The sequence below is a fragment of the Echiichthys vipera genome (genome assembly GCF_963691815.1).
Source record: "Echiichthys vipera genome assembly, chromosome: 3".
Classification (NCBI taxonomy): domain Eukaryota; kingdom Metazoa; phylum Chordata; class Actinopteri; order Perciformes; family Trachinidae; genus Echiichthys; species Echiichthys vipera.
Window position 1 is genome coordinate 8,045,885 of NC_139828.1, and position 112,681 is coordinate 8,158,565.

A 112,681-nucleotide genomic window follows, 5' to 3' on the forward strand; every position below is an offset into this window, starting at 1 on the left:
GAACATCAGACCCGGGTAACATAGGTGCGCTCCCTTTAAAACAGTGAGCGTAGTAGAGCGCCATGTGTTTGAGTCGCATAGCAGTATGTGATAAGTTAAGATGAGAACAGGTTGCACCATCTCTTTTCCTGAGACGGTTGACTTTATGTTCATGAACAAAACTAACAGGCTGCATTTTATAGTTGGATTCTGACCACGTCACCACGTCACCACGTCACCACGTCCACCTCCATCTCCCCTGACCCCAATTTCCCCCACTCTCATCTGGTCACCCTACACGTCCTGGGCAGATAAGGTGTTGCTTGTGGTATTGAGGAGGAAGAATCACACCAGCAGCTGAAGTGAAGTGACACAGTTACATTTACATGCTGTTTAATGTTTAATGCAGCTGAGCAGTTAATTAGCAAACCGACGTTAGCACCGCACCTTTCACTGGTGAATGTTTGTTCGGTGGCTCCTTCAACAAGCGAAGCTGCAGGATAAGACGTTTGTATACGTCTGTAAGTTAGATAAGAAGGAGACTTTAGCAGGAAACTAATGTGGGTTGTTCAGAGTCTGTGGCTCTTGTGATGTGTAGCAGGCGGCTGTCTGGCTCAGTGTGACTGTCTGCTCTGCCTGATGCTTTATGGGAAAAGATCTCCATCTACAAAGACAGATACTAGAACAGTATGCCATCGAATCAATGCACAACTCTCCCTTTTGGTTTCTGAGGAGAACATAGGACCAGTGATTTACAAAGCACATATACAGTACACGCTGTAGGAGCCAAAAAGTCCTATTCATGTCAGTTGGACCTTAAATGAACATTGACAGTGATACTCCCTACTGCGTGCGTGCATGTCGAGGTACATGTGTGTGTCTTTTGCTGCAGTAGCCCATTGGTGCTCAGTTTCATAGATAGCCTCATCTCTATGAGGTTGGTAAGAGCAAGCTCAGTACCCCTTTCACACCGAGGGCTCAATCGGGTTAGAACCAGGGTTGATTTAGTCTGAAAGGTAACTTTGAGACCCAGGTCGAGAAGTGGGTCGAACACGGATCGATATCAATGTGAATGACCCACTACCAGAGTCCCCAAGTACTGGATAATTGGTTTGAACTGTTGTGACGCAGGTTCTATGGACTGATTTGGTTAAAGTGACAAAAGACGGGTTGGACAGAGGACAGATAAGCTCAATCCAACCCTGATCCTTGGTGTGAAAGAAGTATCAGACACAGCCATGTTTCCATTATTTATAAGTACAAGTCAATCCATTTAAACGTCTTTTACAGATTTACATTAGAAAAGCTTAATGGGTATGAAAAAAATTGTTAAAACTTCCTCAAATGTGCATAAAAGTTTCTACACTTGCTTGAGGTGGTTTTTACCTTTTTCAAAATAGAGTTGATGTGCTTATCAGGAAATAGGGAAACACCTTTTTACACATTGAACATTTAAGACGTCTGACCAACTCATTCCACTCTCGACGTTTTCTCAGATATTGTCAAACCGTGTCGTCGTGTCCGGACAGCATGAAACATGGCCAAGACTATCTGACATGACGGACCAATTAAAGCTTTTGAAAGAAATTCCTAAAGAATCTTTCTCTTGTAGATGCGGTTAGAAACATAGACGACTTCTTCTGCTCTGTTTCCTGCGCCAACCTCCGACAAAACTAGCCAAGATTATTTGCTCTAAACCAGTTGACGGGAAACGCACCTAATTCATAAATCTATTCTTTGCGACATTTCAAAAGTTCACTTGCCAGGTGAATTAAAACACAGCTATTGTCTGCCACGTGTGGCTCTACTTTACTCAAAGATTTGACCCTCTGCGTGCACACAACACAGACACACACGCAGACAGCGGGCACATGGGGTAAGGGGCTTAGAGCAGGAAGCAGAGGCTCACAGAGGCACACATGAATGTTTTCGCTCCCCTCTCTCGCCTTACAACTTTTCTTTCCTCTCTTTATCTGTCCTCACACCCCCACTCCCACCTGCTTGGCTCACAGCTCTCCACCCTTCCACTTTCTCTTTCTTTCCACTCCCCCCCCCCCCCCCCCCCTCCCATCATTTCAGTTGTGTTGCCAACTGCTCAGCCACTCCTCTGGCAGAGAGCAGGCTCTAATCCATCGCATTGCCCGCAAAACTCTGCCTGCTGGATCTTACAGCTTCTGTAGCTTCCCTTTGAGAGAGACAGGGAGGATAGCAGACAGACGGATGGACAGACAGGAACGGCAGATGTATACTACTAAGAACACAAAACCCCAGAAGCACAAGAGTAATGCTCGAGACAAAACATTTTGTGATCACACAACCATAACTGTGTGTTCGCGAGTGCGTGCGTGTGTGTGTGTGCGTGTGTGTGTGTGTGTGTGTGTGTGCTCAGTCTGATCACGTTATTTCTCTGAGGGGGATGTTAGAGCGTGAGCCTGAAGCACAGAGACCATCTAATGCAATAAGTCAATAATACATCCCATCATTGCACACGCACACGCATCACATGAATACCTTCTGGGGGTAATAACGAGCATTTTCTTCTTTGTGGATATTTTTCTTTTTCGAGCCACTTCATGTCTGTAGATTGTCCTTTACGTCGTCTGTACTCACCTCTCGTCTCATTTTTCGTACGAGGTGAAAATCACGCGTGGAATATTCAAATAGAAGCAGGAGAGGTGAAGAGTCAAAACTCAACAACTGTTTATGCATCACTTTCAGCGTGACCCCACTTTGAGAGCTTATACACGCACACATACATCAACACACACATGCACACGTTCCAACATGAAAGCCTTTCTGTAGATGACATTGTGTGGGAGCAGAGGAGAGTGTGGCTGTCAGCAGGATTCCCTTCGCCTGTCTGCTTGCCCTTGAATGCCGTTAAGGGGCGCCTGAGGAGGAGTGAGCAGGGACTCACTTGATGGTTGTTCTATAACGGACAACAACCAGTTGAAGACAAGGATTTGTGAGATTTTAAAGGAAATTCTGGTATTTTTTTGGTCTTATTCTCATAATTGTGTCCACATGTATCAGGGGAAGCAGCACAAACCTCCTAAAGCTTTCCAAATAAACTTGAATTGTACATAAATCAATTCAAATCAAACCCTTGCTTATTACTCCTAATGAAAGTGAACACATAAAGTAGCGTATGTAGCTAAGCAAGGGTGGGCACTTGAATTATTAGTTATTCTAGTAGAGTACTTGCAAAAGAAAATAAATTATCGAGTTCCTGTCTTCATTGTCAAACGACGACCATCGGCGGTGAAGATCCATCTGACGTGACTCAGAAATAATGTTCAAGGACGAGTTAATTTATTAAAGTTCTACTCATGTTATGATCATTTTCGTAAAGTTGTTTCACTCTATTGAAATAGCTGCAATGCTAGCCAATGTAACATTAGGTGAATTCAAAAGTGGGTAACCCTGCGCTTTTACCATAGACTGTATAAATAATGGACGCAGCCTCTCCGTAGAGGTCCGTTCTGTCAACTTGATCCAGTCGTCCTCGCCTACGGGAGTCGCCATCTTGTCAGACTTTGACAGCGCCTCATTTCCTCTTACCAAAAAAGGGCATTGATGTGACGTTGGAGGGAGGGAGATACGTCAATCTGGCTGACCAATACTTCAGAGGAGAAGTGAGGGCCAGCGGCTAGCTGTCACCAATAGGCCACGCCCCTATTTATATAACAAAATCTTCTTGTCTTTTTTGTACCAGGCCTTAAATAGGTTTAATTATGCTGTGAAAACGGCCTATTTAACATGGGGGTCAATGAGAAACTGCTCTATTATGAAACCTGCCCCTAGTGGACACTCGGAGAACTGCCGTGTTCTGCACTTCTGTATTGGATCAACCAGAACATTGCTGTGGTTGGGGCTCAGCTTTTATCCGTGGTCAAAACAAACATACCAAAAATATCTTTATGAGCATGTTGAGTATTGTTGTATCATAATAACATTACCATTTACGCATTAGCTTTGTCGCTGGAACTAGCCGCTTGTTAGCCAAATTACTTAATTGTGCGGCTCTTCTAGATTTTAGAAATTTTATTGGATTGAATGGATCAAATTGTGATTGTGAAACGGAGGTTGTGACATGTATCAACAGATTTACAGATGTGTTCTTCGGCATCTGAGTCAATGGGAAAAAGTATATTGGTCCCTATGGCATCATGTGACGGACACAGAAGATGAGATTTAACCATTTCGGTCACAATGTCACATTGGCTTCAAAGCCTGGAGCACTTCCTGGGGGCTTCATCCCGACTATTAAGTTAACTGTAGCTAGGTGAGTGCAAAGATAGCATGAGTCAGAAAGGCCACAATCATGAGAATAAGACCAAGATTACAAAATACTGGAATTTTCTCTGAACACTGGTCATCCGAAAGAGTTCATGAGGAGCTTTACTGGAAAGAGACGTTTCTTTAAAGGGACGCCGAGTGTGAAACACGACAGTCAGTAGGTGGCTGTACTAAAAGGAGAAAATAATCATTGTCAGACTAGATGTCCATCCTAGCAAAGTCAACATAGTACGATTAAAACTTGAGGTGAAGACAGTATTTATATGTATATTTATTAGCTAAAAATGTCTGCAAATGAGCCAGAACACAGTCTTAGTTCTTGTTCATGCTTTACGCTGCAGGACAGGGTTGAGTTTTCATAAATACAGTATCAGGTGTGAAAAGTGACAGCAAGCGCCTTTTCCAGCACGCCCAGATTGTGACTACAGAGGTCAAAGGTCACCAGAGGGCTAAAAGACAGATGTTTCATAACATGACACACTTTCTATACATTAGAAACGCACCATGTGCACTCACAAGCACTGAGCAGCAACGCACCTGAGGGTCTCTGACCTATATTGTATACAGTAGGGCACGCACACACACACACACACACACACACACACACACACACACACACACACACACACACACACACACACACACACACACACACACACACACACACACACACACACACACACACACACACACACACACACACTCTGGTAACAAGCACTGGCTATCATCTCTGTTGTCTGACTTACAGTCTTACAGTAGCTCTCCTTTTTTGATTTGATTTGATTTCATGTTTGGCTTTACACACTCCTACACACACACACATAGACTCACACACACACACACACACTCACACACACACACACACACACACACACACACACACACACACACACACACACACACACACACACACACACACACACACACACACACACACACACACACACACAATTATTGTATGAATCTACACAGAACTTGCTTCTGTATGACTGGGCGGTTCTGGCTATTTAAAAACTGCAGTAACTTATATTAAGTAACATTTTATCTTTTACTATAATTAAAATGATAGACTGATGTTTAACCAACGACTGTGGTTTCCCCTTTTTTCTGAAAATGTGTCTTCTTTGGGTCTTTTTCTGTGTTGCGTGTCCTACACAGCGATGTGAAAAAGTACACCGGCCTACGTCAGCACAATGTGTGGACGGAGGGAAGGAAGAGAGAGGTGATTGATTTAGCCTCTGCACCAACACCCTGGCACTCAAAATGGGATGGAGGGATGCAGGGGAGGGATGCAGGGAAAGAAAGGAGAGGTACATAATGCTGCTGCACCTGCGACCTTACTCAAACCTTGTCAACCCTAAACTACACTTCATCTTTTCCCTTTTATGGTCTATTAGTGTCTCTTTCTATCTCACAACCTCCCTATTCCCTTTTTCAATTATTTCCGCCTCCTCAGTTTTTCTTCTCTCTCCTGTTTACTCTTATTTTTTCCCAATCTGCCTCTCTCTCCTTATTTGTCTTGTCGTTTGCTCTCCTTTGCTTTACCTCCCTCCCTTATCTCCTCTCCTTCCTTTTGGCAGGAACAGCGGTTTTATTATCCAACCTCACCTCTGCCAGGATGGGTCAGATACTGCAGTGGAGCCGTCTTCACTTGGCACTTAATGTGGAGAGAGAGAGAGAGAGAGAGGAAAATAAAACACAGCTGAGGGAGGTAGAAAGAGTGACACACTGGAGGAGAGTTTACCCACGGGCTGTAGGTGAGAGGGTTCAGCATAGCAGCTAATGGTGGAAAATTGGTGCCCGGGTGAATGTAAAATAGATAAAGTGCGTTTGGGTAGTGTACACTGCAGCCCCGCTCGGTTAGCAGTGCGTCACTGTGGCTGCAGGCGCTTTCTCAGGAGGGATGGTCGACCAGACATGGCACGCTGATGCCAGATTAATGCCAGTCCTGATCTCTGCTTCCAGCTCCGAGGAGCCTCAATCGATCCTGACAGCTCAGTGTGTCACGAGGTCACACTGAGGCGGAAAAACAAGGACAAGGAACCATTTCAACCGGCTCTAATGCGCTTGTTTCCTTTACATTTGAAACAATTTGAATATACAAATAATGTAAAATCATATGATATGTTGTTTGAGCAACCCCTGTATTTAGATTTTATAATACAGTTACCAACTTCAAGCTGACTATTAGGACAGAAATAGTCGATCTTAGTTTGTTTGGAAATTCCTTTGATGCACTTCATCCAAGCTGGTTTGGGCTGCAGCAGACTACACGGGCTGAATGGATGATCACGACTGTGAAATACATTTCCTGAAATTAAACTTTTTTTAATTAGACCCAAGTCTGCCAATTAGACCCAGACCTTCACTGGAAAAATAAAAACAAATCTTATCGTAGCATTGCTTTTAAAATCACATTGTGTAGCATATTTGTTGAGCTTTTGGCGCCCTTAATCCTGGAACACTTGCTCTGAGCGTCAAATGTCACAAAGTGCGGTGAGTTTGGCACTGTGGGTCGATGACGCGGGCTGATCCGGTAAACTAGCAGCACCACGGGGAACACAGTGGAGAAACATGGGTAACGCTCCCACAAAATAATATTCAAGCAATTTAGAATTGCTTGTCCATAAAGTTGGGAACTCCCAAGAGTCATTAAAGCAGAATATATTCTGGCTTCTGTTCCCTGTAACATGTATGCAAAACATGCATGTGGGGGATAAAAACAAGCAAATGCAAAACTCTAAGCAAATGATTTCACCTCCCCAGTCCCCACACATAACTGCACTGACACGTGAGTCATGATGGAAAAAGACACATTGATGTTTGTGCTCCGAGCGCGACTGAAAATGATGAACACATGTCCCCAGCAGACGTTTGGCTTTCTGACCTCGACCTGCTGACCGCAAATCCCCCTCCAGGACTGAACCTTTGAACTTGAAGAGAAAAGGGGACTGAAGTCAACAGGACTGACATGGTGCCTGTGAAATGATTTAGAAGTCCTGTAAAAAAGAAAATAAGGATTCCCACACCTCACCACACCACACCACCAGGAGGGTGACACAGAGAACGAGAAACAGAGGAACAAACAAACAAACGTGAAACAGAGAAATCACATCTCTCTCAGACAAAACTGTGTCACAGTGATTGTCAACCTGCGTCCAAGTGTCGGGCTGAGCTCAATTCTGACACGCATCAGGGGTGATTTTTGCAGATTTGTTTTCAAGATCTGATTCTCTCACCCGAAACCGAAAGATCTCAGCGCTCACTCTCCCTTTTTCACATTCAGCAGGTTGTCAAAGGACGAGCGTGTATCTGTGCTGAGCGGCATGAGAAGGTGAACCCGCCTCAGATTAACGCTCAGAATAGCAGCTCAGTGCTCTTCTAATAGAGTTCCTCTTCCTCTGAGAGTAACAGCTCATTACCGCAGGACTTTCCCCCAAGGACCCCGCCCCCGTCGCCCTCCCCTCCGCGCACCACCCCTCTCAACACGACCTCGCCCCTGAGATGGAGCCCCCACATTGTGACGCATAAACACACGCCCCCACCTTACCCATAAACTGCAAACCTCACTCATCTCTAAGCACCTCCTCGTGCGTTGGTATTCTACCCCCCTCTCCACCGTCATTGCAGTTGCCACCTGTCACACATTTGACCCATCTTTCATCCAACTGAACCACCACCACAACTACACACACACACAGACACACACACACACACACACCTCCGACTCCTCTGTTCCCCTCTGTCCCCTTGCAAGGTTGCTCTTGTCGACACCTTTCCTGATTTGGACATTTTTGATGAGAATTCCCCACCTCAATCTCTGCTGTTTCCCTACTTAACCCTCCCAGGGGCTTCCCTGTTCTGCTCTGACTGACTGACTGACACACACACACACACACACACACACACACACACACACACACACACACACACAACTCCACACCCAGACTCACACACAGAGAGAGACAAAAACACACAAAAATGACTGGATCATGCTGGCTGTGATGCTCATACCAGCACAAGCACACGCGAGCACGCGCGCACACACACGCGCTCGCTCGCTCACACACACGCGCTCGCTCGCGCGCACACACACACACACACACACACACACACACACACACACACACACACACACACACACACACACACACACACACACACACACACACACACACACACACACACACACACACACACACACACACACACACGCACACACGCACACACACACAGACACACACACACATGCTCACACTCACACTCACACACACACACACACACACACACACACACACACACACACACACACACACACACACACACACACACACACACACACACACACACACACACACACACGTGCTTCATTGTAGCCTTAATGAGGTCTCATCATGTCTTTTACTTTCTCTCCTCCTCTCTCTCTTCTCTCTCTTTTTCTCTTAGTCAAGTGTCATAATTTTCATTCTGGTGCTGCACTGAGGTGTCAAATTAAATCATCAAGTAATTGAACTCCTTTTTCAGGAATGTAGATCAACATGATAAACTGTTTTCAGAGTCCTGTTTTGACAGTCTGAGAAACGCTTCAAAGACAAACAAACTCTGGGAAGTCATCAATAAATGAGCCTCTCCATGAATATCAAGTGTATTCTTTTCTTCTCTGTGAAAACATAAAGAGAACAAGTCTCTCTCTGGAGGAGACGTCCTGGAAATGGACCCAGTTACAATGGGAGGTCTCAACATGAAGGACAAGAGCTGGATGTGGAGTCCCTCTGCATGAATATATACAATACATCAAACAAAGGTCATCTGATTTGGCTCACTCCCCACCTGACACACGCTGGTATCATCAGAGTATCTTCTTGAACAGTTTGGGGACGGGCTGTGGGACGAGGCTATGTGGCCCAAGGGAGGTTTTTAGATATAATGGCTATCTGTAAAAGATTTCTTTACTGATGCACCAGTTCAGTTAGGTTGTACTCAGGTCCATTGTCCAGGCAGGATCCACGTTTTGGTTGATTTGATTTCCAGTTCAGAAGCAAACAAACAAACATTTCACGCTGCCTCTCTCTCGCTCTGGTGTCCCTTCCAGTGCGGTACCCGACACTAACACACCTGCTACCTTTATCAGTACCCAACAAGTGCTTGGTCTGGTGCTTTGTGCCACTAGGGTCTAAAAAGTAAATACAAAATAAACAATAATAATCAAATAATCAAATTAAAGAAATAGCTCCTACATAGTTTAATGATAACTTACAAATGGAACGGGTTAAAGCAAGGGTGCCCAACTCTGGTCCTGGAGGGCCACTGTCCTGCATGTTTTAGGTTTCTCTCTGCTCTAACAAACCTGCTTTTAGCCATTTTTAAACCTTTGACAAGGTTCAGCAGCTTTACAACAAGCGCAGCATTAGAATCAGGTGTGTAAGAGCAGGGGGAAACTCAAACATGCAGACCAGCGACCCACTAGGACCAGAAATGGGCACCCCTGGGTTAAAGTATCAGTAAGTAAGTAACATTTTGGGAAATATACTTTTCCACTCTCTAAGATGAGGATTAGATGAGAATATTGATGCCGCTCTACTTCCCACTAGATTTGTTGCCTCAGTAAACATTTTTTTTTCTTTTTTTATTGGTATCAATCTGTAGTTTTAAGATGATGTCCATTTTGTAAATTATGTTGGCATTTAGAGTAAAGTAGATGATTAAGCAGGGTATATATGTACCACAGCAGTGTCCTCCAGTACTCTGTCAGATCCACCCAAGCCCCAGCCACAGCGACTTCCTGGTTGATCCAACACAGAAGTGGCCACTAGGGGCATATTTCGTAATAAAGCAGTTTCTCATTGACCCCCATGCTAAACAGGCCATTTTCACAGTATAAGTTTGGTACAAAAAACACTCCAGTCTGTATGTTTAGGTCACATCTCCATGACAACACTGAGGGGGGTGAATTTTTTTGTCCCAGGCTAGTTTTTATTTTGTTGGAGGTTAAAGTTTATGAATAGTTAGGGGCGCAGCCTCTTGAGTGACAGCTAGCAGCTGGCCCTCAGTTCTCCTCTGAGGTATGCGTCAGCCAGTTGGACGTTTCTCCCTCCCCCTAATGTCACATACTTGCCCTTTTTTAGTATGAGGAAATGAGGAGGAGTCAAAGTCTGACAAGATGGCGACTCCCGTAGGTGAGGACGACTGGATCAAGTTAAGAGAACGGACCTCAACAGAGACGCTACGTCCATTTTTTATACAGTCTATGAATCCACCCCACACTCCTCCCCAGCTCCAAAGTTTTGTCCAAATATGGTACTGCTCCAAAAAAACAAGATGGCGACGGCCAAACTCAGGCTTCAAAATGAAAGTCCATAAAACAATGTCAACATCTTCATATATACAGTCTATGATCCCAGATCTTGTTACGGCAAGAAATCTTCCAAAATTTGATAGTGTTCCTTAAAGACTTGAGTTGGTCCCTATCTTTTAAAATGGAGAGGCGCTTATGGAAGTCATGGTTATTGAGTAGAGGCTTCAGACACGGAGGAGGAACACGAGGACCTGGACAAGATGGAGGAGGCCTTGAAGTTTGATTGAGAAGGGAACGTCCAGTAAAGGTCACCTGTTAAACCTCAGGTGTGTAAAGCATTTACACTGTCCCTGCATTTTTGTCAAAACACAAATATGGGATGGATTCTCACAAGCCCTTTTCTCAGAAACTGCTGGCTCAGCACTTTGTGAGTCTGGTTATAGTAGGTGTGTTTGTGTGATGGATGGCCTCTTGATCCTATTCCAGGTAGAGGTCTGAATATAGAAACACAACCACCCGTGTGTGCACCATCTGAATGACCCGAGCAACACTCCCAATTTGAAGTTTCCTCTTTAACTATCAATTTCCTTGTGGAAACTCAGTAATTGGCAGTACTTTGCAGCTCCTCCAGCCCAGTTTCCTCTCCTGTTCACGCCTGTGGTGAGCTGATGAGTTTGGCTGTGATCTTATTACTTCCCAAGAGACCACGAAGCGCAGATCACTCTGTCTCTCACTACTATCTTTGTTGTACTTTCCTATCTTTAACAACCTCCCCGAAGAGATATATGCACACTTCCACCCCAGCAGGATGACGTAAACCCTATTCTATGACTTCAAATGAACTAAAAAGCCACTATTTCACCATTTGGCTTGTGTTTCGGGGCAAATTCTGTTAAAGAAACAACTTAACCTGACATCGAATTTGTCACATAAGCAGGCTTTAATGAAGCTTCTGTAATGAAAGCAGGAGAGGAGGGGGCAAAGAGAGGAGAAAAAGAGAAAGATGTAAAAAGCAGGGTCAGATATCACGCTGGAGGCTGCAGCTAAAAAAAAAAAACAAGCAATTTTTGGATCGATACAAGAGAGAGCAGAATCAAAAAGGGAAGAAAGGGAAAGGAGAGGAAGAGATATGATTCTGTGATTCCTCTCCCCCACACGGGCCTCCCTCTTTTCACAGAGACGCTTCGTTATTGATCCGACATGAGAACTGAGTGTGTGTGTTTGTGTTTGTGTTTGTGTGTGTGTGAGAGAGAGAGAGAGAGAGAGAGACGGAGAGAGAGAGAGAGAGAGAGAGAGAGAGAGAGAGAGAGAGAGAGAGAGAGAGAGAGAGAGAGAGAGAGAGAGAGAGAGAGAGAGAGAGAGAGAGAGAGAGAGAGAGAGAGAGAGAACAGATGCTTGGAGCTCTCTAGGAGAGTGAAAGAAATTCTCTGGAGTCCTCAGTGTTTCTCAAATCATGTCTTTACTAAATACTGTATGCATAGCAGAAGAGACATCCTACCAGCAGCCGGGTCTCCAACAATCTCTGCCTGTCTCCAAGTTACTTCAACATATATACAGTTAGAAGAAGAAGAAGAAGAAGAAGAATTCCTTTATTAGTCCCGCAAATGGGGAAATTCAATTTTCACTCTATTATTATTTTTCATGTTACAAACACAGGCCCGAAATACACACACATGCACAGACAGGACCTATATACATGCAACCAATGGAGAGATGTTAGAGCGATGGGGCTGCCTGTGACCGGCGCCCCGAGCAGTTGGGGGTTCGGTGCCTTGCTCAACAGCACCTCGGCAGTGCCCAGGAGATGAACTGGCACCTCTCCAGCCACCAGTCCACACTCCATTTATTCTGACCATTCATGGGCAGTACTACCGCCCCAAAATCATCAAAGCACCTTACAAACACAAAGACATCAAAGTCATAAAAATACACCACCCAATGTTTAGGACCCCAGTAGATGTTATCAGTGTTTTACGACCACCAAACGGCACAATTTGCGAAACATGTGACTCCTATCCGCAATCCCCCCAGCACTCATTCACAGCTTGACTGTTAGGTTAATCAACACACAGGAATCAAGGATTTATATTTATTCATTCATTCATTCATTCATCTTCAACCGCTTATCCCGGGGTCGGGGTCGCGGGGGGTGCTGGAGCCGATCCCAGCTGACATTGGGCGTGAGGCGGGGTACACCCTGGACAGGACGCCAGTCTATCGCAGGGCACATAGAGACTAACAGAGACAGACAACCATTCACACCTACGGGCAATTTTAGAGTCATCAATTAACCTAACACCTGCACGTCTTTGGATTGTGGGAGGAAACCGGAGAACCCGGAGAAAACCCACGCAGACACGGGGAGAACATGCAAACTCCACACAGAAAGGCCCAGGCTGGGATGCGAACCTGCAACCTTCTCGCTGTGAGGCGACAGTGCTAACCACTAAAAACACTTACAAAGAAAGAAGAAATCTCTGGTTATTTCCCACACTAGCCAAAGTGTATGCATGTATGTGTTAAAGAAGTTCTTAGTGGATTAAAACTCATACAGTCTTGTAATCGTCAGATCTGTAAAACTGACTTTCTCCATAAAGAAACAAGCAAAAGCACCGCTTCAAATCTTGTGTTTACCCGACAGGTGCTCATAAGTTTCTTGGGAACGAGTCACTAAAGAAAAAAAAGTTCTAAAAACCCTTGTGAACAGCTTATAAACGCACACATACACAAATATATAATTCACAACAGTAGTTTAAATCATTCATGCTCTGCTGCTGTAACCAAAATGAGACATTCAACAACAAAGGAAGCCAGTTTTACTCTACGAAACTATATTTTACTCTATGCTGTGACATTTTTCAGTGCACGTAACAGCTGTAAATATTAAAAGCACACGTGCAAAACCCTTTGCTATTATCTTTCATCTGTGCTGATGCATATAAATAGCTCCAGTGTCAGAAGAATCCCTCGCGGAGGTCTCTTGTGAGGTGGGATATTAAGCTATCTGTTAAAAAAAACACATTTATCTGAAGTCACTGTTTGAGAATGGCTTGTTGGCCTGTTAAAAGGGAGATGATGAATTCTCTTCTCTCACTCTCAGAGAGAGATAACTCATGACTGCAGGCAAAAGTGCTGATGGATTTAGCGCAGTGAGAGCCATCACGGGGGACAGCATTTGAATGCTGCAGTGAATCGCTTGTAAGTGGAATATATCCTCCGCACACACTCTCTAAAAGGTTACAGACAAAACAAATGAGGGTCAAACATGTAACTATTCCCTTTTTAACCTGCCTTTATCATACATGAACTAGAAATCCTGATAAAGTCTGTGAGTGGCCCTAGGTGCACTTTCATCAAGATGACCACAGCCAAAAAAGCTAAACTCAAAACTTCAAAATGGTCGTTCACGAACCAATAAGTGACATCATGGCGGCCACATCCATTTCCTTTATACAGTCTATGGTTAATACATGAACATTAAAGTCGCAGTCCGCAACATTCGATTGATCATATCCACTGAAGCCGACACTATGCTCCGATAGAACAACATAAATCATCTGTTTTTAGGAAAAAAATGTGCCTCTATGTGCACCTAGACCCTGTTGTTTGATTTACAAAAACCCACTGCGCCCGTATCATCCTGTCCAATCAGCACAGTTCACAGTTCGTGCACACGCCACAGATCTAACCTTACTCCTCTGGCATGTTACAATATAACATGCACACGCCTCAAGCTAGGCAGACACTAAATGGCATTAGCAGTTGCTAGCCTACCTCAATGTAGCGTGTAGTCCATGCCGTTTATCGATGAGAGAAGGGGTGGGTGCGTTCACAGAAATCTGGGGCACGCGCACTGACGAGCACTCGATGGGAGAGAGCGGAAGAGCATGGTGGTAGAGCGGGAGGGGCGTGAGAGTTGTAAACATTCGAAATTTGACTGAGTCAACTAGATCTGCCAGATTTGCCGACTGCAGCTTAAAAATCTGAACCAAATTTTCATGACAATCCATCTAAAACAGATACTTTAGTCAGGAGCAAAGCTAAACCTGGCCAACTGGATATCCCTCCTAAATAGAGGGCTAAACTCGTGCATGTGCAACATAAACTTTAATTTCAGTTTTTCTATGAGAAGTCCGTGTCTCTTCAGAGCTGATGTGCAGTAACTATCATATCAAAGCCATCTGTAATTTAAATGCTCGCACTGGTAACTATTTTGTTCGGCCTGCCAGCTAAATGTAGGAGTAGGGCAGAGTGGTTTCTTTGTGTTGTGTCAGATTCAAGTGCTCTCAGAAGTGCGCTCCAGCTGTGCTCAGCACCGGCGCTCTATTTATAAAAAGTGCAGTGAAGCGTGGGAGGAGAGCATTATGTTGTGTCAATATTTCAGATAGTATAAACCGCGGTGATGTGTTACTCAAGTGAGGGAGTAGAAAGGAGATGTCTGTGTGCATAGTTAGAAGGAGACACACACGCACGCACACACATGCACGCACGCACGCACGCACGCACGCACGCACACACGCACACACGCACACACGCACACACACACACACACACACACACTCAGTGGCCTGGCCTATAATCGTACCTATTTAAAATGCTAATTTCCTCTCTCCCGCAGGTGCCTAACTGTCTTTGAAACTAAATTGCTCGTCATAGCAGGTCAGTCTGAGCCTAATGAATTAGTCTGTTCTCCCTTTACACTTATCAATGCTGAACCGTGGACGACAGGTGCGCGGAGTACCTGAGGGTCTGAAAGCAAAGCCCGCGGCCTCTTCTTGCTTCCTCAGATGGATCCCACATCAACCCGTTAATATTTTAGCATTTGGCTTGGATAAGCCTTTGACCATCTCCGTTACAAGGGATATTTTACAGAGTGGTGCTCACTGACACTAACTACCAATCAGACTAAATGACATGTCCCCAGTCGCTCCCTACCGGCTCCACTTCTGACTTTTAAGGTCAAGCACTGAGCAGCAGCAGCACTTTCTGCTTTTGAAGGGGATTTATAACATAGATTACTCCGCGCATGTGAGTGAAATATCGACTGCATTAAACACCCATGCAATGAAAAGGGGAAACGCAGCTCTCAGAATGGAGAGCATTTACATAAAAATATATCTACATACATAGAGACACATATACAAAGTACCTATAGAGTGTATTAAGTGTTTTGAGCCTGCGGCACGCTCGCTGCAGTAATGCTGCGGTCGGGATGTAAAACATGGACGCATGATGATGTGGGTGGTAGGCACGTATAAACACTCATCACTGGATGCTTTAGGCAAATCTTAAGCCAAAGATTCCCAAGATCTTTCTTTGGTTTATCACGTCCAACGAGGGAGATCGGCCTGAACTGAATAAGCAGTCTGTTCATGGTATTCGCTGGTGTTCACATGCGTTTAAAAGTCCCGTATTATTCTCATTTTCAGCTTCATAATGGTATCTTGAGTTTCTACTAGAACAGCTTTAATTTTCAATAAGACACATTGTTTTTCTGAATAAACCTGTATTCACTCACTGTCTTAAACAGTTACACGTCTGTCGCTTTAAGCGCTCCTCCTGAAAAAAAAGCCCATTCTGCTCTGATTGGTTTCTGAATACAGGCTGTGGGTATTTCTCTGTGGATTCAGCGTTTTGACACTTTCACAGTATTTATATATCACCTTAACCTGCTTTAGAATAAAAAAAATACATGGAAATCTCACTTTTTACAATGTGGGACCTTTAACTCAAGTGGGGAAAGTGTACTAAGTCAAAACATCGTCAAAAACATCCTTGCTGTCATGCTGTTACTCTGTACACACACACACACACACACATGTACACACACACACACACACACACACGCACACGCACACGCACACGCACACGCACACGCACACACACACAGTCCCCACAGAGAGTGCTTACGGGTAATGATAACTGAGAGTGAGCGTCATTAACCTCCATAGCCCAGCGACATGACACAACAGAAAGGCCTCTGGGGGACTGGAGAGCCCTGTGAAGAGAAGTGAAAGGGAGGGAGAGGTGCAGTAAGAGGTCACAGGACCACACCGAGCAGAAAAACATCAGTAACTGACCAAACATTTCCCACAAGGATCTTCACCATCACAGGTATGAGAGCAGAGCACAGAAGGAAAAAAACAGAAATACATCGAGAACAAAAAAAAAAAGAAAAAAGAGATGGATGATTTTTCTTGTGGGCAGAGCCAAAGTAGTAAGGAGCTAATCTCGTATAAGTGGCAGATTTAGAGTTACTCAGCAGCTGTGATGTAATACTTAATGCGCACAGCGGCTATAAATTAGCTCATAGCACCATGTGGGCTTTTACCACAGCAGCCCACCAGGCACGCAGAGGATGGAGCTAATTGCAATCATTCAGTAAGAAGCAGGAAGGAGCGAGAAAGCCCCTACTCTGTTTGTCGTCACTGTGAATAATCAATCAACACTCTTGTTCAGTTCACCGGACCTCTCCTCGTGCACGTTTGTGTGGTCGGTGGATGCCTCTCTTCTCTGGATACTAAACTTTTTCAAAGATCGTTGAGTTGCCCATTTCTGAAGTTGCACCAACAGAGATTACAAACTTCTGGTCGTCAGAGTGAAAAGAATTGTGCCATAAAAAGCGTTTTAATGTTTGTAGTAACAGTAGTACTCCCCTATACCTGTAAACTGACTTTGATGTGTAAAATCCGCGGAGTTCCCTTTAAGTGCGGGAAATAGAAAAATGACTCAAAAATCTGTTTCCATATCACGCTCATGATATGGATCCTTTAAAGTAGGAGAATGACAAATTGTAAATGCACTCATGGGTTTTACAGTCTTGCTAGGTCTGTTAGCAGCTTATGGTGGTTCATTTCTGTACGGTATAAGTAAAGCTGAACCTCCACAGGCCCGAACTGACCAGTGCGTTCTCCAGAACAACCCAACTGACAACAAAGACATGAACTGACTTCTGTGTCTCCTGTGTCATCTTCAAATCTCAGAAATAAACTGCAGAGAGGTGCTGGGACTGTCTCACGTGAGGCTCTTTTATTTCTTCTAAAGGGTTAAATGTATCACGTTCTCGGGGGAACAACCTAATCCAAAACACGGGATTATGTAAGGGGAACCTTAGCTCGGGCTAATCCTTCTCTCCTGTCTTTGATGGTCGGTTTATAGCGGAGACGATGGCGGAGTCAGGTGACTGTTGTTGCAACAAGAGCAATGCTTTCATTCACCCTCTACACTCACGAACTGTGTTCAACATCTGCGGCCACATACAAACTTTATACTTCATCGACGTGAAGAAGCGATTGCAACATCTTAAGCACACGAGTGAGATTATATACACATGTGGACATCTGTATAGCTGGGAGGTTGCTGGGAGGGTTTCCACTACATGAACAACATGTCATTGCCTGCTGCACATTAGATGTTAGCTAATCACAGGGATGAGGGGTCTTCTGTTTGCATGCAGACTCAGCGACCGAACTCGTGTCTTCATGTCTGTCACACTAACCGAGCTGTGTACAGTATGTTATCATGTTCGGTGCACGTTTGCGCCTTTGGGAGAGACGGAGGGAGGAGCGAGAAGAGTGTCATGCATGGGATTCATCACATTTTCTCACGTTTTAATACATTTGATGTTTAATAGTTTTAAAGTTAAAGGAATGTCGTTTTAATGGCCTCGTTGAGTCTGATAATGAGTCAATCGGACAGCGCTCTACTCCTCTGTCCTCGGTTGACCACGCACTCTCCCGCCCATCGGCCTCCCCACCGGCCTCTGCAACCAGAGCCAACGACCGATTGGCTGCGGGGGGAATTCTGAGGCAGAGGACTAGTTAATTATGTTAAGCCACGAAACTGATAAGGAGGCGGTTTTTAAAAATGTAAAATCTCTTGAAACACGCACACGCTGAGGCAGTGTGGTTTAGAGAGAGAGAGAGAGAGACACTGAGAAAATATGAGACTATTTTGTCAGTGTAAGCAGAGAAAAGAGAGAAGTTCAGGAAATAAAGAAAGAAAACAGTCGTAATTAATCGCCATCTCGGCGTAATAGTGGAGAACTCTCAACTCTTTTTCCCTCAATTTTCAAGGGAAATTTTAAAAAGTAATGTTAAATTCTAAATTTGACTAAATCCTCTGGATGCGGGACCTTTCCTCCCCCCACTCAGCGCTCAGTTCCTCCTCTGTTGCTGGTGTGCTGCTGGCCTTTCCCCTCTCTTCTTGTTAACTGATGTCTGTGGGCGGATAACACTGCTTCACTGATCCACAACTCATGACACACCACTCATCTTTGTTTTTTTCAAATTTCTTTCTCTTCTTTTTCATCCCTGATGCCCGAAACTATCTCAGCAGCACCTGATAATTATTTTCTCTACACAAACACGTCATTAACAGTCTTGGTTTGGATTCTAGTGAGCAGCAGTGGACCTTTAACTCTGTTCCCCCTTCTGGTTGTGTTGAATTATAATCATGTACCAGCTTGTTTTGGATTTACTTTGCTGTGGAGCGAGTTAGCCGCTCAGTGCAGCTTTTGTTCCACAAAAGTCAAAGTGCCAAACTGCCTCTGCAGTCCAGCAAAAACACAGGAACCAGGAGAGTTAGGCGGTCCAGCTCTGCCTGCAAGAACTGGTGTTGCACAGCTGAGGTTAGTAAAGCGAGGGGGAAAGAGGGAGCTGGATCATCCGGAGCATCACCCCTCCTAGTCGTCTCCCCTGTGTCTTAATGCTTCTTCTTTCTCTGACGTGCAGCCTAAATGTTTCACTTCTAGATATCAGTGTGTTTCAGGTGCAGCTGCTGAGGAATGCTAGACTCATCTCAGAGGACAGAGCTTACTGCCTCCTCACCCACAACAACAGCGGCTCAGAGACCTGCAAAACCCTGTGAACTACAAGAGGGTTGGCTTCTCACTCTGACAGATCTCTCCAAAGAAAATCAGCCCTCCGCCTTCCCAGAGGCATCAAAGGAGTGAGGAAAGGCGGCGAGAGACAGCAAGGAAGAAAGAAACCAAACGTTTTCTGTGCCTGTTTAGTTCTTGTTGTCTAGTTTTGGTGCCAGATGTATTTCATGTGGTAAACAACCTGAAAAATGGTGCCTCATTACAACACAATCATCTTTTAGTAATGCAATGATGCATCATACCTGTAATGTTTTATGAATGCACTGGGAGGACATTAAGAACTAATGATAACAGTTATTTGGACGTGACTTGTGTTGGGACTGAGAGTCAAACGCAGAGTTCAGGACATACATTGAAAAAGAGAGAAAGAGAGAGGGAAAGAGAGGGTGGGACAGAGCAACAGAGGAGGGGGATAGGGGAGAGATCGAGTATCTGGGGGAGTATAATTAACTCCGTGGTCTGCCTCTCTGCAGGCCTGCGGCATACTGCTGTAAAATGCTGATTCAGTACACAGATAGACGGAGTAGCATGGGGGAGGGAGAAGAGGGTGAGGAGAGGGATGCTGAGAGAGAGAGAGAGAGAGAGAGAGAGAGAGAGAGAGAGAGAGAGAGAGAGAGAGAGAGAGAGAGAGAGAGAGAGAGAGAGAGAGAGAGAGAGAGAGAGAGAGAGAGAGAGAGAGAGAGAGGAGGGGGTTTAAATGAGAAAATGTGAACTGAAGCGATAGATAGCTCAGTGGGACAAAAAGTACAAAATGATGAAAGTAAGTGAGTAAATTGTTAATGCAGAAGTTGCTTTAATTAAAGTAAAACATGATTAAATACAGATATAAAATATCTGTATCAGCACATATGTTTTCCAATTTACAGAACATATAACGCAGAAGACAATGCTGCAGTGAATTAGGGATTAAGGAATGCATTTTATTTTTATTTATTCTTTATTTCAAAGGTCAGCAATGGACTGGTACTGAGCATGTTCATTTAGTTTTTTTAAATTATTATTATTCTCTATTTTCTCAGTGGTCATTTCTTAAATTGGTTGTGCAGGACTCAGGCGTCCAAATTTGAGTAATAGCGCCGTTTTATATGAATATAATACTTAATTCAATACATTGCACACATTTCCTCTTGGACAATATTTCAGGCTCACACGTCATTCATCATTTATTGCTTTAAACCCTGAATACAACACATTTAAACCCTGAAAACACATATTTTCTTCTATAATTAGCACCTTTGCAGAGTCGTATCGGTGCAGAATCCACATAGAAAAGGTTTTTTTTTTCAGTATTAAGTGGATTTACCCTCTAAAACCACCCTGACACTTTATCTGCAGTTAGTGGTGGACTTTATTGAGTGTTGAACATCCGCAGATGCTCCAGAGACAGCAGTGCATTTTGTGTTATCAAGAGAACAGTGACATCTAGAGGGGTAACAACAGACTTGATCTGCAGAACTGTTGACAGATACAGTTACCTACTTTGTTCCTGTATCTTGTAAACAGAGGAGGACTCTTAAACCTTGCTGTTTGGTGGAGCTGCTTAGTGCAGATGCCCACTGATCAGTGTCTGTTTGTGTGAATTTACCTTTGTGCGAAAAAAGAAAGAATCCCAGCTGACAAACGTTGTGTGTCCTGGGGGCTGACCCACTAACAGAGGGGTCATTCACAGTTAAACGTGGTCAGTCCATCACCGGGCTGGGGGGGCAGAGCCGGCTCACATCTATAATGCATCAAGCGTTAGTGTCGGGTCAACTGGAGACATGACAAAACAATGGAGCCGATAAATACTGGAGAGATGAGACGGACGATAACGCAAATACTTTTGAGCCACCACACGAACATGCAGGTATCATTCAGGAGTTACACAGATATGAAATGCAACGTAGGAACATTGCCGTTGTTAAGTTACAGTATGGATGCAATATCAAAACCACCATTTTACTGTATATGACCAACAGCCATTTGCTAATTTTGATTTTAATGTTGTATTTGTATTTGTAATTGTATCGTGTCAAAGGCAAAAGACTCAAAGGTGAAGAACTCAAAATGTGCACAAATGAATCCTGCGTGGCTAAATGCCACTAGAGGTGAGTGATGCTTGACTGATTTAATGTTTTTATTTACGTTTTCCAATATGAAACCTTTTTTACAGAACATATGATGCAGAAAAAGATGCTTGGAGTGATTAAGAAATGGTGTCATCGAGAAGTTTTTCCAGCCGAGCGTGGTCAGAAATTGACTTATACTAAAGAGAAGAAGAAGAATTACTTTATTTATCCCGCAATGGGAAATTAGATTTTTTTCATTCTGTTATTATTTAGGTTTCACACACACAGGCCCGAAATACACACACATGCACAAACAGGACCTATACACATGCAATTAATGGAGAGATGTCAGAGCGAGGGGGCTGCCAGTGACCGGCAACCCGAGCAGTTGGGGGTTCGGGGCCTTGCTCAACAGCACCTCGGCAGTGCCCAGGAGATAAACTGGCACCTCTCCAGCCACCAGTCCACACTCCATTCATAGTCCACATAGGGACTCTAACCGGCGACCCTCCGGTTCCCAGCCGAGTCACCTATGGACTGAGCTACTTTAATACAGTTACTTGTTTAGGAAAGCAGCTTTCTGAGTACCAGTGTGCAAAACTCACACAGAAAAACTCACTTAATCTGCAATTTGTGAATTCTCCGCTCTAAAATCAGTATCAGTCTCAAAACTCACATATCAGCTGGTCTCTAGTAAAAAGCATTATTTTAGTTTTCTTTAGCATGCTGTTCATTGATTTCCTCATTTTATTTATGTGCTTTTTTTATATCGTGCCAGGGATTATAAACATATGCTGAATTACAAGGAGTCAAACATTTCTTTGTTATTTGTATTGTTTATTTTGATGGCTTCACTATTAAATAAAATAAAAATATTGTAGAAATTCAAAAATAAAAACTGTGATAAGATGAATATACAAAAGTAAGGCAGGCTGTTGAAACAGGGTGTCTTTAAGCCCCTTGTTTCGATCTGTGACGCGACGTCTGTAGTTTTTGTGTGACAGTGTGACATAAACGAGGTGCACTCTTCAAAATAATTGGCTTCAACACACACAAGAGCAACAGCAGCTCTAACGTTTAAGGCATAAATACATTTGAGTGTGTTCTGGTTTCCATGAGAGGAGCTGCTGATACTCAGTAGTGTGAACATTTGTAGTGTAAACTATGATGCAACGCGTCATAGAGAGGTCATAAAGCAGTGAATGCCCATATGCAAGTCCCTGAAAAGCATCCCCTCGTACCGTAAAAAGCTCCCACCAAAACCTTACAAGCGCGGCAGCATGCGTTTCCACTGGCTTCAGCCGTGTCCGGTCGTCTGGATCTGCGTGTCCGTGGTCCGATCAGGTTCATCGCTTTCTTGCGGCAGGAAGCCCCAAGACTTAAGCAGCGCAAACCGCTGAGCAGGAGGAGTGGAAAAGTAGTCCTTCTGTTTCTGGGAGTAGATCTGGACTGGGAGGATGATGTCTCTGTAGCTCCAGTCCTGATGACGCAAGATTTCTCTCATTAACTTTAACTTATTATCCAATTATAAAGCATCTCTGTGTTTAATTCACACACATCCAGCACCGTTTACCCGATCTACTTAACACTTGTCGAGTGTACTGCTGGGAGCCCAATGTGGTGCTTTTGCCTAAGTCTAAGAAGCACTTTTTACCTGGATTCTGTGGGTTCAGACAAATCTATCCATAAAGCCACGCACATTTGTCATTTTCGTTATTTTGAATAACTTCTGAATCTGTTTTGCTACTCCTCCTAATATTCTGAGAAATCATCAATAACTGTGGTACAGAACCTCAAACTTTGCTTACTTTCTCAGATTTTTGACAGTTTTGCAATAGCTGGCCCTCAAAGATGCTCAAGTGCTGCGTGCAGGGCTTATATAACAAAAACTGCCATATCTCCTGAACGCTCTGTGCCATCGCAACCCCTTTTGGTGGATGTGTGAAGACATCATGTCCGGGTGGCCATGACAAATTTGGTGCCATTTGGCCAATAGGTGGCGCTGCAGCAGCCTCATCTGACTATAAAGAAGGGAATCTCTGTATGTATGCATATATGACCGCCAACAATAACAGGATCCAAGCAATCAGCCCGCACTAGCATATTTAATTACATGACATTAAAACATACACTGTATGGTGCTGTTTTAAACTTCAGGAAAATGTATTTAAAATCACAAGCTATCCCATTTTACTAATATCCAGGTTACATTAGGACTCAAACATAGAATAAAAGAGTTGCATGTAAGTCAAACTGAAAATACACAGAGAAAATATAAGAAAATATGAATAAGAATGCATTTTGTTTTCTTTTTGTGTTGAAAACTTGACAGAATCTATATCCAGCATCACGTTCTGTCCTCATAAAATACACTTTATAACAACACAGCTCTCGCTCTTTGAACAGAGAGCCGACAACTGAAGTCAGCAACAAAACCTGCACAGATGGGGGTCTTTTATCTAAAGGCCATTTGTCTGGAGGTCTGAGACATGAAACAGTTTGGTATCCCCAGGTGTCTATTTAATGGTATTATGGCTAAAGTCTCGTTTCCACCAAGCAGTCCGGTTCAGCCAGGTTCAGTTTAGCTCAGCTTGTTACACTTGAGAAGAGTTATTTTTGTCAGAGGTTGTGGCTTTTACCAACAGACCTGCTCCATTCTGTCCTGCTTTTTTCTTGCCCCCCCGTAGAGATACCCAGCACACTGATCTGATACTAAAAGGTGAAGCGCAAAGTGAGGAATGAAAAGGTTTGTTCAGCTTGTTGTCCAAGGAGGAAATGTAAAAACTAAAAACGACACGCAGCTATACCCATCTGCTAACAACACTGCTTACCTTTGAGAGCACAGATCTGGTGTTTAGGTACCTGTGTGTACAGTAACGTCTGTCTACGTAACGTTTGAAGTTACAATACTGAGAGTGTTTGATGGAAACGCGGCTTAACAGTGAGGTTCTGTACCTGCCAGTGAAAGTTGAAAGCCTCCAGCAGCTGTATCCGGCCCTCTCTGGAGGGCACAGAGTCAGGAGGATCAGGCTGCACCATCTCAGAGTCCACCGTCACACCTCCGAACACCAGCAGGGCTCTGATGGCAAACCAGCCCCCGAGCTTGGGATGCACACACACTCCAAACATCTTCTGCAGGCAACAGAGGTGAGGAGACAAGAATGTAAACACTGCACAGTGAGATATATATCACGACGACTGGGGTTTAATTAAACAGCAACTATTAAGATTCCTCCTGAGTGAATGACGTTACTTTTTCAGCCCAGGGTTGGTCTCTGACGTCCGACTGTTGGTAGTAGAAAGCTGCTCCCGACACGTGAGCCGCAGTCTGCGCCAAGAACTTGGGCTTCCTGCTGGGCAGCAGCTCGTAGTCATACCTCACATCCACCTCCTGTCCTGGGAAACACTGCAGGGCAGGGAGAGGGAGAGGGAGAGGGAGGGGCATATTTAGGTGTCACAACAGCCTGATAATGAAAATAGTTATAATTGCAATCTCTAACTGAGGATAGGTACATGATGACGTACACTGTCGGACCATGGAGGTTTTAACCTTTCAGCGTCAACACTACCAGCATCCCATACGTTAAGACTGTACATATACATGAGGACATTATTTTTACAAAATATTGCAGAATGTGTAGTATTTAAGGGCAATTTCTATCATATTTTGAGAACAAATTGCAATTCATTAAATTACGACAAAACAAATGACGCTCATTGACCATGGTTCGAGTTGTCCACTTTCCCCCTGTTTGTAATCCAGCCGTACGTGGTGTCTTTCCCTTTAATACCGCGGTCATTTGCTGCTTTGTGGTTATATTGGAGCCCCTATCAGGCGTTAAAACGGAGCGTTTCAGTCAGAGGGTGAATACAGGTATATTCAGACGGACAGGATGAGAAAAATAATGTATTTTCTGAACATTAAAGCATGTAAACATGTTCTAGTAGAAACCCAAAACAGTAAGAACCTGTGCATAAGCATAACATGTCCTCTTTATGGTCAAAGTATTCCCTCACAGAATCACACCACTCACCTGGGAGACAGCATCGGAGACGCAGCGTTGGACGCACTGGTCTATGGGGTCAGACAGGCCCTGGCAGCCCCTCTCCTCCAGGAAGGGCAGGAAGGCTTGTTCAAACATAGCAGGTGTGCTAAGCACCACCACAGCCAGGCTGTCCTCCGGGTAAGCCAGCCGCAGGGTGGGGGGCAGCACGGAGTTATACCAACCAACCTGGGAACATGGTGGGACACAGTGTCAGAGAGGCACACAGGCGGTGACAAACAGTATGGAGGAAAAAATAAATCAGCTATTAAAGAATGAATAATTAAATTGTAGCGGGCTTTAAGCTCATAATTCACCATAATATGTAGATACACAAGCAGAGTGGTGTGTTTACGCAGTGACAGACCCCTTCATTGGGAGTGTCAGTGTAACTTTAGAGTACTGGAAAAAAGTTGAAAGCTTTTTGAGCATTCAGTACAAACACTTAATTAAATTGGAAGACGTCATTACCAAGACAAAACAATACAGTGGATTAATGTCAAATTACTAGTTCTTCAAGGGAAGCATCATATCCAACTAAATTCTCCAAATCTCGACTAAACTTTAATCCCTTCACATTTGACTTTCGTAACTATTTTTGAGTCTATCAGGATTATCAATCATAAGAAACTGTAACTTACTTACTTCAGTAAGAAAGGCTGCTACACTTCACTGTACTTTACTTAAACTTAGTTCAGTAGGAAATGCTGCTACACTTTAAACACTGTTTCAATTATCGCTCCTTATCACTTATTTAGTTTGTACTTATTTTACTTTAATATGCTGCTAAACTGCACGCTGCGTATTATTGTATATTGTATAAACCTACGTTTAACCACAATGTCTGTTGCACTCTGTCACATTAGTTATTGTTTGCTTTATCTGATGTTAGCTTTATTTGGATTTGATTTATGTTTTTATGCTTAATGTCACTCTGATCCTTTCCCATCTTTGTATTGAAACTGTTGCACATTAATTTCCCTCGGGATAAATAAAGCTTCTTGAATCTTGAATCTTGAAATGTAATTATACCACATATAAGTTACAGGACTTTTTTAAAGGATGTATAACAGTATAGCCCACGTCTTAATTTAAGTTCTTTACATGTATCTATTTTAACTTTATTTCTTGTCTTTTTTCCCAAGTATTTTTATGTAATGTCATTATAATTTAACGTGTATTGTTTCCTGAAAGGAGAACTGACTGTCTTTACACACACATATCTATCTCTGTCAAGTATGATGCCACACTGTTCTGGTTGTACTTTATACACACACACACACACACACACACACACACACACACATATATATATATATATGTAAATAAATAAAAAGACAGACCCCTTCAGAGCGTCAGGGCGTCTCTTAGCAACGGGGAGGTTATGGTTTTTAACGTTCTTTTTCCAACGGTTGTTTATTTATCTCTCTAACCGTTTTAAACGGAACAGTAGCTGTGTTGTGTACTCGAAGATAGAAGTTGTTCGTTTCCATTTTCCTGCAACTTCGACACTACCGCCGTAATGACAGTGTATTTTACAAGCTCCTTCAACTTCTCCGTCCTAGCCAGCAGGTAAACAGGTGGATATATTGTATTTTTCACACGTTGACGCCATTCTTTCTGTCAGGTCTACACATTAGAAACACGTTAGTGCCACAATACCTTTAGGGGATAGACTTCAAATCCAACTTTTGATAAATGGTCCTCCAACAGTCCTGTTATGCCTTCCACATTGGCAGTGGAAGCCGCCATTGTTGCATGTCAATACAGCGTTGGATTGTGGGATATGGTGTTCTTTGACCCATCAATGTCAGAAGTTAAGCTCGACTGTTGCTTTCTGCGATTATTTATGCTGACAAAACGAATGACTACAATAAGTTATTTCAATATAAAGTGTTTTGGAGAAATTCTACTGTAGAAATCCACTTATTTAATGCCTGGTAAAGACTGGAGTCCTTATCTACTACAATACCCAGAAGCCACCTGCGGCGACGTCATACGCAATCACTGTTGCAGTTAGAAAGTCTACTGTAGATGAATATAAATGTTTGTTTGATCTTAGTCTGAAATAAAGACTTCTTAATTGATAAAATAGAATTAAATAAATCTACTGTAGCAATTCACCCATTTCATACCATGGCATACAGTCTATGTACCATGGTTGAGGCTGTAAACAACACCTACTACATTACCCAGAAGGCCCCTGCGGCGACGTCATACGTAATCACGTTCGCAGTTATGGGCTCCTGGATTTAAAAGTGGAGTCGCAAGGTTTTCTGTGAGTAGCCTAGCTAACACAAACATTTGTACCGTTCTCCTTAAACATTACTTACGTTACGTACGTTATATTATACATTCAAAATAAGACACAACTTAATGTTTAGCAAACGTTAAATAATTAATTTGCCAACCAGGTAATGTTAACGTGCTGCTAACTGAAATGAGCTTAACGTTAGGTTAACAATACAACAACAATGGCTGTTTAACGTTCATTACTGCTCCCCCTGTCGTTATCTTCATGTGTTTAGTGCAGTGCTCTTCAACAGGGGTGTCTGCCAAATTGTCTGATAATCTTTCCAACGTTTTTTTTTGTTCCTCCCCCAAAATATGCCTTAAAATATACATTAACATGAATGCATGGTATTATGAGCAAAGATACACTTGTGGGAAAGTAAATAAATACATTTACCCAACCTTGATGATGGGCTTATAGGCAAGGTGTCCATGCACAGATACAATTGAGCGGAAGGATTCAATGTGCCTTCCATATATATGAATATGTTCAATAATGATCATTGTAATGTCTCATTGTATGCACCATAAAAATCTGTGTAAATGCTTTAGGCCACCTAGCTGTTTATCTAATACAATATTTGTAGGGGGTCCCTGCTTCATCTTGGCCTTAAACACTGTTGCTATATCTTTGTGAGCTAGCGTCTGCTGATTTAATTTCATTCATTTTTCAATTTAGAAATCTTTATTTCAGATAAAAACAAGCGGAGAATCAGCAAAAATACAGTAGATATCCATACGTATAGGACCAGGGTGGAAATAATTTGTGTCAAACATATAACTTAGCAATTTACATATAACACAGTATATTAAATAAATGTATATATTGTGTTTTTTCTATTTCCCTTGCACTATTTGTAATGCATTGTCTATATTTTGTATTATTGTACCGTGGGTCGGAGAGAAACATATTTTCGATTACTCTGTATGTCTTGCACATTGACAATAGAATTGACAATAAAGCTGACTTTGATAAAAGACAACAAATACATCTACTCTGCTGAAGTGTCCTTGAGCAGGGGCTTCTTGCATCTCTTCTGTCTGTGTCTGATCCGGGAAGCTGAGAGTCCCACTGGCCTGGAGATCAATTGAGTCGGCTCACATTACATTATCAGACACCCTGCACTTTCTGGCAACTCTGCCCCTTTTACCCGAGTAGCAACTGATGGGCGTCACTAAAAATCTGCAGGTCGTGCTGTAATTGAATCCCCCACAAAGTGTCAGAGATCTCTCTGCTAGGATTATTCCCTCAGAGACCAGCTTACAAAACACGTCTAAAGTTACTGTATCACGATCCCACAGCATGTTTTGTGATGTTGTAACGTTGCTGTCTGGCCACACTTTGTCTTGTGTAACGTTGTAGCACCAAGGATCAAGAATGAACCGACTAAGGCCATTGAATGATGCAACTCGCTGAAATTTCTTTCCAGCTCAACTCAAGACATGAACTGGGACAATCAGCTGAGCTCTATCCTGTCCGTAGCTGATGGCAGCGTTGCGAAGATGAGGGTGAGTGGATTCAAATTGCCTTCCCCTAATTTATCAATCTTGCTGGAAATAACCGATACTTATATTTCAAACAGCGCATTAAGTCATATTTTGTTTTGCATCAGTGGAAAGAGTAAACAACATGGGAGAGCCTTCACTGTGGTCAGTTGTAAATTGTCATAACTGGAGTTGCCTGTAGGTGGCAGTAATGCTCCTCTTAACTTTTACCAGGCTGATTTAATTATTTAAATCACAGATACATACTAATAGTGAGATTGTGGAAAGTCCCTTTGGCCTGAAAGTTTTTTTGTGTCCCCAGGAGAGACTGACCTCACCAGGGAAATTTGCTAAAGGAGGAGAAGGTGGGTGAACTACTGTCGGTTTATGAATATTACTAAAAGGGGAAATTACCTATCCATGTGTGTGTGTGTAACTGCCACTAAAGTGCAGATAACAATAGGATCAACAGTGGTTTGAACTTCTTCTTTGTTGAGCCTTTTGTGAGCAACCTTCCTCACATGCCTGCTCCTCTCCAGATGTGTTTCCAGTGAGGCAAAGGATTCATGATTCAGATCTGGGCCCTCCCGCTCTCCCTCCTCGTGCCCCTTTCCACCGACAGCCTTCTCCGTCCCTCAGTCCTACTGTTCAGTGGGCAGACATGGCCGCTGTCCAATCACAACTCCAGATACAGAGCCAGGTGTGTGAATATTTGTTTAACCACGCCAGGTTTGCAAGATCATATAATTATCACAAAGCACTTAAATCGGTTGTTATTTAGTGTTATCATTATCTAATTTCTTTTTTTTTTACTAATATGTTTTCAAGGCGATTGAGTCTCTCACCCAGAAACTCCGTGATGTGGAAATGGAGAGACAGTCTCAACAATGTCACATCCAAACACTGCAAGGTAACCAACTTACCTCCGTTTCTACTGGGTCACATTATCCTCTTATAAACACCTGACTTCAGTTATCATCAGCTAGGAGAAGGAGATTCTTATCATCTTTCTTATGTGGTTACACCCAAACGAACAGGTCACGTATGAAATGCATGCAGGATTTCAACGCAAACTAATCATGGCATTGACACATTATTGTTGACACATCAGTCTGTAGCTTACAGAATATATTATAATATTCAGTTCAACAGTTAAGTCAGACACAAGTGTTTTTGGTAGTCAAATCTAATTCCAGTTAACTAATTATTCACACTCTTTAAACTCATTGATGCCCACATATCAACTGCATATCATATCATATCAACATATCTTGAATACTGAACCTCTCCTGTTTTGGACCATGCAAGCATCTTCTTCTCACCTTCACCACAAAATCCGAAAAGTGAGACCATACCACTGCACTGCACGCCTCCCTCCTGGCCCTGTTACGTTAAGTGTTGGATTTAATGGCAGAATGGGTAGGATTTGTTGGTTGCAGTTTGTAAACACAACATTCAAATTTGGCCCGTCCTCCACAGCGGGTGAAAGTTCACCGCATTTCACTCGTTTTGGAAAGTGCTTTGCCCGCCTGGCATTTTGGTCTCGCTAAATTTGCGTTGATCTGGCGCTGTGGCCGTTAATTTCGTAGCTTCCTCTGGGATGTGTGTTTACCGCTGTCTATGGTGCTTACGATTGGGCACCTTTTTAGCTAAGCTTTTATAGAGGGTGACGCCCAGAAACGTCCCAAACACAGCAAAATAAGAAATTTCAGGCAGAGGGCAGCGTCTCTGCAGAAACCGACATCGCCACAAACTTCTTGTGGGTCATCGTGGGATTTCTATAGAGTATATATATTGCTTTTTTAGGAAAATCATTGCTTTAATATATTACCATTTGTATATAAAACAGTGTCACCCAGTGGAAGAATCTGTTTGTTTGTTTATCTCCGTGCTTTGATGACATTAAGAGAAAATGTTCAAAAACTTTAACACACTTTGATTTAGTTAATTAGCCTTTAAAGAATCCTCAATGCAACACAAAACAAGATAATTTACAGGAAAAGATGGTCTCAGTTTCGTGGTACGACACCACTAGAAACAGACAGGAACTACCTATTTTATTTACATTAATTACGGTAAGATTTCACATTTTATTCATTCATTTATCTACTTTGGCTTGTATTGTACCTCATTTATACCGAAAAAGTAGTTTGCTATATAAATAAATGTACAATAAATATAATAATATATAAAATATAATAATCTTTATTTACATAGAACCTTTCATAACATCAAAATTCAGCTCAAAGTGCGTTAGGAGAGAAACAAATCGATAAAACAGACACTGAAAAAAAAGGAATAACAAGAAATGTACAATTAAATATTGATGCGTCACAACTGACCCGGAGTTCACATCCCGCTAAAGCTCACTGCCAAATAAAATAAACTTTTAAAACAAAAGTTAAGGTGGCTTTGAAGGGAGAGTTGATGGGTCACTTTAAAAGGAAGGAGGTTGAACCGTGGGCGTGGAGTAACAGTGGGTTTATGCTCTAATTTGTTTCCATGTATTGTGTTTTTAAATAATGCTTTTAAGTGCTGTCCTCTGTGATTTTTGTGTCATAATACTCCTTTTGATATAGAAATATAGAAATCAAATCAAAAGTCCACCCTTCTACAGTCTGATAAAGAAAAATCCACTCTTCAAGGGTGGATTCATCTAAAGATAAAGACATTAATAATAATTTAGATTTGTCCTAAAGGCTGTGAAAGAAGGAAAAGGTCCCTTCCTCTCAGTAATCCCTTTTTTTTTTTCAGACGAGGTTCACAGGCTGCGCGAGGAGCTGAGGGACAGAGAAAGAGAAAGGGCAGAATCGAGGAGGGGACAAAGTCCAGGAGCAGAGAGAAGGATGGAGCAGTGGAGGAGAGAGGTTGGCCGTGAGCTGAGCAGTCTGCGGGGACACATCACCAGAGCCACGTCGCTAGGCAACCTGGAGGAGAGGTGCATTAGGGGTGGAGCTGGAGGATTTAACTGCAGACCGCACCGATGATAGGTCCAGCTCAAGATTGAAATGAGAATGTTAACACCTCCGTTTGCTTCCAGGAAGGTGTCTGGGTGACATTTTAATATCAGGTATGACAGGAAAGAAATGTCAAGACAAGCTTTATCACCACTATTTTCTTTTTCTCTTTCCACAGCTTCAGCTCTAAGCTCCGCAGAGAGGAGCTGGAACACCTGCGGAGAGAGGTGGACCAACTGAAAACACAACTAAGTGGGTCACACACACACACGTACATTATGCCCTTGCACTGATTCATCGGCTGATTCATCGACTGCACGTGTCCTAAGCCCAATGCCGGCCTCCAAAGCAAAGGCAAGCACAGTCTTGTTCGCAACGCCTGCTCTTTCTTTTCCTCTTGACAGGGAGACAGGGGGAGGACATGTTCCTCCAGCAGGCAGAGGCCAGAGAGACCAAGAGACAGTACGAACACAGCTGCAAGGTACACACACATTATATATCACGCAGGTTGTGTTTGCTTCTCGAGTGTGGTTTGTATCCTTTCAGATCCTTAACCTTTCCTTTGTGTGCTTTGTTCAGACGCTGGAGGAGCTGACAGACAGCTACAGAACTCACAGCACGGATCTGGCGAAGACAGTCTCTCAGTATTCTCACACACAACAAGAGGTCCGTCAGATCAGGTACATCTGTCAGGGTTCACACGCATCCTGGAACACCTGGAGAACAATTGTCAGCCATAGAAAACACATGGAAAATTAGATTAAAATGTCCTGGGAAATTATTTAATAACTTTAACTTGTGTTCAGCATCACATTAACATTTAAATGGTAGTTTATGGACAAGAGTATAGTGATAGAGTGTATAAGTTACGTCACATGGTAGCACATGCAGGTAAATGACATCACAAATGAAGTGGACTAAACTCTGGAAAATACAAGTTACGTTATCCTTCAAAATTAAATATTAGTCACTGCAGGCAAGTCACTGTAGTGTGTGTGTGTGTGTCTGTGTGTAGGCTCTTTGTCTTTCTGTGAATTTACTTACGTTAATCTCATCACAACAGAACAACTGTGTCAGAAGTGAAGGAGGAGGTCAGGAGACTTATCCTCAAAGAACATCAATCAACACCCTTGCTGTCAGCGCACACATCAGGCAAGTCTCTCTCCTTCTCTGGCTCTCTCTCTCACACACACACACACACACACACACACACACACGTTCAACTATTTAAACCATGTCTTTCTGTTTGATTCAGGTGCATCGCCGCTCCCCCTCCCTGGTGGCCACAGTCGAGGGATCAGAGTTGAAGAGGCGGACTCGGACTCTGAAGACTTCAGCCCGACCCCGAGCCTGGCTGAGGTCAGCTCAGACGATCTGTCATGGCTGGATGACAAAGACCCTGGTGAGGATGAATTTCTGTTTTCTGAATGAGAAAATGGTGGTGACCTTGTGCACCTACAGAGCACAGAGTCGTCACCACCGCATGTTTCCATCATATCATTTTCATAAGCCGTCTGTCCACCTACGAACACGTTCTGACATTCGGGCCTTGCGCTTAAACTAAGAGAGAACGTTGTGCAGGGCAGCAGATGAGCACAGACTGATGGAGGTTTTAGCAAGACGAGACGTGCAGATTCCCCTCCTGTCCCTCCCCCACACATCTGGCTCAACCTTCTCTCTGATTCCTTCCAGTAGATCTAACTCGGCACTCGTCAGCACACAGTTAGTTAAAGGAATGGCTTTAACGTCGGGAAATATGCTTATTCATCTCTTGCCGAGCATCAGATGAGAGGATCGATACCACTTCTCTTCTGGAGTCTCTGCTCATTGTTGTGCAGCCTCACGGTGGCGACTTGTGGACGGGAATTTTTGAACTACTCTTATTTCCTAATTTTTTCATTTTCATTACCCTTTATTTAACCAGGAATATTCCCGTTTTCCAAGGGAGTCCAGGCCGAGACAGCAGCATAAACATACAAGTTTCACATTCAAAACCAAAACAACTCACAACTAAACATGACCCATAACTTAAAACGATAAACCGGCAAAATAAAACAGCATTAAAAATAAAAGAGCAGATCAGTGCTCAGAGACAGTACATGTATTTAAAAAGTCCTTAATCCTGCTTTTGAAATGGTCCGTGCTGAGGAGAGACTCCAGTTTGAAATGATCCTATAGTTTACTCCAAGATAGGGGTGCTAAATATTTAAAAGCACTTTCACACAGTGTTGGTTTGAGGAACTTTAAAAATAATAAGGCTGCTGGAGCGGGTGGTGCAGGTTCTGGTGTTTCTAGGAGCCAGTAGAAAACACAGATAGGATGGAAGTTGATGGAAAATAGCCTCATAAAGAAACACATACCAATGCTCCATTCTACGGGTGTGTAATGAAGATAGTCCAACTTTCTCATACAGAGTGCAATGGTGTGCTAATATATCACAAGAAGACATTCCACGATGATGAAGGAGGAGAAGAAGAAGTGTAAAAAGGGACCAGAATGAAAGAAAGTGTTAAAATTAGCAATGAAAGAAAAGTGAGGAATATAATCCGGGGATGTAGAGCCCCATTGTGAGCAGGTTTGTAGACCCACGGTTTCCTTTCATCTGCAGATAAAGCAGCAAATCTCTCATTTCCTCTCGTACAGTTTCCACAAAGCCAGTCATTGGGTCATTGTGTTTGTGTGTGTGTGGGTGTGTGTGTGCGTGCACTGCTCAGCCCCGAGACTTTCTGTAACAGAAGGTTGATGTTCTCGGAAGAGATTACAATCTCTGCTCTAAATGTTTCCCAGAGTCATTTGGACCCATGAAGCCCGGCTAATTTGACGATTGGGTCCACACATGCGCACACACACACACACGCTCTCATGCTGGTTCACGGCTTTTATGGGAAAACATCTGAATGTCTTCCTGTTCAATCCCACAAGAGGCACTCACAGTCAGTCACACACACAAAGTAACTGCTCCTCCTCTGCTCTTCACCTCTGCCAGCTCTTGATCAGAAGCCGCCACGAGTGCGCCTGAGCGTTCAGTCAAGGCGGAGCGAGTTCGCTGGTCCGGGATCCGATCTGGAGGACGACGATGACAATGATGAAGATGGGGACGATCTCCTTGATGAAGATGTGAACCCAGATTTAGGATCTGACCTAAGTCTGAATGACCTTTGACCTTTTTCATAAGGTGATTGATCCCTAATTTGACCTGGGCAGGATTCACCAATGTCAAGTCCAAAGTTCTCCACCTGAATATGAATTATTAATCTCAAACTGATCTGAGCCGCACAGTTTAGAGTTAGAGCCCAAGTCCAAAAAACAAAAAACTTAAAAATAGAACACAAACAAAACCATATGGCTTGTTTCCTTTGTAGTCTCAAGGGGAAGAAAGGACAGAAAACAGCCGACTTTGCACGGCAACACAGGCACATACAAACGACAAGTAAGTCTTGTCTAATCACTACTCGGTGTTATTACTGTTGCTTAACAGACCTGCTTACATATGATATGTGTTGTATACAGTATTTTATACAATATGTATAATGTATACAGTCGTAAGTCTTTCTTCCGGCTTTTTTATGTTCGGGAGCTTTAAGTCGTACTGTGGAAACAACATTGACACTACAAAGAACACGAGTTTCTGTTTTATTGCGTTTAAAGGAGCTGTACTCGACATTTACAGCATTAATATAGCAACAAACTGCTATTAGCTATGTGTGCTAAGTGGAGGAATGGCTTCCTGAGCAGAGGGCAGTCACTTTCCCTCTGTGTGTGTGTTGCATTTTGAGTTTGTTTGTTGTGATAGCCGCCCCACCCGTGCATGCACTTGATCATGTGCAGTGTGCGTCGGTATCAGACGCAGAGAGCCGCGACAGAGCGCCTGAAATTTGACTGTTGGGGGACGACCATGAGAGCCGTGTGGAGGCAATGTTTAAGGAGCACAGCTCCTTTAAACAGCACTTTGATAGCTGGTTCCAGTATTTGTTTCCAGTTTGATGCTTTAAGTTCGTGATTTTGTCCCAAACTTGATGCTGCACTAGTACATTCCACTACAAACCACTAAAATACTGCTTTACCCGACTGGGTTAATGCTAATAAATAACTTTTCTTACTAATCTAGGTGACTACATGGACAGCAACTAACGATTACAACCTAATACCAAATTATAAATGACCAAAGCAAAAAATGTATATGCAATATGTGAATTAACCAGTCAACTAAATCTTAAAATCCATCGGCTATCCGTCTGACAAATTTAGCCTCTGGGGGCAATGACTGATATTAGCCAGTGGATATCCAGACCAAGACTTCCTCTTCTGAGCACAGCCATTGTTTACGGCCTGATTAGCAACTTGAGTTGAGAGATGGCATCTCTGTGAACAAATTTGTGCATTTGAATGTAGTTAAATAATACCTAGAAGCAAATGAAAAACGTAATCTTTGTCAGACGATAGCCGGTCGGTCCCGTGATGTCATGACAGCCCATACGTTCGGCCTCGTTTGCTCTCCACATAGGCGTTTATCTACATGCAACCAAAACGCACTCAAACGTGATTGGTCCTTGACAGTTTCCTCTTCCCAAATCTTGTACCGTTGCCTACAGCTTCTGCAGATCCCTTTACCGTATCTGTTTATAAAGATTAACATCAACCCAACATTTACTCAGATCCCCCATGTTTCTGCATAATAGGACGTGAAATCGACTTGGCATGGGGGGGGGGGGGGTTAATGTGAAAATTTCCAGTCGAGAACTAATTTTTCCACTTATCCCGACACCACATGACTGCATTCAACACCGCTGTGGAAACTGTCTTTTATACTCAGATGCTATTTTTAAACGACTGTATGTGAGAATAGCAGAAGTGTTATGGACTCAGGACAGTGTCAGTATCAGCTTAATCACTATTATTTTACTTTTCAGTGGCTTGTCTGATTATTCTTTAAACCGTCTGGTCCCATGTGACACACCCAAACGCTGTCCTGACACAAACCACCGAATGATTCAGCGTTGTTCGCCCTCAGTCTAGTTAATGATATCTGCTTGAGTCTGAGGACTGTTTGATAGCCGCAAATCCTCTTTAAATAATCTGCGGTAACCGTCTCCACATGCACAGACTGGCTGCGTGCTGGGAACAAACTGAGGAGAGAGGCAGCTGTTTAAGCAAGATTCTTTGTGAGAGCTTCTCAATCAGAGACTGTTTTTCGGTGAATAGCTTTTTGCCTGCACAGTAAAATTTTTGTAAGCAGCTTTATTTCTCACTGTAAACTCCCCTGATTTAACTTTTGCCCACGATACTTTCAAGTCAGTCGCCACCTGATGGATTTAATGTTTTTTCCTTTTTGCCACACCCTCTGAACTCACGTTGCGAGTCACTGAAGACAAATTATGGGTCCCGCCAGAGTGAAGGACAGAAGCCCTGTGATTGGCCCGCTTAAACCTCAAGGTTTAGTTTCAGGCAGGAGATTTAAAAATAGTTATGTTTAGGGCTGCTCTGATTACAGATTGTTGGCGTTTGGTAAGGTTTTGGTGTAGTTTAGGTCTGCAGGGCTTTCATCCCTGCCCATAACTACAGTGGGATCCATACAAACACCACTGATCACTGATCTTATGCTTTTGATTAGCAAAATAAGAGCCCACTTATATTGCCTTAAGTTTGTAGTCTTTTTAATAATCCATTTGTTATCTAACAAACAAATCAACATCATGAAATTGCACTTTGACAAGCTTTGATCACCTGATGTACAGTAACGTATCAAGATCCATAGTGAGGTGATCATGTATTATATGTAAGCTCCACTCTCCAGTGCAGCAGAGTAATGGATATGTAATGGGCTTTTCGTCCTGACATAATGCACTCTTCAATCCAGCAGAAATCTGATGAGGGATGGGCTTTTGATTCCTGGTAATGCAGCTGAAGTGAAGACAAAGAGGAATCAAAAATCCATTTACATTACCGAGGCATCGACACCTCCAAGCTCCTCTGGCATGTCTTTATATACACACACACGCACACACACACAGCTCAGTTAAGACTGTCAAGCGTCCCTTTATGCCGTCATGTCTGACATGAGTCACACTGTGCCAGAGTTAGTGTCAAACTGGTAAATATTTCAGCACCAGGCAGGAATATTTAACCCCCCCGAGGATCCCAGACCACAGTGCAGAGCCGTGGGGAGCCGACAGGCAGGTTAGGTGTTCAGTGGGGTGTGGATCTGGAGGCTTGGGTGGTGAAAGATATTCAGATCCAACTATAGGATATGTAAGGAGCTTTAAATTGAATTCAACAAGACCAAGTGTCTCAGTAGTGCATAGTAAGCAATAAAAGACCTAGATAACAGTAAATGTCACAGAGCAGTACATAACAGTATTTAAACAAACCTCTTCCAACACTCTCATTGTATTTGTAGCTGCTACCATTGTTCTTGAAGAGACATTTAATGAAGAAAAGGCTTATTTATGTGTTGTTGTGGCCAGAGAATGGCTGATGAATCAGACCCTTCTACCCTGGCAGTTTTATTGCCAAGTATTGTGCAGTGGTGCTGCAGTGCACTGATTCATTCATGAAGCTCTGTAAGAAGATGTTTTGTGTTTTTGTCCCAAACAATAAAAGTTTAAACGGTTGCTTCTTAGATCTGTGTCAAAGAGCAGTTCAGAACAAAAACTGTTTATAATTGAGAAGCAGAGGAGGGTTTCAAAATACCTTTAATCATAAAACACCAACAACAGTCCATAATCCACATCTGGCAGCAAAGCCTCATAATGCATTCAGGATACTTACAATGTTCAACACTTTTATCAGAAATCTCAAGTGTGTAATTTAGAACCAGGCGTACAGACGGACGGGTGATGAAAGGAAAAGCAAGAGTTCGAAACAGTAAATGAAGGAGTATCTTTAGGTGTTCATCCCTCCAGTAAAAGAACGAGGTGTGCTGAAGCTTTTTTCCTTTATCTTGTCAGTTTTTCTGACAAGATAAAGTTTTTCCTTTATCTTGTCACCCGTTTGTTGTTACTCACGGCACAAAAATAAAATTGTGAACACAAGTATTCTCCATTTGATTTCTGTCAGTGTGGGTTGTTCCGTCGCGCGGTACGTGTCTCATTTCCACTCACATTTTCCTGCACACTTTCTGGCAGGTACACGCTATAATCAAGGGAGTATGTATGATATGGCCTACTGAGGGAACAAGCCTCCCTATGAAGAGTTTCCTAAAGTTGTTTTTGCATGATGCAATCATCAGTAGTATTTACAAACGCCCAGGACAATGCCATCATTGTGTGGAAAGACCATTGGCCAACTTCGGTCTGCAACTGTCATCGTATGAATGAGTGCCTGATGGTGAACACGCTCAAGGCTATAGCGTTCAAACGCAGACAAGTCGGGGCAGCTACCCGGCCCTGGGCGTGCGTTTACATGGGAATCACACAAAGCACAGGGAATGACTGGTAAATCTGGAAGTTAGTTGGTTTGAATATAAATACAGTTTGCAATAAGAGCTGTTCCTTTACTGTGTAAGGCACTCTCTCCTGGACAGAAGACTCCAGGAAAGCAACAATAAAACACACTGCACATGTCAAAATCAGGCCAACAGGCAGCAGGACCTTCAAAACAACAACTGAAAAATAGAGAAAACACTTAAATATCCCCTGCCATGCCTGCAAAAATCCACACATGCAGCTTTAAACAGACTCACACGCCTACAAACACACACACACACACACACGTACAGAGCCATGCCTGCATTAACTTATGCACACAGAACCCAGTTTTTCTCACACATTCACAAACATATTTGTCCATTTTTTTCAACTCCTGACAAAGTAAAGTGCAACTTTTTTTTAACACTATAATCAGGCCGGCTTTTTTTAATGTTCATTTCTTCCCTCTGGCCTCTCAGTCAAACTTTTCGAACACTAATTGAAAACAGGGAAACGAGACCGGAGCCCTCAGCTGAGAGTCTGGCAGGACGGGCTGAATCTGTGTCCAGGTGTGAACCATCCCAATCTCCTGCTTTACACCTACACTTTTCAACTCCAGGGAAATCAAAATATAATATACAACTCCCACACCCCCCAAAAGACGGGCTGAAAAACATGAAGCATAAATTATTCAACAGTGGCGTTGGCCTAATTTGTAATTACAGGCACCAAAATAGACTTTTGCCTAAACGACCATAACATGGGCGATATCTTCATTGTCCATTGCAGCTTCAATTGTGTCCTTTTCCTACATTTCAGTGATCTGGATAAATGAAAGCCGTCCAGAAGTTTGCTCACACCTACCCAGGCTTCTTTCTGTTTGGTGCAGACTAAGGAAGAAAGGCCAGGTTCGACAACCGCTGCAGCATGAGCCGGGTTTCAAGGAGAGTATTTTGGGCGCCAAAATGTTTTCAGTCGAGCCTCCGTCAGTAGCTGTACATGGACAAAGGTGTGTCCTCCATCATATCATCCTACACAAAGGAAAATGGAACAACACAACTCATTATACACAGTTAATATACACATAGTCCAACAACACACGCTTATACAGTTTACAGGTGCTCACTTTTTAGACAATACTATGGATTTTGTTGTAACACCTTTTATAAAAGTTGTACTTGGTGGTTTTATCCATCCCGACGAATGTTTGATAAATCAGTTATGACAGAAGAACGACTTTGTGCAAAACAAAAAGTTAAAGACATTTTGGGAAATACTCTCATTCGCTTTATAGCCAAAAGTTTTAATATGAAGCTGTAGCCAACAGCCGCTTAGCTTAGCTTAGCTTAGCATAACGACTGGAAACAGGAAATCAGCCCGCGTGGTTCTGTCCAAAGGTAACACAATCTGCCTACAAGCGCCTCTAAAGCTCTTTAGTAAGCATGTTCTATCTTGTTTGTTTAATCAAAAGCCAAAGTGTGCATGTGCCGGTTCACTTTTTGGCAAAGTTCTGGAGTCTTGTTGTCCCCTTAAGGTTGCCATGCAACCACAGACTGTATAAAATATGGACGTCGCCCATACTGTAGGTTTCTGAGGAGCCAAAATGAAGCTTGAAGTGGACGGCTCACACATGGGAGAAGTTTTCTTTCAAGGTTTTCTGCCAGGCATCATTTAGGTTTAGGCAAAAAAACAACTACTTGGTTAGGTTTAGGAAAATACAGTGGTTTGAGTTAAAACCAACCCTGTCTGGCAAAAGTTCTCCCGTGTTGGCTCGCCATCTCCTGCTAATCCAAAACTGGGCAAAGAGGCGGAGAGTGGATGGAGCTGAGGCGGGCCGAACAAAACCTATAGTCTCTGTGACGACAATCGCCTGTCACTCAAATAGGCCACGCCTTTAATGATGCAGAACTTTACGCCTTAATTTAATTTAAATGTGTGAGCTATATATAAATTCACCCTTTGTACAATTGTCATGAATAGTTTAATGAATCATGAGTTAAATTAGCTAAAGAGACTAAACCTGTTTTCTTTTGTGTACCAGGCTTTAAACATGTTTCTTTCTGCTGTAAAGTTTGTCATTTTAACACGGTGGGTCCATGATGATTGATGAGTGGCCATTCAAGGAACCGCAGCTTCCGCCACTTCCCTGTTGGCTTCATTTTTCAGCCGCCTGGCGTGCAGCAAGTGGTGACTCCAGGCTAGTTGTTTCTTTTGGTGTTAAGCTAATCAGCGGCTGGCTGCAGCTTTATATTAACCATAAAGATATCAGAGCGGTATCAATATTTTCATCTAACTCTGCAATAAAGTATCTACGAAGTGCGTGCTGTTAAATGTGAATACGTTTCCAGGAGGCCAGAGGTTAAATGTTCATTTGAGCGGTGATCCTGGTGAATTTAAGCTAAACAGACAAAGCAAAGATGCTGCTGGAGGAGGATAAACCCCAAATAAAGCCATTGGTTACAACTTATATATAATATTACTGGTGAGTTGTAACATGTGTGCTCCACAACATCTAACCGACTGAGTATTTCCACGGTGGCCGCAGTGAAAGTGCTGCCCGGGTGTCATGGACGTGCTCACCATAGGTAGGTCCTGCAGCCTGCGAAACTCTGGTTGGTTGTCTCTCCGGCGCAGTTTGAGGAAGAAGAGCAGAGTGATGATGACTGCAGTGATGATGAAGGCTGACACCAGAACAGCCAGCAGGGGGTCTAATGTGGGGGATGTATGAACCATCGTCGCTGGAACAAAAAAAAAGAACAGGATACTTGAGCGTATGTTCCTCTTTGAACACGCTGCAGCCCGAGTAAACAAGCCAACAATGCACAGTTAAAGATTTGACTTAACCTGGTGCAAACAGTCGAACTTCCGCTTCTTAAACGTTTGTTTAAAGCTGCGACTGGAACTAAATATAGAGCTGACAGCAGCGCGTTGAGCTCGAGCGTTCATCATGTAGCTCAGGACAGGAATGTCAAACACAGGATGGTGATGTTAAGCCTTCCTGTACTCGAGCACTCTGTTGGGCAAGTGCTTTTATTTATAGGGCGACGTTTTCAGATAAAATTAGAATCAAGCCGTTTATACTGAATGTGCATGAAGTGTGCAGTGAGTTTGGGTTTTCTCCAATGTCGCTGTTTAATCTCCAACATCATGACCTTTCTATGTCGATGTGTCTTTGTATATTTCTGTGCAGGAAGAGTTTGTGTGTCCGTGGAAGTTTATTCCTGTATAATATGGATGTTGCTATGGAAGGCTATTTTGTAAACTAAGCTTTTTTTTATATCCTCTGGTGGTTGAAAGTAACAACAACCACAGAGCAGTGAATGCTCCCTGTTCCTTTGACTAATGGAAAGAGGCGAGGTGCCAAGTGTGGCCTAATAAAACCACAGAGAGAGCGAGAGAAACGGAGAGAATTTTATATTTCAACTGTATTCAACTGAGAAGAGTTGATCGGGTTTTCCTTCTTTTTGCGATGAAATCTTGTTAAAAGTCGTCTCAAAGTGGAGCACAGATAAAGAAACGTATACTGTGGATATGAAAATCCAATCCAAATTTTCCGACAGAGGGGGAGAGAGACAGAAAACAGAAAGAAAACAGAACATTCTTGAGGCCTCGAGTCCCATGACTGCCTCTGTCTCTTTCCCAAACAGAGCCATAATTGTGGAGTGCTTGGTGGTGACAGTGCTTGTAGAAGATGTAGACGGGTGGGGGGGGGATGCATGGTGTGTGTTTGTGCCTGTGTGTGTAGAGGCGAGGGCTGGCTTGTGTTGGAAAACAAAGAACAGCGTCGCCTTTGTTATCAAGCCGATTCACTTCTGGCTCTGTCAATACCCAGGCAGAACAAATTGATGCACCAACACAGGAGATATCGTGCACTTACGGCCGCCACCAACGTTGAGCTGGGACGGGGTGTCAGCGTTGTCTTTGGCCTGGGCGGTGGGGCTGCTTGGCGTGTTGATGGTGGTCTTTAGGTGGGCTTGGCTGGAGGTCTCGGGAAGTCCGTCGGCCTGTGAAGTGCGACGCGGAGATGTGAGCGTCGTCGGTTCAGACTTGGGGGGCTCTTGAGAGGAGCTGGTGATGGATGTTGAACTTGACCGGGCGATGGCAGTCGTGGTAGTTTCAGGCTTTGGCGGCTCAGACGTGGGGTCAGGAGTGGACGAGTGTATTTCCTGTGATGGTGTAACAGAGTCAGGTGGAAGTATAGGTGGATGTGTAGTGTGTGGCGTGGTTGTCTGTGTGTCAACAGTGGTAGGGTGGGTTGTGTGTGTGTGGCCGGGGGTGGTGGTGGTAGTTGGGGTGTCAGAGGCCGGGGCGTGGCTCCCAGTAGGAGAAATCGGCGGTGGTGACGTTGAGCGATCTGTTAGGCTTCCATTGTTTTCGGGGGCAGCAGCCTCTGAGGGAGAGACGACAGTATCTACACAAAGAGAAAGACAAAATAATTATTAAAAAGACAAAAAAGTAACTCCAGATTACTTTGGGTAAAGATGTTTCTTTTTTCACTCTTTTGTAAACTTTATTGAAACACAATCACCTCTCTACTTCCAATACGTCCTCTATACAGTATGTCCCCCTCTTAAATCCACACACATGTTCCTATTACACTTCTGACCTTACGAACAGCCTGACTCAGAAGTTGGAAGTTACCAATTTCCGATAACAAGTGAACGCAGCATAACCTTTAGTGAGGAGCAGACCAACGGCTGTCAGCAGCGTCACTAACATGGCGGCCCATTTACATCTAGCCCGCCAATGTAGCCACAGACACAATACTCAGCAAAAAGGTTTTTCCATTGGTGGGTCACATGATCAATCACCATTGTTTTAACTCACTCTTTGATAGATAGTTACTTAAAAGACAATTTAATAGTTGAAAATCTTACAGTGTACAACTTTAAAGGGTCCGTTCACCTAAATAACAAATAAACCTCTTTTCTCACTTCCTCTAGTGGCTGTGGCCGTTTTGGTTTTATTTGTCCAGGTTTTAAGATTTTCATCTCTGAGATTTATGCCTCCAACCCAACAGAGTGCTGCAGGAGTGAGGCCTATAACCGTTATAACGTTTTTGCAATCCCGGTCCCCTCGTCTCAAAGTCAATGTTTTTTGTTTTGTTTTTTAAATGTTTTGTTCTATGAGATAAAATACATTCAGAAATACTCTACTTGTGAATTACCAAGCTTGTAAGTGTCTTTAAAAAGGTGGTTGCTACCAAGTGGCTAAATGAGACTACAAACGTCGTCATGCCGTACAAGCAAAATCAGTTGGAAGCTAGTGGGTGACATAGTTTATATTTAGCCTAATGTTATCTTTTTACTTCTGGCAATTACATTTACACTTCATAAAAATCATAAAGGCAGCTTTTATTTGTGAAGATTGATGAAGTATCATAACTTCTACAATAGTCCAAAATCCAATGCAGCAGTCTGATGCTAATCCATGAGCTGTATTTAGCAAATGTTAGCATGCTAACATGCTCAACTAAGATGGGAGTATAGCTAAGTTCCCGGGTCCTATGTTCCCAGCTTTGTATGTGACCAGGGAACATCGGACGCTACAATCGGTGCCGAATTCCCGGCAAATAGGAGACCCATACACTACCCCCTAACCCTGACCCTGACCCTGACCCTGACTGTAACCTCTTAGCCTATCAAAATGCTAAATTAAAATCTGCGAAAGGCAGAGGCTTATGCAACCGGGGGACATAAGGATGTCCCCACTAAGATCATAATACACTTACAGAGCACGTAACATTATTGTTTAGCAGCACAGAGCCGTTAGTGCAGCTGTAGAGTCTTACCGTTGTTAAAGTGTAACTTTTTCAACGCCGTGGGCACCATAAATGTAAATAATTTCACCTCAGTTGTAATCAAAGTTGAATATCTCCACCTTAAAGTTGTGCGCATGCAAACAATACTCAAATATGAAGTGTTCTTTCCCCACAAAATAAATCAAGCATCTAAAAATGTGCCTCGTCTGTGAATATGTTTATCAGTCTGTGTGAACCAGTACCAGTGTGTGTGTGTGTGTGTGTGTGTGTGTGTGTGTGTGTGTGTGTGTGTGTGTGTGATAGAGAGAGAGAGAGAATGTGTGGGAGTGGGGGAGTATTTCACTTCTACCTTTCTCACCCCTCTGTGGAAAGTCACACAGCATTTAATCACCTCTCTCTTCCTCTCTTCTCCTCAACACCAGCTTTTCTCTCAGTATAGTTCACCATCCGTTGGCTTTCCTCACAGATCGCACCGTATTAAAGTCACTCATGCCTCCTTAATTTTACTCTTTCACTTGCATCTCCCTCCATCTGAGACGTCCTTCCCTTCTCTGCGCTCCAGTTCTTTAAGAACCAGGCTGAGCAGGGTGTCAACACGTTAGCGCAATCACTCACGCTGTGGCCCACTTCTGGCCGTGGAAAACAGAGATAAGGACTTTGTTAAATATAGCTCCTAACCTCGGAGCCACCTGCTGCTGGGCTCCCTACTAAATTCTTCTGAAGTGTCACCCACCTTCCTTACTGGCAAACCACTGCAACACCAGATCCCCTTTCTTTGCTGCACACTCAATTCAATCTGAATGAATAACACAGGATTAAGAATACAGAGTTGCATCGTTACTATTACCGTTCTTTGGTTTGAGTGTTGAGGCGGTTTCCTCTTCCTTAGTTGTGTTGCTGCTCAGACCGCTGGTGTTTCTTGAATTTGGATTTGTGTCCGGGACGTTCAGTGACGGTTCAGTAGCAGCAGGACTGACGGGGTCCAGGCTAGGACCAGGTACGGGCTCTGCAGCTGGAGCCTCTGGAGTCGCACTTTCTGGAGCAGAGGAGGCAGCGGCATGATCACCATCTGAGGAGGAGAGACACATTTGGATAATCGGTCTCTGGTCGTGTCCTCAGAGTCTTTAGCGGCTTTTTTGCTCGTTATCTAAAGCAAACAAGTATCAATTTAGAGTATTTCAGTCGGCAAAGGCTACCGTTTATCCAAAGGACCATTATAACAACTGAATCATTCATCCAGGGGAAGTTATCTGACTATGCGTGCTTCTTTCCAGCACTTTTAATTACATTTATTTTTTAAACGCTCAATACAGCCACAGTCTTCCATCGATCAGAACGCATCTTTATCAGAGCAAACAGGAGTGTAATGTCTTAAAGTGTTGGAAGAAGAAAACATGTGAGGAGCTCTTTTCCAAAACGCTATAAATCCATTTGAATAGTTTTCAGGAAAATTTAATTTTTTACCCAGACCCTCACATTTGGTTAATATTCACTGTATCTTGTCTAAATGGTTTATTGGCTCAGTGTGAACATGTTGAACGGACGGACGAAACAAAAAACTCTCCTGCTTCAGAGCGCCGCCATGTTGGATCGCATAGAACGCTCACTGAATTCTGATCAGTTTATAGTCATTTTTTCACTTTTTTGTGGTGTTTTCATCTGTTTTTAATCGTATTTGTGTTTTTTCATCTGTTTTTAGTCATTTTTTTCACTTTTTGTGGTATTTTGCATCTGTTTATAGTAATTTTGTCACATGTTTGTGGTGTTTTTCATTTGTTTTTAGTCGTTTTTTTCACTTTCACTCAGTCTGAACATGAGCGCTCACTGAATTCTGATTGGTCGAGAGGACGTATCGCATTTAGGCTGAAAATAGGTTTGGCGCTGGTCGCGGTTTGGAAAGGAACTGCATCTTGAGAGCATTTTAAACAAGGAAATAGAGCGATTTGGCAGAAACACTGATGAAGCAGTGAAAAGGTTCTGTTTACAGCAAAGTGACTCAAACTAATTTTTTAAAAATTTGGCTTTTATCTCGTTTTGGAAAAGAGCTCTTCATATCGTGTTTACTTTGCAAATCACATTTTTGTTTTGCATCAGGAGATAAATGCGGTGGCTCCTGACCGCTCAGGCTCGTGACTCCTTGAGTGAGAAGAGCACTTCAACCAAACAGTGAATTTTTGAAAGCCTGAAAGCATGTCGTCTGAACTCTTAGATTTTTACTTAATGTCTCATTTTGTAAGAATAAAAAGGAGAATTTCTTTATTTTTTTGATTACAAAGCAGGTGGAGATCCACATAGAAATGCACACAGTCCGTATACAAAAACTGTGTCTTTAAACAAGCCGTCAGAACTTCTGTGCAGTGGAAGACCCGGAAACACTGACCAATCAGAGCAGACTGGGGTTTTCTGGAGGGCGGCTTAAAGAGACAGACGCTAAAAAAGAGCATTTAAGGCAAATACATGTACAGTATATTCAGATCATGTTTTTGAACATTAAAGCATGTAAAGGTGGTTTAAATACAAGTATAAACCTGAGAATTGGCATACTATGTCCCCTTTTAGACCAGAGAATGGAAACTGAGAAACAACACAGCCACTTTACTGTAAGACATAATTTCAGAGCACAAAACTAAACGGATTACTCTGATATTTACTTTGCATGACATCAGACCTTCTCTCTCTCTCTCTCTCTCTCTCTCTCTCTCTCTCTCTCTCTCTCTCTCTCTCTCTCTCTCTCTCTCCCTCTCCCCCGTCTTGATCTCTTTACTGTCTGACTCTGTTTGTACCTGCTTCCCTTTGATGAAGACCAGAGCACTGTTGTAATATAATGTCATTACCGTTCAGTGACACACTGCCATGATGCCTTTCATTACCGCCATGATCACTCATACGTAATCATCAGCGCACAGAGAGAGAGAGAGAGAGAGAGAGAGAGAGAGAGAGAGAGAGAGAGAGAGAGAGAGAGTACTGTTTGAACTCTAAATGATACAAAAACAGACTCACTCATAAATAGACGGAGGTGATATAATACTCCCCTTGTTGCCTCACTCCATAACAGGTCAAATGCTGGAGTAGTGTGTTGTGCATATGTGCGTCTGTGTGTGTGAACGTGTGCAGCTTTATAAAGAGAACCACTGTTGCACACTCCTCTTAACCACATATCACAGGGTCTTACTTTCACGGCTCATGCAGCATGCACCTATGGGGAAGTAGCTCTTGCTCACTTGGTGAACCCTGCCAGTGAGAGGAACAGCCGACTGTTTCTCCACGAGCAGATGTCAGCCGCTTCACCGCTCGATGCCGGACGTGCCTATCAGTAATACCTTCTGTGTGAACCTCCCCTACCTGCTCCTGTAAAATCCCATAAGCCCTGGTTTCACAATGCATGATTGGAAATAGCTGAAGACAGCTCTGTGCATGCTGCCCTTTCCTCTGAACTTATTTCAGATGTTTACTGCCAACCGTCGTGTGACCTCTCAAGCTGCATGTTGTGTCTCTGGTCTCTCATTTTCTTTTCCAGGTCAAGGTCTTATAAGGCTTCATGGGAGAGCCTAGATTCACTATAGTAGTTAGTTTGGTGCTGGTGTGTGTCTGTGTGTGTGTGTGTGTGTGTGTGTGTGTGTGTGTGTGTGTGTGTGTGTGTGTGTCATCCTGGCAGCATGTGGTCCTGGAGATATCTACTGTTGCGGGAACCACCACAGAGGCAGTTTTGTTTATCTTGCTGGGTGTTTATCTGTCTGTCCGTCTGTCTGTACACAGATTGCAACGGTGCGAGATACAGTCATGAAACTTGTGTGTAGTTGAGATCAATCGCTGCGTTTCCATCAAACACTTCAATACAGTACCTTTGGAACAGCGCCGTACCCATGTGGACGTGTATCTAAACACTAGAACTGTTTTAAGTTTCCATGCACATACACGAGCCCAGCCCACGTGGACTTACAAGACACCAAAATGATTGTAAATAGGGGCGACTGTGGCTCAGTGACAGAGTGGGTCGTCCTCCATTGGAGAGATTGGTGGTTCGATTACCACCTCCACATGTCGAAGTGTCCTTGGACTGAACCCTGAATTGCTCCCTGTGCTGCGCATGGGTGTGTAAATGTGGTGTGAATGGTTACATTAGATTAGACGGTATGTAGATGTCCACCGCCATCAGTGTGAATGTCTGTGTGAATGGGTGAATGTGACAAACACTGTGAAAGTGCCTTGAGTAGTCATAAAACATCGCATTGCAATGGCTCAGGATTGATATATTTGTAAAGTACGTCTGGTTGCAGGCAACAAAGCCATCACACGGCGGTGGCTGCAGGAAAAAACTTGCCATCAAAGGACGACTGGACTGCAATTCTCAAAAGAAATAACACTGTTTAAAGAAATTAACCTTTTCCCTTAAACTGCAATTTGAACAATATATAAAATACTTGAAATGGACTGCATACTCTCAAGGACTCGATCTACTGTCTGCTCTGCATCAATGTGTGTCTCATACCGAGCCGTGTTCTTTCCTCTGTTTTAACCTGAAAACAATAAAAATAAAAAAAGAATCACCCTACCAGGAGAACTACTCATGATAATAAAAGGACATATCACTGAATGCTGCAGTCTTAAATGAAGGATCGACTGATATGGATTTTTTAGCCGATGACCGATACGGACCACAGATTTCCTTGAGCTGATATTTGGAGCTCATACTACTTTTGCTCCCTCAGTTTACATCATAAAAATTACACGATGATGACAACAAATGTCACAAGTCTCAATTTTTAGAAGAGGAACATTAATTGAACGTAAAAAAGGCGTCTCCAGCAACACAGAGCTGCCTGTGGACGCCTGTCTGTAAATAATGCCGGGGAAAAACTATCGCAGAACGCACCAGCCCGCATCGGCCCCCATCGGCCCCCATCGGCCCCCATCGGCCCCCATCGGCCCCCATCAGCCCCCATCAGCCGATACGATACACGTAAGAAACACAAATATCGGCCGACGTATCGGTCTATCACTACTTTAAATCATTGACCGACAATGAAACACGAAAGTCTTCAGAAAAAACTTTTTTTTAAGTTTAAAGTTGGAACTTTTCTCACTTTTGAATTTAGGTCGTACCTATGTTATTTAGTTTCTTTATTTTATTATTATTATTATTTTATTTATTTATTTATTTAGATGACTGTATATTTTCTGCGCAATATGCCTGTAACAATGTCACTTCTGCTTTTTGCACTATTTGGACTTATTTAATCATATTTATTCACTCCATATTACATTATTACAAAACAAGAACAATTGCACTATATCATGTCAATATGTACATATGTCTATTTTCAATTTCTTCCTTTTTTAAATTTAACTTTATTGTTTATTTTAGCTATTTTTTTATCTTATTTTGTCATACTCTGTTGCTGCTGTAACAAAAGAATTTCCCCGTCTGCGGGACATTAAAGGTTTTCTGATTCTGATTCTGATTCTGATATGACCCTCAGATTTTTATGCATTGTGATAAAGACCGTTTTAAATTAGTTTTATCTACTGAACATATGCAGTTATTCTTATAACTAATGAAGGCGGACGGTGAAAACAAGAAGCAGAGGGATTTCTTTTTCTGTGCAGGAACTGAAGGTTTGAGTTACAACAGAGACGATCATTTACGAAACCTTGCATCCAAGTCAAAAGTTCCCCCTGACTTACATCCTGTACGTTTATGCAAACGCGGCCCCGCACAGTCAAAACAAAGTCTGGTGGCATCGCACTGCTTTCAAAACCTGTCCATAAAGTCTGCACACTGTACTACGGAGGAAAAGCCAATTAGCATGAACCCAGTGAGATGACAGTGCGCTGCTGCACATAGTTAGAGGTGTCGTTCATCACAATGTGCTCCCCTGTTCATTTCCAGCCAATAAATGTCCTCCAGTGGAGCCGAGCTCTTCTCTATTCATTTGAATTTCAGCCGGAGGAGCTGATGGGACCGTTCTGCCCAATAAAATCTCTTCAAATGTCAATAGTCTCATTTCCCTTTTATGTGCGAGGCACTGACGGAGAAAGGGAACGAGCAGGAGGGGAGTGTTTGAAACAGGTAGGAGAGACAGCGGAAGGTGGGTGAAGAGTGAAATACAGGATGTGGAGTGTGTGACAGGAGTGTAAGAAAGAGGAAGAAGCAGAGAAGGTGGGGGAGGGAGGGGAGAAGTGATGTGAAAGATAAAGTGCGAGGCTGTTAAAACAAATTGCAGAGCGTTTCAATAAGGCTGTGATTTGAAACAGAGCGAGTATTAAAAACTGAAACACTGACTGGAGGTCGGGGGAGAGTTCGTCTGCCTCTGATCTCGAGGACGTTGGAAAGAAAACACACGAGAGGAACAAAAGTATTCACACTCAACTTTCTCTTTACAGTGAAAACAAAGTTGGTTACAGTGAACTCACTTCAGCTCTGTCAGGGTAAATCCAAAACACCACAGGTATTAAACAGCCGCTCAGCACTTTTCCATACTCTCCATACTTCCTCACAATATGACAGATAGATATGTAATTTATTTACTAAGAGTTCTGCTTTAAATAGCAAATAAAAAACCAACATAACAGGGTGAAAGGTGTCTTTATCATGGAGGAAATCAAGTTTGTTGTAAAATGGTCATCATTAATACAGGCTACAGTGTGTTTATTATATCATTATTTGTTTGTTTTTTATGTTCTTTTGCTTATTGTATGATTAATTAATTGGCTGTACAAAATGTGAAGTATTTGATGTGTGCTGCTCATTTATATGTATCATAAAAAATCATTATTACTATTTAATAACTCTTATTTTTTAATTTGCTCAGACATAAAAACATTATAAGTGATAACAGGTGAAATTAAGATGAGATAATCATTAGTCACAGTGTTACAGCAGCGAAGGAGGATAGTCTAAATAAGAAAAGCATCAGTAACAGATGCAAAATATACAAAAATATAATAATAGTCTATGTGCACAGTTACAAACAATTAACAGTCAAATGTTTGTGCTGAATAAGCAGTTTAAAAACACAGAAAGACCACAGGTGACAGAGGTGTGTGTGTGTGTGTGTGTGTGTGTGTGTGTGTGTGTGTCTGTCTGTCTGTCTGTCTGTCTGTCTGTGTGTGTGTGTGTGTGTGTGTGTGTGTGTGTGTGTGTGTGTGTGTGTGTGTGTGTGTGTGTGTGTGTGTGTGTGTGTGTGTGTTACCATGTTCAGTGGATCCGGAGTTAATAGTGAGCAGCAGCGCGCACAGGACCATCCACAGTTTGGTCTCCATCTTCTCTGTCCTGCGGCCTCACAGCACAGGAAAACAAGTGTCGCCTCTGTTCCTCGGTCTCTGTCCGACCCCAGACTTTAAAACAGGACTTTCAAAATAAAATAATCCCAGGAAGCTGTTACTGTACAACCCACTGCAGACGGCAGCTCTGCCAGAGTGTGCGTGGCTGCGGGGACGGAAGGAGGAGTGTGTGCGTCCTGACTGCGCTCTCGCTCTCTCTCTCTCTCCCCTCTCTCTCTCTCTCTCTCTCTCTCTCTCTCTCCCCTTCTCTCTCTCTCTCTCTCTCTCTCTCTCTCTCTCTCTCCCCTCTCTCTCTCCCCTCTCTCTCTCTGCCACGTGTTCCCTGTCCAAAATAGTCGGTAGGTCTTGACTGTGCCATGAGGCTTTTTACAGTATCACACAGAACAAGACTGACACTTTCCGCCCTTTTGCAGATTATTTATTATATTTTTTTTGGTGCAACATGAAGCAGGTATAGTCTACAGAGGAACATCAGTGTTAAAAATGTGTATTATGTTTGTTATTACCTGAATTTATGCGCAAAAACCTGTTGTTATGAGGTGACAGAGCTGTGTCCCTCCTGCCCTTGTGTCTCTCATACAAAAATACACTTTTTTCTCATACACTTTTACAAGTGCATGCATTAAAACAACAGAGAATCAGTTATTTCACAGTGTTAAAAATGTGTATTATGTTTGTTATTACCTGAATTTATGCGCAAATGATCATTGTTTTGAGGTGTAAGAGCTGTGTCTCTCCCTTTTTCTGCATGCACGTATCAAAACCATGCCTCTTCAGCACAGTGCAGGTCTATTACAGTGCATCGACCTCTGACACATTTAATTTGTATTTATTTCACATATTTTAAGCATTTTTTAAGCATAAGAAAGGATTTCAAGAGATATTCCTGTTAATCTGTTCACTATTTGTCCACTAAGTGACGTTAGTTTATTGTATATTTATAGCTATGTATTTATTTGTTTTATTTTTTTTTAACATGTAAACAATACAGAAAACATACAACAAATACATGAATAAAGACAATGATAAAGTAAATGAAATAAAAATGTTAAAGAAAACAGAAACCAACAGCAATGAGAAAATAAACAATATTTATTTAACAGTATTAGTTTATTCACTTATCCATTCATTATAATATGAAGTCATTAAAAAAGTTGGGGGTTTATGAGCCTTTATATTTTTATTTTTAACCCTAAAACGTGTTAAATGTATTCCTCGTGTTATTGGCCTAATTTATTTTCCATATTTTTAAGAATTATTCTGTCATGTGTTTGTAGATTATATTTTAAGGTTATATGATGAAATTAATTATTTAATAAGAGACAGACAGACTGTCCCGCCGACTCTTTGACTTGATCCGGAAGCCCATCATGCTCTCTGTGTTTTTGTTTTTTGCATGACTCGCGCTTTCTGCAGGGCGTTTCACTGGCGCGTGACGTCCTCGATGGGCCACGTGGGGCCGCTGCTGCTCCACAGCTGAGTCTGTGGAAATACACTTTAGTTTGGAGCATTTGTTTTTCTTTATTTAATAAGTAAGATAATAAATAATAAATAAGATCAGTCATAGAGTGTGGTCTTTACCTACTCTGCAATGTGTCCTAGGATAACTTTTGTTATGATTTGGCACCATAAATAAAATTAAATTGCTTTATATTTTATAAATCAAAGACGTTCAAACAAATATTCTGTAAGCCTGAAGTGAAATGCAGAATATTAAACAGAGCAAACTATTTGCATCATTCTTTCAGGGTTAAGGATTTCCCACATTTAGGAAGTATTAAACACGGTTGTTCTGCATCAGCTGCACATGTTTTTCTTTATGTGCATCATATCATATGTTTATTTTTGTTTAATGATGTATATATAACACATTTATTTTCGTTTAATGTCGCTATTTATGACAGAACTGGAAGGTGTGATGTGCATATTAGTAGCACCTTTATCACAGTTTCAAGGGTTGTTTTGATGGGGTTTTCAATATTGTCGCCTTTTATTAGTGTTTGTCTGTAAAATGATTTTAAAATACGTTTTTGCTGAGTTTGCTCTAGTACACAATTGTTTAAACTGGCTTTTGTCTTATGCTTAAGTCTTTTAAATTTAAATTTCCATTGGTTATTACTTTTTATTTGCTCATTTTGCTGTTTGGGTCTTATTTTAACAATGTTATCATGTGAAGCTATGTGTGACTTTGTCTGTAAAAGGTGCTATATAAAAATAAAAGTATTATTATCACTATTAGTATTGGTATTATTATTGTTGTTGTTTTTGTAATGTATTTGTAAAATGAGCTACTTCCAGAAGAAGCTAGAGTTTATACTTTCAGCTATCGCCTTCATACTAATATTTAAGATTTAAATTACATAAATGGGAGAAACAGGAATATATAGCCTTATGTATTAACCATATATTCGCTCTGTATGTGGAAACAAATCATTAATAATTTAAAAAATAGGCAAGGTGTGGTTATGTTATGATTTATATGATTGGATGTTCACTAAACGACCATTACCACTCCTGTTGTTGTTGTTGTTGTTGTTGCATCTGGAGGGTTTATGGGGCACGTGACAAACAAACAGCATTTCTTTTCTGCTGAAAATGTGGTGACATGTGAGACACAACGTATAGCTTCTTAAAGGCACCACCTAACATCTAACATCTAACATCTACCTCTTCATCTTCATCTTCATCTTTCATAATGTGAGGATGACATTTCAGTGGGGAGAGGGGGAATGCCGCGTTCAAAGACGCTGGGATTTACCAAAGAGCTTTGGCCACAAAAATGACAAAACGAAACAAAAAATTACAAAACGAAACAAAAATGACAAAACGAATGTGAAACATATCCGTTATTTATCTAAAGAACCGGACATTTACGAAGACTAAAAATGCATAACTAAAAATAATACATAATAAAACATTCTCTGAATTTTGTATATTCTCCACTTTATGTATTTTGGAGAAATCACTGTTTTATTGACCGTGTTATGGTTATAGAAGACTAAACAGGACTTAAGTCTGTAAATGCTGAAATTAATGGGACCTCATCCATCTCATTAACACATGGACACAGACACACAGAAATAAATAAATGTAGGTGAACAAAAATGTAGAAATAAATGTAAAGCATTCATTTATTATTTATTATTTCAGTATTTAATCAGGCATTCATTCATTTATTTATACATTTATTGATACATTTATTTATTTTTGTTAATATTATTTTTTTATTCATGCATTTAATCATTGATCCATGTATTTTTTTTTCCTTTATGTATTTATTAATTGTTTCATGCATTTGTTTTGTATTTATGCATTTAATAATTTATTAATGTATGCATTTATTGTATATTTATGTATTATTTATTTATTCATACACTTATTAATTTATTTATTTCAGCATTTATTAATTTATTCCTGTATTTATTTACACATTTATTGATGCATTTATTTTTATTTATTCATGCATTTATTAATTCATTCATTTATTCCAACATTTATTCATTCATTTATCCCTGTATTTATTTATACATTTATTTAGGCATTTATTTATTTATTAATGTATTTATTAACTAATTAATTTATTTATTAATTCATTTATTTCAACATTTATTTACTAATTTATCCCTGTATGTATTTATACATTTATGTATGCATTTAAGTATTCATATATTTCAGCATTTATTTATTAATTTATCCCTGTATTTATTTACACATTTACTGATGCATTTATTTATTTATTCATTCATATATTTCCGCATTTATTTATCAATGTCTTCCTTTATTTATTTATACATTTATTGCTGCATTTATTTATTTATTCATGTATTTATTAATTAATAAATTAATTTACTCATTCATTTATTTAAACATTTATTTTTTAATTTATCCCTGTATGTGTTATACATTTATGTATGCATTTATTATTCATATATGTCAGCATTTATTTATTCATTTATCCCTGTATTTATTTCTATATTTACTGATGCATTTATTTATTTATTCATTCATATATTTCAGAATTTATTTATGAATGTCTTCCTTTATTTATTCATACATTTATTGCTGCATTTATTTATTTATTCATGTATGTACTTATTCATTCATATAGTTCAGCATTTATTCATTCATGTGTTCCTGTATTTATTTATACATGTATTTATTTATTGACACTTGAGTCATGTTTAGTCCTCCATACTTGACCAGTTACGCTTGTTGTGATATTTCCCACGGCGCCTGAACGCCTCGCAGCAGCCCCTGTGTGACGGAGCGGAGACAGAAGAGCGGCAGGTCGCTGCCAGCATCGTCTCACACCGTCGCAGGACAGAAAGGTGTGACAATATCGGCCCTCTAGACAACCTAGAAGTATTTCACGGAGACGGCATCGTTTTTGATAATGCTGTCACACTCGGAACATGTTAGTATATCTGTCTCGCTTGGCTGCATTTGACCCTAACGGGCAGTTACGTGCATAGCTACGTTAGCTCGTCTGGCGTTAGCATAGCCGTTGCTATAGTATCTTCCTATAGTAACGTTAGCGTCAGCGAGCTAATGTTAGCTTGCCGGTTAGCTTCTCGTGTCACTCTTATGACTAAATATATGATGTCGTCGAGCTAACTTACTCTGTTCCAGCTGCTGTTGTAGGGGTATTTTTTTGTGAATGGCTCAGTCGTTAAAGGGGAGTGTAACGGTGTCTGGTAGTCCCTGAATGTGTTGCTCCTCTTTGACCGTTTGACAGCTCCGTGTCTGCGGAGATATGGAGACACCGGGGAGGACAGCGACAACACCGGCCGCCCTGGACTTCACCGTGGACAATGTGGAGAAGGTGAGTTTTGTGGGGGACCACTTCATTTGTCATTGTTAGAATACAATATATGCTCCTTACAACACAGCGTGGGTTGGTGGATTAAAGATTGATTTATTGTATTTTATTACTGTGTCATGCATAGTCAATACGCCCAGCCCAAGACATCATTATTAACACAAAAAAGACCAGAAACCGCTTTATAATACTGATGCTACTGAATTAAACTCATCCTGACGTTTCTTCCAGGCTTTTGCAACTCAAAGAGGCTAACTTATAAACATTAAAAAGTAAACAACCATCCCACCCTGTCATCATCAGTGCTCCAAAACATGAACAAACATTTAATTGAATAAAACTATTCTCATCCCATCATAGAAAGGACACTATAACAGAACATGAGATTCATGCTCCATCTCTCCTAAATCACAAAGAAGTGGTCTTGTTTCAAAAGGAACAAGCAGCTTGATAAGGAAAGCGGATGAGCGTGTAGCCACATAATAACATGTTTTACTGTATTGCCTTCGTCTGGATAGATGTTGTTGTCTGCATACAATAATTTAGCTTTCATCTGTCCTTACTTATTTAAATTAATCTTGATTGAATGGCCAGTGATTAGAAAGAATGATTAGATAATAACTTAAATAACAGGTTGAAGCCCGCCAATTAATTGCCATCTCTGTCATCGTAAAATGCTTCTCTGGGTCTTGTTTTTCTCTGTTAGATTGGATATATTTCTGTGCGTGTGCGTGTGCGTGTGCGTGCGTGTGTGCGTGTGCGTGTGTGTGTGTGTGTGCATGTACTTGGCTGTGTTGTCTGTGGCTGCCAGGTTGCTGTGATGAATCTCCCTGCTGGGTGGCCACTGGCTCGGACATGAGGGGATGGGTGCGGAGACAATAGGGAGGATGGAGGGAGGTGGGGTGAGAGAGGTGCTCACTGTGGAGGAGCGGAGTCGATGTGATGAGATGGACTGGGGGAGGAGGGGGAAGAGGGGAGGGACAGGGTCGATGTCTGTGACGGTGCCAGTAAAGAAAGAGGAGGGGGGTGAGAGGAGGTTGGCGATGCGACAGAAATGGTTTGAGGGAGAGAAGCACATTCCTGTGGGGGGGAATGGCTTGGCCTGATACTGGGCTTTCTGGTGTAATAAAGGAGGAAAAGGAATGACAAACAATGAGCGAGGTCCTGTCTCCGTATTCATCTGCTCATGTTTCACGTCTTCAGGTGAAGGAAGTGTTGCTCTGTTATAATTTGGTGTTTGTAAATGCATGAAGAAACATTTCCAATCATTGTTCATTGTGTGTGTGTGTGTGTGTGTGTGTGTGTGTGTGTGTGTGTGTGTGTGTGTGTGTGTGTGTGTGTGTGTGTGTGTGTGTGTGTGTGTGTGTGTGTGTGTGTGTGTGTGTGTGTGTGTGTGTGTGTGTGTGTGTGTGTGTGTGTGTGTGTGTGTGTGTGTGTGTGTGTGTGTGTGTGTGTGTGTGTGTGTGTACCTAAGTAAATGTATAATTCAGTAACTGGGAGGGTCATAAATAATTTGTTCTGATGTTTTTACGGTAACCGACCTTTAGTTAAAGTTACTGATGCTAAACCTTTTAGATGGAATTTTTCATTATATCAAGCAGTTTTTATTGGGCACACAGTAATTGAGTCTTTTAAGTGTTTCATTCACGATGGGAGTGAAACCGTGATTACCTTGAATACTCTGAGCACAAATAGTGCGTAATATTCAACAGACAAATCTGATCCACTGTCAGTTTCATACCGAGCATTCAATGATTCATTCATTTGATTATCTGAAAAGGGAGATGCTTGCGGTGGTTAAATTTCAATTTAATGATTATTCAATAAATGAATAATTAAGAAGTGTTTCGAGGTAAACACTGAAGTCTGACCCTCAAACTGATCTGCGGTACAAAGGAGCCACTTTATCCTGATTTCTGTTTTGTGCGGGTTTGTACAGTCTTTGCATTTTCAGAGCCTCTTAAAGCATCCAGCCTCCTCTGAGTGGTACAGCGCCATCAGTAATCTCATTAACTGATAAAACATGACAAACAGCATCTGAAGTATCATTTCCCTTAAAGGCTATGGGCACTGTTGTGATAACACCACACTTGCATTTCAAAACCGATGAGATATTATTCTATTAAGACCCCATTATAGTTAGAAAGTATATTTAGATTATTTGGGTGAGATGAGTTTCTCATTAGTTTCTGCGTCAGACCATCATCTTAATGCATGTAGCAAAATCTGAGATATTGTTATTACTGTTAATTTGATATCCTTCTCTGCCAGACATTCACAAGAACAGGTCACTATAAATATGCACACACCGGCAGCAGACACAAGATGGTGAGAGCAAATTAGAAAAAGCAGTTGTTAAAAGATAGAGATAAAAAAAGACCAGAAGTGCAGAGTTGTCCCTGTCGTTTAGCGGGATGGTGGGGAGTGTGTGCTTGTTACATACATGGTGCACTGGAGATGATGGTTCCTGGCCCGGTATTTGTGTGAGTCCAATAGAAAGCTCTTTGTTCTATCTTGGATTTGAAACAAAGTACCACATTGTCGGTATCATTTTGTGTATAATGAATGGGGTATGTATACTGCCTTACATTTCCGCCCGACTATAATTAACCTTGTCTGGAATCACTATTCCATCAATCCAGGCAAGTGAATTAGAGGAAGATCGGAGCTCCACACATTGCTGTGAAATAGTATGCTGTTAGGATTTAATCATTTCGCAAGTCTCCCCCGAGACAAACAACTGCTGTATCATCAGAAAGGACCAGAATAAAGTGCTGGGCCAGTGTGGGTCAACATCTTGCTCAAGGGCACTTTGCTAAGGGTGGCTTCTGTGTAACCATCGCCTCTCTACCCACACAGGAGGCTGTCCATAGGAGGATGTCGAGGTCCATTCAGTAATGCGTAGCTCCCAGGCCTCTGCTTTTTGGAAACTGTGTTCAAGTAAAGTTAGGATATGATTTGTGGCAGTCTTCTTATTAAATATTTTTATGGCATTTCAAAGCAGACGCGTTGGTTCAGCCTGCCAGCTAAGGTATTACAGAACATACTGTAGCAGGAGAATTTGACACTGAGAAATGACGCACGGTGTATTGAGTGGTCTTGTAGGGACTGGAGAGGCTATTTCAGAGGGAAAAGAGGTATCGAGATGACTTTTACCATCCAGTCATTGACAGAAATGTATACGGGTCCAAGGTGGAACACGTCTCGTATGTTACATGATACACACACATCCCATAGTTTTTATTTCAGCACGCACGCAGACAGTATCATATCCATTGACTCAGTGACTGTAGGTGATCTGTCTTCTGAATTATCTGCTTGAAATTGTAACTCAGGTTTTCACATGTAGCAAGGGTTTGTCTGTTCATGTGCTGAGATCTTATCACTATTGGCAACATGGTATTCTTAATTTCTGTCTTGGCTGCGTGCTGTCAACAACCACCCGCGCACACTCTCACACAAACTATTCTTCTTTGTTCCCTCATTAATCACCGTTCCTCCGCGTGTCTTTGGTTCTCACAGTTATAGCGCAGTGTCATGACGGGTCAGTGGTGTGGTGAAGCCTTCTGCAGCACAGCAACAACACTGCCCTCCCATCACTACAAAGGCTCTGAGTGTGACACCCTAGTGGACAGATGGCTCGAAAACACACTGAACCTTTGGGAGCGAGATGCCATTACCTGTCTTGTGTGCCACAGTTTGCAAAGACAAAATGTGTGTGTGTGTGTGTGTGTGTGTGTGTGGGCTCGTGCACTTGTGCCTCATGGTGGGAGGGAGAGATTTCTATAATTTTTTTCAAAAACCTTTTGCTGGGACCTGTTTCTCTTTATCTACATATCATTCCTTGCAAGTGCTAATCATTTTAATAAGGTAATTCATTTGTTATACACAGTGGCTCCTAACTACTTTATTTCCTTCATAGTGTGTGTAGTATAGCTACTGTGGGCATTATTAATGCAGCTCAGGACCTACACTGTAATTATTCTCCTGGGTTTGGTAGTGAGTACACCAGTTACAGTAAATCCATGGTTATGTGTGAGCAGATGGTGCATCTGTCTAAGTGAGCCATGATTTTTTAAATTTGCATCCCTCCTCTTCCTCCTCTTCTCATTGAAAAGGCACTGTAGAGGCGGCTAATGACCTTTGACAGTGTCTGCCAAGAGCGCACCTTCCTCAGGTGAAGCCAGGTGGTTCAGGCAGTTACCCACCATCTGTAGATACAATTAGTTGCATTAGTTGTTCTAGCTGCAAACAAATGCTATCATTTCTAGGGATGTGCATGCTTTTTGTTTGTTTTAAGGACCAATTAGTGATGGGTAATTACCGTTAGTGGTTGAGGTAACTGCTGCATGTCTGGCGTGATTTCTAGGAGGAGACGGGCAGTGTTTTTTTTTGTGAGAAGATTAAAGCAGCAAAATGAGCAGACTGTTTTGTGTCTCATCCTTTGATAATATTGAGAAACAGACACGCTCAGACACAGCGCTGTTTGGGATTGGATAAGGGAAGGTCTGCGATCACACAGTGGGCTGCGGTAATGATCCGCTGCTGCTTTGAACTCCGATATCGCAGCTTCGTTTACAGAAAGGGGAGTGTGAGAGTGCAGCTGACTAACACAAAACATCCTAATGCTTTTTAGAACAAAGGCACGATGATGATGATCGATGGAAAGACCTTTTCAAATTGCAACACAGCAGCGCATTCATAGTTCATCAGTTCTGTCATGCAGCCTTTAGTAATCTGTACAAATTAAAACGAAATGCATTGTTTTCCTTCAAAGTGCTTCGAAGATGCAAAGATTCTCATAGAAAGCATAACGTGGCTGTCGTAGATGTTAGTTGACCACAGAGATCTACCTGCCGCTCATACCATAATGCACCTTTTATAGTTGTCTCTCATGCGAAAATAAAAAATGTGGCTTTTTATGCCTTTTATTTGAAAATACAGCTGAAGGTGGATAGGAAATGTGGGAGAGAGAGAGAGAGAGGTGCAGCAAAGAGCCGCAGGTCGGAGTCAAACCCGGGCCGCTGCGATGAGGACTCTGCATATGGGTAAGGGGGGCCCCAAACAATAAGCTCATCAACACCCAGCCAGACGTGTTCATAATCTCTTACAGTAGGTAGAGGCCGATAATTGTGTTGGATGGCAAAGGGGAGAGAACACCACCTGGAGACTCTCTGCTTCCCAGTAGGCATTGACGTTACTGATGTTCCTCTCTACAGCTGCAATTGCATCAACACATTCTGTGACCCGTCGTGGTTTCTTCACAAGATTATTCATCCTCCCTTGTTTCACTGCCTAAACTTCTCTGATTAGGATGAGGCAACGGGGAGATGTAGATATTAGAGGAAGACGGAGATGAAGAGAGAGAGAGACAGCTGAGGGATGAAATGAAACTGCATGGACAGTTCAGGCTGGAGGGAGGCGAATTGAGAGGGAGAAATGAGAAGGAAGAAAGAGGAGAGAATGACTGCTGGTGGAGGACTTTATGTGAGCAGGCTTCAGGGGTAAAGACAAGGATCAGAAGCTCGCTGAATAGATTTTTTCCCCCTTGTGTTGCTTGTCAGACACTTAGTGCTAGCTGCCAGCAGTTTTACTTCAGTGAGCACATGCATATGTGTGTGTGTTTGTGTGTGAGGCAGAGAGAGAGAAAAAGCAGACATTTTTGCAGAGTAGTGCCAAAACCTCTCCTCTGGCACTGCCAGGATTAGAGGTGTTTGTTTAATTAATGCTCCATTTTCCCCTTCTTTTATTTCCCTCTCTAATACTCATCCTCTACTTCCTCATTGGCTCCTTCTTCTCCCTGCACTCGAGTACTCAAATTACTCTGAGCTGTACTTCAGAGAGCGCTGTTTTCAGGTCATTGCTTTCTCCATTGTTCAGGCTTTCAAGGTAAACCGTCTACTATGTGTCTGTGTGCTTGCCTGTTTGCAAGTGAGAAAAGATGCTCTTTTCTCAAGGTAACCAGCTCTTTTCATCTAACAGGAGCTCAATACGGGCTGAGTTTGTCTTCTCAATGCTGGTCTGTTATCTCTGACACCCACTGCTGTGAGTGTTTGTTGTGTAGTTTGTTCGTACAAAGTTGTTCAACCCCCTCGTGGTTAAACCATCCACAGATTGGGTGGATTCTCTGACTTTTCCCTCTCGTTATTCTTCCCTTTCTTCTTCGTTTCTAGGCCCTCCACCAGTTGTACTATGATCCCAATATAGAAAACAAGAATCTGGCCCAGAAATGGCTCATGCAGGCTCAGGTCTCGCCTCAGGCCTGGCAGTTCTGCTGGGCCCTACTGAGCCCAGACAAGGTATATTTTTCACACAAATACTCACATGGACACACATACACAATGACTAAGCATTTTGAGTAATTTGGATCCATCTTATCTTCTCTTGCAGGTGCCAGAGATCCAGTACTTTGGTGCTAGCGCGCTTCACACCAAGATCTCCCGCTACTGGTCAGACATCCCCACAGACCAGTACGAGTCCCTGAAGACCCAGCTGTTTTCCCAGATTGCCTGCTTCTCCTCCGGCTCCAAGATGGTGCTCACGCGGCTATGTGTGGCCCTAGCCTCTCTGGCACTCAACACAATGCCCGAGGCCTGGCCCGGCGCAGTGGCAGAGATGGTGCGCGTGTTTCAGGAGGAGGGGGGAGGGGTGGATGGGCGGGCACGCTGCCTGGCATTGCTGGAGCTGCTCACCGTCCTGCCTGAGGAGTTCCAGACCAGCCGCCTGCCGCAGTACAGAAAGGGACAGGTACGTCTGCATGTACCCCTTTCTTAAACCTCTGCAGATGGTTATGGCCACCTGTCCAAAATTCACAATTTTGTTTTGGCTCAAGTTGCATGGGTATCAAACCTCAATACATTTTGAAAACTTATTGAATGTGTCTGAATAATTGTTAAGCTGGCAGACAATGCCTTGTCAGATTCTTAGTCTTGTTTATTTATTCTTTAACCAGATATTCTCAGATAAAGAGGTTGCCTTAACTGTATATTATCCCTCACTGACAGATTTTTTTAAACAATGACAGAAAAATATGAAGGCCGTCTTTTGACATTTTACTGTAACTTTAATATAAATTCTGTCCCCTTAAACTGAGAGAGATTGCGCCGTTCAGCGGAATTACTATTGCAGCAACACATCATCAGTAGGGTAAAACTAACCTGTCTCAAGACGGTCTAATCCCAGCTCACGTTCCCTATTAGTGGGTGACCAATCCAACGCTATGAACGCTTGGCCGCCACAAGCCAGTTATCCCTGTGGTAACTTTTCTGACACCTCCTGCTTAAACCACAAAAAGTCAGAAGGATCTTGAGGCCCCGCTTTCACGGTCTGTATTCATACTGAAAATCAAGATCAAGCGAGCTTTTGCCCTTCTGCTCCACCAGCAGAGTTGTGGGACAGAGCAGCAGGAGTCAGGAAAGTCTACTGACAAAGCACATAGCAAGAGCGCCTATTTGGCAATATTTGGGATTCAACCCCAAAGGGAGGCTGATAATGAGGCAATCTGTAAACTGTAATCTCAAACGGTACAGGTCCACCTGCTCCACAGTGGAAGCTTGACCAGAGAGGCCAGAGATGAGCAGCTATTTCTGATATCACAGCAGCTCAGTGTCCATGTTGCTTTAAAAAGCTCAGTAATTATGATGGCACAATGGGCGCAGTGTTTTTTGTCACCTCTGATGTCACCTCGGAAAAAATCATTCATCTTCTTTGTTTGGTGTTGACGTGAAAAGTGACCTCTCGGTTGGTCTCTGTTCACCTTTTCTTTCCATACCCTTGTAAATGCGTCATATATAAGCTTGTTCTGTATTATTTCATAGTAATGAAAGAAAATGAAATGCTATTAAATGTGTCTATAGATATGATTGAAAGTCTAACACAACCAATGCTCAGATATATGATTTAAATACATTTTAATGAGCAGAAAAACATTTTTTTTTTAATTAGTTAGTTTATTTTCCGAGAAGTTATAGCAAGAAAGGCATTATTTCGCTGTCTCAACAGTTATATTAATGACACCAGTATAGAAAAACCTGATCCTACTAATTGGAGTGGAGAACCACATCACACATTAGCGATACTAACAGTCTCATCCTCATTATCATCCTCCCTCTAGGTTCGGGGCGCCTTGGGACGGGAGTGGGGATCAGTGTGTCCCTTACTGCAACAACTGCTGCGAAGGACGGATAGCCCCGGGGCGGTGAAAGCCCGCGTGTTGCGCTGCTTGTCATCCTGGGTGCTGCTGGATGTGCCCCTCAGCGAAAGCGAAAGCCTGGTGCACGACTGCTTCATTGCCCTGCCTGACCCAGAGCTCTTCGACACAGCGGTTGAAGCAATCGTCAACGCCATCTCACAACCCGACTCCCAAAGGTGCGTACAAATGTGTGACACTGCACTCACAAACCAGACAGAAGAAATAATGATACTACCGTATGGCATGAAAGCTTGTCATGGTTTACACTGGAGACATTATACTGGAGCAAAATGGAGGTAGATGGGGCGGAAAGAGAGGGAGAACACAGGGGGAAAAAAGAAAGATGCATTAGCAAAGGGCAGGAAGCAGACAGGGTGGGCACTGGAAGGGCATCAGGGAGGAGGGAGGGATTGATACAGGGCAAGTTGACAGCCAGGGGGAGGAGAGCGGCATTTCTCGGTTGGCTGACGTTGCTATGGTTACAGCGCTGGGGAGAGATGTCATCATGCCCTGGTTGATTTCAAACATGGCAGGCAACCATTATCCCTCCTCTAGAGAGAGAGGGAGAGCGAGAGCCAGAGAGAGAGGGGCGTTGGTGGCGGGACAACGCACAGAGAAGAAAGGATGTCAGGGGAAGGTGTGAAAGTGTGCGAGTATCAAAGACCTCATCATCCATACCTCTGCTCTGCTCCTCTGACAAGAGGGTCGGACCTGTGAAGTTGCTGCTGACAAGTCAGTTTAAACACTCGCATTTTGCAGAGCAGATGGTGCGAAGATGATGAATAGCAGCGGAGTTACAGGTAGAACCAGCAGCAAGTGTTCACTAAGAGTGTGTCGGGTAGAGATGGATTTTCTTCTGTTGATATCACAATTGTCCATGTTATAAAACTATCTTTCTCTTGTTTGGGTCACTTAATACTGATCACAGCCCTGTGTGCGTGCGTGCGTGCGTGCGTGCGTGCGTGCGTGCGTGCGTGCGTGCGTGCGTGCGTGCTTGCGTGTGTGTGCATGCGTGTGTGCATGCGTGTGTGTCAGATCCTCCCAGTAGGCTTGACTCTAACATTAGTAGCATCTCTTGAGACACATTTGGCCTCAGTTTATGTCGAAGCATTGTGTGATTTATGGTTCTATATTTTACTACCTGTGTGTGTGTGTGTGTGTGTGTGTGTGTGTGTGTGTGTGTGTGTTGTGTCTGTGTCTATGAGAGAAAAGGAAAATAAACGAATCTGTTAGAAATCCTGGTGTAAGGTTCTTTCCTCCATCCTCTCCAGGAAATCAAAGCCCACCTTTTTTTTTTTCCATCTGTAGATTCTTCGGTCTTTGTTTATTCTATTTATTTTATCTATTTTTTTTTCTCATCTTTGGATTACAAGTCTGAAATAAATGAATAATACAATACAATAATACAATACTATTTTATCTTTTCTTCCACTCTGCTTCTGTTTCTTTGTGTTTTTCCTTTCCCCTTTCTCTTCTCTCACCATCAGAACTAAGCCCTCCTCCCTGTCTCCTGTTCTCTCCCTCTGTTTAAACACATTACAGTCAACTCATTTGGGGGGATGCTATTGGTCCAGCTGCATCCTGTTGCCAGGCAACCCATTTCCCCTGTCTCGGAGTGTTGCGGTAATTGCAGAGGGGATCAGAGGTGGGGGTGGTTGAGGGGGAGAATAAAGGAGGAGTCAGGAATGAGGCAGAAAGTGTATACCAGCAGAGCAGGGAGCAAAAGAGGAGAGGACAGGCAACTGTGAGTTTAAGGAGAGGAGACTGCAGCAGATGGTCTCAGAGGAATTCCAGGATGTCTTTGCTCATGAGAGAAATGGGCAAACGTATACAAATCCATTCTTCCCTTTTTAATCGTATCACATACACACCAAGCCCTGTTTTCCCGAGCTTAGAGTGCATGACCTGCATTTGCAAAGCACCTTGTTAAAAATGAATGATCTGCTGAGTGCATGAGTGCATTCTGCCACTCACATGTACACACACAGTTGCTCACTCAGAGTAAATTCCCGTCGCTAACGCTTCTCTCACAGAGTTACTCAGGCACCAAGATACAGAGGATGTAGGCCAGTACACACACACACAGGTACAGGCTTATTAGATGGGGACCAGATTTTATACACATCACATCTCAGCTCCAGAGAAGGCTGAGTCAGTGTGGGCTGCTGAGTAGGAGACATAACGCAGGACCATAGATGCACCCTCAGCTTGTAAGGGGTCTTGAGGGAAATTGGAGTAATAAATGCCTCCCAGGACCACGTTACGAGATCAACGTCATTTTGACTGGCTACTTTTTTGTTAATCGCACTAGTACTGTTCTGTAAGGGATTATACTTTGGCCAAAACAATTAGTTGATTCGATGGAGAGATAATTAACTGTTTTGTTAATTAAATATTGTTGAAGTCATTTATTAAGCTCTAGATTTGATCCTCCAGAGTTTTGTTTATTTTCAAAAGTCGCACAACCTTGCTGCGTCATTGATGAATATTCATTGACATGGACCCACGTCTTTATTGATGTTCTCATGAAAGATGGAGCACCGCCTGCCTGACACACAGGTGATATGGTTAACATTTATAGCATTCACACATGCATATAATCTCCTCGATGGCTTCTGGAGCACACACACACACGCCCTTCATCTCCAAATGTCACCCCTTCACTTGCTGTCATTAAGAATGAAAGGAGGATGTTGTCTGATGTTGTCACATGAGCAGATCTGAGCCTGTGTTGAGGTATACGCATACCAATGTGTCTATGTTTGTGTGTGTGTGTGTGTCGGCACATGCGTGTGTTTTAGCCGGAGTGAGGGAATTATAGATGGCTGAGACAGCAGGAAGAAGACGGAATAATAACTGACAGCGGCAGCGCAGCTCTGAGCTGGAGCTTTGAATAGATTTTCTGGTTCCCTGGTAAATGTGTGGGTTTTTTAGGGTGGGTGTGCTGGATCAGAGGTTGGACTGACTTGGATTGAGATTTGATTTGAAATAAACACTTGTCTTGAGAAAGAGCAATACATACATCAACCTAACTGTGAGCGGTGTGAGTCACTGTTAGGTTCACAAGTGAAGGCTCCCCGGCTGTGCATGCTACAGTATGTTCTCCTCGATTGTACAGCACTGTGTGCAAGCATGTTTTTAACTTGTTTTCTTTAAATGAACTAGACTGCTAACTTGTCAGTTGTGGTGTTTCTTTTTCTGTGTTTGTGTGTCGATGGGTTGTAGATATGTGAACACGTTGCTGAAACTGGTTCCTCAAGTGCTGGCCCTCCAGGAGCAGCTCAGAGAGGCTGTTCAGAATGGAGACATGGAGACCTGCCACGGTATCTGCCGTATCGCCGTTACACTGGGAGAAAACCACTCCAGGTGTGTGAGTCTGTCTGTGTGTGTGTGTTTTGTAGGACTGTAAAGATTTTATAGTACATTTATCTTATCTTATTGAGTCTCTGGGTGGTATTAAAACGTTCTGTAACTCAATGATATTTAAAGTAGGGCATGGCGATATTTATATATTGATTGTCTTTCAATGGAATCGTTTGTGATGAAATCATACCTCAAGATGATGGTAAACAATTAAATTATGTCATCTTAACTGATAACAACAAGCACATACTAACTCAGATTTCTCAGAAAATCTGATACGAAATGTTTTAAATTCCTAATATAAGATAAAATGCTCAGTATTTTTAGTTATTGCTTAAAGTAAGTATCTAAAAATAGGTTTTACCATGTGATTATTTCATATAGATCATTTATTTGTTGAATTACCAGAGAAAATGCTGTACTGTGAAGCAGCAAGGGTCAGCTGCCAAATGACTGTTTATCTCTCTCTCTCTCTCTCTCTCTCTCTCTCTCTCTCTCTCTCTCTCTCTCTCTCTCTCTCTCTCTCTCTCTCTCTCTCTCTCTCTCTCTCTCTCTCTCTCTCTCTCTCTCTCTCTCTCCCTCTCTCCCTAGGACTCTGTTGGAGCAGGTGGATCACTGGCAGAGCTTCCTGGCTTTAGTCAACATGATCATGTTTTGTACGGGCATCCCCGGCCACTACCCGGTCAACGAGACCACCAGCTCGCTCACACTCACCTTCTGGTATACATTACAAGTAAGGAATACTAAAATACTCACCGGGGTTTCACTGGTCTTTATGTACAGTTTTCAAATAATAAAACTTTTTTTTTTCTCTTCTACCTTATCCAACATACATCTGAGTAAGCAATAGACAATGTATAGTTACATATTATTGCTTGATTGTTTGTCACTGATGAATGAATGATAAATACTGTAAAATGTACTTGGTGTCTCTAAATATTCTGTGAGTCAAAACTGATGTTTTTTATCTTTAAAGTGCATAACTAATTTTATGTTCTCCCTGCTCCATCCTCAGGATGAAATCATGTCCTTCGAGTCGGAAAAGCAGGCGGTGTATCTGCAGGTCTACAGGCCAGTATATTTCCAGCTTGTGGATGTTCTGCTACACAAAGCGCAGTTCCCCTCTGACCAGGAGTACGCATCCTGGTCCTCCGATGAGAAAGAGCAATTCAGGATCTACAGGTGCGTGTGCATGTGTGTGCGTGTGCATGTGTGCCCCGTCTGTATTTTCTACATGCTTTTTTCCTGCAACAGACTCTTGTGTGCAAGTCTTTCAGTGACCGTCTTAAGTGTTTCAGAAATGACTCGCTGGCAGGATGATTGGTCAGCATATGAGTGTGTTTTGCTCTAATAGACTCTCACTGGACTGGCAGCTGAGAGGGCAAGACCTGTCTGGCATATAAATGAACAAATATTGTTCCAATGTTGCATGCTCTTAAAATGTATGTCTACATTTCTGTCCTTCAGGGTGGATATCTCAGACACACTCATGTACGTGTATGAGATGCTGGGAGCGGAGCTGCTGAGTAACCTGTATGATAAACTAGGGAGACTGCTGACTAATGCAGAGCAGCCCACATCATGGCAGGTGGGTGACACAAACACACACATATGAGAAAAGAGTAAATGTGAACTATTTTTTGTTTCTTCGAGTGTTGCGCAGAAGCCAGTACTAAAAATGTGTCATACCAGATTTGTTGAACCAGTTTTTTTTCCCAAGACAAGTGCTTTGTTTTTTAGTTTTCACGTTGTTACTGATGTCAGTCGTCCTCTTCCTCCTCCCCTTTCTCCTCCTCCTCCTCCTCCTCCCCCCTCCTCCTCCAGCACACTGAAGCCTTACTGTATGGCTTCCAGTCCATAGCAGAGACGATAGACGTGAACTACTCTGACGTCATCCCAGGCCTGATAGGACTCATCCCCAGAATCAACATCACCAACGTCCAACTAGCAGACACCGTGATGTTCACTATAGGTGAGATTCATCGGTAGATTAAACGGCGCTCGTCAAAAAAGTTAAAACCCATTTAGTGTGAAAGACTGCAGAGAATGTTTCAGTCCAGCAACCCTCTCATTGTTTCTCATTCGGTATCTGAACTGTTAATCTTCCACTAGGTGCTTTGGCTGAATGGTTGGCCGACCACCCGGTGATGCTCAGCAATGTCTTGCCCTTGGTGCTACAGGCTTTGGGGAACCCGGACCTTTCTGTTTCTTCTGTCTCTACACTCAAGAAAATTTGTAGGGAGTGCAAATATGACCTGCCACCCTACGCAACCAACATAGTAGCTGTCTCTCAGGTACGTGTATGCATGTATGTTTCTTTTTTTTTATTTACATGCTATTCTTTTCTCTTTTTTTTACCCAGTTGATCAAATATTAGAGCTGGTAACATTTTTAAACTTTACCTGCTAATGCCCGAAACATGGTGCACGCATTTATTTCAGAGCCGACGCTTTAAGTGACGCGAGAATAATTGCAGGTGTTGTTGTGTTCTGGCTGCTATAACATGAAACAACAAGAGAAAGCTGAGTTGAGTAATGCGTTTGTGTTCAAATCAAAAGTGAACCATCCAGTCAGTGTCATGTGAGGAGCTACTGGCAGTTGAGGATGAAGTGGGGGGTGACGACGACACAAGAGGTGATCGCTCGTTCAAAAAAATCAATGGCGGCTCCTAAAGAGGTTATCTAAGATGCTGCAATATTATCAGTTTTGTCAGAGCTGGGGAGTTTTCCATCATTGAAAGAAGAGAACGGCACGGCAAGGGTTTTCTCGATGGAAAACATGTTTTCTCTCTTCTCCTGATTGACTTTGAGTCAATTAACATTGAGTTTCACAGACGAATGATTCATCCAATCACCTGCCAGGTATGTTTTGAAGGCGCCTGCCCTTTTCCGAGACAGTTTCCAATGACGTAAACAATCATCTGACAAGGTTACTGTTTCGACTGTCCTTTCTCGGTGCATAAAAGAGCACTCTGAGAATCTTCACCAAGAACACGCGTTTGTGTTATTGGCGTCTGCGTACTTGTTTTGACCGTATTCCTGCCCTGAGGTGTTGCAGACCTTTTAATGTTGCTGCTTTCAAGAAATAACATCTACTCTTTTTCAATCACTTCAGTTGTGTTGTTTTGTTTTGTTGTGCTTTCAAAAATAATAGAACCTTCACTTTCTCTTTTCTCTCAAGGAGGTGCTTATAAAGCAGATCCACAAGGTCAGTGTGTGCTCTCTCCCAGAGTCACTTTCTCTTTTGTCTTGGCACTCAAGTGACATTTAAATAAGAAACGCTGTGAAATAATTGTGTAACACGATTTTCAGCCGGTAGTCTAAATAAGACATGTTGTGACTTTAAGCTCGATGCAGGCTTGACCTGAAGTTAAACCCACGATCATGTTTTCCTGCAGACAAGTCAGTGTATGTGGCTGATGCAGGCTCTCGGCTTCCTGCTCTCCGCCCTTCCCGTGGAAGACATCTTAAGAAACCTTCACTCTCTCATCACTCCCTACATTCAGCAACTGGAGAAGCTAGCGGATGAGACGGTGCGTACACAGACCAACACACACACACACACATACACACACACACTCAGACCAACAGACACGCGCACACGCACACAAACACAAACCAGGCACAGCTGGACTCTGGCCATTAGGAACAGACCTTGTTTCTGTGTGGTGTCACTGCAGTGGAACATTTCTCTGCGGGACCAGATTGGATTTGACCCTGCACCGTAGGCTTGTGACTCACTTGGAAGTAGCAAAGACACACTTTCTCTCACTCGTGCAAACACACACGCACACACCACAGCGGGAGAGGGAAAAAAAATGCCAACACGGACACTTTTACAGTAGGTCATGCTTTTACATGTGCATGCACACAGTCATGCAAAAGAAAATTCTTTACCCCCGTTTAAATGTCAGTTCTAATGGAGCTTGAGTTTTCCGACTGTCACGGGGGATGGTACAAATGCGGAGCTGATAGTCTCTAAAAATACACAGTTTGATATCTTCTGTATGTGGAACAAAGTCAAATATCTCCTGATGTCTTGTTCTGCAATCAGTGAAGACTTTGGGTGGGCTGAATACAGATGTCAGGTTAGATGAAGCTTCTCTCTGTGCTGTCTGTGTCTGTCCCTGTCTCACACACACACACACACACACACACACACACACACACACACACACACACATCGTTTCATCCAAACTCTCCGACTTCCTCCCTCTTTTTATTGTTTTCCGTCTAGCTTTTTGATGTATTGCCATTACATCAGACTAGGAAATCAGGTGCTGTTTTTGGAGCCGGACAAATAGTGGCACCTAGTGGGGAGACCTTCAGGTTAAATTCCATCAGGGGTGAATGACCGTGAAGTCTGACGGGGCTGACGGTGCAAACACTGACGGGGTCACTCTGTTTTGGCTTTGAGCATAGTGTGAACACACTGTTCTTGTGGCAGGATGACTGTACTGTAACAGCATCGACACAGTGGGGGAAACTGAAGGCGAGATGAGAAGACGACTCCCCGTGGCTCTTTCACATCACCATGGAGACGTAGCAGTAATTAAACATTGCTAGTGAAAAGCTAATTTATGATTTTACAAAATGTGGTCCTGTTTACTGTATTTATTGTATAAATAACCCGACCGATATGGTGTTTTTGAGGCCAATAGACAATTGAAGAGGGGAAAAATTCACAGATTACCGATATGGTGAACTTCTGAGCTGGAATGAAAATGGACCTTTCCAGTGTGCATTTTTGCACTGATACGACTCTGTAAAGGTACACAGAAGGCAGCTCTCCTTCAAATATAACATTAAAGAATATTTAACATTTTTATGTACAATGTATCGCATTCAGGGGTTGAAGCAAGAAACTATTTGTGAGACTGAAAGGTTGTCCAGCGGGAAATGTGTACATTCATTCATCTATCTTCAACCGCTTGTCCCTGTCGGGGTCGCGGGCTGGAGCCGATCCCAGCTGACATCGGGCATGAGGCGGGTACACCCTGGACAGGACGCCAGTCTATCGCAGGGCACATAGAGACAAACAGAGAAAGACAACCATTCACACCTACGGGCAATTTAGAGTCATCAATTAACTTAACACATGCATGTTTTTGGATTATGGGAGGAAACCGGAGAACCCGGAGAAAACCCAGGCAGAAACGGGGAGAACATGCAAACTCCACACAGAATCCTGGAACCTTTATGCTGTTGTTTGTTTTTTAATCAAGTATTATTATTATTATTATGAATTTAAAACTTCTATTTCTGAAATAAAAAATGATGCCTGAGAACTTTAAGCCCTGCAAATTTTAAACCAATTTTATAAATGAGCGCTGAGGAAAATAAAGAAAAAAAAGTAGCTAAATAAACATCATGTTCAGTTCAGTATAATTGGCTAAATGGTCTTATCAGCACCACATTTACTGTAACACATGTTTTGTCGACCTTCCATTCATCCATTTTCAAAACAGTTCATCCTGTTCAGTAGCAGGCTTTTAAGGTTTGTTTGTATTCTTAAATATTTCAGCAGTTACTATTCAAGGCAGGCACTATGCACTAAATGATCCAGATATTAAGTGTTTAGGTTGTAGAGCAAATCCCCAAATAAAATTATCTGTTTCTTTTTCCTATTTTCTTCTTCTTCCAGCCTAATCCCTCCAATAAATTAGCAATCATCCACATCCTGGGGCTGCTGTCGAACCTCTTCACTACGCTCGACATCAGCAAGCAGGACGACGAGTCAGCAGACGGCTCAGCACCACCCGTCAAAACAGCCCCACCTCCACCTGGACCAAACCCAGTCAGTGACCGCAAACAGCACCATCATTGTCATCATTAGGGTTGAGTGACTGGCCAAACACATTGAATATCAGCAACAGGCTGGATGATAGAAATTGACCATGTGTTTCATTTAAAGGCTTTGTAATTCAGCACGCTGCAGCAGTTTAATAGTTGAGAAATGTACCGGGGCACAAGCAGCAACATGAGCTCCACACCACCGCCCCTCTGCCTCCACCGCTACTGCTGAAAACATCGCCTATTGCTGGTTTGGAGGGATGAGGGTGGTCAACGGGAAATGTTTGCCCCGTCACTCAACCATAGTCATTAGTAATTCTGCTGACTGGCATGCACCCATGTGTAAATGCTAATGTCTAAGGCTACTGCTTGTTTATGTCTTTGTTTATGTGTTTCAAAGCTTTTTAATGAGTTAATTTATGTTTTTCAGGTGGTGGTGGTTCTGCAACAAGTGTTTGCTCTCATACAGACTGTACTCAGTAAGTGGCTCAATGACTCGCAGGTTGTAGAGGTGAGTCATCGCCATGTGCGACCACATACTGTCAGAACCTTTCAAGAAATCAGTCGCCTTAATCAGATGTGACATTTCAGTATAGCTGATCTCATGTTCTTCAGGCGGTGTGCGCCATCTTTGAGAAGTCCGTGAAGACTCTGCTACATGACTTTGCTCCCATGGTGTCTCAGCTAAGTGAGATGCTCGGACAGATGTACAGTACAATTCCCCAGGCCTCAGCCCTCGACCTCACACGACAGGTACACACTCATACGTGTGCATACACACGCAAACACACATTAGTATTCTTCCTGTTATGCTCACATGCAGCGAGATTTCAGTGATTTGTCAGAAAGGGCTGTGTACGAGGTAATAAGCTACACGCACAAGGTTAATGAGGATACAGCTTGTAAAAATTAATCCACAGTAGGGCTGGGTATCAAAAAACTGGCACCGGCCGAAATATGTCTGTACTTGGCTTCAAAAAACGTACTAACTAGTGGCTAGTGACTCACATGGAAGAAGCAAAGACACACTTTGTCTCACTCATTCAAACACACACACACACACACACACACACACACGCACCACAACATGAGAGTGAAATAAATGCCTACACAAATGCACTTTAACAGTAGGTCATGCTTTCAAATGTGCATGCACACAGTCATGCAAAAGAAAGTTCTTTACCGTTGTTTAAATGTCAGTTCTAATGGAGCCTGGGTTTGATCGTGGCCACAGGCACTCTACGGTGCTTCTGATTCAGCGCAGGGCAAGCTGCGACTCTCTGTTCTGCTCCAGATGGCAGACAGCAGCGCTCATAGTTAAGCAGACTCTCCGGTCTAATAAAAGGATCCTTCTGCCCTGAAGTTACGTTTGAGTATGGGAATCGGTACTGAACATTTCCATACGATACCCAGCCCTAATCCACAGTTACAGTGTGTATTCATGACTGAACTCTCAAGCATCATTTGCTTGTCCACATAAACTAAAACTCAATACATTTCATTCAGTTAAGCTGCCCTCACATCACCGTGAGGTAACTCACCGCCTACAGTCATTTCAACGAGGGTAGGCGGTTTTGACCGTGGCGGCAAGGGAATGAAGTGGTTGATTTGAGTCAACTTGAGTAGAGTAAACTTTGGGTCAACAGTGCAGTATAAAAACCGCTTTATGTTTTATCTATGTCACAATCCAGGTACGGTAGCGTCAACACAGGAAGATTTCTGCTAGAGAAACCTTATTTCGTGTGGATCATAGTAGTGGGTCTTTACATTCACATTATTTCAATCCAAAGTTCAACTGCAACTGAAAGTTTTGCTAAAATAAATCTGTTTTCACAACTGAACAATAGCTTATTTGTAAAATTCAGACACATTTGCAAACAAAGTGCAGAGATAGTTTTCTCACAGCGCTGTCAGTCCAAATGCACCTATGCCGAAACACTCAGAACGAGCCATATCTCATAAATATGGGCGTTATTAGGGGAGACATCTGACACTACACAGGTTTCACAGTTATCAAGTTTCTGCAGTGCATGTAAATACATCTTATAGTTTCCTGCCAGAGCCCGTTTTTCCTTCCATTGACCTAGTTTCTTGTGTGCAAGTGAACACAGCGAGTGTCTGATGTGAAGTCCTGCTGTTTCAGATGGTGCATATCTTTGCCAGTGAGACGGACCACTTCCCACCCATCAAGGCTCTGTTTGAGCTGGTTACCTCGGTAACGCTGTCCATCTTCCAGCAAGGTAGGGGTGCAGCAGGGGCGGGGCTGTGACTATTGTCAAATGTGTCTGTTCAAATCCGTGTTAGACCTTTTTGAATGTTTCTGATCGTGTTTGATTTCACAGGAACAGAAATCGTATATTGGTGTAGAGGACAAGAGTGAAATCATGAACAAATGTCTAAAAACAAACGTAAACAAAAATGTGTATTGTGGTGATATACTCCCATTTCTTTCTGGAATCGTGCGTGAAGAGTGGCGTGCTGTTGCATCTATAGACAGTAAAACAAGTCAGACTGGGGGCCACAGATAGGAGCATGACAAAAGGTTAGAGGTCACTGGACTCTTTTGTCACAGTCGATCTTTAAACCTTGTAATCACAGAGTGGTCTGAAATGATCATTTTATCAACGCAGAGACGTCTGTTTCCACTGATCATTGATGAACTCATTTTAAGACTATGCTTTAGACGTATGTAATCACCACGCTGCAATGCCTAGTATTTACTTATTTATTTGGATTTTACTGCATGAAAATGACTTTCCTTTAGTGAAGTGTTCAGTGTCGATCTTCTTAATGTGCGTGACCGTGGGGGCCAGACTTAAGTTCTGATGTTCCCTCAACATTAGATGGAGATGAGTGAGATGATATCATTTCATCCACTACGCTTTGGTTCGGATACTCGTACCAGCTCTGTCTGCTGCTCCCCTTCCCTTTGTGTTGTCCCTTCTTTCCTCTCCTCCTTTTCCTACTTTGACTGGTTAAGTAATGGCTGCCTCTCCTCCTGCCTCTAAACTCTTTTTTTTTCTGAGCAGGTGCCTTTCAGTAGACAGTATCAGTACAGGATACAGTCACAGCACAGAGACCACTAGCTTATTCAGTTGGCTGACATATAACACAGCAGGGCGGGCCAACTCAATACGGCTGCCGCCTCTGCTGTGCTAGGATTAGAGTCGGGCTCTCCATCACAGCCCTCTGAATAAGACTTGTTATTCTCTCGAGGGGTTGTGTGTGGTTGAGGGCTGGGGGGGGGTGTTGAGCAGGAAAACGTGTTTGGAGTCTGGGAACAGCTAAAGCTGGGCGCTCACTACAGACGTTTGTTCTGTTTCGTTACAAGTTTCCTGTTGGCAACATCAAGCTTAAGCCACCATGTTTGAAAGTCAGGAATCTCGATGTGGATTCTTCAGTCGAGAAGCTTCTGCAGGAAACGTGTGTTTAATTATGCATCATTTGAAATCTGCCGTACTTTAAAAAAAAAAGGCTTGTAGTCTGTGTCCAGCAGAGGGGAGGTAGTGATATCAGAACCTATCCTGATGTCTGAGTGTGATTCATACGGATGGCTATGGGTTCACCTTTGAAGCAAAGGGGCTCTTATCGACCGGCTCTGAATGGACCCTTTACCGAAACCTCCTCCCCTGAGGCACGGTCTGAGAGGAAATGTTGCTTGTGGTTTGATCACATCGGCCAGCGGTGCCTCGTGGGAAGGAAGTAAAAAGGGGTTCATTCAGGTCGGTGCCTCTTTTCCTCCAAACTGTAACAGTAACAGAGGTGCCTCCTGGGTTCCCACTCCAAACCCACTTTTGTTTCTTTAGGTTTGTTCTTTTTCTCTCGTTACTTCTTTCTTTTTCTGTTTCTCTCCAAACAGACCCATGTCTTTGTCTTCTGCCTGTTTTTCGTTTTTGGTTGGTCTGTTCTACCAAGACTCTGCCAAAGCTTCATATGCCCCCTCCCCCCCTTCTCCCCTTCGTTCCTTACTCACGTGTGAATTATTTCAATGAACTATTTTTGAGTTTTTTTATTTCCACATGACTGTTGAATCTATTCAGTTGCTGTTTGTATATTATTCTTATTCTCTTATGATTTCTTAAGTTTCATCTTTATTATATTTTAGGACCCAGGGATCATCCTGATATTGTTGATTCATTTATGCAACTCCAAGCTCAGGTGTGTTTTTGGTTTCTTATTTCATTCACTTTGGGTTTCTCTCTCTCTTTCTCTCTTTTTCTAATTTCTCCCTGTTTCTCTGTCCTCTTCTTCTCCCTCTCTACCTCTCTCTGTCCTTTGTTACTGGGCCCTAAGGTGTCCCATCACGCAGGCGAGGCAGTGGAATGAAACGTGAGGGGCATGTTTGAAAAGGAGGCGTACGTCTCTCCTCAAATGCTCTTGATTCTAACAGTCACCTCACCGCATAAAGTCAAGACCTCACGAAGGGTTTTCAGGTTACCTGCAGAAACCACCTGAAGCAGCCTGACGTGCTCATAGAAGTTTACAAAGCACAATAAACATCGTCGTGTACTCAACTCGCTGTGTTTTCAGTCAAATTACATGAAAAGAAACCCCTAAAAAGATGCCTCAGTTATTTTTTATATCCTTTTCTAACTGTAAACATGCCGTCACAGTCGGATACGTCTCACAAACTAAGAAGACTAATAAGGTTTTTTCTGACTAGATGAAAGTGAATTTCTTAAAATAGCTTTTGGAAAGATTTCATGAACCTAAGATGTCAGGAAAAGCTCATGACTCACAGAGGGACATGTAATCCTTCTATAAATAATCATAACGATTTCTTATACTGCTCAACATGCGAGGGCTCGATTATGGCAAAAATCATAAACACGATTATTAAGGTCACTTTTGAAATCACGATTATTTGAGGTGATTACTCAGACTTTGGAAACATCATGCATTCACTGAACTTTAATAGGTCTTGAACCTGAATTTCTTGAACTTTAAGTAAATAAATAAATGTTAAAAAAGATGAAAAAATAAACAATATGTGTGTGTGTGTGTTTAAATAAGTACAAGTACATAAGTATAAGTACTGTATGTTGTCGTGCACTGCCAAAACATCCTGAAAACTCCTAAAAAATAATTTTTGTAAACTATATTTAACATAATCTAGTCTAACTAACGAGTGAAAGCCGCTGTAAAGGAAAGTGTGCGTTGGTTGAGCACAAGACAAAACCGCCTCATTGTGAAACAGAAGATGGAACAATAATCTCGATTATCTTGTTTTCATAATTGTTGAAATCAAATGTAATTAATCACCAGTCCTGCAACAAACTGCTTAGCTAATGGTAAACCTCGTATGCGTGCAGATTGACTAATTTAAGCACTTAGATTTTAAATCAACTCAACTTTTTCCCTTTTTTCTCCGTAAAGTCAACATCAGGGCACATTTGCTCCTTGGAAAAACATCAGCACACTCAGCGCATTAGACGAAGTACTTTAGCCGACGCGGCGCTCTTGGGAGGATGATGTAAGAGCCTCCGTATCGGCGGTGCGGTCCCAGGTGACTGGTTAGTCTCTGAGCCCAGTCCTCCTCTGAAGTCATTCCAGCCCAGAGCCAATCAAAGCCCCAATGAATTAATATTCAACTAATATTAATCAGTTCAGACAAATTGGCTGATGGCTCTTCTGTTTTTTTTTTTAGTTTGTCTTCCGTCTTCATTCTTCTTCCTTTTGTTTTCTATCTTTGGATAGATCTGACCTTCATCTCTCTCCCTCTCCCTCTCTCCCTCTCTCCTCTCCTCCATCCTGACTGAGTTCATTATTACAAAAATGATTATTTCTCTTTACCTGCACATGTTAATTACTCACACACTTCTGTTGCATATTCAGTCCAGTTAACCAAAACCAAGGAAAAGTAATGCTTCCAAAACAATTGATTGTCAAGAAACAAAACCATCATTACCTTTGGTTTGACTTAAGTTTCCAATGATTTCAAAGTTTGATTTTTTGCAATTTGTTTGTTATACCTGCTGAGTTCTGCATTGGAGGATCTCTGTATGAGTTTGGACATAAACATGTGGAGAGAGTACCATAGCCTGGTAGGCAGATCTGTTCTCAGTCCTGTGTTGCTGTCAGATCCGGCTACCAGGCTGAGCGGGTATCGTTGATAGCAGTATTTAGAAGGAGCTTATGCAGTGGAATGTGGTGAAGCAGTACCGATTGGGTCAGGCCCTCAGATACACGCTCTTGTTTAACGCCTTTATCTGCCTCTTAGGCCCTCAAACGGAAGCCCGATTTGTTCTTGTCTGAGAGTCTTGACGTGAAAGCAGTGTTCCACTGTGGTAAGTTTGCACATCGTTTACACAAACACACACCCCGACACACTGTTCTGCTACAGTTCCTGAGAAATATGTGCCTGTCATTACAAAAGTACAAGCTGTACCATCCTTCAGTAGCTTATTTATGTTTCTGACTCCTTCTCCCACTTCTAGGAGTTCTGTCACTCAAATTTCCTGAGGCTCCCACAGTCAAGTCAACGTGCTTGTTCTTTGTGAGCACACACACACACACACACACACACACACACACACACACACACACACACACACACACACACACACAAACACATGAAACCCTGCAAGGAAATGCACGTTTATGAATGAGTCACGTGGCGTTAAATGTGCTGATAGTCTCTGTGTTTCTGCCTCAGACGGAACTGTTACCCCACTGCTCAGATGTGCCTCCGCTGGCCAGAGTGGTGCAGGAGGACGGCAAACTGTTGATTCAGGCCGTGCTGGAGGTGAGAAGCACCGCATTAAATATTTACACTGCCGCAGAGACGTTTCATCACTTCACCGATGCTGCAGTCGGCCGTGTTATCACACATCAAACTTTTCTTCCTCTGCTATTGTAATGAAGTCCCTGTTGTCTAATTCCTCCCACGCTCTCTCCAGGGCATCGGGGGCGGGGCATCTCGGAGCCTGATGGACCAGTTTGCAGAAGTGCTGTTCTCTCTGAACAAGCACTGCTTCTCTCTGCTCGCGATGTGGCTGAAGGAGGCGCTGCAGCCTCCCGGGTTCCCGTCATCGCGGGTCACAACTGAACAGAAAGACAACTTCTCACATCAGATACTGAGGTACAGGGACGTCCTGATATGAGATCCTGTTGATGATTATTGTCAAAGAAATGTCACGGTTTTTATGATTATTAGTCAGGGAATTTATTATTTGACCCTATGGAAGGAAAAAGACACACAAGCAATCTTTTGGTCCGGCACGAAAAACATGTCAGACTATTTTATAGTGAAAATAGATTCAACACATATTCATAGAACTGGAGTTACATCCAGGTAACTAATACACGTCCCCGCAAGATTCAGAAAGTAAACGGTAACGTTGTGAACTACTCCATCTGAGTTTAAACTGTTTTGTTCCAGCTCAGTAACGTTACATTACTTAGTTATGGATTTTTTTTTAACCTTGACTTCGTTGGATGATCATCATATTCAAAGTGTTTTCACTTTTTTGACGGCATGCTTCACACGCTGACGAATTAAGCCGCGTTTTTGGCAGATATAAGGATGAAATTTAGGTTCCCTCTGACATTTTTTTCTTCTTAACGCTTCAGGTGAGTGGTAAGACAAGGCACACACACAAAACAAACTGGCACGCACACACTTGTTATGTGAGTCGAGATTTCACCGCACGCAAACACTCACGACACAAGATTTTTCACATGGAAACAAGAATCAGGACACGGTAGATATCCGTAGCTTATTACAGTTATGAAACTGTGGTTTTGGCAAAGTTACCTGACATCCGTGGTCACGTAACACTGCAGATCATTTGTTTATAGACTTTATCGACTAATGAGTCAATGCAGTTGCTCAATCACAGGATCTTTCGCACACACTTCCTAATCGTTTCTATTTGTCCGTTCTGCTTTGCTCCCTTCTTTTCCGCTCCCTCCGTCTCGCAGAGAGCGAGTGAACAAGAGGAGGGTGAAGGACATAGTGAAGGAGTTCACGCTACTGTGCAGAGGGCTCCATGGTACGGAGTACGCCGCTGAATACTGAAACTCTACCCTTGAACTCTCACCAAACCGTGACCTCTGCCCTCAGCGCCAAACAGCTGGATGCCACAACAACACAGTTCTCACCAACCCCATCAGCGAAGCTATCATGAAATGATTGTAACGACAAACCCGCCCCGCCGCAGGACAAGACATGGAACCATTCCAGCACGGAGCCGCCGTCGGAATAACGGACAAACATTAAATCCCCGGCGGCTGTAGGGAGGCTGTCCTCCCTGCTCCGTTTTTTTTCTGTTATAAGATTGATTGTTTCTCTCTCCTCTTATTTCATTGGAAGCGCTTCGAGCAGCAGCCCCAGCACGCTGCCTCTCGCCTCCTTCTATCTCTGTCTTGTTCTGCCTTTCTAGATCTTCCTGTGGTTCCTAGGTTGTTTCCTGGTGATTAGCATCCATACGAAAATGGTAGTGGTATCGTACGTAGCTACTTGACATTATTTTTCAAAATAAATCAAATTAATTATATAAATGTATATGTAAACACATATAGAGAGGTGATGGCTGTCAGTCCTGCTGCTGCTAACGGGAAGAGAGAAGGACCAATGTGAGGAGGGACTTCTGCAGAAAAAAAATTACATTCATACAATATTTACCCTCTAATCATGCCCCTGTGATCTCTGCATTTGCCAAATTATTATGAAATGTTCTGTAAATTTGTCCTTTTTTTGTTATATATGCCTTTTGGGGGGTGTGAGTGGAGGTAGAGACATAACTGGAGGACTAGAAACAGAGTCTGCTCTCTTGCCCAGCCCTCTTTGTACAGGGCTGTACCTCATGTACATACAGTCCCACCCGGTCATACTGCAGTCCCCTCGGATTGTAGGCAGTGTTTTTATGCATTGGTCCCTTAGGTAAAGCAGGACTGCCTAGAGTGAAGGCCGCAGGTGGGAGAGGAATTATAGTAGCTGGCAGTGAGAAAGACGCACAAGATGGAAACTGAGAAGGGAAGCGAGCGTTCGGAGGGATGATTAATCCTCACGAAGGACTGCTTAGTCACCGTAATCGTGCAAAAATATTAATCAAGTTGTGCATATTAACAGTTATCGCTGAACACTTCTGTGTATTTGAGTGTACAGTATGCCTGTGTTCATACCTGTGTGTATGGGAGGTTGTGTGTGTGCACAGATGTATCTTTTTCCACTTGTTCAGTGCACTTATATTGGACCTACAGTACACATCCATACCTTCCCCCCTATCTTTTAAACACAAGAGCTCGTTCATTTCTTCACACTCGCTCGTTCAGACTGCTCTTTTCCTGACGAGACACCTTCAGTAATTCACCTCTGCTGCTCACCGGCAACCACGCCCGTCTTTGAAACGTCCGTATCGTCTGGAACGACCAGCCGGTGATAAACATCGACCAGTCTGTATCAGTACCGCTCTTAACAAAACACAGAGAACAAGCCACTCAAAGCATTTCATCCATCCGGGTCACCTGCCTTGGAGAGGATCACGAAGGATTACAAAAACGTAACATCTCTGAGAAAGTTATTCAGCATTTACAACGAGAGTTAACGCCGACATTCTGTGCTCATCCATCACGCCCGAGACTTTACTGTTGAAGTGACATCTAATAACACTCAGCGCTGAAATGTACTCTGTGATCTCTGATAAACTTTATCTCAGTCTAATCCTTCTGTCTTATCCGAGGTGCCTGCAGACAAGTAGCATGTATGTGTTTTGTGGAGGGGGTGGGTGGGGGGTGTTTGGGGGCTCAGGGGGACAAACGTTCAGCGTGTGAGGCTCCGCAAAAAGACCCGAGGCAGGAATCGGCTCTGAGCGGAGGGTGATTGGACGATCCTCAGTCTGTGTTTTGGTCTCAAAGTGGGGAAATGAAAAACGGTCGCAGCTGAGTGAAGGAGGAGGAGATGGTGGAGGAGGAGGGGAGGGGGGGATGAAATGTACATTGTTTTTTTTGTACCTTGGCTTTAATTTATTAAATATATCTAAGACTGCAGCTCCTGGCTCTTCAGTGTGTGTGTGTGTATTTTTACAACATCTCTGAAACGACATGTAAGAAAAACATCTTTCATCTGCTTTTATTATTTTAATTTAGTCACATCCAGACGGTTTATTACGAGTCAGCTCTTGTTTAATAAATGCAAACTTCCATCAGGGCTGTAAAAGATTAGATTAAAGAAGAAGAATTACTTTATTTATCCTGCAACGGGGAAATTGAATTTTTTCACTCTTATTAATCATGTTACACACACAGGCCTGAAATACACACATGCACAAACAGGACCTCTACATGCAATTAAGGAGAGATGTTAGAGCGAGGGGGCTGCCAGTGACCGGCGCCCCGAGCAGTTGGGGGTTCAGTGTCTTGCTCAACAGCACCTCGGCAGTGCCCAGGAGATGAACTGGCACCTCTCCAGCCACCAGGCCACGCTCCATGCATGGTCTACACAGGGACTTGAACCAGCAACCCTACGGTTCCCAGCCAAGTCACCTATGGACTGAGCTACTACCGCCCAAACACATTAACTCCAACTGACCCTTACTCTCCAAACTCATAGAAACAGAAAATAAAACTGACCAAATGTTACATTGTCCTTTCCAAGACAATTTATTATTATTATTATAAAGATTATCAGTAGGTTATATATAAATAAATCATTATATTCCCCATTAAAAGTGTTTAAAAGCCCTTTAAACCTCCATGTTATCAGGAATAAACTTCTGGTCATTTGTTTTATTTAGTTCGCAGATTTAAATATTGTATCTTGACTCATTTTACAAGAAAATTACAAAAGATTCACAACACAGAAACTACTTTTGCTCCCTCAATTTACATCATAATGACACAATGATGATAACACCAGCATACATGAGATGTAATACTGACACAGAAAAAGTATTAATTTTCATCCTGATTTTATGAATTTCACCTTTTTCTTTTTAATCTCATTATCACTTAAATATATTTACAATATCGTCGTCTTTTAAGATTATTTTTGTTAAAAAGAATAGTTTCATTTTGATTTTAATGTCTGAAAGAGTTCAATAACAAGTGTCAAATCATATTTTGGTAGGTTTCTGTTGATATAAATGTAATTATTATCATTGTCATAATCTATCATCTCAGCTGTGCTTGTTTCTACTTTTCTGCTATATTAACTGCCATAACATGTAAGTCATATTCACATTACTATAGAAGAAGAAGAAGAATTCCTTTATTAATTATTATTATTATAGTTGTTGTTTGTGGTTGTTTGCATCTCTGGAAGTGTCTCTCTGTCTTTGTCTGTCTCTGTCCATCTGTCTTTTCTCTCCTTCTCTCTCCTTCCTGCTCATGGGGGATTGTTGGGTCCATGTTTATTATAAATAAGTCATAGAGTGTGGTCTTTACCTACTCTGTAAAGTGTCCTGAGATAACTTTTGTTATGATTTGGCACTATAAATAAACTAAAATTGAAGTGAATTAAACATTCCCACTCAAAATTGAATTGCAGCTGCGCATGCGCACACCGTTGAGCAGCTCACACGTGGGTGCAGAGCTGCAGAGGTGCACCCATCCTGTCAGGCTGCACACTTCACCCTCCAGACCTCCGCCAGTCCTCCGTCAGTCCTCTCCCCGGCAGCAGCACCAGTGTCCCCGGGACTCTCCTCGACTCTTCACCCGACACCACAAACACTCACCGGCCGAAGCTGCTGCTGCACGTGAGTCAAACTGAACTAAACTAAAGTGAAGTACGTTAGCTCTGTGCTGCTAACTGATTTAGCCGCTTAGCTTCTTCCACACAAGGAAGAAAACTTTATTCAAACAAACAAAGAGGAAACACCGCGGTTAGTTTCAGTGTGTGTGTGTGTGTGTGTGTGTGTGTGTGTGTGTGTGTGTGTGTGTGTGTGTGTGTGTGTGTGTGTGTGTGTGTGTGTGTGTGTGTGTGTGTGTGTGTGTGTGTGTGTGTGTGTGTGTGTGTGTGTGTGTGTGTGTGTGTGTAACAGAAAGCTCGTGCAGTGTGTGTGACCTGCAACATGCACATAATCAGTGAGTTCAGAGGCTGATTGTGTTTGAAGTTGACCTCAGACACTCACTCATTCACCCTGATGATGAATGAATGAAGCATCATCACATCAGCTGCTTAAAACTGTCTTCTTTGTTTGTGACAGACTTTTGTGAAAGGTCTGAATGAACAGGAAGTAACCTGGGACACATTTAGGATGTTTATGTTTACAGCTGTGAAATGTTCTTTATGTAAACTGACACTATGAGACGACATCATTTCAGAGCATTTCCTTGGTTTGATCAAAACAAGGCATCGACCGATATGGATTTTTTTTTATCTCATCATCCTCAGCTGATGAGCGAACGGATCTGGAGATAAAGGTCAGCCTCAGTGAGAAGGAATCAATAATGATCTATATTGACCTTTGACCTTTAATTAGTAAGATAACACCAGGCCCTGATTACAAACATGTTATCAGATGTGCCTTTCGTTTAGAGGGCGACAACGTTTTTGGGGCTTAAAAACGCAAAAAAGTGAAACCACCCTCCAGAGTGGAAATCTTAAAAAACGCTCCACTGTTGTGTTTCTGTCCAAAGGGTTAAAACCAGTCTGATCTGCTCACGCTGGCTCCCTCCGTGTACGCGTTTACGTAACATCCATACATCCATGCACAGTACAGGCAAACAGCAACAACAACAAACATGTCGGACTGTTTCCATCAGTCCACTCCCTCTCGTACCTTTCTGGCCTCTAACGTAGTTTGCAGCGATAGCTCGACCTCCTCGTCTGTCCACGCTAAATGTTTCTGTCTTACTGCGCTTCTTCGCCATGTTTCTGTTTTCATCTGTATGCGATGTTGCGAAGTAGAAGGAAGTTTCTACGCATGCGCGAGCTCTTGTTGGTGTTGGGCTTCACAGTACCACCTAGCCAGCTGGTGTGCATACTTCTTGATTTTCACACACTTTTGCGCCACCGTATGCACGCAGGTTTCCCCCCAAGGACGCTTGCCTAAACACAGAATAAAAAGTGTGAATGCAACGCCACTTCTGCGTTTCCTATCCAGATCGCCTCCGTCTAAACCGGGCCCGTGTCAGGGGTCTCAAAGTGGTCCAGGAAAGGGTCGCTGTGGCTGCAGGTTTTCATTCCAACCAAGCAAGAACACACCTGATCCAATAAATCAACTGTGTGAAGACAGCTACTGCGGCCCTTTACTGGAACACTTTGACAACCCTTGTCTATGTCATCGCCTACGATTCATCATCTTTGACACTGATTGATTTTATTAATGGAGATCTATTTCGCCGTCTCTCCCTCAGCCATGGCTGTGGTGAGGTTCTACAGTAATGAAGTTGTGAGCGGACGAGCCGTGCAGCGGGCGGCCAAGCTCTTCCCCCGGCTGTCGATCACCTCTGAGCTGTGCTACAATGTGGAACTGACAGGTGAGTCTGTACGGTGATGACGTTACTGATCATTGTGGATGCAGAGGATGTGAACAGCTGCATATAAATCCATGCATTCATCCATGTTGCTCTCTGTTGTTGTTTCCTCTCGCCACTGCAGGCTGCGAGAGTCTCAGCGCCGAGCAGAAGGAGGTTCTCCTCTGGTTGTTTCGCCCTCCTCTGCAGGCAGAGCCGCTGTCCGAGACACCAAACCTCACAGAGGGCAGCGAGGAGAAACTGGTGGAGATTGGACCCAGGTACTACTGCGCTCAACGCGGGCTGATAAATGATCTTTATTACACAGACTGTCTCTGCTTTAGTCCTTATGTTCTGCACAGTACATACACACACCTCACAATCGTCATGAGCGACATGGTCAGTGGTCATCGCATGACCTAAGAAAAGGGCTTCATTTCATTATGTATTGGGAAATGAGTTGTTTGTTGTTGTTGTTTTTGTGTGACTGTAAACACTGAAACAAACTGGCCATTATGTTAAAGGTGCACTAGTTACGTTTATAGAAGATCAACAAGAAAAGATTTGCATCCGAGACTCCAACATGTTATTTTGTATGTGAGTTTTTTCAATCTATCTGAAGCCTGTTAATGAACTATTACAGTATGAAAATGCTGGACACCCAACTGACGTAAATATCCCACAATGCAATGCTGCAGTTACAACAACGTTCATAACAGACAAGCGGACAGCGACAAAGGAAGCCCCCATATCAGAAATCTGTGGTGTTGTCTCCTGCGACCGTTTCTTACCTTCTCCAGTAATTTAAACATTATCTGGGGCCGCCCTTATAGCTGAGGTTAGTTGTGGTCGTGTGTCTCCGACCACCAAGAAACGCTCTCTGGAACTAATCTGGCTCAACGGACGTACGGTGGCGGGATGAAGCCTGACATCGAGCACGTGGCCGTATGTCTGTCTGTATGGAATCTAAGTTTGCGGGTGCAGGACTAAAGTAAATATGAAAAGGCCAGACTGCAGCTCCCAGGACTCTCGTGCCAGACGTTGATCCGTTTTCTGACACGGCCATCATCAGTCGGAGTTGACTCGTCAGGTCTTTTAATGTGCGTGTGACAGCGACTTGAGTGAACCGGTCCGTTCCTCTTCACGCGAGCTTCTGGGATAAGTTTTCTGCAAGAGCGACACAGTGCAGCTAACACATCATCTGTTGTTCTAACGAGTCCAGAGCTTTAATCTGTCGGAAAGACTCGTCAGCGAACATGATTTATATTATAACCATATGGTATCATTTATTATTTTTATATATGTGGTGTGATTTATTATACCATATGGTTAAAACACAAATATCATTTATTATACCAGATGGTTGTTTTAATTAGATATTTTTAATTAGTGACGTGAGGAACTCGACATTAAAGTGCAAAAGAAAGTCTCTTCACACAGTTTCTTTTATTCATGTTGTTGTTTTGCTCCTCAGGTTGAACTTCTCCACCGCCTGGTCCACTAACACCGTGTCCATCTGCCAGAGCGCCGGCCTCACTGACGTCACACGGGTCGAGCTCTCACGCAGGTTCCTAATCAAGGTTCGCACGCAGTGAAAAATCCTTTTCTCGAGCAGCGATCCAGGGTCAGCTCTCCCTTCATGTTTCTGTCTCTCTTCCCCTGCAGCCACAGAACGGAGAGAGCGTCAGCGATCTGAACGGAGACGTCAAGAAGCTGATTGAGTGTCTGTACGACGGCATGACCGAATGCATCTATCAACATCCCATCACCTCCTTCACCGTGGAAACCAAACCGCAACCGGTGTTTGAGGTGGACATCCTGGGGAAGGGCCGCGCAGCCTTGGAGGCCGCAAACGATGACCTCGGTGAGACTTAATTTCTTCATTAATGGAGTTTCTCTTGTTCAGCCTCTCTCCATCTTTTACTTGAGTCACTGAGGCTGTTATCGTACATGTTGTCCCGTAACCTCCCTCTCTTTTGTCTCTTCCCTTGTGCCTCATTTCAGCCTCGCAGCGTTCTGTGAGCACACTGTGTCTGCTGCTGGAGGTAATAATGTCACATGATGCATGACATTATTACTTAACTGGTTGGAGTCACAGGACAGCAGTGATGCCGCTGATTACCGTAACACGTGCATGCGTGCGTTAAGTAGTGTGTCCGTGTCCAACGTGACGGGAAGCGCAAATGAAACCCAAAAAGAAAGAGAGAGGCTCCTTCTGATTTAAGAAGTCAAACACTGAACATGTTCATCTGACTGGTTCAGATTTAATGTTCACAGCTGACCTTTCTCACAACAGAGACCATAAATTTAAATGAATTTGCATTTAAATGATAAAGTTGACTCTGAGGTCAACAGTGTAGCTATAAACTCAGAATGACAAAAAAAAAACACCCCCAGGCTTTCACACAAGGGCAGCGTTTCTTTTCTGCGATTAATTTGCACGTCAGTATATTTTTTTGCAAACTTGTTTTTCCCTTGATGACTTTCACACAGAACGTGAATATTACACAGAAACAGGGTCATTTTTCTGAGCGTTCGCACCACGAATAACGACATCAACCAATCACGTCGTGTTGTTTTACTTATGAGGATTATAAAACAGCAACACAGAGGCTCTGACGTCTGCACCCAGACCTCGTACAGACGTTTATCAGACCGCAAACTATTACTATTAGACTATCACAGACAGATCCACTCCATCCGTTCTTACCTTTCACAATAAAAGCCCTAGACAGGCACTTTTTAGCTGCCGGTTTACCAGAGTTACCTCAAATTCAGATCATTTCCTAAAAGGAAGCTCAATAAAAAAGCTTAGAGTACCCCGGTGTCAGCTTGTCCTGCTTCCTTTTCCTGATAGCGGTTGGAAAGCTCAGCGTGAGACACTTTTATTTAGTCTCCTGGCCGGAGTCGATACTTCTGGAGCTAACCTCCCTCACTCCACTCAGCAGCAGGAAAAACAACCAAACCTCCGCTGGGCTGGAGGGGCAAGTAGCTAACAGCTGAACGTGGCTAACACTGATTAGCTCTGGACAGTACGGTGAAGGCATTAAAACGTCTTTTTTAACCACTAATGCTGCTCAAAATAACAGCAAACCTCTGCAGCAGCATGAGAAGAGTCCCTACACATAAAACAAAGCACCAATGGGCTCCTTCCTTTTGGATTGACTTTGGTAATCAACTTTAATGGACTTTACTATGAGAGGAGCTGGTACAGGGGCCAGTTGGTAAGTCTTTAAAACACTATTTTAATAAACTCCGGGTTCACTAACTACGTTGTTGGTGCTTTGTTTTATGTGTAGGGACTCTTCTCATGCTGCTGCAGAGGTTTGGTGTTATTTTGAGCAGCATTAGTGGTTAAAAAAGACCTTTGAATGCCTTCACCGTGCTGCCCCGAGCTAATCAGTGTTAGCCACGTCCGGCTGTTAGCATCTCGCTGGGATTTCTCTGTTAATAGGTTATACACGGAGAAAAAAACTGTCTCGTTGGATTATTTGATGAATGTAAGTGGAGAAAAAGACCAGGGGATGATTTTTACACTTTAATGAGTATTTTGATTGACAATTATTTTCTTAATAAATCTTATTTAATCATTTTGTTTATAAAAAAGTTGAAAACTGCAGAGTGTAATTTCTTAAAGCACAGGGTGATGTCTTCAAACCGTCAAAGATGTTTAGTTTAGGACAACATAAGACAATGAAAAGCCTCCAATCCCCACAATGAGAGCTAAAAACGGTCTCGGCTCAAACCTTTCATGCACCAAAGCTACGTGTCACGGTTGCGTAGTGACTGCGGCAGGTTATTCCTCTCTTTATGTGGCAGGTTTCAAAGTGACACTGCCCACCACCACAGAACGTGGTGTGCGTGTTTATGTTCACGCTCCGCTGATTCACTTTCTGCCCGGCTTCATTAATATTCACAAGCTGCTCAAATTGATGAGAATAATTTCAGCACATACTTCGTCCGCTCTGTCGTGTTCAACCTGTGAATTGAGGAGATAATTAAAAAAGAAAGAAAAAACGGCTCCTATCTGGAGTTTCTTGACACCACGGCGGCTTGATTCCCCCTCAGGATTGACTTCACTTTAACCTCCCCAGCTGATTTAAACGAGGTGTTTTAATAGAAGGGACACAAACTCTCGGAGGTGACAAAACATCATCTCATAGCAGTTAATATTAAAGCTCGCATGTTGGAAAAAGGACATTTCCATGTCATTTTAATTATAAAGCAGGACGAGGTGCTTTATAATTAATGCATAGGTATCAAAACTCTCAGTCCACAGAGAAATGCACACGGCCTGTGTTCAGGAACGGTCTTTAAACGAGCCGTCAGGAATAAGTGTATTTCCCCAAAATCACCTTTTGTTTTACTACTTCACCTTTGTCTAACATGTAGGAAGCAAGCCAACAAGCGAACACTCGGTTCGCGGTTCGATCCCCCACTCTCCCGGTCTGCATATCGAAGTGTCCCTGGGCAAGACACTGAACCCCGAATTGCTCCCAGTGCTGCGCATGGGTGTGTGAATGTGGTGTGAATGGTTAGATTAGATGGTCTGTACATGTCCGTCAGTGGGAATGGATGAATGTGACAAGTTGGGAAAGCGCCTTGAGTTGTCAGAAGATTAGAAAGGCGCTTTATAGTACGAGTCCATTTACCATTTATCATTACTTCTGTACCGCTGTGATGTCACAACTCTACCACATAAAGGCAGATAGTGCAGCTGCAGTCGTTCCCTGGGTGCAACGTTGTATAAATCTAATGTGCTACGGGTTGAAGATGCGTGTGAAGCCTCCATGTTTCACCGAAAATACCCTTAATACCTTTAGTTTAAATGATTATTATTCAATCCCTTCAAAGTCTTCACGACATATATTTTAGAAGTCTGAAAAGTTTGAATGTAATCTGCAACTTGACCGGTTGACAGAGGAAAACAACAACAACAAGTAAAGCTGTAAACATGTTTACAAGAAAATAATTGGTAACGCTGTTTTCCATGGCAACATGTGTGAATAATTTATTTCCCTGTTTCTTTGCTTTATTATAGCTTGGGTGCTTTATTATTAATTAACTATAAGTATTATTATTTTTGAAAAGCTTTTCGTTTATTTATTTTCTTTCTTTTTGAGGTGGATTTAATCTCCATATATAAGCTTTTGCTTCAGCCTAAGCCTAAGCTGTAATATGTTTAAAATAGTTTTTTTTAATTATAGTTCTTTATGATGACTGAATAAAAACAAACTAAACATGTTCCTGTAGAAACCCAGTATATAAGTATGAACCAATTGAGCATGATAGAAGAATTAGAAGAATTAGAAGAATTGTCTTTATTGTCGTTGCACCAGGACACAAAATTTACAGTACAGTTCCTTAAAGTGCAGAAATAATTTAACATTGAAAGCATAAAAAAGAAAAGGCTAGACCTTTAAAAGACACATTTAAAACGACAAGTGCACACACACGCACACGTATGCATCACTTAAGCTGCTACGTTGTGCTTGTGCAACAGCCAGTATTCTCTGCCGGGTCATTTTGGACCCGTAACACCACAGATGTAACCTTTTTTTTTTTGAGACCTTTAGAATTTACAAAAATTGTGAAAATTGATTTTGCTGCATTTAAATAGATGCGTCTGAGGATTAGATGAAGCCTCACTCCAGGACAAAAAAGGAAAGTGCACTTTTTACACAGTTTAACTTGAAAACGGGTCAATTTTAACACAACAAAAGGGTTAAGGAGACAAAACAAAAAAACAGTAGATTGCAGAGACCTTCAAATTATAAAATCCAACTGTACGGACCGCTTATTTATACATTTTATTTTTTAGGTATTTTTTACATTGTATTTTTATTTTACTGTTTTGCTGTGTGTCTGTGTATAATGCTGCTGTTACACTGCAATTTCTAGTATTTCTATCCTCTTCTATGCAGAGGATATGTGTGGATTGTGTTAGGTTAAAATGTTTTTGTATAGTTGCACTGTCGTTATTTGCTGCTGTGTGTGCCCTGAATTGCCCCCCGGGGACAAATAAAGTTTTTTGAATTGAATTGAATACTTATACTCACTTACTTTGTGCTTTTGTGTGTGTTTGTTTGTTTGTTTGATTCATTTTTGCATCCTGGCCAGTGTTTAACGAGTGCAAATGGTTGATGTCCGCAGTGCAGTTTATGATAAATTCTCTCCCCATCTTTGGTGGTGGTTGCTTCTTGGTGTCAGAGTCTCACCACATGCTCTCGCTCCAGGTCTGGCCTTTGACTCCTGGGACCTTGACTTCTACACGTCGATGTTCCAGAGGATTGAAAGGAACCCGACCAGTGTGGAGTGTTTTGACCTTGCTCAGTCCAACAGGTGGGCTTTATCTTTGTGTTGTCACTCTGCAGTCTTTCTTCCTGTGTGTTTTCTTTTATTCCCCGATGCTTTCTTTTGTGCCCCTGCGTCCCAGCGAGCACAGTCGTCACTGGTTCTTCCGGGGGCGGATGGAGATCGACGGGCAGGAGCAGAAGGAGACTCTTTTCAGTCTAATAATGGACACCCAGCAGCACAGCAACCAGAACAACGTCATCAAGTTCTGCGACAACAGCAGGTAGGAGCGAAGTGTGTGTGTGTGTGTGTGTGTGTGTTTCCATTCACACTGACTCACTGAGAAATGTGTGTGTCCAGTGGTATCAAAGGGACGGAGCTGGAGTGTGTTTACCCGAAAGATCCATCCCGAGCCAGCCCGTATGAGACACGGCGCTCACTGAGACACGTCATCTTCACCGCAGAGACGCACAACTTCCCGACAGGTCAGGACACACAAAGCATTCTGTTTACTTACATAATGAAAAACAAAACATTACAAACAAGTACATTAAAATCTATGGTGAAAACGATTCAAAGCAATAAAACGGCTAAAAAGCTAAAAAGCAGGCACATTTAAAAACGAGTGAAAGGAGGCAGCAATGCAAAAAGCTCTGTCGCCCCAGAAGTGACTTTTCCCCTCGTGGTTGTTTTGCCAAATAATCATCATGAAACCCATCCGACCCGCAGGAGTGGCACCATTCAGTGGCGCCACCACAGGCACGGGAGGTCGCATCAGAGACGTCCAGAGCGCCGGACAGGGAGGACACGTCATCGCCGGCACCGCAGGCTACTGTTTCGGCAACCTGCACATACCAGGTCTGCAAAACACCACCTTCTTTTATTGTGAAATTTGAAATGGTTCTTAACGCAGTAATATGGTTGTGTGCATCGCCGCAGGTTACGTTCTCCCCTGGGAGTCCGAGGGAGAGGGCTGGGAGTATCCCTCCAGCTTTGCCCCTCCGCTGCAGGTGGCAGTGGAGGCCAGTGACGGAGCCTCAGACTACGGCAACAAGTTTGGAGAACCGGTCCTGTCAGGTAGAGAACACCCCTGAAGCATGCTTGGTTTTAGTTTGGCAGTTAAGTCGTTATTCATTTATCTCAGTTAATAAAGTACAGACATTCAGAAGAGCCTCTCTAGCACGGACGATGGGAATTAGCTGCAGCTTCTAAGAAAAATCGAGCGGGACCTCTCCTTGTTTTTTCTGGGTTTTTTTAACTGACGAAAAAGACTCGCAGTACAATAAAAACCACGTCCAACAGAAAGTAACAATTAAACTTCCTCAACGATTACCAGCTAATACTTTTCTTCTTCTATGGTTCAAACTTTGATCTCTTTAACAGACGTGTCAACGAACAGAACGCCTTCTTGTGGTCTAAATGTGTAACATTTCTTACATGTTCGAAATAAAGACAATCAATTATAAATATATAACAAGCTCACAGTGACGTCCTAAATTTGATTGTTTCGTCTGATTCAATTAATTATATTCAACTAACTCTCGTCATACAAGACAAAAAAAATCAGCGTGTCAGAATATTTCTCATTTTTGCTTAAAAAAGGACAAAAAGATTATATTTTGAGATGTGCTATATAAAATCATTACCAATAAATGATCAGAACAGAAAGTTGTATTATTATGTTTAACCAAATTGCTTTCATTGACTTAACAAGCGGAGCAGCTACACACTGCGATACAGAGGGCGGTGTTTTGAAAGTTGGTTTGTGACCCGTCAGTATAAACATGTATCGATATTCATCGTCATGTCAAATTTACAGATTGTGTCAAAGCATTAAGTCTGAATTCGTAGCCAAAATACTCTTTAAAAGCAAAAGTATGTTTGAACTATATAGTACAAAAGTATGTTTGTGGATCTTTTTTATGTACTGTGCTCGTTGCATCTTAGCCTATCTCACCCCGTGTGCTTAAACTACTTTTTGAAATATAAAAATATGAAATTATTTTCCGTATCAAAAATCATGTATCCTCAATTATACTCAGTATTGATTACAGTCATCATTATTTTTAATTACAGATCAGCTTTGAAGTCAGCAGTTTGACCTGTGTGTCATGTTCAAATCTGTTCTTTAGTCTGATTAGTTGCCAAAAACACAAATTATTTAGAGAATATAAAACCAAAAATAAATAAATGTTCCCATGTGTTTCAATCAATTTTCTGTCGACAGATGGATTGATAAATGAGTTGTTTCAGCATCTTTTAATAATTATTTAATAATAAGTTCTTGCCCCTCTAGGTTTTGCTCGTTCTTTCGGCATGCGTCTGTCTAATGGAGAGCGGCGAGAGTGGATTAAGCCAATCATGTTCAGCGGCGGCATCGGTTCTATTGAAGATGCACACGTGAAGAAAGAAGAGGCAGAGGCCGGTAATGTCTTAACTCAGTGTGTGTGTGTGGAATGTGTTTAATCAATGCACAGGCTATATTTACACTCATGGATCAGTGACTCACGGCGCTCCTCTGCTGTTCTTATCGATCAGGAATGGAAGTGGTGAAGATCGGAGGCCCCGTGTACAGAATCGGCGTGGGAGGGGGAGCGGCCTCTTCTGTGGAAGTACGGTCGCCTCAGTAAATCACACAGCGCTGACCTCATCCGCAGACGTTTTGGTGAACTTAAATACGTTTTTTGTCTTGCAGGTCCAGGGGGATAACTCCAGCGACAGGGATCTGGGTGCAGTGCAGAGGGGAGACGCTGAGATGGAGCAGAAGATGAACCGCGCTCTCAGGGCGTGTTTGGAAAGAAGCGGCGGGAACCCAATCTGCAGTATACACGATCAGGGGGCGGGAGGGAACGGTATGAAACATTTCACACTTTGTTTTTAGGATTTATGCACGGTAACTCATCGCCCTTTAATGAACATCGGGATGAAAATCATATATCTTGATACACAATTACGTTGTTTAAATTAATAATAACAAGTCAATTAACTCAGAAAATCTGATGTGAAATAATCCCATTTGAAGATTATGGTTTTGTTTTAACATCACACTGTTTGCGTGCATGCATGTACACACAGTTTACCTTTTTCTCTGTAGAATTTCACCTGAATCTGTTAATTTAATTTACACTAAACCTCTAAAATACTCTATTCTTTTCATTTGTCAAGTATTTAATTCACACAGGAGTATATTTAATAGGCTATCATGTGAAGACAACATGCTTTATCGTGATATTTATTGTTATCTCGGTATTAAATTATCTTTATTGGGTTTAATATTTTGGCCATATCACCCATGCCTAGATGTATATAAAGCTTAGATGATGAGACTAAAGCTAAACATGTTGAATCACTTCATCCTCAGGTAACGTGCTCAAGGAGCTCAGTGAGCCGGCGGGCGCCGTAATCTACTGCAGTAGATTCAAGGTAATCCCAGCTACAAACACAAACACACAGACACACAAACACATACTCTGCCATTTCTTATTGTTTTCTTCTTCACTCCGTCGTCGTCTTTAGAAAGGTGACCCCACTCTGAGTGTGCTGGAGCTGTGGGGAGCAGAGTATCAGGAGAGCAACGCTCTGCTGCTCCGTCCGTCGGACAGGGGCTTCCTGGAGCGGGTGTGTCAGAGGGAGAAGTGTCCTGTGGACTTTGTCGGAAACATCACTGGAGACGGCAAGGCATGTTTAACGCAAATCAATTGTACTAATCCCTCCGTTTAGTGATCAGTGGTTGTTGGAACAGCATCAAATAGCACAGTGAAATAGATTTAATTTGTCCCACAGATTGTGCTGGTGGATAATGAGACAGGCAGTGGTGACGGCGAGCGCTGTCCTGTCGACCTGCAGCTGGAGTGGGTTCTGGGGAAAATGCCGCAGAAGGAGTTTAGGATGGAGCGTCTTGCCCCGACCCATCAGCCTCTGGCTCTTCCTGCTGGGCTGAAAGTCCAAGATGCACTGGAAAGAGTTTTACGTTTGCCTGCTGTGGCTTCCAAACGCTACCTCACCAACAAGGTGTGTTTGTCCTCCCTGTCTTGTCTGTAGAAGTCCGTTAGTACACTTGGTGACTCTGTTTCTTCACTCCTTCTCCCAGGTGGACCGGTCTGTGACCGGGTTGGTTGCCCAGCAACAATGTGTCGGCCCTCTTCACACCCCATTGGCTGACGTGGCTGTTGTTGCTCTGTCACCGTTCAGCCTCGAGGGAGCAGCTACTGCCATCGGGGAGCAGCCGATCAAAGGCCTCGTCTGTCCTGCAGCCGGGGCTCGCATGGCTGTTGGAGAGGCTTTAACCAATTTGGTGTTTGCCAGAGTCACAGCTCTGAAGGTGAGCAGATGATGGAGAGTGTGAGAATAATCACAAGTAGAACAAAATTTGCATCATCGTCCTTTTCAACAGATTGAGTACTTTTGTACCTAAGGTGGACAGAATCCTCTCCAGGTTAGAATTGGTACAGATTGGAGGTAATGAACTAAATAAAGAGGACCAGTAGACAAACAGACACTTCATTAATCCCAGTGTCCCAATGTCACTTAAACCAATTGGGGTGTTGCATCAGTAGTTCACTCGCTACATCCACAGTAGATGAAGGGAGGATATAAACAATAAACACATGTAAACTCCCTCTGCAGGTAATATGGATGGACTGATGGCTAACAGTTCAATATCCTGGTTACACTTTCTTTAACGGTAATGTGCCTTGGGTTACATCACCTGTTGTTTGCAACCACCTCAACCCCACACCCTTTCTCCTTACCGTTCTTCTTAAGATCTCTGTCCAGCCAAGTCTCTGTGATGCGTGAGACCACAACACGAGACTGTGGACGTTTGTGTCACTGTTTCAGAAACGTTACACCCCGAGTGCAGATGATTTCCTTTAAAATAAATGTCCAGGATTTTGGTGAACCCCCCAGTCGTGTGTTTCAGGATGTGAAGTGTAGTGGAAACTGGATGTGGGCTGCCAAGCTGCCCGGAGAGGGAGCCACTCTGTGGGAGGCCTGCAAAGCCATGTGTGCGGTCATGGGTCAGCTGGGAGTGGCCATCGATGGGGGCAAGGACTCTCTGAGTATGGCCGCCAGAGTGGGGAAGGAGACGGTGAAAGCACCAGGTACTGTGTCTCTCTGTCTGTCTGTCTGTCTGTCTGTCTCTCTGTCTCTCTCTGTCTGTGTGTGTTTAACTTTGCTTTTCCTGTTTCAGGTGCTCTGGTAATTTCAGCTTATGCTGTTTGTCCTGACATCACCGCCACTGTGACACCCGACCTCGAGGATCCAGATGGCAAAGGTGTACACACACACACACACACACACACACACACACAAATCAGATTGCTCATATTCAGTTAACCTCATAGCAGGGGGACATCGTAGCAGGACAGCACGTGAACAGTCGAGGCCTCAGAGAGGTGGATTACCTCATCTAAAAAACTGTGAACCTGCAGATTAATCTGAGATGCAGCTCAGCACTGTGTCCAGTTCCTCCAGTCATCAGAAATAAAAAATAATTATGAATTAATTAAAATGAATTGTGAAAGTGTATAAGGGCTTGGAACATGAGTTTATGATTCCCACTCTCATCATAAATGTTATGTCTCATAAGTTGCAGCATCCCTCCTCTGAACGCTGCAGGTCTCTGGTTTGTGGTTGTAAAGTTTCATGAGACTGTGAGTTTCACAACGGCATGTTTCAAAAACTACACTACACTGAAATTGCTTCTATGAGGACTAAGATCGTCACGCATGAATACAATCAGGCTCATTGAATTAACAAGAGTCTCAGCTTTCCAGTCAGACACAATGTATACAACTCAACACTGTTTATGGACCCCAGTATGCACAAATATTCAAATACACACATTTTATAGAACAGGCTAAAATAACACATTTGTACTGCAGGAGAAAACTTGCATGTTGTCCTCCCAAACTCTCTGACCCCTTTGAAAATAACCATGTCAGTTTTTCCCTCGCCAAAATTTAGCCAAACTTATTTGCTGTTATTTCCCAACAAGTTAGCATGTCATGATTGGCACAAATGGATTCTTAAGGGTGTCTAGTTTCGAATGGTGATCATCTTCACTAAGGATTTAAGATTTAGTCCACTACATTAAAAAGAGTCATCAGGGCCAGTGGGCGTGCCGTTAAGAGGTTAAAAGCAAATGTCTGATATATCCTCATCTCACCCTGACTGTACACATCTTTCTCTCTCTGCCATCTATACAAAACTACTCACATTCCACACACACGCTCCTCGGTTACAGAGTCTCTGACCTTTTGTCCTCTGTCCGCAGGCGTGTTGTTGTGGGTTCCTCTCAGTCCAGGCCGCCATCGTCTGGGAGGCTCTGCCCTGGCCCAGTGCTACAGCCAGCTGGGAGACTGCTCTCCTGACCTGGAGCAGCCAGAACTATTGACCGCCTGCTTCAACACCACACAGGGACTTGTGCGCGGTCAGTTTGCACTCAAAGGCAAAGAGCTACTCGCCTCAGAGGAGGAAAAACTATAGCCCCCTTTTTCCTGTGTTTCAGTCAGTCAGCAAACGCTTCTTTAGCTTTATTTTCCTCATTGTAAGGCCACAGATTTGTACGGTTGTACACAGCCACCTAGTGGTCTTGCTGTGTATTTTCAGTTGATAAAAAGCAGCAGGACATGACTCTTATCTTTTCTGTCACATTTTAGTACCTAATGAACAAATGAAATGGCCCAGCAACCTTTTAAAGGTGTTATACTTCTATTCACGTCATCGGTTTGAATTAAAGATAAAAGTCAATTTTAAGTAAAGAAAACTGGAAAAAGGATAAAAAGAGACTGACTTCAGGATTTTTTTTCTCTTCTTGCAGATCGTCTGCTGTCTGCAGGACATGACATCAGTGATGGAGGCCTCATTTCCTGCTTGCTGGAGATGGCGTTCGCAGGAAACCGCGGGATTGATATTGAGTTGTCATCACAAGGAACTGGAGGTTAGTGAGCCGGTGCGTTTCACACATATACAGGATCCAGACTGCTTAGTTGTATTCATGAACTCATGCGGTGTTTTTCGCTGCCCAGTCATGGAGCTGCTGTTCAGTGAGGAGCTGGGTTTGGTTCTGGAGGTTTCGGAGCTCGACGTAGAAGCGGTTTGTCAGAGATACGGCGACGCAGGCGTGCAGTGCCATCGAGTCGGCAGAACCTGCGGCTTTGGACCAGAGGCTGCGGTGAGACATCAGCCTCAGTCTGTATCTCGTGCTTTCATCTCATCTGTAATGACCTGTTTTAATTCCCTGACCCTTTCAGGTCCGTGTTCGTGTGGATGGACAGGAGGTTCTGAGGAAGCCGCTGCCTGACCTCAGAGCGTTATGGGAGGACACCAGTTTCCAGCTGGAACGCCTCCAGGCCAACGAGATCTGTGTTAAACAGGAAGAGGAAGGGCTAGCCAAGAGGACGCAGCCATACTTCAAACTGACCTTTGACCCCTCTGAAATGTCCGACATGAGCCAGCTCAGTAAGAAACTAACAGAACCGGTACCATTTACAATGATTCAGTGTCTTCGATTGCAGATAATTGCTATTTCCTTTATCAAGTTATTCTTTGTTTACAACATTAATTGGGAAAAATATTACATATTTGCCAGATACAATTGGTCTGATCATCATTTAATAGGTGAAAGTATTCAGTGCAGTCATAATCATCTTTGAGCAGTTATATCCACTAACTATGTTTATTATTTTGTTTAAATCTCTCTGATGTGTGTGTTCTTCCAGGTGCAGGTCAGCCTCGTGTAGCTGTGGTCAGGGAAGAGGGCAGTAACGGAGACCGGGAGATGTCTGTGTCTCTGTACATGGCCGGCTTTGAGGTAACCATTTAGAGCGATGTTAGCCGAATATATGTTGACCTAAGCTGTGGTGCTGGTGTGCGTGACTCTTGTCCGTGTTTTTGTGTAGGTGTGGGATGTCAACATGCAGGACCTGTGCTCTGGCTCCATAACTCTGGATTCTTTCAAAGCAGTCGTGTTTGTTGGTGGATTCAGCTACGCAGACGTCCTGGGATCAGCTAAAGGCAAATAAACACCCATACGTACACACATGCACACGCGCACACACACTCACACACACTCACTCAGACCCCTTTTGACACGCAAATTATTTCCCTCCATAATAGGTTGGGCTGCTACTGTTGCGTATAATCCCAAGGCCAAAGCTGAGTTTGATCGCTTCCGGCAGCGAGAGGACACGCTGAGTCTGGGAGTGTGTAACGGCTGCCAGCTGCTCGCCCTGCTGGGCTGGGTGGGAGAGAGCGGGGATGGAGCAGGTAAGAGGAAAAAGCATAGAAAGACATCCGTATAGAACACTTGTTCCCAACCTTTTTGGTCTGAGGTACCCTCACATCCCTGTGAGATGAAGTCTCGTACCCCTTCATCGATTCCCAATAGCGGATGTTGCTAATATTTTCATACAATCGGACGGTCGTTATATCGGCTGGTTTGATCAGCAGTCATACTACTACTACACTAGGCTACTACCACTTGAAGTGGAGCTGGAGGCTTTATCCGCTACTTTTAGCTATTTCAACTATAAATAACTCAAATAACTTTAGGTACACATTTTAACTTTTATTTGAGACTTATAGCCGATTAACTGTGCGTCATTACTCTGACCCTTTTACCATTTATTCATTACGTTTAGCTCCATGTTTGAGCTTCTGTGCTCGAACGCTCTTTGGTTTTCACACACTCCTAAATGTAGTGTTACAGCTGACTAAAAGTCATTATGTGGATATATTCTTTTAATTAAATCATAATCTACTCATCAATCTTCCCACATACTGTATTCCCTGGCAGCTGCAGAAGAACCTCCTGGGGAACAAGTACCCCTGGTTGGGAATCACTGGTATAGACGATGCAACAGCAATATACTGTATGAAGAAATTAATGTAATTATCACCAGTGTCTGCACTAACACATTACATTAACTCTTTTACATTTGGTAGTAAGTCATAATCTCATACCTGTCACTTTTAAAATTAAGTAACTAAATTACTGTTACTGAAAGGCTCGTAATTTTGTTTTTATCTCGCCATCCGCCGTGCATCCGGCCTTGTGCATGTATCTGTTCATGGTTGGTCTCACGTGCTACCAGACCCACCATCAGACTGTTTCTTGTGCACGTTGCTGTGTGCTTAAAAGTGCCTCATATGAAAGTTAGATTTCTAAAAAGTAGTTTACAGTATTTTGTCTCACAGAGGAGACTTTTTGTAGAGTTTGAGGTTATTGGGATTTAAAATGCTTTCATATTTCCAATTTCATCCCCAGAGACTGAAGTGGTGCTGACCCATAATAAGTCCGGCAGGTTTGAGTCTCGGTTCGTCAACGTTGGGATTCAGGAGTCCCCGTCCATCTGGCTCAGAGGCATGGAGGGCTCAGCTCTGGGAGTCTGGGTTGCACATGGAGAAGGTACAGTACTGTGGAGTCGATCATGTGGTGGTCCTCAACTTGTCCCAAATGTTGGCAGAACTGGTGCTTGTAGCCTTCTTTCTCAGTTGTGATAATAACATGAAGCTCTGACGGACCCAGCTCAGGACCAGAATGCACCACTGAATCTTAGGGGCCGTCCACACTAACGCGTATTTTTTAAACCGTGTGTTTCTCTGCACGGTTTGGCCTTTCATCCACACGTAACCACAGTTGTGGGCTCCGGAGTTAGTTGTAACCGGAGTCCAGGGAGAACTTTTTCCAAAAGTCTGGTTTCAGCCGTCATGTGTGGACAGGAAAACCGAGGAAAACCGCAATTTCTTGTCAACTTTGTTTGACGTCATACTGTGCGATGGTAAACAGTAAGTTTTATCCACGCAGACTTATGGAGCACTCCAGATGTAACCAGCTGACGGAGGCGGATTTTGCGGTTTCATGTGGATGGAGATATTTTTGTATCACACCGGTGGTGTGGACGGGAATTTATTCCATAAAAGTTCAGTTTCATAATACCTGCGTTCCTGTGGACCAGGCCTTAGTCGAGCACAAAAAGGTTACTCTGTAAAACTTTTTTATGCTGACTCAGAAGTCACAGGTCAGTATGTTCTGTAATAAACAGCTGTGTTCAATATTGATTTTCCCCTCAAACTCTTTCCTTCATAGGTCTGATGCAATTCCGTAGCTCCCTGGCCCAGGACCAGATTATTTCTGGTGGGCTCGCCCCCGTCCGTTACCTTGACGACCAGGGTCATCCCACTGAAGAGTACCCTCTGAACCCTAATGGCTCCCCGCAGGGCATAGCAGGGCTCTGCTCCAGGGACGGGCGACACCTGGCCATGATGCCCCACCCGGAGCGCTGCACCCTGGGCTGGCAGTGGCCATGGGCCCCGAGGGACTTCAGACCGTCTCTCACGCCTTCACCCTGGCTGCGTATGTTCAAGAACGCGGCCGCCTGGTGCAGCACCACAGAGTGATACCAGAAGTATTATTTTCTTTTTTGGGTTGTGGGTCAACAGCCGGTTTACATTTCTAAGCTTTTTACTTACTGTGGTACTTGTACTTTGCATTATTACCGATGCCTGCTGTAATTCTTTATACGACTATTGTGGATTCTTGTTTACTTTGTTTCATTTCTCTACGTTTCTTTCTGGTAATTGTCTATTTTACAAAACTGTTGGGTGCCAATCAGGCCTGCTGACACTATCAGTGTTGCTCTGCTGAAACTTTACAAATGAAATTTGATAATAAATACATAATAATAACAGCAAAAGCATGTGTAGTGTCATGATAAAAAAAAACACACATAAGTCAATAAATATAGTTTATTTTATACAAAAATGAATTCATACAATATCAAGTATTTACATAGATGCCAATATAAACACTGACATGAGAGCCTGTCTCGAGCTTGGAACAATGTTAGGAGTAAAAAATGACAGTGGATAGTTTCTGTTTCTGGGTAAAGAATATAGATGTTAATTACAATATAAAGGATGTAATTACAGTTTAAACTGAAGATTGAATCTATTTAATATGAATCAAATAGCTCCCAACTAAACACGTCAGTCAGGCCTGAGGAACTTAAGGAATAAGCACTTGTAACCACAGCTGAGGCAGCACACTGCGTGCCATCGTATTTGGATATCGCTCCAGCATAGGCTCTGTAAACGCTTGACGAACAGGCCTGGAGTCCACAGACGCCGTCAAACATTATTTCTGCACGCTGTGCTGTTGTCAATATTCTTGCATCCACTAATCCAACTATCTACAGCGAGACGTGAGAAATCCAATGAAAGTCCATGTCAAACAGCTTGTACTGACACTAGCAGCATCTGTCTACAGTGAATTCCCCATTACTCCTTGTGAGGTCGTAGCGTTTGCCGAGCCGCCTCTGCTCTCTGGCACCATTTGCTGGTTGATGTTGATAACGCAGATAAGGAGCAGGATGACCACCACCAGGTCATCGAGGACGCCCAGCAGTCCACACAGGGAGGGGTCTGTTTCCAGGGGGTTTGCTGATGAGGAGACAGGGTCCAGAGGAGGGTAGGAGATGGACACCACAGTCCCCACACAGCACAGGGCCACCCTGAAGAAAAACAACCACACCAGTCCTCCCATGGTGCCCAGGCCACGGGCCAGTAACTGCAGGAGAAGGGGTGCGTCACATAGGTAGTCTGTTACCTGGAGGGGTCAGTGTGCAGAAGAAGCAGCCAGGTTAGAGAGGAAAATGTGTGATATGGTTCTAGATATGAACATTTAAACATGATGTGTGGTTGAACATGATCACCTAATTATGCTTGATACAGCAGATATATATATAGACCATTTCACATGCAAACATAAACATCCATACTTCCTGTTACGGTGTGAATGATATCAGGCTGTTGCCTAGCAATGGAAATCCATTGAAAAGACAGGGATGGGAATCAAGAACTGGGGCCTCATAACAGAAGTTCCCTAAATCTGAAATCCTATCTCATCTCAGTTTAGGATGGCATTGAGGATTTTTGGTATTACAGAAACATGTTTACTAACGGCATCTTAGGAATTTAGTCATGACAGAACCGTCCTAACTGAAGAATACCCTGAGTTAAGCACAGAAGTGCAGCACAGAGTAAAAAGGAGAGGGATTTATGAAGGGTAAAAAATAGGTAGTTTCCCCAAAAAGTTTCTCTTGTCCGGTACAGAAAAGTGTGACAGCTGTTGTCATGGATACAGGCAGTCTTGTGTACATTGACATCACAGATTCAGGCATTGACATGACGAGTCATTGAATCGAGTTTACAGATAGTTAGGATTATTTAAACTGATGTGTTTTACCTAACACCTTCATCTGATCTGATCCATGTGGGAAATCAGTTGTGTGAACTTTCATAGGAAAGGCGACGAGGTGTGTCAGTGGGAGGTGTGTAACCCAGACACCTCCATTGTCTGGCATTGGTGGTTTGTATAGGACAATAACTCCTTATGGTTTCATGTTACAAACCCAGAATAAAAGGGAATAGTTGAGGAGTTCTCATGTTTCCCATAATGATGTAATCTGATGATTCATTCAAGGCTGTAAGAGAAAGTTGCACCACCTGATACAGAGGCAGGTAAAGCCTGGAGAAGAGGGAAAACAGCCATGGAAAGACTTTAAGAATGGTTTCTAACAAGGTTAGATGGAGTACTGGTACTGACCCTTCGCGGGGCTCCAGAATAACGTTTGTTGTAGTCTGTGATTTCCCCGAGAACTTCCTTTGACTGACGGTCCGATCGACTCTCGTTAAATAGGTGACACAGCACGCTGACCTGAAAACAAGAAACATTTTTATTCCATGTCATCGTTAGCTGACTGGTTGGACTGTGGTCTCTCATCGCTTCACGCACGCTGTACCTTCTGTCTGCAGAGAGGGCAGCTGATTGCATCCAACCAGGAACCATGTCTCCAATAGGCGATCAGACAGGGAGCTGCAGAGTCAAGCACACAAAGCAACACTTTTTCATCTAAAAGTCAACATTTTTTACCATAATGCATCATTCTAGCATCATTCTTTCACCACTGTTAATGTTAAAAGACAGAGGTGTTTGGGTAATGAAGGGTTGAAAAGGCCGGGGTATGTTAAGGGAAAGATGCTGGAATATCAATAAACCTGAAAATGAGCATAGTATGGGACATTTAAGGTCTCTGCACATCTTTAAACAGCTAATAGAATGTGTTTGTTATATCCGTACACCCTTGATAAGACTTATTTGAGTAAAGCTGTCAGGTTAGAGGCGCCGTTGAAAAACCATGGCAACAGTTAATTATCCAAAGCAGTGCAGACAGGCCTGGAGAAACTGATGCTACACTGATCCGCTGATGAATGAACAAAGATACAAACATTATGTAACAGGTGAGCGAGTGTGAGAGCGAATGAACAATGAATGAATCCAGTCTCAGATGACGGAGGGAACAAACGCATGAATGAAAGAACAGAACTCGTCTCTGCTCTGATGCTGTGTGTGTTTTGAGTGGATCTCGTACCACAGAACAAATGGCCACAGTTCGTCTGGACCGGGAAGCTTGCCGTCTGCAGGCAGACCGGACAATGCCGGTCTCGACCTGTGGACGGACACGAATGTGCAGATTCCTGGAGAGATGAAAAGAGCACAGAAACAAGAATTAAGAGGCGAGGGGGGAGGGGGGGGGGGACAAATCAGAAAAAAGAAAGGACAACATGAATAAGAGTTGAGAAATCTAAAAAAAACATATTCCTTATGTAGTATTCCTCATAAAGTGTTGTTCAGTGATTTTGATTAGGTCGAGGTTTACTGTATAATTAGTCACGTAAACAGTGAGATCATCATCATTTGTGTGGCAGCAGCTCTCTCCACCAGACTGTGACCCTAATAAAAACAGTCATAATCATAACACAGGAGTGCCTTGAGTCATATTATTTACTGCTCGTGTGCTTGTCCTGTTGTCACTGTTTGTTGACAATCTCAGACATTAAAAAAAGTATCAAAACAACAATTCAAGACTGAAGAACCTACAAAACATCAGCTTCACATGCGTGCGTACCGTAGCAGTCTCACCTTGTGGCTCAACGTGGACGCTGACTGCTCAGGTGTGCACAGCAGAGGTCTGGATGACCCGGGGTGACCGTGACCCACTTGACCTTCAGGGGGGAGATGGTCCGGTCTGCAACGTGACGCGGCACGTCGACAATTATAAACACACCTTAAATACCGCGTATCTTCTCGTGAGGAGATACTGACACAATTCTAACAATGTGGTGAGATAAGGTCGATTCACACTCAGCTCTTTTTCTATTTGTGGACAACAGATGCTGATGCTCTGACTGCGGCAGTTTGGCAGATTAGATGCTACGTTGCATTGACAGGGAGTTTTTAACCAAATGCTTTTAAGGCTGCGTTTCTTTTGTATAAATCAGAATCATCAAAAATGTTAAGTATGTAATGAACCGCACTGTGATTCAATCCTCACTATCATCAGACAACTTTACAATCTGGCTTTTATTGTCAGGTTACATTGACCGAGATTACAGTAAACAGTTTACAGAGATCAACAGATTGTAAATCGCTTCACTTCCCATGATCAAACGTGTTATTTTAGATTTGCTCTGTCTAAAACATGTTTAACGTCATGTTTTTGTGGAGCTCTTCAACAGAAAGTTAAAAAAACTATTGAACATGTCATTACACTTACACTGTCATTACAATTTCCCTCATCCGTAAACTAACCTAAAATATCTTAGGAGTGCAAGTGCAGTCTCACAATGAACACAAACCCTTAAATACATGTATGATGAGACTCACCTGGACTGAGAGCTGTGGTAAGGGTGCATAGTTGAGCTAGGAACAGCAGCTGACAGGTAGTCACTGTCTCCTAGAAGGAAGTGAAGTGCTGCCGGACAGCATCACTGTGCAAAATAAATTGGAGTTGCTGTTAATAATCAACTACACCCTCCAATATCAGCTGGTGTCTGAGTCTTTCTGCTTTAAGGGAGCAGTAATGCAGTCAAGTCAATGAAGCTGTGGTTTGTACACAGTTGTGCTACTTTAAAAACATTACAACAGACTGTGATCAACTTTTACTGTTAACGTATTAGAATAGTTACATGTTAAAAACCCTTCCTCCTTCAGTCTGGTCAGAGCCAAACTATTTGGGGTCACGTGACTTTCCACCACCTCAAAGCAACGCTTTGTTTAAGTAGGTTAGATCTGACTTTGACAATCATTTACCCAAAGTTTACTCTACCAACAGCCCTACAACTCAAAATTCCCCTCTTACCATAAAAGATTGGTTGTGAAATGCATGTGAATGTCCTTGACATTAACACCGATCTACAGTAAGGGTCGTGGAGAGGCTCCTCAGTCGTAAACCACACAACAAAGAGGAGGACTCTCATATCCACTGTGATATTAAACTAGATTTCTTTATTCAGAAATCTTTCAACTATTCTCATACTGTAGCAGTTTGTTAATATTTAAGGTGCAGTTTTGTGAAAAGTGAGATTTCCACATCTTTTATTATTGTTAAGCAGGTCAAGGTGCTTTATAAACACAGAGAAATGCACACAGCCTGTATTCAGAAACTCTTCTTTGCATAGTTGTGACGTCACGATGTGCAGGAGGTAGAAAGTGCTGCTACAGCGTCGTTTAGTCCTTCCCCGGCTGCAACAGAGTGCTGCAGGGGTGATGTGTTTTTGAAGGCCGACCCAGGGATTCTTCCATTGGGTTTTGGATTAATGCAGAAAAAATAAGCTCTGTGGTTTCAGGAAGATAATCTTCACAGATGAACAACATTATTATGATTTTTGAAGTGCAGGTGCAATCACCAGAAGTAGAAACATTAGACTGTCAACAAACTACAAACTGAATCTGCTTGTACGTCGTGATGACGTTTGTAGTCACTTGTTAACAACCGCCGTTTTAAAGACACGTGCAAGCTTCAGATTTTACAAGCGGGGTTTCTGCTGACGTGTTTTGCGACGTAGAACAAACCTTTAAATGTCTTCTGGAGGTTAATCAAAAACACATTAAAAAAAACTCATTCACTTCGAGACGAGGGAACCAGAAGTGCAAAAATGTTGACATGGCTTTTTCAGGAGAGGGGCTTAAAGAGGCAACGAGCATTTCATCCAGAGGGTCACATCTATTTAATTGTTTGATTTATTTTATGTTAACTTTATTTTTATTTGATTTATGTTTTTATGGTCATTGTTTCTCTGATCCTTTCCCATCTTTGTATCGAAACTGTTACACAATAATTTCCCTCGGGATAAATAAAGCTTCTTGAATCTTGAATACAGGTTTATTCAGACAGACAGTACGAGAGAAAGAATGTGTTTTTTTTTAACATTTTAGCATGTAAACATGTTCTAGTAGAAAACCAAAATACAAGTATGAACCTGAAAATGAGCGTAATGTTTGAGTGCAGCAATAAAACGGTAAATAAAACTACTAAAATACGAGTGTTTTGAGTCTCTCTCACTGTATCTGAGTGAGTGAAGATGTGATAATATTCACGTTATTCAAATATTTACACAGGGTCTTCACCTCGCCTCAGATGGGAGCTAAAGGGAGGGTTAGTGGGATTCAGGTCGTTTAAAAATAGCAGCCATCAGTGAAGGTCAGGGTCTCCTAGAGGCCGAGATCAGGAGATAACTGAGCTCACCCACTGACAGTTAAACACAGGACGCCCCATGCAGGACACATGGCTAAAGTCCACTCTCAGGGCACACACACACTGATCTAAGGACTGTGTGACATATCAACTATGCTCAATGATCCCGTAGTTGTTTGCCTTAGAGAGTATTAATGTGTGAAATTCAACTGAATTCAGATTAAACATGTTATAATGCTTCTTTTGATGCACCTTATACTAGTTTTGCCTGGAATTATGCCTCAGAGAGCAGGTGGCGTGAGATTTTTTTTTTGATCTTGGCGTGACTAAAAGCAGTCAGTAATTACAACACTCCTGAATAATGATTACACACAGCCGGCCTCACGTGAGATATACAACTGGATAACGTGAGGAGGGCTATTGTATTCATGAGAAATGATTTACGCTCAGAGAGTTATTGACTGTCTAAGAGCGGCTTGATTACAGAAAATACTCTCTGTTTTGTGTTGATATAGCTCCTTAATACACGGTGGAATACGGGCAAAGAGAGACGTATTCAATATCCAACTGCTGCACAAACTGGCTGTGCAGGTTTATTATTACCGTTGGCATCAGGGTGAGGTTAGTCTTTTATAGGTCAAATAGTCAAACATGACACAAACTGCAGTTAAGAATTCATAATGGTTGAGCGAGTGCTATCACAGCGCAGAGAAGACGTGGTCAAGCAAAGAGAAAAAGTGTCAAATTACTATTTTTGAACAGTTTTTTGAACAAAGCAGGGGAGACCGGGGTTGGCTGTCACACGGGTTGGTTGTCACAGTGCTACGGTCAAACTAGAGGGCGCTGTTTCATCACGTTGATGTCAAACACTTGCCGTGATGTCATTTCTAACTGCGCAAAAACATTGTGGTGAGGAGAAATTTTTCATGTCGCTTTTGGTTTTCTACTAAAAGTTTGTAGGCCGTTTCATAATCAAACACTTACTAAGAAGAGGACGGTAATAGCTTTGATTTTAGTCTATTTTTCTGTCGTAAACATGTCGCAATCCTTGTCACGAGGTCATCACTGTGAACTCCTTCATTTTACTTTTTGTTACAGAGCTTAATTCAAACAAATAATCATTGTTCACATAAACTCATGGTTTAAACAAAGACAAATACAAAGGGACTCGATGAGAATTATAGCGATGGTGATTATATAATTTTAAAACTTAGTTAGTGTCGCTAGCTTAAAACACTAGAAAATGTTTTCTAACATTTAACTTAAAGTTTGAATATGGTAAATGAGCAGAACACCGCCATCTAGTGTCTCAAGATCGTAGTCACAACAACAAAATATGATTAAAAGCACTCGGGTTGCCAGGTTTGTCAGCCCCGGTCCAGTAGCCTACAGGAGACCGGAGTCTGTTTGAGCCGGTTTGAACCCGTCCCCTCCGGCAAATCACACCATAAAAATAAGTATTGCAGAGGAGTTTGACTGACAGTTACCGTTGCCATTACAGCCAAGTAAACATGAAAGTTAGCTTACCGATCAAGGAGAAACGTAGCGTGCGT

The 112,681-nt window shown here is 42.8% G+C and overlaps 6 protein-coding genes across 7 annotated transcripts; 3 read left to right on the top strand and 3 right to left on the bottom strand.

The window, feature by feature from the left end:
- Positions 1-22,229: 22,229 nt before the first annotated feature.
- On the bottom strand, positions 22,230-27,297 carry mmachc (metabolism of cobalamin associated C; the record flags this gene model as incomplete). The annotated part of the gene is made up of 5 exons (XM_083911105.1): positions 22,230-22,982; positions 24,458-24,634; positions 24,756-24,908; positions 25,537-25,734; positions 27,208-27,297. The coding sequence occupies 5 exons, from the start codon at positions 27,295-27,297 to the stop codon at positions 22,800-22,802; spliced, it is 801 nt and encodes a 266-aa protein (XP_083767231.1). The 3' UTR covers positions 22,230-22,799.
- Positions 27,298-27,791: 494 nt separating this feature from the next.
- On the top strand, positions 27,792-33,529 carry LOC310966876 (uncharacterized protein; the record flags this gene model as incomplete). Its single annotated transcript, XM_083940806.1, has 10 exons — positions 27,792-27,823; positions 29,268-29,346; positions 29,645-29,687; positions 29,862-30,022; positions 30,151-30,232; positions 32,077-32,260; positions 32,458-32,531; positions 32,684-32,760; positions 32,859-32,959; positions 33,343-33,529. The coding sequence occupies exons 2-10, from the start codon at positions 29,281-29,283 to the stop codon at positions 33,527-33,529; spliced, it is 975 nt and encodes a 324-aa protein (XP_083796932.1). The 5' UTR covers positions 27,792-27,823; positions 29,268-29,280.
- A 5,427-nt stretch (positions 33,530-38,956) lies between these two features.
- Positions 38,957-52,879, bottom strand: LOC310966571 (uncharacterized protein). Its single transcript, XM_083940335.1, has 5 exons — positions 52,640-52,879; positions 46,294-46,515; positions 43,563-44,096; positions 42,266-42,423; positions 38,957-40,716 (listed from the first exon to the last, which is right to left on the bottom strand). The coding sequence occupies exons 1-5, from the start codon at positions 52,707-52,709 to the stop codon at positions 40,672-40,674; spliced, it is 1,029 nt and encodes a 342-aa protein (XP_083796461.1). The 5' UTR covers positions 52,710-52,879; the 3' UTR covers positions 38,957-40,671.
- Positions 52,880-57,010: 4,131 nt separating this feature from the next.
- LOC310945119 (importin-13-like) lies at positions 57,011-84,591 on the top strand. Of its 2 annotated transcripts, none has more exons than XM_083911114.1 (23): positions 57,011-57,058; positions 57,466-57,552; positions 63,723-63,848; positions 63,940-64,296; positions 65,663-65,916; positions 68,966-69,106; positions 69,695-69,836; positions 70,119-70,285; positions 70,571-70,691; positions 70,928-71,075; positions 71,216-71,397; positions 72,284-72,310; positions 72,501-72,635; positions 74,747-74,899; positions 75,326-75,406; positions 75,511-75,648; positions 77,039-77,135; positions 79,001-79,053; positions 81,116-81,182; positions 81,333-81,391; positions 81,551-81,640; positions 81,795-81,976; positions 82,819-84,591. In XM_083911114.1, exons 2-23 carry the CDS (start codon positions 57,484-57,486, stop codon positions 82,913-82,915), a joined length of 2,886 nt encoding a protein of 961 aa, XP_083767240.1. In that variant the 5' UTR covers positions 57,011-57,058; positions 57,466-57,483; the 3' UTR covers positions 82,916-84,591. The 2 variants fall into 2 exon arrangements, with proteins under 2 accessions (XP_083767240.1, XP_083767239.1); XM_083911113.1 differs by having other exon boundaries at positions 57,047-57,144.
- A 1,868-nt stretch (positions 84,592-86,459) lies between these two features.
- Positions 86,460-105,201, top strand: pfas (phosphoribosylformylglycinamidine synthase). The gene is made up of 28 exons (XM_083939143.1): positions 86,460-86,591; positions 88,195-88,317; positions 88,439-88,574; positions 89,768-89,873; positions 89,959-90,157; positions 94,530-94,635; positions 94,730-94,870; positions 94,948-95,072; positions 95,317-95,445; positions 95,527-95,664; positions 96,884-97,012; positions 97,126-97,199; positions 97,283-97,439; positions 97,949-98,010; positions 98,104-98,265; positions 98,371-98,598; positions 98,678-98,908; positions 99,509-99,689; positions 99,779-99,862; positions 100,865-101,020; positions 101,411-101,530; positions 101,619-101,764; positions 101,844-102,051; positions 102,312-102,403; positions 102,492-102,606; positions 102,709-102,858; positions 103,859-103,999; positions 104,681-105,201. Exons 2-28 carry the CDS (start codon positions 88,197-88,199, stop codon positions 104,989-104,991), a joined length of 3,948 nt encoding a protein of 1,315 aa, XP_083795269.1. The 5' UTR covers positions 86,460-86,591; positions 88,195-88,196; the 3' UTR covers positions 104,992-105,201.
- Positions 105,202-105,853: 652 nt separating this feature from the next.
- On the bottom strand, positions 105,854-109,347 carry LOC310966877 (E3 ubiquitin-protein ligase RNF170; the record flags this gene model as incomplete). Its single annotated transcript, XM_083940807.1, has 6 exons — positions 105,854-106,198; positions 107,198-107,308; positions 107,394-107,467; positions 108,024-108,129; positions 108,575-108,680; positions 109,319-109,347. The coding sequence occupies 6 exons, from the start codon at positions 109,345-109,347 to the stop codon at positions 105,854-105,856; spliced, it is 771 nt and encodes a 256-aa protein (XP_083796933.1).
- Between the last annotated feature and the right edge of the window lie 3,334 nt (positions 109,348-112,681).

Coding starts and splice junctions, on each gene's coding strand:
- LOC310966571 (XM_083940335.1), bottom strand. CDS start 52,709: ATGGAGACCAAACTGTGGATGGTCCTGTGCGCGCTGCTGCTCACTATT. Junction 46,516..52,639: donor CTCCGGATCCACTGAACATG/GTAACACACACA, acceptor TCTCCTCCTCAG/ATGGTGATCATGCCGCTGCC. Junction 44,097..46,293: donor AACACTCAAACCAAAGAACG/GTAATAGTAACG, acceptor CTCTTTGTGTAG/ATACTGTCGTCTCTCCCTCA.
- LOC310945119 (XM_083911113.1), top strand. CDS start 57,124: ATGCTGTCACACTCGGAACAT. Junction 69,837..70,118: donor CCTTCTGGTATACATTACAA/GTAAGGAATACT, acceptor CTCCATCCTCAG/GATGAAATCATGTCCTTCGA. Junction 71,398..72,283: donor ACATAGTAGCTGTCTCTCAG/GTACGTGTATGC, acceptor TTTTCTCTCAAG/GAGGTGCTTATAAAGCAGAT.
- pfas (XM_083939143.1), top strand. CDS start 88,197: ATGGCTGTGGTGAGGTTCTACAGTAATGAAGTTGTGAGCGGACGAGCC. Junction 95,073..95,316: donor GACGCACAACTTCCCGACAG/GTCAGGACACAC, acceptor TCCGACCCGCAG/GAGTGGCACCATTCAGTGGC. Junction 95,446..95,526: donor CGGCAACCTGCACATACCAG/GTCTGCAAAACA, acceptor GCATCGCCGCAG/GTTACGTTCTCCCCTGGGAG.